Source organism: Macrosteles quadrilineatus, unplaced genomic scaffold (assembly GCF_028750875.1).
Source record: "Macrosteles quadrilineatus isolate MER2022 unplaced genomic scaffold, UCM_ALF_1.0 Scaffold_11__1_contigs__length_5352618, whole genome shotgun sequence".
Taxonomy (NCBI): Eukaryota; Metazoa; Arthropoda; class Insecta; order Hemiptera; family Cicadellidae; genus Macrosteles; species Macrosteles quadrilineatus.
Window position 1 is genome coordinate 5003272 of NW_026542604.1, and position 144179 is coordinate 5147450.

Below are 144179 nucleotides of genomic sequence, written 5' to 3' on the forward strand. Positions count from 1 at the left end.
AAAATTTGTACTGTGTGAATAAAAGACTCTTTGAATCTTGAATCTTGAATGTATCCAGCAAAACAAGGGGTGATCCGGTACAGTACAAGGGTGAACTGTACTGATACAAATTGGTGGCAGGTACCAGGATCCGAACGAACGACATCACTGCCTTGGGCCTGAATACCACAGCCTACCAACTGAGCCACCGACTCACCATAGATAATAAATTTAGATTTAGACAATTTAGCTTAAAACGGCAGCCAGTAGGACGGATTTAGGAACGGGCCTGACCATCAAGAGACCATTTAAATTAGTGACTTTGTAACAGCCAAAGTTCCAGCAGAAAGTTAACAGCAACAGAAGCTTTAATCGCGAAATAACTATAAAAATTCAATAGCAAACACTTGTCATCCGCTCAAGTGAGGAGCAATGACTTCAAAATGTTGTGATAAAATAAAAATGAATGTTATAATACAATTTAGGAGCAATGACATTTTTTAATAAGTTTTTTGTGCAAGTGGCAAGTGTGGGTTCCATGATTTGTCTCCGACGTGTTGCCACTGTAGTAGTGCAGTGTATACTACACTTTTATATAAAATTAAAATTACAAAAATTACATTTCTTCTTAGGCCATGATTTAAAAAAAAAAATAAAGAGAAGGGATTTAGCTGGATTATCTCAGTTCAAATTATCGAGATCTTTGTATTAAAATATGTGTAAAAATCTACTTCACAAAATTGAATCAAAACATAAAACTTACTCTGAGACAAATTCCTTGCATGTTTATCTTCTAACAAAATTTTTAACCTTGCATCAACGGAAGATAAAGTTCTGTTTAGAGCCTTCATCATGATTTTTTTCATGGGTAAGCCAAGAGTTTTTTCTCTTTTGGATTCATTGGGTGAATCTAATGAGGTGCTCTTCTCCATACAAGCGTGATATATGTCAAGTAAGAGTCTATCTTCTTTGTCAGACCATCTATAAACAAAATTAACACAAATGAAATCCAACATGATACAAACACAGTCACTATCAGCAAAATATGCTAATTCCAAGTATCATAGCAAGCTGAATGTTACAAGAAAATATGTGTAAAGGTAGGAGTCAAGTTCTTTAATTAGGAATCACCTAAAAAGAAATAGCAGCCTTTTTACGTCCTATTTTATTCGCCACTGATCTTATGGTAGCCTAAACAATTAATAAAATATTAACCTGCTAACACAAAATAAGTTAAACGCTTTACTGTTTGACTTAAAGGATGTTTGATAAAGGAAACTAATGGAGATTCTCTATTTCATATGTTTATCTGTGAATGTGTTTTGGTAGAGCAGATGCTGAAATGTCTCATAAGGGATCTTCTCCTTCAATGTCTGTCTAAAATATTTTATAGAGCTTAAAAACATAATTTAAACGTAATTTAGTACAATGAAACGTTATTATGCGCCTAATGGTTAGGAAGAAAATTCCAAAAATACTTAAGTTTAAAATTCCCATGTTAATCTTATGTGGGATAAGTAAACTGTTATAGTTTGCTTGTTTGTGAACATATTTGATAAAATTTGGAAAAATTTATTAATTTAATACTAAATGATCAACAGTTCATAAAAAAAAAAAAAAAACGCTTCATAACCTTCCTTATAGTATCTTCCCTAAACCTATTCCTCGTTTAACTAAATGGCGGGGGTATTTAGAAGCAGTCTGCCTTACCTTCCGGTCTTTTTGACTGAGTAGATTCTGGTGAATTTAGAAAACACGCTCAGCAAATGTCTGTCAGGTAGATATTTAGCTATGAATAACTTAAACTTGCGTCTCTCTCGATTCGGGAAGACTCCAAAGTTTTGAGCAGTTGGGAAAAATAGTTCTGGGTTGCTGAAGTCATACGTCTGTAAACAAATGTTTAGGTTTAGTAAAATAGAATGGTCGATGTGGAAATACATTGCACCTGGAAAACTTACATCCTCCATACCCACGTCCATCTTAACCTTGCTACGAAAGACCTATTAACACATTTTTAGGAAAAGGTAGAGACAATTTTTAGATTGTCAATGTTTTTCTAAAAAAATTAACAAAGTAGTAAGTAAAAAACAACATTTCTGATCATAGATTCGATTCACAAAGAATTCCTGTTAACTTCCACAAGGATTAAGCATCGATAGCTGATGTTTTCCTATTGTTGTTTGATGTTTTTAAATTAGTAGTAGGTTACCAATGTTTTTGGCCAACTACTGAAATGTCAATGTGTTTTGTAACTGAGTTATGCCAGTCTTACTGAAAATTTAAATGTTGGTCTAAACAAGAAATTGGATCTTTTTTAAATTATTTATACCATTGAAGGCTGATGAAATATCGAACCCAAAAATATCACAAACTGGACTACACTTGTAAAAGAACAGAGTGAGACTAGCCTAAGAGAACTATCTATATTGTTGATGTAGGCTACTTGTAAATGCTTTAAGTGATTTTAAGTTGTATTTCAAACTTTTAAATGACTTTCGAGTAAATGTTATTGTAGATAAAAGTCTAAGAAATATTCTGAATATATAGATTTCAAGAACCTAATTTTCTGCATCTTCAACTTATCAATTTTTAGAACTGGACCAAAGTTAACCTCAATCTGTGAATAATAATACATTTTATGTAATATTTATGAATTTATTGAGTTGAAAATTTAAAACACAGGACAATAACCAAGCATTTTGAAAATATAACTATAACTATTGGGAAGTAAAAGATTGATATAATACTATCTGGTGAGTAATACAAATTTGCATACATGTGTTGATTTGAAAGAAGAAACTTACCTTATTTTTACAGTGATTAATAAACACTAATAAATGATAATATACGTTTAACGACATAAAGGTTAAGCTGGAAAAATAGTGAGATAAGTTGCACATTATCCTGCCAGGGTCTTATCACAACTGAATGACCCAAACTGATTCAGCCTAGGGCAAGGTCAAAGGCTATAGTGCCTTTATTCCAGTCACTGATAACTATTAGTTACTTAGTTTTTCCTGCTCCAAAGCTATCATAGTAAGAGCTTATTAATTAGGTACTAATTTCTGCTAATTCATTTGCACAGACAAATATTTACTTGCTGTTGGAAACAAAACTACAGGAGTATTTATCTTACATAAATATATCTATTCTATTCATGAAATCTAATTCTCACTATATAAATGAATTTCCATATTAATGATCTCATTTTTGGGAAGGTGAAAGGATACCCTTATTGGCCTGCCCAAATCTTAAATGTTGATAAGGAATCCTACAAACATGTTATCAAGTATGAAGTTAAGTTCTTTGCTACCAATGAGATTGCTAAACTTAACAAAAATGATTTATGCTTATACAATGAAAACAAACTAAAATATCCCATAGAATCGGTAGCGTTGAAACATAAAGAGCTGTATGGACTAGCTTTGTCTGAAATAGCAAATAGCTGGGCTAGTCATAAAGAGTTAAATAAAACAGTAAGCCCTATTATGGCAAAACATACAAAATACAATACCAAGAAAAATAACACTAAAAATGCTACTTTAAAATGTTCAACCCCCAATACTGCTGTAAATGAATCACTCCATAGTGATAGTGGTGAATCATCTATAACAAATGTGGTTAGTACACCACATTCTGTTTTAAATTCCAACAGCCCTTCAACAAGCGAAACAAACCCTGCCAAACCCCAATATGAAGACTTTCATACCCGGATTCTCAAAAAGGAGTTAGATGAGTTAAAAAACGAAAATAAAAACCTTCAGCTAACAATAGAACTTATCAAAAATGACAATCAATCATTACTAGAAGAGCTAAGTGAACTAAAACAAGCTAAACAAAACTGTATCCATTGCTTTCCACCACTAAAGCATTCATCAACAATAAATCACCCTGCTTGGCATACTGTAACAACACCCAGCTATTCCCCTGTTAGAACTAACACTGACAATGTTGTGTGTCAAAACAGATATGAAGTTCTCTCACAGGACAGTTTACATATATCACCAAAAACTTCTAAGTCTAATTCTCCTACACTAGACATGAATAGCAAAATCAATAGTAACCAGAAATCCAACACAAGAGGTACAGCTGTAAATCGTGAAAAAACCACTTCTGTATCGAGAAAAAAACTTGTAATATTGGCAGACAGCCATGGTAAAAATTTAAGTTCTCTAATTGAAGAAAGGAGCTCTTTAAATGTTTGCTCATTCGTTAGATCTGGAGCAAAATTTGACCAGGTAATACATGAAGTCAAGGATTTGAGCAAAAGTTTGAGTAAAAAAGATCACCTCCTAGTTATTGCGGGTACAAACAATGTTGAAGCTACAAGTAATAAGCGACTCATAGATGATATCCGTAAGCTGATCAGTCACACCGATCACACAAACCTCATTTTAGCTACAATTCCTATGCGTCACGACAAACCTAACCTGGACCTTAAAATTAGTAAAGCCAATGCCGATATCGAGAAACTTGTCGTTGATCAAGAGAAGTTCAAACTACTACCATTACATGTACTGCCCCGTCATTACTATACCAATCACGGTCTGCACTTCAATAAAAGAGGAAAAATAAACATTGCGAAAACTATAGCTCTACTTATTCAAAATGACAATGATAAGAAATCCATGAGGCCTGTTTTTACAATGAATTCATGTAAACAGTCTATTAACCCTTAGAGTGCCAGGCGAGAAATAAAAGTAACGCTCAAAAAATGCCGATGATTTTTCCCGAAGGTCGCGCTAAAAATGCCGAGCGCGATCTGGCGATTTTTAGGTTAAAATTTCGTAAAAATCGAATTTTCGATATTTCGACCAACGAAAATCGATGTATCGCATCTAGCAACTTTCGACTCAATGTTAATATATGGGTTAAAAGAATCCGAGTATTTATTCGGTTGTTATGACAGCTGTTCGATCATTACGAAACGTCCGGTCAGCCGGACGTTGGCACTTTTGGCTCGTTCTAAAAACGTCCGGTCGGCCGGACGTTGGCACTTTTGGCTCGTTTTAAAAACGTCCGGTTCCCCGGACGTTGGCACTCAAAGGGTTAATGTGATGGATGCAGATATGAGTCAGGCCATTGACCAACTGAGAGATGATAGTACCCTAGCTTTTGGCCACTCAATATCAGCGGATTTCAACGATCCCAAGCATATGTCTGCTGGAGTCGCAGTGGTGTTTAGACACAAATTTGGTAGACCACAAATGACTGACTTGGTTGACAACAATTTAACTTGTCAAACACCATTGAATGGAGCCGCAGTCTACAGTCTTGTCACTAAGCCAGCCTACTAGGGGAAGCCAACACCGGATGATTATGACAAGGCATTTGAACAACTTGCAAAGGATTTCAAAACGAAGAACCTGAAGACCTTGATATGCTCACCTATGGGGTGTATTAGGGATCAAATCCAGCCAGAGCATTTTGCCAAAAATATAATGCAATTTCAAGACTCGACAAAAGCGACCATCTGCATTGTATTAAAAGAAGAAAAATCAAACAGGGTGTTAAGAAGAGGACTCTCACACATGGATCTTTTGAAGCGTCTTGATGAATTGTTCACGGAGCATAATTATAATGCAAGCGCAAGGCTTCATCAAGCATCACAAGAACTCAATCTTGAAGAATCGACATCCACTGACATTGGCACAAGTTTACATCCTTCCGGCATCTGCTCTCCTACTCCATCAGTAACATATCCACAACAAAAAAACATTACAATAGGTCCAACAATAGATTTAACTTAGCCATAGAAATTAAGGAGTCATGTATATGTAACAGCTATCATAGGCCTAATTCTAACACAGATACTTCCATGCATAACCTAATCGACCCCTGGCCTGTTTGTAAAAATGATATGTGTAACAAAGATTTTGTGTGGTTAATGCATTTAAATATTGAAGGAGGGATAATTAATAAAAGAAATGAACTTGAATTAATTTTAGAAAATTCAAACATATCAATTATCTGTTTAAATGAACATTGGCTTAAAAATGATAATATTGGCATTTTAAATAGTTTTCCAAACTACACTCTAGCTCATTTTTATTGCAGGGAAGAAGGGACCCATGGGGGTTCTTGTATACTGATTAGCTCAAATTTGAAATATAGTGTAAGGCATGATTTGTGTGTTTTTAATGAAGAATCAATCTTTGAAGTTTCATGTATTGAAATTGAAAGTTTAAATATTATTGTAGCTTCTGTTTACAGAACACCTCACGTTCCAAACTTTAAATTTTTTCTTTATAAATTAGAGAGCCTATTAAAACTTTTAACAAAGGCCACAAAAACGAAGGACATATATATTACAGGAGATTTTAATGTTGACATTTTACAAGACTGTAGCCAAACTAGACAAAAATCAGACTTTATTTCTTTGTTAAAACAGTATGGATTTGGATGTAATTTCTACCAACCTACCAGAATTACCAATTCATCTAAGTCATGTATTGATAACATCTTAACATCTGAAATGAAATCTCAATCTCCAGTTACAATGAACTTAGAGTTGGGCCTCTCGGACCATAGGGCCTTATTTATAAATATTTCAAGTGAAATTACTAAGCCATACAAAGAAAGTAGAGATACAAAATGTAGGCCTAAGAAAAGAATTTTTTCCAAGAAAAATATTGATATATTTTTAAATAGTATACAAGCTACAAAGTGGGAAGTATCTGTTAATAACTGTTTTGAAATCAACTGTTTAAATTTTTTTCAAAAATTCCAAAGTAAATTTGAGGAAGCTTTTCCTCTTAAGTTTTATACTAACCAAAACATAAACAAAAAAAAACCTTGGGTCACTAAAGGTATTAAAATATCTAGTGTAAGAAAAAGAGAGCTAAGCAGATTGGCTAAAGAGTCAAATAATATTGACTTCATTAACTATGTTAAAGAGTACAGAAAGATTTTTAGACAAGTGTGTAATAAATCTAAGAAATCATGTAATGCTAGATTTATAAAAGACTCAGAACATAAAAGTAAGGCTGCTTGGGCTATTATTAAAGCTGAATTGGGTTTGGGAAAGAATCAGTCTACTTTTCCCAATATAAAGGTGGCTGATAAATCTCTTACAAATGCAAAGGAAATTGCAGAATTTTTTAATAACAAATTTATAAACATAACTAACCAAATTGGATTGTCCTCTTCTGAAAGTGAGGCGGTACAACTAACAATAAAGGCAATGGATGAAAGACAGACCCCTAAATTTGACTTTCAATTTATTGACGTGAAGGATGTTATTAAAATTATTAAATCTTTCAAAAATAAGAAATCATCAGGGTGGGACGAAATACCACTAAATTTGGTCAAAAATGCTTCTAAATTCATTGCAGAACCACTCTCTATCATTATAAACCAATCATTCCTCAATAGTAGTTTTCCTGAACACTTAAAATATGCGGAACTAAAACCTCTTTTCAAAATTGGAGAGAGACAAAATCCAGACAATTATCGCCCAGTCTCACTTTTACCGACATTCTCCAAAGTTTTTGAAAAATGTGCTTCTTACCAAATATCTTCTTTTATGGAAACCCACAATATTTTGTCTAACAAACAATTTGGGTTTAGAAAGGGTCGAAGCACCATGAGAGCGCTCTCAGACCTTGTTGAGGAGGTGTCATGGGCCTTGGATGAGTCGCATAGCACGATGGGGGTGTTTTGTGACTTGTCCAAGGCGTTTGACTGTGTCAATCATGATATCCTCATTAAAAAACTAGAGTCGTATCCCTTTTCTGGAAATTCAGTGTCATGGTTGAAATCTTACTTAAATAATCGCTATCAGAGAACAGTCATTTGTAAAGATAATTTAAAAGTAAAGTCAGAATGGCAAAAAATTAGAATAGGTGTGCCTCAAGGTTCGATTTTGGGGCCTCTTCTATTTCTTATATATATCAATGATCTTCCAAAAAATGTTTCAAATAATCTAATTCTGTATGCAGATGATACTACTGCAGTAGTTAAAACAGAAAACAATGGGAGATTAAAACATAAAATTGATGAAAGCCTAACCGAATTGGGGAAGTGGTTTGAGATCAATGGATTGAAAATGAATGAAGAGAAAACCAAATTTGTAAGATTTTGTACACCTTAATCAATGGCACTCACTGATCAATCTCAACCAACTGAGGATAATGTAAAATTTTTAGGGCTATATATTGATAAACACTTGACCTGGAGTAAGTGCATTCAGTCGGTAATCGGAAAATTAAATTCAGCCTGTTTTCAAATGCTATGTTTAAGAAATTCTATAGACCTGAAAACTTCTGTCATGCTCTATTATGCTTACTTTTATTCAATAGTACAGTATGGAATTGAATTTTGGGGGTTCGCCTCTGAAATTGAAAAAGTTTTTAAAATTCAAAAAAAGTTTATAAGAATTATGACTTTTTTACCATGGAAATCTTCATGCAAAACAGTTTTTAAAGAATTGAATATTATGACTATTCCAAATTTGATTATTTACAAAACATTGTTAGCGGTGCATTCAAATTTTGATGACTACATTAGCGAAAACTTTGACCACATCTATAACACTAGATTTAAAAATAATTTCCAATATCCAAGACACAGACTTAAGCTTGTAGAAAAAACACCTAAATACATGGGAAAAAAACTTTTTAATAAACTACCCCCGAATCTAAAAACTTTAATTAATAATAAATCTTTTAAAAGCAGCCTTGCTGATTTTCTGATAAGTAAAACATTTTACAGTGTTAATAATTATCTCAATGGAACTAACCAATCAATATGACTTTTATTTTGTATGACTAGAAACTTATTTTTTCCGTTATTGTTTAACCAATTTTGCCAACTTGTTTAATATTGTTGTACATTAGGTTAAGTTAGTAATAATCTTGACAATGTCATCTGTTTTTTAGCTGTGCTATGATTCAAAACGTTGATGTGACAATAAAGAATTATTTATTTATTTATTTATTTATTTAATGCTGCCAAAAACCAATTAATTTGTAATAAATTTCAGCTCCATCGCTCTTGTTCCAGCATAACCAATTAAGATCGATATTTCATCTTGCAAATGTGAATGAGCCGAGGCAGAAAAAAAATCAAAATAATACCCCCGTCGCAGCAAACCTGCCAACTAAGCGAATTTCCATTTGTCTAAATTGATTTTCAATAAAAAATATATTTTTAAATAACATTATGTTTATAGAGTACCTAGGTTTGCTGCTACAAGGCTGCCTTTTACAATATGAATATTCTCCACAAGAATAACATGGGAATTTTTAATTTACAATTTTTTTAAATTTTCTCTGTTACCAATAACGGTACAAAAATACTTTTCCATACTAAATTATTTGTTTTTTTAAGCTCTTTAGAAAGGTCTAAAGAGAAATTGGGAAATTTTGTGGGTACTTTCCTGTTAAAGGGAACATTCATTATTATCGATGATTTCTGTTCGATATATCGATATTTTTGTTTTACTTCACGATTGGTATTCCTTCTGTTTTAATATCTTCAAACGCATTTAAATTACAAATTAAGAACTATATAACCTTGTTTAGGCAAAAATAATAGCCGGATTAGGATATGAAACTATTCTAAACTAACCTAACATAACTAACCGTTTCAAAATTCCATTTGATAACAGAAAAGGCATATAGGGAATAGGCTATCAAACAAAATTTTGAAATGTTACAGCAAGTTTGGTTGGTTAGGTTAGTTTAGAACAGTTTAATTTCAATATAATATTTTTTTTTTTTTATTGTTTGTTGATACTGAACAATATTTATTTACTGTATCCTATATCGTACTTATCAGCTGATATGTTTCAATATACTATCAATATATCGGATGGAAAACAAAAATATCGATATATCGAACAGAAATCATCGATAATAATGAATGTTCCCTTTAACAGGAAAGTACCATTTTGTGTTTTTTGAGAGTCAAAAGTGAGAAAACCCAATTTTTACCCCATAAAAGTTACAGAGGCCGTACTGATGTACAAATCAGAGTAAAGCCCCGTTCCCATGGTCCGATCATGCTAGTTCGCGAACTCATTCATGTTAAAGGTACGTTGTCACTGGTGTGGCTGGAACTGCAGTCGTTGGACGATCGTCGTCTGAAGAACTCAGATGACATTCTCTCATCAGCTTGCAAATGATGGTTTATTAATATTTTGAAGTAGGCTACCCCTCTTCTGTTCGTTTTGTAATTATACTATGTGTGAATGTGTGCTAAGTCTTGGAACACTTATCATTTCAAAAATTTTTCCATCTTCTAGATCTTCAACTAACAAATAAATGAATAGTATTTTGTTAAAGCCTATAAACTAATAATTCACTATCCTCCCTACTTCAACTCGGCAACAGTCAAGAATTAACTGAACGATTGTATAATAATAAAATGTCAGTTCTTCAGACTTTCAAAATGTCAGTTTAAGTTATTGTATAGTTTGACCAATGAGGATTTTTAGAAGACATCATAAAACTACATTCCCTATCCAATCATAGGATATGAAAAGTTTGCTCCTACGTTAAGGTAGAATAGTTTATTTATAATCGTTCGATTTTTTTACTAAGCTAATAAACTAACAGAATACTTCGGTATTATTTTTTCCTTTTTCAGAATAAAACATGTTCAGTATAAAAAAAAATACCCCAGTTGCAGCACACCTGTGTACTCGTAGACTTTCCAATGCATTTATGTGTGTCTTAATACTACCACGTAAAGCCATTAACTAACCAAGTATCATTAAATGCATTAACAATTTAAGCTATTACAACATTTTAATTATTCTCCATAAGAACAACATTGGAGCTGAGTACACTCGACGCTCTTACTCAAGAAAAAGCTGAGAAAGCCTCAAAAATCGTCCAACAACTGCGACTCTGACTGCTCCAGGAGCAGACCCGTACGATAGACGTCCACGACTACGATACGACTGCGGCTACAGTCGCGTCAGTGACAACGGTGCCATTGAAAACAATGCTAAGCAGGCTCTCTACGATTATTGTTCAACGGCTGTCTTCCAACGACTGCAGTTCCAGCCGCACCAGTGACAACGTACCTTTATCCCGCTTTACACCTTTAAATCAAATTTCATCAAAATCGGACAAAAATCACTCAATTTATCGCGTTCACGGACACATATATATATATATACAATAGAAGCTTGATAACAAAACTCTCATGGGGATTCTAAAATAAAACTTGTTATAAAGGTTGACTTCTTATCGAGGTTTGTAATAACATTTGATTAGGGGTAAACAATTTTTAAGGGGATTTGAAAATGACACTTGTTATCAAGGGTGACTTGTTATCGAGGGTCTTCTTATCAAGGTTCCACTGTGTATATATATATATAAATATTTGAGCGAATGGTGTTTTTGGCCTCTGGGGACCTCAAAATGAAAAAGTAAATCGGTCCCGGGCCTAGGTCTTACCATGCCACCTACGGTAATAGCTACTTCCCTATAGGGATATTCGCTAATAAAAAACCCATCAATTATTGATTTTTTTGCCATGAAGGCATCGATGTTTTTATGATGGTGTTATCGGCACAACGATGGTTGATACCTGTGTTACCACATATAGTGAAAATCGATGATTGACAGGTTCGATTCATGGCACACACGTGGGTTTGGACCGATTTCTCTAAAAGCATATTTTAATACACACATTGTCACTCCTCTAAAAATGCCACTGGTATCAAAACAAAGAAAAAAATGCTCATCCTTAACTTCCACCCTAGAGCTAACAAAGTATAGAAACTCAAATAGTTATTATATATGAGCTTCTTCAACCCCTACATATATAGAATGCTTATAAAGTAATGACTAAAAGCCATTTAAGATCACAATCTTAAAACATAACACTTACTTCAGAAAATTCTTCCCAAGCTTGTTTGATCTTATCCTCATCCATTTCAGAGAATTTCTTGTCAGTCAGGTGTTTTTCGTGTCCAGGGCCAAGTTCATCTCTTAATTTAGCCATACTGACTTTACACGATCCCGTGTCAATTCTATGTAATGGCGAAAGCTCCCAGTCGATTGTTATATTCAAATCCTTTAGTCTCTGGAAAAAGTTAGAATCACGTCAAAATTAATACAATATACCCTGGTTTTCATTATTATCTGAGTTAAACAAGTCAAACTGTCAAGCATACAAAGTAACTGTAGTAGAATTATTGGATCAGCAGAACAGTTAAAAATATTTGACAATTCAAACTAACATGAGCCGTACAAAATAAAGAAACTTCAATACTGGGATATTTAAATGAGGAATCCAAACGCTAAAGAGATAAAGCTCTGAGGGTAAGTTTTGATGTTACCTACCAAAGGTATAGGCTACATCTTGTACATGAGAGCTTCAATATGATTCAAAATATTTGAGCAATTACATATGCTGCCAATAATTTTTTGGATAAAAGTATTAAAGCAAGTATGTGAACCGTAATATACGATGAAACAATGATTGTTTATGGTTTCTTAAAGGCCTCTCAAGAGTAAAAGAAATATACTAAATTAAAAATGTGATTTAGAGGTTTTGAAATATAAGCAGAAACTCAACAACACGTTTTAAATTGTTCTCACAGTAAAAAAGGCATTCATCACCAAGACGCAGTAGACTCCAGTGATTCAAAAATAACTGGCCCATCTTTAATAAAATAATATTAAAGTATCATCGATGGCAAAATTGTCGCGATCCCCTTCACATTTACAGCAACATCGATAGCTGACAACCTGACGTTTACAAAATCGTTCAACATTTTTGGCGTTATTACTATCATTATCACACAGCACATCATGCTGCTTCTTGTTCATTGTTTGCAGCAGCATTCAAGCTTTTCTGAAATTTGCAACAACATCGTTAGCTTCAATATCGTCTGAGGTAACATAGTTCGCTTTGTACTAACATAAAAAAATAGATGATTTCTACATTTTAGTTCGGAATAGGCAGATTTTTTTTCATTACTCTACACACGAAAGTACACTTTCTAAACGTAAAATGAGATAAGAAAATAGGTAATTCCCGCTACTGCACGGAAAAGTTACATAACGTTAACTTTCCGTGCGTATGTACTGCACGGAAAGTAACCGCTATGGGATTTTGCGGTGCAGTCAGATCAGCTGATTGTATTGTTGTTGAAAACACATTCCTCGCTTATATATTGACATTGTCAGTTAGGTTATGTTTGTTGAGATAGATTCTTTGAACTATGTGTACTAATATGGATAATATTCCTGAAACTTTGATGAACAGAGCGGTAAGTGTAACAAACGAATTATTGCCTGATGTGTCGCGTTTAAGATACGAAAATGAATACGATAAGCTTTGTACTTGGTGTCAAAAAGAAAACATTAAACCTAGCCAGGTTAATGATGACATACTTCTAGTCTATATGTCAGAACTGTCGAAAACTATGAAACCTAGCACCTTGTGGAGCAAGTATTCAATGGTTAAAAATGTCTTAAAAGTAAAAGAAAATCTTGGAAATTTAAAATTTCCAAAAACAGTTGCATTTTTAAAGAAAAAGTCTGTTGGTTTCAAACCTAAAAAAGCGAATGTTTTTACATCTGATCAAATTTCTCAGTTCATGATCAACGCTCCCGACAAAGAATGGTTGTTAAGTAAAGTAATTTTGACGTTTGGCATTTTTGGAGCCCTTAGGCGAGATGATCTATTACGCCTTAGCATAAATGACGTAAAAGATTATGGCAGTTTCATTAAGGTTACATTGAGAGATGGTAAAACACATGCTAGCAGAAGCTTCATCATTACAGACGATGAATGTACGTATCAACCCTGCCAGCTAGTACGTAAATATTTGTCTTTACGCCCATCAAAATGACGAGCCCTAGACTTTTTGTTGGCTTCAGGCAAGGCAAGTGCGTAGCACAACATGTCGGGAGTCATACGATTTCGGATGTTCCCAAAAAGGTCGCCCAGTACCTTAAGCTAGAACAGCCTGAATCCTACACAGGTCATGCTATTCGACGCACATCCGCGTCAATGCTGGTGGAAGGGGGAGCGGATTTACTCACACTCAAGAGGCACGGAGGCTGGAAAAGTGCAACCGTTGCTGAAGGTTACATTGAGGAGTCCATAAATAGAAAAATTGATGTGTCTAAAAAACTTTTTTCAAAACCAAGTACTTCAATCTCAAATCAAAACAATTCCTCTTTGAATTTACTTCCAATCAGAGACATTACTAATTCAATTTCAAATTACAACAATTCCTCTTTGGATTCACTGCCACTCAATAACATTTCTAACAATGATGAAGAGGTGAATCTGGTTTCAAAACAATATTTTACAATCGACGATGTAATTTCATCAGAAGAAGATACTGTGCAAAATCGCAATTTCATTCAAGAAAATAATAAAGTTGATGGAACACACTCGGAAGTCAATGTTGCAGAAATGAGAAAAAACCTAAAGCTACCACAAAAAATGTTAAACATAAGTGAAAATCAAAACTGCGACTTTAACATACATTTTCATTTTCATTAATAAAGATTTATCAGCGTGTTGATCCTATGTAATCATCAAAGGTCTCTTTCTTTATTTGTTTATTCATCAGCTTGTTCTGTAGTTAATTTAATAAAGATACTTTTTTTTACCCAAAATAGTCTGTTTTTCCTCAAACTATTGGCCATGCAATTATTAATAAGTGCACGGAAAAAACTCATAACGTTAAGTTTCCGTGCTTATGTCGAGGTACATACACACGGAAAGTTAGCGTTATGAGTTTTTTCCGTGCACTTATTAATAATTCAGAGTTGAGTTTTTTTTCATTAGTTCGGTTTTTTCTCTTAATACTAAGTTAAATAAACGAAAATTTTCATGTTTTTATAAGTTTTCGGTATCGTAATGAAAAATAATGTTCAATACTCGCCTCGAAAGTGTCATTGCGGGGCACGATGGCGTTTCCAGCGCTCGGCTTCGCCTCGCGCGAAAATGCCATCTCTCCCCGCAATGAGTCACTTTCCAGTCTAGTAATGAAAACTACTATTAAATAGCTGGGTTTGGATGAAAGGAGCTCTACTGTAGGCCTATATAACATAAAAATTAAATTATTATGGCTTTTATTTTTAAAAACTTTATAAAAGTAAAATTTCCTTATAGTTCTTATTTCTTAACTATGCCTAAAATCGAACAAAAAAAAAGGTAAGTTGTAGGCAAATAAAGATTTTTTTTAAATTTACGATAACTTGAACAGTTGGAATCACTTGGTCTTGGTCTTACTAAAAGTTTACTGTGTTATGATTAATTATTATAATTAATTACCTCTAGTTCATTACTTGAAGAGATCATCGAAGCCTGGATTTGATCTAAAATTGAAGAGTTTGTACAATCACTAAAGCTATCTTCAACATAAGAACTGTCTCGATTTCCCAGCTCTTCTGAAACCAACTTTTTCTGTTGGTTTGTTTTCCCCCCTTTTCTTTTTAATACTTTTACAAAAAAACTTTTTTTCTTTTTTGTAGAAACCTCTTTGGAGCTAGTAAATGAGGTCTCAGAATTATTTTTTGCTCTTAAATGTGGTGGAATTTTGTTCTTCTTGGGGTTTTTTTTAGGTGTGAGAAAAAAGTCTGAGCTCAAATCTGAATCAAAGCGACTATCATCAATTATTTCAATGCTTTTCTGAAGAGTGCTGAAACTCTCCTGTTTTCTAGATGTAGAACCATTGTTATCTGTGTTGGTCGAGGTAGATGGAACAACTGTCGGTGATGAAATCTTTGTAGGTGTTTCAACATCTTTGGTCGAGTTTGGTGACTCAGATGAATATCTGTCCCTTTTAGAATCTTTAGTGTTGTCTTCTGAATATGTATCTAGTTCAACTGTTTTATCATTTGAACATTTTTTGATTGGGCTACAATGATTACGATCGCTAGGTTCTGGAGAGCCTAATGAAGATGAAAGTTCTGTATCACTATTATCAGCAACTCCTTTCTTAGGAATTCTTTGGGTATTTTGAGATGGAATAATGCTAGCTTTCTCTTTTGAATCAGAACAATTTGACCGAGAAGTTAATACAGAGGAATTATTCAAATCATTTGTATCTGGTGCCATAGGTTTCCTTATATCAAAGGTATTATTTTCAGAATCAGTCACTTTCTTCAACTTGTTAACACTCAAACTTAACCTTTTAGTGGGGGTAACAGTTTTCTTTGGACTAGGTTTGTAATTTTCAAAAACATCACCAATTTCTTCACAAATAGAACTGCGGCTTCTGTCTGATGAATATCTGTCCCTTTTAGAATCTTTAGTGTTGTCTTCTGTATATGTATCTAGTTCAACTGTTTGATCATTTGAAGATTTTTTGATAGGGCTACAAACACAAGTATGATCGCTAGACTCTGGAGTGCCTAATGAAGATGAAAGTTCTATATCACTATTATCAGCAACTCTTTTATTAGGAATTTTTTGGATTATTTGAGATGAAATGATGCCAGCTTGTTCTTGGGAATCAGAACAATTTGACCCAGAAGTTAAAACAGAGGAATGATCCAAATTATTTGCATCTGTTGCCATAGGTTCCCTTGTATCAAATGTATTCTTTTCAGATTCAGTCACTGTCTTCGACTTGTTGTCACTCAAACTTAACTTTTTTGTGGGGGTAACAGTTTTCTCTGGACTAGGTTTGTAATTTTTGAAAACTTCATCAATTTCATCACAAAAAGAACTATGGCTTCTGTCTGATGAATATCTGTCCCTTTTAGAATCTTTAGTGTTGTCTTCTGAATCTGAATCTAGTTCAACATTTGTACTTTTTTTGGTAGGTCTACAAACAAATAAAGTATGACAGTTAAGCTTTGGAGTGCCTGTAGTTGAACACTCTATATCACTATTATCATCAACACTTTTCTCTGGTATATTCTTGTTTCTATCTTTTTCAATGTTTGATTTTTCACATTGGTTTTTACCTTCTGAATCATTTGCATCACAACTGATCTTTACTTCGATGTTCTTATACGACAACTCTTTCTCTTTATTAGATTTCTTTCTTTTTCTTGGGCTGGATATTTTTGCTTCATCGTTTTTGTCCGTTGATATAGTTTTTCTGTGGAAATTTTTAAAAACGTGATTTAAAACTAAACCTTTACAATTTTCTGATTCGCTTTCGCTGTGTCTTTTCCTTTTCATTGGGGAAAAGCTAATTTCAATTGTTTCTTTGTCCTCTTTTGTGGATGTGTTTTCTTCTATATCACTGGCTTTCCGTTTCTTTACATTACATTGTTTTTGATTTTTTTTCTTTGGACTAGAAGTGCCTTTTTCAGGTGTCTTGTCGATGCTCCAAAGTGATTTCCCCGCCATGAGCGTGCTGCCACTACTCACTGGTGTTTCTTGGCATTGGGCTTGACTCAATTTGCGATCAAAACTGTCTTTATCTAGCGAGGTGCTCAAATCTTTGATTTCACCACAAAGTTGCTTTTTGGTCTGAAAATAAACAAAGATAATTTTATTCATTGTATTAGGATAACTTTGTAAATCATAGAGCAAAAGTACTTGGAACCTGAATGGTTTTAGCCTTTATAAGTTGTGATTCATGCAACAAACATGTATCTATTTAAAACAAAACTTTAAATTTTTTAAGATTTTCAAAAGTTCTAAATAGAATGAAGTACTGACAAAATATTTTTTATTGTTAGGCTTTTAATAGCAAACAGTAGTTTAATACAACATTCAGCATCAAATGTTTAGAGTTAGGTTAAATCTATATATATAAAGCTCAAATACCACTGACTCATTCATTCATTTATTCATTCATTCATCTAAATATATAAAGCTCAAATACCACTGACTCATTCATTCATTCATTCATTCATTCACTCACTCATCAAGAAATCTCAGAAACCATAAGACCTAGGAACCTGAAACTTGGTAGGCATCTTCCTTTTGGGTAGTAGACGCTCACTAAGACAGGATTTTACCCTCCGACCTCTGGGATCTGCCCCAGTGGCTCTGGAGTTTCCCATGTTAACCTTATGAGAAATGGAATTAATGAATCTTAACAGCTGTTTCAATTAAACAAGTTGGTTCTGTTCTATGATGTTCAATAGCATTAAAGTTACAAGGATTACCAACAGGGTGCAGCACTATTATTTTTTTTAATTTATGACAACAGCTAATTTCCAACCAAAAGGTGAGTGAGCGTAGCGAACGAACTTCAACCTGGAGGCGAGTTAGCGTAGCGAACGAGCTAACCTGAAGGCAAGTGAGCGCAGCGAACGAGCTCCAACCTAAAGGTGAGTGAGAGTAGCGAACGAACTTCAACCAGGACGTGATTGAGCCATGCGAATGAGATTATCTTGAAAATTAAGAAGTTAAACGGGGCAAAGCTCGCGGGTTACAGCTAGTGTTTAATAAATTGAAACAAGAATTACCTAATTAAGTTTGCTTGAAAAAAACTAATTTTAGTGAATAATAGCAGTATTGGCTTCTCTAAACTCACATATATCTGCTGAGTTCTTTGAATCTAAGTGATCTAAGTATTAAGTATACTGACTGTGACAGAGCTTGAAGTCAAGACATCAAGACTTTTTAATGTGCTCAAATTTAATTATTAGGCCTACATTATTGTTTTTAATATGTATCAATGCTCATTGCCTTTAACTATCCAGTTTTCTGAAGACAGTGAAATAAATCTACATACAAGTTTCATGAGCAAGCTTGTGGAGATTGAAATGTTAAGACAGTTTAAGCGACCAGTCCTAAACAAACAATGTTTTGTCTATCAGGCTGATACCTTCCACTGAGCTACTGTGTTACACATTGACTTTTGGATGCTGAAAATTATCACAACCGTTTTGGGGCAAAAGCCATTGAATACGGGGAACGGACTAGAACATTGAGCACACAAAATTAAATTGAAAAAGAAAACTGGACTGTTAGCTAAATTTTATGGCCAACAACACAGAGAAGAGATCAGAATCTAGCAGAACATCAAGAATACATTACGTCTTCCAATTGACATTCATCTTTATCAAGCCTAAGTGTGTAGACACAAAGATTATAAGACTGACAATAAGTTGGAAATGTTGTTTCTTGGTGTTGTTGTATTAATAAATAGAAAAGTAAAACCTCTTGACTATTGATGCAAGTAGATGTCCCAAAGCTGTAACCAGTTTCAGAATAGAAAACAACATGGGTGAATTGAGCCAACGACAGAGTGTGCTGATGTTGAATAACAGTTTATTCTAAAAACCCAAAAGCTTTTTAACAAAGCCAAATTGGAAAAACAACTTATTTTTAACTACCAATAGCCTATTTCTAAACGTCATGGTATTTTACCGATAGCCTATATCATCCTTTAAATTGCTGGTAAATACATCACACAGGCTACCATAGTACTAAAAATCAATCTTCACAACATCACAGTCAGTGTTACCTGTGAATGTAGGCCTATTCTCCTTTTCGAATATTTCACCTAACAACATTTTCTTAAAAAGAATGTTTGTGAAACAATTTGTGTTTTATAGTGGGTCCTGCCTTCATACACTAGGGACAGTAGGCTCTAGTCTAGAACTGTTCATTAGGCTTGGAGGATCAACAAGACATTATCACAACGCACGATCTATCGCTATTGGTGATTGGTAGATTTGAACCCCTGACCCCAGGACCAAGTCCTGCGCTTTACCAAAACATCAGCTTGCTTCTTCAGATAGTTAGACTATTAATACAGTCAAACCTAGTTAGTACAAACCTCGGTAAAAGGAATTTCTCAATAAGAAATTTTTTTTTAATCCCCTGGGAAAGTTCATAAAGGTCAATGCTAAAAACACCTAAAAGTAATAATTAGGCCTAGCTAGGTTAACCCTTCAAGTGTCTCTAGTTTTGGTCTTAATGTTCGCCCATATATTGCGCAATCGCAGGGTTTTATTAAAATGTATCTTAGGAACTTAAAAACAATGTAAAGTTTACTGTTTTATATATCATTTTGTTTGGAAAATTATGGGCTTCAATGTAACATATAAAACATTACAAAAAAAATGTTCAACAATTTTCGTGGGGTTAACATTTCACAAAAATTATAAAATAAATGAAAAAAATTAATGTTGCGCTCAATAAATTGTTATGATTTATAGGTCTACAAATATTTTAAAATAGCCACTTTGTTCAGAATTTTATGATGATTCCAAAAATATAATAATATAAGGAAGTAGATTTGCAAATAAATAAGTTATGGGCAAAAAACTGATTTCGGTACATAGCGTTTAGCTAAGAATGCATAGCCTAACCATAGCTAGGAATCTGGCTGATAATTTACATCAATATCACTACCTACTTCTTCAGGATCATCAACCAGCCCTTCAAAATCACTTAAATCTTCTTATAATGCACCACGTATATCACTACTTTTAATTTTTAACACTTAAACAATGATAAACGTAATAAAACACATCAGTCATCGGTGCGAGGTTAACCAAGCTGTTTACAAATACGCACGTCAGCTGTCTGCTACAATTACGATCGGCTCGAGAAAAAAAGCCCTTAGAGACAGACCTCGGGAGAAAGCTTAGAATCTGCAAAAAAAAAAAACGATACCTAACTCGATCCAGTTCAATCCGATTTAGTCAGTCATAGAGCCTTCGCCGTAAACAGTGTTTGTGAGTCGCAAAAGCTACACAAAACACTACACAAAGTGTGTTATGAGTCGCTTTTACGACACATAACACTCGGAGGGTTAAAAACCTACAAAAGACGAATTTGTTTGTGACATGGGCTAGGACTGATTAACCTACGTTATAACGAATATTCTTGCCACAATACCTCTACAAGACGAATGCGACCTCTATAAGAAGAATTTCTCATGATCTTAACCTCCATAGTACTTAGTTTTCAAAACAAACTGAAGCTTGTCTCAATGTGAAACCCCCATCCATCCCTCTTCGCTCCTCAGTCAGAGGAGAAGGAGAAACTTCTATAAGATGAATACCGGCAGTATATAACCTCGATAAAACGAGCCTTTTAATTAAGAATACCCCCTTTAATTAAGATAATATGAATTTTCCCCTGCCCCTTGAAATTTGTCATATAGAAGTTCTGCTGTATAACCTAGATATCTGCAACTTGCAACATACCTGATCTTTTTCTTGTGAAGCTGAAGTAACAGGTATTCCTTTTATTGACTCAGGTAACACTTGTTTAGTAGAATCGTTTTCTAAATTTATTGAATGTTTGGATACACTAGATCTGGAAATCAATTCTTGACTAGGCCTATTCAAAGTGTTAATGGTTAAATTATTGTTTGTACTGTTAGCAACTGTTACTGTTTCTTCACTATCACTGGTACCGAATTCTTCTAGCGTAGATAAATTCATAGCAACAATATCTTTCAGCTTTTGGATTTCCTGTGGAGATTTCAGCCGTTCACTTTTATTTACTTTTGTGTATTTTGAACTTTCAAGTCTTTTTTTGTGTTTTTTCTTTTTTCTTTTTTTTGTGGTTGTTTTATTAGTTTTGGAAATAGTGTCTGGACTACCGGTACTTGCAGCGTTAGAACTGTTCTTTACCATTGGAGAAAACTGATTTTCAACATTGACACTTTTATAATTAAATATATCTTGGCTCGGGTTGAATTCAGGAGAAGGATTCTTGAACTTGAACTTAGTTTTTGTTTTATGTGGTGATAAACCAAAATTACTTCTTCCTGGATGGCTTGTCTCTTTGGGGGAGTTGGCTCCTTTTTTGGGGGAGGATGGTCCATTTTTTTCTTGAGAGGAGCAAAGTTTCTCCGTTTTATTATGTTTATTAATGTCTTTCATATCGCTCTTGGTACTAAACCAAATATCATCAGAAATGTTGCTGATTTCCACAATGCCTGTGATATCACTCACACTAGGGTAAGGATAAACAGAGTTCTTTATCTGCCAACGACCCGTTTCAAAGTAAAAGTTTCGAAAACTGTATCTTTCTTTATCTGTATATGCACTTCCATCATTATTTTTTAACAAGTTATCATTCATGAAGTCGGGTGGATTTAGTTTTATGATGATTATTGACGGATAAAAAATATTTCCATAGTGGCGGATGACGTCCAGCAGGTGAAGCACTCGTTTTTAAGTTTCACTTTTACAATGTTTTTGTAAAGTGCCTAGAAAAAACAGGATAGCTTGGTAAAAATATTTGAAATGAAAACACAGTAGAACTTCATTAACTCGACACCCTGTAACTCGACAGTCAACAGCTGACAGGCACAAAATAAGCATATACTGTTAACTAACAAGACAGTATATAAAAGATGGAAAGTTGTTAACCACTAACCATATTTTATGTAGGTGTTAATACTTTTATCTTTTACTAGCTGTAACCCGTGGGCTTCGTCCCTTTTTGACTTCATATGTATTAATAAAAAACTATTGATTGACGTACCGAGTTGGGTGGCAATTCGAGTGACTCGAGCTGTCAGGGCAGAGCCCTAGTAGAGTATTAAAATTAAAGATGACTATCTCTATTAAAGATGATTCTGTTGGGCTAAGTTTACTACTATTCTTAATGAATGTGTAAATAAAGATTAATTGTCTATTGTCTCCACTAATCCTGTGGTTATATTGGCTCTATTTGTGGAAAAAATCAGTACTGGTCAAGTTGTTTCCATGTTATTGACATAGGTACTCCATAAATTCATATCTATAGGTAGTATTAGTTCCCTCCATCCAAGCACAGACTATAGAGGCCGACTTGATCTGTAATGCACTAAAATTATTAACATAGGTACCGGTAGGTAGAGAATTGATTCATACACAAAATAAAAATAAATTAAATTTTATATTAACTACTGAATTTTTCTTTGAAATTAGCTTGGCAATTTAATGCATAAGAAATAGGCCTAGGTGTGACACTGTGGCACTCAAATGGTTAATCATGACATAGTCGTAGCTTAACTGAGATTGAAACTTCTACACAGGTTCAAACTGAGCACTAAGCAAAAATGGTTAAGCAATAACTTAAAGGGTGATTCTCAAACAAGTCACTTAAAAAGCAGCTAACAAGTTAGACGCATTGGCTTCTAACATTGGCCACTAATAGGGTTAAAGTTGTTTGTTATGGTAATTTAAGTTGAGTTACCTAGGCTATTTGTTCAGTTTAGGATCTCAGAATAAATTTTTAAATATCTTTTCTCATTATTTATTTGGACCATTTTGAGAAAAATCATGAACTGGACTAAAAGCTTTCGACCAAACTAAGTTATCCTGGCATAGGCCTACGTAGGCTAACTGCCTCAGCACAATGCGAATGAGTAAGGCTTGAAAACGCCCTAGGGCTTAAAATAGGCTAGGCTAACATATTCAATGCATGAGCCGATATTTAGCCTATATCTCGTGAAAACTATAGGCCTATCCTAAGTTACGACTATAGGGTAGGCCTAACGGTTCCGAACGAATACAGTACTTCATTCATGTCTGTGGATCTGTGCCAGAAATCAACCTCCACTGTAAGTTAACTAGGCTATCGATAAGATCAAGCAGTCAAGTAAAATAGATACTACTGGTAAACTTAGGTAGAGTCGAAGCTTGTCATAGGTATTTCTACTGCCTAACCTGAAAATTTGAAGATTTGGGTACAGTTTCATAACTGGGCTATGCTAATATTGATTGAAACTACCGGTATCGATTCGATTAGTAAACTTTCATGCGATTTTTTCACCATCAGCAAGTTTGGTTGGTTAGGCTAGGTTATGATAGTTAAATTTTGGGGTACAGTTTCTTAACTGGGCTATGCTAATATCGATTGAATCTATCGAATTGGAATAATTGATTAATAGTCGATATTTTTAAATATATCTATTACAAAATTTAACTATCATAACCTAACCTAACTAACCAAACTTGCTGATGGTGAAAAAATCGCATGAAAGTTTACTAATCGAATCGATAGTTTCAATCAATATTAGCATAGCCCAGTTAAGAAACTGTACCCAAATTTTGTAATAGATATATTTAAAAATATTGATTATTAATCAATATTTCCAATTCGATAGATTCAATCGATATTAGCATAGCCCAGTTAAGAAACTGTACCCTTTATGTAGCATTATTGACTATGACAAGTCACATTATTGTCCATGTTCAAAGGAAAATATCTAGTGCTTAGTGCTTGCTTAAACTAAACAATCATCAATCTCAAGAATAAAAACACCAATTAGTCCTATAATTACCTGTACAGCAGTATAATAAAATACTATTATCACCAAAAAGGCGTATCATTCCATACAAGGCTATTTACTATATTCGATTAATTCTTAACATTCTTCAACGATCCTTTTATAACAAATACCCAAAAACGCTTAAATTTAATAATTTATTTATATAACATAACCTCAAAACTGACACGCCGTTTCGTTGTTTTTAAATTTCACCACAGCACTCACAGCAGCACAACATTGTCCAATGTCCAATCCCAATCCAATCTAATCCAACCAACGAGACAACGATCAACCACAAACGAAACGATCATCTCGCCGCAGTAATAAATCCTATTTTTTTTTAAATTGCAACTGTTACATTTGCGTTAAGTGTCACTCTGTGGAACAGATTGGACGGAACCGTTCCTTATAAATAGTCCCTCGTCCCTCCCTTCGCCATTAATTTGTGACTGCCAGACTGCCTGCCCCCCGGCCACCCCTTCCTTTTACGAATTTACAATTTTTGCTTGTTCTTGTTATTCGATATGTAGAAAAAAACTTAAAATGTTTAGTTTGTAATAAAACTATTTTCCACTAAATCGAACAGAACTTATCGTGTCATTAAATATATAGAAGTTGACGAGCGGCATATAAGTATACACTTATGTCGTCAGTGGTTAATATTAAAACGAAATGTTATTACTCAAGTCACGGTACTGCAAATAATCTAAATGCTATGATCTGAAACGGGTGTAATTAAACACATCACACAGTTGATACTATTTCAGCGATTGTATAATAATTATGAAGAGGGAGATAATTATAAACAGGAATGACGACAGGGCAAAAACGACATCATAATAAACGAACAATAGTTAACAAGACAATTAAAGGGCAAAAGGCAGGGCAGACTAAAGCAAAAGCAATGCTTCTTGTTGTAACTGTTACATTTATTGAGTTCCTTTTTACTAGAATGAGAAAGCAGTAGTCTGTTACAGACCCTATAGGAACATGTTCCTAAAGTTCCAAAAAAGTAGGATTTATTACTCCGGCAAGACGGTCGTTCACCGAACCTTATTGAATCAATTCCACCACGTTCCAAATTGTTCCCGGGTTCAGCATTTCACTTTCTAGATAGGTTGGAATATTTTTGGGAAGGGTAGCTGTAGTCAGAACATGCAACTGCGTAGTCAAAATTTATATTCCATTATGCAAATATAAAATAGGAGACCTCACACTCAAATCATTCTTTCATAAACTATATTGGTATTGATTGATAGTCAAACATTCTATTGAATAACGAATTCATTTTAATTAACTGATAAGATAGGGCAGGTAGGCCGCGGCCTGGTAGAACGGCAACATCGCAAGTGATGTTGTTTAGGAGTAAGACGTCCCATAAGTTAACATGGCAAACAGGTGACATCCGCTTATTTAATCGCGTTCGCGTATAATATTATGCAAATAGATGGTAAGCTGATTTGTTTGCATATTTTGTAAGTCTAGCCTAAGATGAGTTGTACCGGTACTTTTTTCACACTTGGCTAATGCAATTATTTTGTTAGTTTTTTTTGCTAAATAATCTAATTTGAATTTAAATTTCTTGAAATTCATTATAAAATTAAATAATAAATTTTAATAAATTTACGAATGGATTGAAAATAAAACATATAGGTAGTCTAAACAAAATTAATATAAATTCAAAATTTATTTCTGTACATTTAAAATGGAGTCAATATTTGCATGGCCAAGTAACCATGCTTTCACTATTCTTATAAAATACACCAATATCTATATTGGTCCAATATCGCATGCCTACGAATTCCAACCAATCAAAACAGCTGTAACAGCATTATACTGACAGTGTTGCCAATACTGGGATGGTGGTGACGTCCTGTAATCCAGCTACTAGTACTAGGAGGTCAAAAATTGTGGATATTTATATGCATGCACTGTGGATGAGATACTCCCTGGTGTGGATTAACGTCCACACTAATGAGTACTATGACTATCTGCGTTAGCTGTATGGGCTATTAATTAACAGCTCTGTCTGCGGAAAGGTATACTACAAAATGAAATAAAAACTTTAATTAATCAACATTTTTAGATATTTTTTACAAGTGAAAGCTGCATGGTTTAAAAATATAATGTAATAGGCCTACTACATTTTAATGTACAAAAGGCCAATACAATAATTTATAATAACAAATACAATATAGGTGTTTAATAATATAGGCTATGGTTTAGAAATAAAAATAAAATATATAAACCAAACAATTAAGTTTTTCATTCTGCAACAAAATTGAAAAACTGTGCAAGCTTTATTTTCATAAAAATATTTTCTAAATTGACTAAATTTGTCAAGTTGTTGCAAATTCAAAACATGTTGGTACTAGGTCAATAAGGAAACATGAAATCTCAACTATACAGGGTATATTTTATTTGTATTTAATTTTTGACATAACTATTTGTCATTTAATATTGCTTAAAGTAAACATAAACACTTAAATTATACAAATCAACAAAAATTTACATTGGTAAATTACAAATATATTTACAGCACCACAAATTATTCAAGGAGAAATGTTAATTAAGGCTAAATAAAACTACAGAGAAATGTAGAATGGAGCGAAACAAAACAAAGAATTCTGCTGTACAAATATCAGAATAAAATAAAATATCTTTACAATCCTTTTATAGCAAAAGTTTTAAAAGAACTTTACAGGTAGTGTGCTAGGAAACAACTAACACCATCAAAACCGTTAAAAAAATAATATTTTGAAAAATTATATTTTACCGTTCAAAGCAGTTTGTATAATCTTTTGTAAACTCTCTTTTAAATTTGAACAAATTAATAAAACACAGAATTGGTTTATTCTTAGCAATAAAGAGAATAAGAAGAACAGTTGAGGGATTGTTGATAGTGAGTGTTTCCAGATTTTTTCTGTCAGCACATTAGCGAAGATTTCAGCCACTGAAACATGAAAAACAAAACATAAAATTTAACTTATATTAATTTGTGCTTTTTATTAGTCATGTTGTTTGGCTTGATATCAAGTAACCAACCACATTGAGTCTAAAATGAAGAGTTGTGAGACCTGAGCCAATTCTCCAAATTGGAACAACAAACCATCATTGGGTTGGGTGACGGTTTACTGGTTTTTTTTTTTTTTAAACCAAGATTGTGGTGAAAAATGTAAGTTTTTGTTTTATTGGTTAATATTGAATAATTTCGCCGTGGTCGCGGGTGACGACGACAAGTTTTAATGTTGAGAGCGATTTTCAGGATTTTTCTCCAATCAGGAAAGGCCATATTCAAGATTTTGTCGCGATTGCGAGATAGAAATGACTAATGCCAGACTTACCACTAGGCCACAGCCTAAGGCCGCAATCGAAAGGTGGCTGCAAAGTTTTTTTTTTATAAAAACGCCTTAATAAAAAACAACATAAGTTATTGTTTTCTAAATTAATAATTCGTCACGTTCGTGAGTAACGATAACGTTGTACCCGTGATGGCGGGGGATGTTCACAATTTTGTCAATTGGGTGTGACGATAACAATGTACCCGTGATGGCAGGACACACTGAAAATTAAATTGTAAAATTTGTATAGTGATTGCAGGTGACTATGATGGTGTCCCCATGATAGTGGTAGATGTTAAACGTTATTCCCGATTGTAGACGTTGACGATTTTGCCGCGATCACGGGTGACATTGATCATGTACCCGTGATAGCGGGAGTTGTTCATGAATCACGATTCAGCTGCGATCGCGGGTGACGATAACGATGTCCCCGTAATAGCAAGAGGTGCTCACCATTTTGTAGCGAACACAGGCAATTATTTTGCATTTATTTTCCTCCGAGACTTCTGGCTGGATCCGCCACTGATCATTAGACATGACAATCAGACTCGGTAGTTATCAGCACGTATCAATTAAACATATAGGAGCGACAAAAATTCAATTCTCTGACATAATCAAGACATTTTGTACTAAAAGTCAAGAAAAAAACTAATATAATTAATTTTTTTAACTTAGGCCTATTGAGGAACTTCATTTATTTAGAGCTGTATGTTCATGGAAATTAATAACCAAAATATTAAAGAATTTGTTTTATTTGTTCTTATAAAAATTGCACTCACAGGTTTAAGGATTTAAATATGCATGATAAAGTGCATCCCATCTTGTTTCTACTTATTTTCCAGGAGTTGCACCAACCAAAATGGTACAACATTAATTTGTTATATTATTAAATTGGACTATTCCAATGTGTCTTGTGTTTAAAACTACACAACTTTTCTGGAGGCCGCTTGTCCTATTTTTGTGTTGTCATATTAGGTAAAAAATGTCAATCACTGATCATGTTCAAGATAATGCCCTACTCATGGGAGGCTATAAAAATCATTACGATTGTTACTGTGATCGTGAGAGATGATGACGGATTGTAGAAATGTATCATCCTATGCTTGAGCAACAATAAGAAAATTAATTGGGAGAACTTTTAGTAGTGCGGGCCCAGCTCTGAACATGTGCACAGGGTGCACTACTAAATCCCCACTCTGTGGTAATGAAAATGTAATAAATGTTCATTGTTTTTAGCATTGGATTTCCCTTTTATATAATATCTTACCTCAGCCAGGGATAACTTTACACTTCCATTCTGCAAAGGATCTTTTGCTTCAAAAACATCTGCAAAAACACATGCAATGTTAGTTTTTAAATATCACAATTACAATTTAGATACAGGTAAATTAAAGCTTTTACTATTAGTTAGTTACCTATAGTTGTTTGTATATGTTTAATAAACCAAGTCAATTTCTTTAGCAAAAACATTCTACAGCCAACATTTGACAATGATTTGCAATATTTTGCTGAACGATACAAAACAAAAGTAGTACCGGATATCAAATGAATGGATTTATCATGAAAGTCTAATTAGATGAATATGTATAGGATCGACTTTTTGATGTTGGACCGGTTTGTGAATATCCAATCTGTTGAACTCTATCAGGGAGATTTTGAGATTGCTTACAAACAACAAACAATTAAAAACAAACAGATTCATTTCAAACTAATTTTTTCTTGAAGACTGACTTACCCTTGTATCTTGAGCTCTATACTTTCTAAAACAAAATTAATTCAAGTTCAAAGTTCACTTACTAAATGCTATGCTGAGATGAAGAATGGCTGAAACAAAGTCTCCAAATCGGAGTGTGCCGTCTTTCCTCATGTATCTGAGAACCAGGATTGATAATACATCCGTGCTGAGCTGAAATCCTGAAACAAAATAGAGGTGATCAATAAAACAACAAATTTTAACTATTTAGTATATTGTTTTATTTATTGTTCAATATGCCTAATTGAAATGACAACTTGTTATAAACTAACCTCTTTAACCCATTGGCGCCGACTTACGAGCGTTACTCGTACGGCCGCTGCAGGCCCGGAGGCCGACTTACGAGAGCCGCTCGTGTCACCGCTAGGCAGCGCCATTTTTTATTTAGTTATTATTATTTTTCGCCCTTTTTGTTTCTTCTTACTATTATAATGTTTATAAATATCTTGCTTCTTGATTTGCGTATTTACTCATTTATTTTAGCGAATAACAAACAATTTTGTGTTGCCATGGAAACCACATATCACCAAAAATCAGCTGCGGTAAGGTAAACAAACAATTTAAAAAAAAAAAAAATTTTTTATTACTTATAAAAGTACACAACTTTTGATTTTCTACGTAGGGAATCGATCGACCTTTATAATAGTAGTGTTATTTGGTGTCTGGATTAATCTTGGAATTTGTATATCAAGTTTACTTTCAAAATATTGTTTTTAAAATTTTTATTTTTATAATCTTTATAAATATATATATTTTTAGTTTACAACTTTGACTATCCAACTAACACTTTTCTGTAGACAATTTTACTGTGAACAAAATGGTGAAAGAATTATTAATTTATTACCTAAGGTTTTCTTTCTATAGCAGTTAGAGTAAAAGTGTACAAATTCGGTAAAATTAATTGCCGCCAGAGGGTGCTGCAGGTAGCGGATTAATTCCTTCCCCAATGGGTTAATGCCCCAAAATGATACGAGGCTATCTAGAAAGTAGATTACGTTTTTGTCTGTATCCGCTAGGGGTGGGGATAGTGTGACCATCTTGGTGTTAGTTCGTTATGCAGCTCAGTAGGCATCTAGCCATGCTAGTAAGAGGTTTCTGCTGTACTCAGTTGAGTTACTGTGACAGTTTAAAATGTCTGTGTTAATTTAAAATGCCGTAAACTGTGAAGTGCATGCAAAAAAAAATAAAAAAATTAACGGACTCTTTGGTTACAGTTTGGTAACCAAGCTTTTCGGTTATGATCTCGTGCAACAAACTTCGCAAAATTTGTGGAAAACCCATAGAGTTCTTTTATTGTGAACTTTCAAATTTTACGGACATCAGCATTGACTTTTTCGACAAGTTCGGCAGTCACAATGCTGGGTTTTCCACTTCACTCTTCGCCGTAAACGTTACTTCTGCCATTTTTAAATTTGATGACTCACTGACGAACTCCCCCTTCAGTAATAATGTTTTCCCCGAAAAACTTCACAAAGTTGCCGATAGATTTCTATCGGTTTACAGGTTTTTGCAGTCAAAAACCTTTTAACTGCACGCACTTCACAGTTTGTGGCATTTTCAATTAACACAGACATTTTAAACTGTCACAGTAACTCAATGGAGTACAGCAGAAACCTCTTACCAGCATGGCTAGATGCCGACTGAGCTACATAACGAACTAACACCAAGATGGTCGCGTTAACCCCGCCCCTAGTGGATACAGACAAAAACGTAATCTACTTTCTGGATAGCCCTCGTAGTATATAAAACTGAAGAATTAAAATAACTAAGTGATGTGACGAGTCTAGTTAAGTCTAGTTAACTCTAGTTGAGTACCTATTGTTGACTCAAAGTTAATCTAGAGTTAACAAGCCTTTTCCAAACTTGAGCTAAGTGAATTCAGAAAGCTCATAAGCACTATCCATTGGAGTTAACCTGAACAGATGAAAAACATATTTGGTACAAACAAAATATATCTTGCTTACCAACTTCAAGGAGAGCTTCTTTTAACCTTTCTGCCTTGAGAATGCCTGTTTTCTCCTTGGTGTGGTTCTTGAAAGCAGTCTGCCAATACTTTAAACTACACATTAAATCCTTGAAGTCACTCAGTTTCAGCCTCCCACTTCCTGTGTTCTGGTTAACATATTAAGGGAAATATTCTATATTTTTTTATTGATCTTAAACAATTTTCGCATTTGTGAGTTGTGACACAAGTAATCTAAATGTTACTATACCCGTCATATAAAAAATTGGAAATAAAAGAAATTTAAATCAAGGCCGGCTTATACAATTAAGTTATATACAGGTACACATAAACATAAAAAAATTCCTTTTAGTTACTTCTGATAAACAAGGGAGAAATCCATATTGATTAAGTTTATCAATTTGCTTCTGCAAAGGAAACAAAAGATTGGATTCTTAATTAAACTTTAATAGTTATAGCGTGAAATAAGGCATTAATTTAGCATTGATACATGGATAAATCAACAAATAAAAACAAATAATGCTTACTATCACACTTGCTATACATCTTATAATTGACCTTCTTGAACTAATGTAAACAATGTCTACACTTCCAGGATGTTTTGTAATGCTGGAAGCAGAAATAAATCTACTGGTGTTTGAAAAGTAAAATGATCAGAAGGATACATCCAAAGTCAGTACCACTTGTCGACAGACCTCCATGCAAGCACAGCTCTTGATGTAATCTGAAAAGGTTACATGTATACATTAGTTTAGCGCAATAATGGTTAGTATAAATTATTTTAAAAGATTAGAATACTAGTTTTTACTTTTATTACTAATTTAGAACCCCATTTAAGGTAGGCTTTTATCCAATGCAATCTTTGGTATTTGGTGCTGTAATTGGACAAGCGCTACATTTAAAACTATTTAAAATAATTTTCTTTGCATTTTTGTGTGGGTACCGCAGTACCTTTAATGTAAAAGATATTTTTCAGTTTAACATTATGTAATTCAAAACTGTTTTTATAAAACCTGTGTTATAAAACATTTAAATTATCAAGACTTCAATTCGTTTATATTTGAAAGAAAAACATCATTAATAAAATAGTTGTTACCGTTTACTTGCTTTTCTTACCATTAGGTAAACAGGCATCCAAAAGTTCCTGTAGCTCAAAAGCATTTACGGTTCTGTGTTCGTCTGCGAGTTGTAAGAATACTGCTTCGTACTGGGTAAAACTCTTGCCCTCAAGAGTAGCGGGTGCCTGATATAAAAAAAAGATTTTTTACAAAAATAATAAGTAAAAGAAGAAACCCTCGTTACGCTCTCTGACAAAGAACTTTTCTTCCAAGTATATAAACACATTTTTTCCTCAATCCAAAACCAGTAAAGGCGCTAAAGTGCGATGGATCTCCCCCCACAATATCAGGGGAAACCCCTACCTAACATACTATAGGATTAATATTACTGTATGTTGGTTTTCACATGTAAAACAAATTTTAATGCAATAACATTTTTAAAACTGAAATGTAATTAAAAACATGTTATAGGAATTACATTTTTCTGGGTAGGAGAGGGGCATCACCACCTCCCCAAAATGCAATCCAGAGGCCTCCACTGTAATTGATGACCTGGATTAGTATAATTCTGTCATAAGCTTCTTTAGTAATAATAAATAGTTATCTGTTTAAAAGTGGGTTGTCAAAGGTATAAGGTGCCGTCTTAGAGGTATACCACTTTGGTTTTTAAATCATACCTTTTCAATAGTAAACAATTGGTCAGTATGGATAGTAAAGTTTCTACTGAGTTGTTAGTTCAACTCAGCTCCCTTTGCATCCCATCCACTGTTTCTAATCACCATCAATTACCTCCTAAGAAATATTTCTCTTGTGTCAAATTGGTAAATCCAAAACACTTTTCTCACATTTGACAACAAACATGTAACAATTTACCTTGATGATTGCGGATTTGACTAGAGAAGGTTGTGTATCCAACAGTCTGAAACAAAACAAATACCTTGAAACTTGAAACGTTAATATAGAAAAAATGACAGTTAAGTATATCAAGCCTAGTACACCACTATCTTTTCATAATCATGCTTAAAAAACACATTTCAGCCGTATTGTATAACAATAAAGTATGTAATGTGATAAAGACTCAGAAGATTCTTAGAAGTAAGAATTCCACAGTCACACTTAATTAAAAAATTGTGTTCTTTGGGGTAAAAACATCCTGTCATTACATTATAGTAGCTAAAGGCTACGTTTTTGCATGAGGAAGACCATTCAATGAGGCTGAAACAGTCATAGAGATGTACTAGAGAGTTATATCTGTAACGTGACACAGTTTTGTTCCAACTGAACTGTCTAAGAAATTGTGTCATGTTTAACAAATATAAAGATAAACCTTTTTTGACGACACAGTTTATTTAAACTTACTTGAGTTTAAGAGGTTTACTAGAGTAGACTCTGAGGGTGAAGCTGGACTCTTGACCAGGTTCAAACGTTGTTGGCAACACTAGATATCCTCCTTGTTCCAGCTGACACCTGTGGCTCACCTATGAACACAAACATTCTCTTGTATTTATCATCCTTATATAGACTCTACAGGTAGTCTAGGGTGCGCTTGTGTCCAATTGGGCTTGGACAAGTTGGCGACCTCTCATTATTTCTGAACATTTTATATCTCCCTAACTTCAACCAGATTCAGAAACCATTCAGATTGTTTTCTTATTGCACTGCCATGAAAGCCTGAATAATTTATGTACTGTTTTTTCTATTTTACTACCTTTTAGCGAATTTCCAATATAAGAATAAGCTATTACCGTAGTACTCATGGTAAGACCTGGACCCGGGACCGATTTTTTTTTGTTTTTAGGTTCCTAGAGGCCAAAAACACCATCCGTTCAAATTCATATATATATATGTGTCCGTTAGCGCGATAACTCGAGCAAAAATGATCCGATTTTGATGAAATTTGGTACAAACTTGTAAACCTACGTTTATTCAAACGAGTTCGCGAACCAGCATGATCGGACCATGGGGACGGGAGTTTATGGGGGCTTTTATGGGGTAAAAATGGGGTTTCCCATTTTTGACCTAAAAAACATAAAATTGGGCTTTTGTGAAATTGATTAATTAATTACTTTTTACTTTTTACAGATTAGTGCTTAAAAAGAAACTTAACGCTTATTAAAGTACCAAAGGCATTTAAAAAGAAGTAATCTTACAACTTTTAGTGGCACAGTAACACAGAAAATCTTTCTCGTCTAGAAAAACCTATTATTTGTTGTAGGTATTCAGATAGATGTGATTGGGATTTAATGCAGTTATGAAGAACTAAAGTCCAACCACTACAATAGCCCTAATGCCAATGCTGGGGTAAAAAATACTTAAATGTAACGTGTGGTTGGAAATACCTAAAAATATCTGTAGTTAAATAAATTACATGTCCCTTGTCATTCTGCTGCTGGCGATTCACTGATTTATCTGACAGTCAAAAATATTAACTTTTTAATTTGATATTTTGTAAGCTCTAGATAAATAAATTAATAAATGCTAGTGCTCTAGGGCAAAATGTTGTGAATGTTTGACGGTTGTGTTGAGGTTAAAATAGTTAGAGCTGTTGTAGGTAGTAAGACTGGAAAAATCATATAGTTTTTTGCCTCTTATGTTTAATTCATGTCAGTGACGTTTACAGTGTATAACAATTCACCTCTTACCTGTCTGCTGTTTGTATACTGTGAATTGACCAAAGATTTGTTCTTCTTAAAAAATGCTTTCCCTATTGTTTCAAGGCTGTTTTTCGGCAACGAATAACACGTGAAACCTATAACCTGCAAAACATTACACACATCAAAATTAAATATTGCAAATTCACAGTGTACTATTCTTAATAACTACTACAAGTATACTTGGCCCATACTTAAAAACAACCACATGAAATATTTTTATCCATGAAAAATCTATGATTGAGTCCTATACTTTTAATGCTACAGCGTAAAAGAATAAAATTTACTGTTCCAATTTTAAACAGTAAATACTGCAATAGCATGTCTGTAATTTGAGTGACTTTCTTCAATTTAAAGTACAACATAACAACTTAAATAAATACCCCCGCTGCAGCAATCTTCATTTGACTGATTCTGACATGTCAGAATTATTCCTTATTTAAATAACGTTAGGTTTGTTTAACAAAGTACCTAGGTTTGCTGATACTGTACTGTGTTTATTTAGACAAGTGTTAATGTAGCTTGGTATGAATGAATAAATCCTGCCAAATGTGATCAAAATATGTCTATAAACAAGCTACCTAACTAAAATAGTTTACTAAATCTCCATAAATATCACCGGAATTTAAAATAGGCAATTCCTCTGTAATCATTAGGCATACAACAATAGTTAAAATTATTAATTGAGTTTTTTAGGTAAAAAAAAAAAAAAAAATAGTTTCAAATGCAATTTTATGTTTTGAGGATAAAAAAATGGGCAAAACCAATTTCCCCCATAAAATCCATTCTGGTTCCAGACTGGTTCATGAATTAGTGTGAATACAGATTTACAGTTTTGTATCGAGTTTTATCCAAATTTAGATTTTTCCTCGACTCATTGAGCCATTGGACACTTATGAATTAAACTTTTGAACAACATTTCATAGGTACTGTTAAAATAAAGCAGTATAAATAAAATCTTAGCAAAGTGCTGTTTGGGGTTATACTTGAACAAAAAAGTTAAAGTAAAAAGAAAATCAAAACTGAACAATTCAAAAACCAATCCACAACAGATTTGTATTTGGATAAAATTATTATAAATAACACCTTTGTACTGCGTTCTCAACTCCTAAGACGCCTGGGGCAAAATTGATAAAGTTTGTTCTCCAATGCACTTGAGAAATGTCAAAACCAACCAGCATAATTTATTACTGAAGTGATATCTTTAATCTTTGAAATTAAATGCCTCAACTATTGATTGGAAGAAAATCAATTAATTCTTCAGCCTCAAACTTTAACTCATCCCCCCCAAGTTTTAATTTAAAATAGGTGTCTTATTATTGGAATTATTCATATTTTACAATCTTGACATTGTTCACAAGTTATAATCTACACTTTAAAAAATACCAACTAATATTTTATTTCAACGGAATTAATTATTTTCATTTAAGTGCAATGATAGATTGCACTAGTTAAGAATTAAACTGTTTCAATGTTCTATAAACAAACGCAAGTAAAATAACAAAACCTTCCCTTACAGAGTTACAACGATCACAAATTAACAAAAAGGTAGAAAACATTGTCTGGCACTGCAACCTTCCAGGTAAACTTCCAACTTCTACTCAACAGAGTCTAATCTACTCATCATTATCATTACCAAAATGATGTAAGTTAGTAATTATAAATATACTCGAGTTAGATCCTACAAAAATACTTATTATTTTAAGACGGCCATAGAAATTCAACTTTCTCAATGTATCGCATTATAGATTTAGATTGAGAGTTTGATCATGTCTGGTGTGTATTTCAAGAGTAGGTCACTTGTCTTTGATGGCTCGAGTGAATGTTAATGTAAAGGGTGATTTTTTTAAACCTGAAATTAGTCATTTTATTATTTATTCTATTTCTAAATGCACTGAAAAGCTGTTTTATACAAAAAATCATGTTTTTGGATGCTTAGGAAAAAAAGCCCCCTTGGGTGGGTGCTCCCTTACTACCTAAAAAAGTAGGGTACAAAAAATACTTTAAAAAAATCTCAATATTATAGTATTCAAACCCCCCACCTTTTAGCGAATTTCCCATATAGGGAATAAGCTATTACCGTAGTACTCATGGTAAGACCTGGACCCGGGACCGATTTTTTTTTGTTTTTAAGTATATATTCATGTCCCTAGAGGCCAAAATCACCATCCGTTCAAATTCATATATATATATATATATATATGTGTCTGTTAGCGCGATAACTCGAGCAAAAATGATCCGATTTTGATGAAATTTGCTACAAACGTGTAAACCTATGTTTATTCGAACGAGTTCGCGAACCAGCATGATTGGACCATGGGAACGGGGGTTTATGGGGGCTTTTATGGGGTAAAAATGGGGTTTTCCCATTTTTGACCCAAAAAACATTAAATTTTGCAATTTCTTTCTAAACTATTTTGTAGAGCTTAAAAAAAACAAATAATTTAGTATATTGTATAAGCGTTATAATGCGCCTAATGGTTACGGAGAAAATTCCAAAAAATTTTAAATTTAAAATTTCCATGTTATTCTTATGGAGAATAAGTAAACTGTTGTAGTTTGCTTGTTTATTAACATATTTTGCCCAAATTTGGAAAATGTTTTTATTTCTTACCAACTATTAACATTTTACATAAAAAACACTTTTAACCTCCCTGTTGCAGCAAACCTAAGTATGTTTTAAACTGATTCTATTTAAATAGGGAATAAATGTGATATTTTTAAGGAGACATTTTAGTGTAAATCCATTCAGGGAAATGGAAATTTGCTTAGTCTGCAGGATTGCTGCGGCGGGGGTATTTTATTTTTTCATAATTAATTAACGTAAAATTCACAGATTTTAACTAACATTTTATTTCTATTTCCACCTTTTGTAGGTGCTTAAGGGGGGCTCTGCTTAGAAACATAGAAATAGGTAAGGATTAAGAGGAGATATTTCTCCTTCACAGTTTAGTCAGTTACTTTACTTGATTTCGTGATAAGCCTCCAGTAAAGTGTACCGAAGGATAAAGATAGTAAGCAAATGAGTATTGGCCGTACAACATATTTCAGTAATTTGTTTTAAAATATAAAAATGAATTGTTTCATACCTTTGGCTCCATAATACTGTGTTGGTTGAGTGAGATGATGACTTCCTCCATCTCACTAAGGATCAGATGCAGCTGTGGGTTGATGTGGAAAGTGTCTGCAATCATTGTCGAATTTAGGAATGAAGACACAATCGTATGTACATAAAGATAAATTATTAGAGCTACCATTAAAAAAAAATTACTCCTTGATAGGTGAAATAAAAATAAGGACACTTATCACATTACTATATACCAAAAAATGAAAACTGATCAATCCTTATTCATTATATTCCTATGAAAGTTGTATCCATTATAAGAGAATACATTTACCATCAAAAGAGTGGGTAAATTAATTAAATTATTGCTTTTGAATGTAGTGTAAAAACTGTTTTAAACATTCGTAACTGACTTGATTGAAGTACAGAAATCAGGTATGTAAATATATTCTGATTGCCTGTATCTATTCTGTACATAAATTTATTGTTGCTGTATTCCTTTCTTGGTTTGGTTCGGTATTTTTTACCAACTTTACACCCACATGTATGTTTCAATTGACTTGATGGTGCAGAAATTATTTAGGGCAAACAAGGGCCTAGTCCCAAAAAGTCTGAAAAGACTCTGTAATTGATACTGCCCACAATATAATAAGAAACAGTTGCAACTGTAAATCATTTTTGATATAAGTATATCTGGATTATAGATAGGTAACTTACCAGGGTTGTTCCTGCAGCCCCCGGCAGACACCCCCCTTTGCCAGGCTCCCTGGTACAGCTTCATCTGCCAAGTCTGTTTGTGGTGGAGAGAAGGTTCATCTCTAGAAGTGTCACTGTCCAGATGTACAGCCTCCAGGTGTGTAAACGTCTTCACAAAGTCTGAGTATGATATCCTGCAAATCATACGAGTTGTAGATAAACCTCTTCAAGTTTTCACTTGATGAATAAGTTTGAAGATATATATTTTAATGTTAAATGCATATGAGTGTTGATTGTAGTGGAATTTACATTTTACATGAGATTATAAAATATGTCTCATGCAGGGCCGGATTTCCCAATAGGCCCGGGCCTATGGGCGCAAGCTCTCAGAGGGCGCAAGGCCGAGAGGAAGACATATTTTTTAAATATTAAAAAATAAAAATAAATAGTCATAGTTGTGAAAAAAACTCTGGCTAATAAAGCATTCTGATTCTGAAGTTTATATTAGGAAGAAATTAATGTTAGAAGATTTAAACTATTTTTCAGAATTACGCATCAATTTTGTTACAACATATTGGTAACGAACATTGGTACGGGAGTAGGCTGTAGGGATGTTGTCGAGCGCCCGAGCTGTACGCATCGTATTGCCACTATGTTGGCTCGGTGCTACAGATCGGAGTGATTAGGGGCGCATGCGTGCTAGACACTGTTACCACCAAACACACAAAACAAATAAATCACAAAACAAAAGTTATTGACTAATCTTTTGATTAGTTTACAACAATCTGCAGGATCAAGTTAAAATATATAATACGTTGTGTTGAATATATAAAAAAATTATAAATTTATCTTTAAAATTAACGAAAAAATATTAATCTCAGTTTGCAACAGGTTTCCGATAAATTCAATACCTTCCAAAGCACCATTAATGCTGTAATTTTCTCCTCAGACCTAAGAATCGATATGGTTGGCCGGAATATTGCTCTGTTTTGCTTTGGAAATATAACCTAGATGCAGTACCACCATAGATTAAATATAACAAGGGAGTATGTTTTATCTATGATATAACTCAAGTCGACTAGCTATCACATTGTTAATTAAATTTTTTCATGTCTAGTTCACGTTGGTGACACTGGACGTTAGTTTTGACATACTTTTGTTTCTATTATTTTAGGGTTAGTTCTATAATGTGTGTTTTTTAATTTCTTGTAATATAACCAGGAGACGACCTATTGTTTATAATTACATCGTTTTATTTAGGATAAACTAAGTTATAACAAGAATTGTTTTCAGCTAGTCCATAATGATGACAAATCTACTAAAGGAGTAAGTTTAATCTATGGTATCACGTACTTAATGGAGTTAATGTTTTTGGGCCTGAAATTGGAATCAATGGCCATGTTTTTTGCAGGAATGCTCGGTGGGTTGAGTTGTATTCTTTGAGTCCCACAAACGTGAGCATTTAATAAAAGCATAAAATTGCTAAAAGTGTATAAGACTGCACTTTATTAAGGAAAACGAGTCAATTCTTCAAAAAACTTGCAATGATAAAATTTCGACCAGAAGTGGTATTCAAGCAATTAACTTAGACAAATGGGCATGATAACTGTGGCCAGACTAGGGGCGGAAAATTATTTGGGCCTAGGGGCGCTAAAATGCTAAATCCGGCCATGGTCTCATGACCACAAAGTGATACCACACTATCAATGGAAAGATTTATGTGAATCAGGCGCACAAAATCATAGTCCAACCATCCATTTATTGGTTGGATGATTTCAGCCAAAACGCTCCCACCCCACTACACAAGAAAACCATCGGATAAACCGTTTGTCCCATCACTAATTTAAACCTCAATTTAAAGTGTCAAATGACCCAGAACGTTTCAGACCAATGAAACTGAAACTGAGTTGATTATACAGTGAACAATTATGATCACAAACTGAATAAGATGGACATATTTTATAGAGAGAACTTTTATCTCAAAGAATTATTGTTATGGGAAGATTCAACTTACCAAAACTCTCCATCGGCCATGTGTCTCACAGCCAGTCGCTCCTTTTCCTGAGGTGGAATCTCGTCCCACTCAGTGGAGTCTCTGGCCCAAGCTCCTACATACTCTCCCCCCACCACCCCTAGAGGGTTACGCAGTCTCACTAACTGTACTGGCTCACCATTGAACGTTTCAACCTGCGCACAGATACTTGCATTAGCTGGATTGTAGGGTATGAGAAATAACGGGGTGGAATTAAAGAATACCTGGCATAAGGAAAAAGTCTTGGGAACTGGGGAAAGGTAAGCTTCTGAGAAGTAAGAAATCAAGGATGATTTTCTAGAATACATAGCCGGGATAGGACCGAGAGACTTAAAATAGATAAGCTTTCTGAGAAGTACAAGTACAGTAAGGTATCGGTAGTAAGATATTCTCTTTGTAGAAGGATAGGGTAGGAAGAAGAGACCTGGGAATAGATATATGAAAAGTAAGGAATCAGCAGGTGGTAGGAATGGTAGGACTGGATGGAGGAACAGACCTAGATATCAAAAGCAGAATTAGGAACGCCAAGGGAGCGTTTGCTCAACTACGCCCTGTGTGGACATCAAGGCAGATTCTGCGAAAGACAAAATTAAGACTGTTCAACTCCAATGTCATGTCTGTCTTGCTATATGGCTGTGAGACCTGGAAGATGAACAAAACAGCAGTGCAAAGCCTACAAGCATATGTCAATAGGTGCCTGCGGTACATTTTGAAAATCTGGTGGCCTAATGTGATAAGAAACGAAGATCTTTGGATGATAACCAAGCAAGAACCAATCAAAAAGATTATCACCAAAAGAAGGTGGAGATGGATTGGCCGTACGTTGAGAAGGCCGCAGAGCTGTATAGCAAGACAGGCACTAGACTGGAATCCGCAGGGAAACAGAAAGCGGGGCAGGCCAAAAACAACATGGAAGAGAACCATAGAAAGAGACCTAGCAAGAAGACAGATGACGTGGAGACAGGCCAAGGCACTTGCTGAGGATCGAGACGGGTGGCGAGATTTTGTCGAGGCCCTATGTTCCACCTAGGAACTCACGGAAATAAGTCAAGTCAAGTCAAGGAATTAGCAGTAAGATTTCCTTGTATGTGGATGTGGGAATATATCAGCTTCCTGAGAAGTAATCAGTAATAAAGTTTTCTCATAGTATATTTTGTAAGGATATAGGAGTAAGAAAGAATGACTTTGAAAATACATGGATGTAGAGAAAAAAATGAACTTGGAAATTATTCATGTAGCTGAGATTATAATCCTCTCCTAGTAATCAAAAGGCTGGCCCTGGCTATTAAAACAGCTACGTGTCTTAGTCTGTAGGAAAGCTATTTAAGGCATCTTACTCCATTATACAGTCTACACACATCCATCACTCATATTAGAGTTTAAATACGTAAGGTGGTGTCCTTATCTCAAATTATAATGGTAATAATAATATAAGGAAAAATAAAAAACTTCAACGAAATTAAGGGGGAAATAGGAAGAAGAAAAGATGATCCTGGTGATGGGATCATGGTGCTAGGTGATAGAAGTGTGTTGGTGGCAGAAAACAGTGTCCGTCCTGAAAGGATGAAGGAGACAATCCTCGCAAGAAGGAACTAAGAAGATTGTTCAGGTTAGCGGCCTTGTGAATAAGTCTTCGACTTAGTAAAAGAAGAACTGAGTTTCGGCCAACCACATTTATCTCTATTACATATAACTTAGAACAAAAATGGGAACACTATTAGTAAGATTAAACCATTAAATTACATAAAAAATATATATATATAAACAAATCTAGGTTAGAAATTAAGGAATAACCAATTGGCTGATTAGGAGTATCCTGTAGACAATACTCCTAAATAACAAAAATAGGATACTTACCCTTTCTATAGCATACAGCCTGTAGTTGGTTCCTATTTGAATTCCATTTGCAAGTTTCTCCACTTGATTTCTCACCTGAAACATTATATGAGTCATATATGTTTAACTATCGATCAAATGAATGAACGTGTGGCCGGAATGATGATATAAAAACACATTTTACCATACAAACTTCATTTAATTATTCAGGGCCTGAAAAAGAGTCTAATAAGTATAATAAACTCTTACCTTCTTGTGCGCTAGTACATTTAATTTATCAAGAGGTGTTGGACATTTTCAATTCAATATCTAATCATAATAATATTTGACAATTCCTCATTGGCTATTGATGATACTACCTAACAAAATTATGATGTTATATAGTACTAAGGCTTGTTTGGTCTGTGACCTTACAAAAAACACTTTAGTAAATATTTTTTTAAATACACAAAATAAAAATTGAGTCATCATGGAAAAATAAGTATATTAAATTTATAGTGCAACACAATTTTTGTTTAGTCATATTAGCGTGCAGTAAAATAGTCACAATTTTACACCATGATGATGTGTCACTCTATTTTATGGATCATACACACAATCCGCTTTCCATTAGTCCTAATGGAAAACTGTTTAATACAACAGACAACTTCAATTATTGTCACTGTTACAGCAACAACTTTTGAACCCATTTGCAAAATGGGGGAAAAATACATTACGTGTTATTACGGTAGTGTGCATGTGGGTAGTATGCGGAGACAGTTTTCATTGATAATTCTGGAAATCAAAAATGATTGTGTCGTACATAAATCCTTTTGAAAATTAATGTTTGGTGCAGAAACAATCTCACTTGGAATCAAACCTTCAGATATAAAAGTTTTTTAGTTTTTAAAATAATAAATTTCATAAATTTTTTTTGTTAGCTCTAACAATCTGCGACTAGGTATGAAACAAATTTTAGTCACCTAAAAGAGCGACAATATTTTTTAGTATCCATTTGGGTACAGTGGTACAGTGCATGCAGGAAGTTTGGACAGTCCGAAGAGGCTATCTCCTTTATGAATGCACAGCTTCGAATAAGTTAAGGGAACCCTAGGAACTAGAATAAGGGCAGACGCTGGTCTCAGGAGGAGCTCATAGGCAGGATGTTGTGGTTCATCAGGCTCATCAAGTTTGGATTGAAACGAAGAGTGAAAAGTTTGTCTTAGGAACCTGAAGATAAGGCGAATCACTTAATTAAAAGCATAAGCAGTCATTGAATTACCTGTTGCAAGGAGGACTGAACTGTGCAAGTGATGAGGGATGTCATCTCTAACAGTTTGGACAACATTCTGCCACAAGTGGTGGGGTCTTGTCTAATACTGACACTCTCCGTTATGCCTCCCGTCAGGTCTGCCAACCCGTCCAGCAATGTTCCGTACTTGAGGGCCTCGTAGGAGCCATGCAATCTGCAACAGTGATGCCAACATTGGTCTACAAACAAAAATATGTCATTGGATGTTGTTAGGATTGTTGTGGGGGAATGGTCCAAACCCTATTATTGCTAGTGTTTAACAACCTTTTAGCATTATTAATTGACAGCCAATGAAGAATGCATCTGAGTTCAGAACCACACACGCTATTTGATTAGCAGAATTCCAATTTGAAGGGGAGCCCTATACAGGGTGGTAAAAAAGTCCCTGGACAGTTAAATATTAAAAGAAATAATGCAGATAGAGCTACAATACTTGGTACAAAGTTACAGGGCATAAAACTATATTTTAACACATATTCAGTGATCCAATAACTCTTCAGGGGGACGGCCCACAAGGAGTCGGAAGAAAATCTTAAATGGAAGCATAGGTCAATATGCACATCAAATTAAAGGTCTTCTTTAGTAGAATACAATGCCACAAACCACACTTCAAAAGGTTGATCCTGCGCAAAATGGCAGATGTTCAAAGATTTCTTGAATCCGCCATTTTGAATCTTTGAACTGCTGCCATTTTTTACTCAGGCATTCTTTTGAGCTTGAATTTACGGCATCGTAATCTACTAGTGAAGACCTTTAATTTGATGTGCATATCGACCTATGCTTACGTTAACAATTTTCTTCCGATTCCTAGGGCTGTGCCCCCTGAGGATAAAGCGTATAATAGCAATGTAAATTAAATGAATCTTTGAACAACTGTCATTTTGTGCAGGGTCAACCTTTTGAAGTGCGATTTGTGGCATTGTATTCTACTAAAAAAGACCTTTAATTTGATGTGCATATTGACCTATGCTTCCATTTAAGATTTTCTTCCGACTCCTTGTGGGCCGTCCCCCTGAAGAGCTATTGGATCACTGAATATGTGTTAAAATATAGTTTTATGCCCTGTAACTTTGTACCAAGTATTGTAGCTCTATCCTGTATACAAGTAGTTACTGAGTCATAACTAGACATAAAATGAGAGTTGCTCTCAGTAAAAAAAACATTACTGTATGTAAAAGAAACACATATTTGATAAAGTTAAATAAAATTTTAGTTATACATAATACAGTAATTGTGACTAAAACTGATTATTGGGGGCTTTGCCCCAAAGGCATGTATAGCCTATTATTAACTGGGATGATATGTTTTGTCTAACTAAATCAGGGGTTCTTTTTGAGTATACCATACATGAAGGGTGGCAAGACATTTTAGCAGGAAAGAATATGAGGAGAGTGGACCTGACCAGTGGATTTAACAGAGTTTGATATTCCCACTGAACAAAACCATAAACAACCCTAGATGGAGTCCTAAGTTTATTGATCTCCTTGAATTTATTGTAGGGAAGTAAAACTGACTTATCAGTTATTTTCAAGCAGAAGATCCCACAAAATACAATGGAGGGGACAAACTATTTGCCATTATTGATGTATTGGAACAACCTACAACAATCCTAAAAAAGTAGAAACAAAGTTTTGTTAACAAGATGAATAAAGTCCTCTTCTCCTCTGGTCCATGAAGAGGAACTGTGATGTAGCTGTCTGTCCTCAAACAAAACAAGCGAATAGTTTGAAAGGTTCATACTTGATTTGTTTGTGAAGTTGAACTTTTATGTAAGATCTGACCTACATAAAGGTTGCTACGTCTTTTGTTATGAAAATGTTGCAAAGCATAGGACACTTTACATTGTAATCCTATTTCAAAATTCGACTCAGAAGAATTCTATGATAACGCTAGTTTACGTTTGGTTTATTTAGTCATTTGTTTGTAGTGTGTTGTTGTAGGTTTTTCATACATTTGTTTATAAGTTTATTTTATTAAAACAATATTTTAACAGAGCCATTTACACTTTGGTTCTTGATAATCGTACTTTACAATAGACTAACAATAGACTACAAATATCAAGAACAAGGATAATTCGTTCAAATCTTGTATATTTAGGGATCATTTTGTCAGAGTCGATGGGCGAGATTCTACCTAACAATTTATTTACTCAAATAACAATTTATGTTTATAGGATGATAAATAAAGATTTTGAAATATTTTGCAGCCTCTCACTCCATTACTTGTGTTTATAAAACAAAACTTTAGAATTTATTTAATTTAAAATTTATTTTAGAAAGTTACGTATATAGTCCAAAGCTGTAATTTCCTTCGTAATGACTTAACTGTACGTAAAAGAGTTGAACCGAAACGTAAAGTATTGGTGCCTGAGATATATATCCTGGGTGCCAAAACTATATTCACAAATCAACACAATAGTTTCGGTTCGCCTTTAGCAATGAACACTCGCACATAGCAATCTCCGCACAGAGAAGCAATAACACAAACAGAGAGCAGCAATCTCCTCTTGAAACAAGCATGTTTATAAACACATGGATGGCTTCAGTTATAACAATTGCTTGGCCTACTAAACCAACGCGCGGAACTTCACAGCTGCATGGTGCGTTGGCGCAGTCACCTTGCCTGCCCAGACAGACAGGATACACGCGCGAAACTTCCGGTGTGACTATTGTAACGGGTTAAGGTGACATCTCGTCATAGATGTTGGTTCAGCGGGAGGATAATGGATATCGTTGTTCGTTACTGTAACTGTTGAATCAGTGTGATTGAAGTGTCACGGAAAAATAATCAGGATAACAACAGCGAGATTAGACTGGGACGGGTGGTGTCGTCCTGTAATCCAACTACTAGGAGGTCACGAATTGTGGATATTTATAGGCATGCACTGTTGTAGGGACGTTACTCCCTGGTGTGGATTAACGTCTGCACGAGTGAGTACTACGACTATCCGCAGTACTATCCTGATAATTAGACCAATTCGTTAATACCAAGGCAAAAATGTGGTTCGGATTCCACTATAAACTGTAGGTCCTTTAGTTGGCATTAGCTGTATGGGCTATTAATTAACAGCTGTGTCTAAGGAATATGTCGGCCTTAGTCACTAAAAAGACTACAAGATCGGGCCACTTATCCTACACTCATCTCCATTCATTGGCTTAAAATACCTACTTTGTATGGTCGCCATTTCATTGAAAAGTATTAAAGTAGAGATTTGCTAACATGACCATTGACCATTCATCCTAAATATCCAGGAACAGATAGTTTAGGATCCAACCGACACCCTTTGGACTGACATAGCAAGTCATACTAATGGTTTATACCACCTTCTGCTGTATTTACAATGTGGAAGACAACGCAAATATGTATCTCAAATTAAAAAGTGTTTGACCAGATATCTCACGAATAAATCTGAAAAGGGTTCTGTCTGCTGATACTTTTGCTGAATCATTACCTGTTAAAACAGCGTTTCGGCAAAGTAGTGTAGTTCTGTATAGTATTACTGGCAGATGGCCAAAACAGTGTCATTCGTTGTAAGTAGAGCATGATGCTCGCGACATTAGATCCATCTTGATGAAATAACGGACATTTGGGGAAATTGCTGGACAGTTGGACATGACTACTCGCGCTTTCTACAGCGTCAGAATCAGAGTGCTATAGGTAAACCCTGCATTCCTTCTACAAGAGGACTAAAGATTAACCCGTCTTTCTACAAAACATAAAATAACACCAAAATCCTAAAATAACTCTACACACATAGATGAGTACACAGTCACATATTACAATACGTAAAATATACCATACCGAGAGTTATCTTAATTTGATGTAAAATAGGCTTATTATACGTTTTAATTTTTTTATGTGAGTGTATCAAAACACTCAATGTAGGAAAAGTCCATTTTACATAAATTAGGTTTCAATAAAATTATCCTTCGCAATTATGAACCTTAAAAACACATGTCCTCCTTCACTCTAGTGAACAGTAATTTTGTATAGTCTTGTAGGACAATAATCCTGAAAAAGTGCAATTTGCGTTTCTTCCTTACTTATTCAATACAAAACCATCCCATGTGCTATTTATAGACTTAAGTCAAGCTGTAGAGTAAAGCTCGGTGGCCTATCCTCCGGGCTATAGCTATAACCATCTCCTTCCTCCACCTCCACCCACTTGCCATTCATATGACCTTTGACCCTGGGGCAAGTTCAATGTCGGGTCACTTTCCCCATATAGAGGTCACGTGGTTTCTATCAGCCTCTGGCAGTTTGCCTCCGCATTCTTAGTCGTGTCTTCTTTGTGCTCGCCCGTCACCTGTTGTGGCCCCACCCACCTCCGTGCCTATCCTGGCCTAGATCTGCGAATATTCGGAATTCCTACCATTTGAAAACTGACTTAGGCCGGGGCCACACGACGCGGATCATCCGCGTGGTCCGACAACACATTGAATCAAATGAGAGTGGCCACACGGGGCGATCCTAAGCCGCCTGGGCGGATTGTCCGCGCCATGTCGCGGATTGTCCGCGCGATCATAAGCCGCGTTGGAGGGGATGACACACGTAGTCTTATGAGAGTGGCCACACGATGCGGATTGTCCGCGCGGTTGGAGCTCATTTTCAAGCATTTTTAGTTGTTTTTTTTTTTTTTTTTTTTTAGTTTGTGCTTGTGCGGTTCGGTTTATAGGTGTAAAATGTTTGATACAGACAAATCAATAGAACTTGTTAAAGACAATGTGGGATTTCTCATGTTGTACATTTCTCATGAGTATATCTTCCTTAGTTATATGCGGTCAAAGCAATTGAAGTAGCTCGTCAAACTATGCTATCTACATGCGATAGTAACAAAAAAAAGTCCGAACCATGGTTTCGCATGTGCTCGTAAAAGGTTTGGAGCACAAATGGTTTATCGGTTATGAAATGATGGACCCAATGATTTCGGTTTGCCTTAGGCTCTAGCTCACCACACGCTTCTAATGCACAAACTAACATACGTGTTTCTTCCATGACTACAACGAGAACGAGTGAATTAAACCATGTTAGAATCTCAGTATGTAGGCTGGGAAACCTCAACCGGAAGCGGTTCATCCGCTCCGTGTGGCCGGGACATCATCGCGCGGCTTATGATCGTACGATCATAAGCCGCGCGGACAATCCGCCACGTGTGGCCCCGGCCTTAGAGATTATCGGTTTCTCGGAAACAGTTACACCACTTACAAAGTTTTTATTTCTACAGAGTATTCGTTTCAGACTTGTAGACTCCTCTTAATTAACTGACCCTTAAAAATTATAAGCCGAGAAGGAAAATTTTGATTCAAGAATAAACTGCCAAAGTTGATAAAAATCTTCAATTTGGATACTTGATTATGTATTAATATCTTTTCAAATTGAAAAAGTAACTTTTCCGATCCCAATAGCGTTCTTGGAAAGTAAAAAAGTGTAATGTGTTCAATAACTTTTTTTAGTATTATATTTAAGTTAATTTCTTTTAGAATTTTCTTTTAGTAAATTTAATATGTAGTGATATTCCCTTGCCACACATACAATAACGGAAAACGGATTAAAAAACACCCAGCCCAAACGATATTATTTATAATTTAGTATACAGCTCTTTTAACTTTTAACTCCAAACGATATAGTACAACCCCAGTGTTGTAGAAAAAAGTCATTGAAAATTTTGCAATTTCCCCCATAAAATGTTACAGTTAACTCCCACCGCTTACCCATGATAAGGTTGATGACAAGCTAATGGGAGAACGTATCAGTAGGTGGCTGATTCTGTGTGTTAGTAATTTAGCTAGAGGGCATATTGTAAAATCTCGATAAACCATAATCAACCGACAAGTTATACAGTTGTATTTTTGAGTACGATATTAGAAATAGAAATATTATTAAACGCTACAAGGAATAGTTATCACTTTAATTTAACACACCATGATAATTTCAAAAGGAAGTATCTACTTTGTTCACACATTTATTTTTCATCAATAATACTCATATAAGAGTACACTAAATTGATAAACTCTACACTTCGCTGTGAGGATAAAATAGTAAACCACATTTTTGCGACTTTGCAGGAGTTGCTCATTTGTCTGCTTAGGTATTGAAATGCCTAAAACATTTTTAATAGTTTGATTTCCAAAGAGAATTTACAAAATCGATTATCCATTAATATTGCGGCAGACACGATCACAACCGATTATTTGACTAGTTATTATTCTGCAATCCTCGCGCCCAGCAATTTAACGCACGTTAGCACAAATGGGAAAATGTGGCCTTTGCATAGTAAAACAGACGAGGCGTTGTTGGTCTCAATTAAACCGTACACATACACATTCACACGGATTTACAAAAATACTTCATATTAAAATGTCAACACGAGTCGACAATGATTGAAAAATCAGCTGATTTTAGCAACAATGCTAGACGGTTCATCTCACTGCGTTCATTAACCTTACATTCACATTAAACATTACGATCAAAAAATACGTAGCTATCTTATTGATTTACAGATTGAATCTTTTTGTAGGTTTTTTATATTTCCAACACGAGTTACAATTATTGTTTTTGGTACACTGGTTACATTTTGAGGATCTTGTAATGGAATAAAAAATTTACATTTGTGTCTTTGGGTTCCCGTAGTTTTAAAATGTAATGTTTGATTGTATTAAAACATTTTAGTATCAATCAGTCAGTTAATTAATATTATAATTGAACAAACGTTTATTTAAAAGATTATACTTATTTCAATCAACAAAGTAAAACGTATTAAAAAGCTTTCAAATATTTAACGTTGAGAAGGAAGAGGACAACTGTCGAGTAGTCGAGACTTATATTTAATATCTGAATCAACAGAGCGCGATGTCTGAAGCATCAACGATACTACTTTTATTACCTTCTGAAAAATATGTCTGGCTAGGTGGAAATAAAAAATATATTTTCCAAATAATTTTATTATATTAAAATTTGTTTTTTGTTGAAATGCTAGGTTTAAAAAGAAATAAACCAATTACATAACAAACATACACGGATAAAATATAAATTTTGTCGACACCAGCGATCAGTGTCACCAGACATGAAATATACACGAAAAATCAGCTTCACAATTTACAATGGGACAAGTCTACTTGTGTGGGTTAGTCTAGGGTTAAACATATACCATAGTTGTTGAAAGTTTACAAGATAAATACTCATTTTACAGAAACATTTCGTAGATGATTCTAATCCAAAATTGTTTTCGTATAAACTCACTATTGTACCTATATCTTGTACTTTGGCTGATTTTAGCTTCCAATTTCTGTTACAAAATTAAAAGTAATTAAATCACATTTGATCCTCGATGCTGTCTATTTATAGCTGATCAAATACAAGGAGTTGTTTGTCAATATGAAAATTAATTAAAGCATGTTTGAAACTTCAGTTCTAAAGAACTTGATGTAATTTCCCATGGGAACCAATTGCGCCAGCTCAGTCCTTTGGGGAACTCAAACGTTTCCGCCAGTGGATGCTAGTGTTTATTTTCACGTAAATATAGAGACCTCATAATAATTGTATGTTATATGGAACAAATTATGTCACAGAAATCTGAAACGGCAAGCAGATTAATTAATAAGCATATAAATTACCAAAATAACCTCTGCTGATATGTGTTTAACACATAAGTTACACATACTCACTTGTATTGGCGAGAGGGGATTTATAAAAGCTAAAACCCATATTGCGTATTTCAACATGTTTGAAATCAAGGTTGTTTAACAAATATTTACAAATTACCCTCTCTGTGACTATGGAAGCATCTGGATTTCAAAACTTTCAACAACATTACGTCACTATTCATTATTGGTATGTTGATTTATTTATATAAACACAATTACATAGGATTATGAGAAAGCAATTTTAATTACCTTTTGCTTCACTTTATACAATATCTATGTTGACTATGTGACATATGTTTCACCTTAGGCATTAGCTATAATAGTTTAACTGAAGTTTAACCGTCCTTAAAATACAGACTTTCAATAAATGGTTCCAACTATAGAACATCCTAATCTTAGTCAGTAACAAATTTCTCTTGCATACAACACTTGCGCGCATGAGGTGTGTCGTCCTAAAAAGGTGATCAAGATAGTGGGAGTGGGTACAGTTCTAAATGATGGTTTGATTGTTCATGATTTCCGTCTACGTGTAGTCAAGACTAATCAATGAAAAAGATAATGTACAACCTTTCGGATACAACTAGATATTTATGTAAACGCATCTTATTGATATAATCAAACCTACAATCCCTTCTGGAGTACTCACTTGGCATAAGCCTTCTCCAGCAGTCCGGGCCAGAACTGGTCGGAGTGTTGACTCTGGAGGAAGGCTAGTTTTCCCGCCACGGTGGGTAAACGGTCGTCCACCATCACTTCCACCCACTCCCCACACCACCAGAGTCTGAACCTGAACACCCCACAGTACTGGTCCGTGGCGAAGCTCTGATCAGCTGGGACCACCCTGTAGAACAATCCCTTGCTGAGGTAGAGCACCCCTAGACACGAGACTAGCCAGCGGTCGCCTGGAACAAGAGGGATGTAGACACGATGATGGAAGAACAAAGAGAGTATACAATAAATATGGGTGGAGGAAGGAATGAATATTTTATGAACAAAGATGTTATAGGAACAAAGGTGATTGGAAGAAAGGTTACAGATGGAATCATAGATGATGGGGGAAACATTGTAGGGACACAGGTTATAGTAACTGTGGATCAAGGAACAAAGATTTGAGGTACAAGTGTTATAAAACAACGAATATTTAAATAAGTTATTCGCCATGATTGCCTCCCTGAAATGTTGATTATATTAATCTAGGTTAATATAATAATGATCAGATGAAGGAACGGGGAATGTTTCTAGTAATAATGGAATGAGGAAGAAAGATTACTGGTAAAAATTCTCTAGGAAGAAATCAAACGAACAAAGACTTTCGAAATACGTGTATAAATACAAAGATGTAAGAAAAGTTTATGAATTTGTGGAAAGTAAACAAATACTCAGGTAAAAAGTTTAAAGTTACTATGAACGGAGGGAAAAAGCTTATGAAGGCCACATTTAAATTATATGAAAAAATACTTTATGAATAAACATTGCCTGGGAAAAACATTGTTTGTAGTAACAAAAATTATAAAAACAAACATGTTGTAGCAACAAAGAATATAGGGTATAAAAAGTCGCATTCTATGCTTATTTAAGTAAAGGTCACAGGAACAACGTTCAATCGAACGAAAATATGGAAGGTTTATTTTGACCTTTAAAGTGATATATCGTCAATTTCACTGCACAGTTTGTATGGAAATGTACGATTTATTAATCTCGTTCAACGAAAGTTATTCTAATTTAAGTATTATGGGATGAAAAATATACTTATCATTGTTAGTATCAATATTGTATATTTTTAGTTATCGTTAATTGTTGATCAGTTTATATTTAATAATGAAACCTCTAAGAACGGACATAGGAAAAATAGTATACGGATTGACTCCAACAAATAACTTCATTGAAATTCTTTACACATTACAACTTCTATTCCCCTAGTGTGTGATATTACTTGCAGAATCTGGACAGGAAATTCATGTTGGACGAAGTAATAACTTATATTACGGAATATAAATCAAACGTATGTCTAAGAGAAAAATAAAAATCTTCGTTTGGTGGTAATAGGAATTAATCGATGTTTACTTTTGTACAGCAGATCATACCAACATAATTGTAGTTATACTAAACAGTTATACAACATGTATAAGGAATAATAGTACTGTGGAGTATTGGTACATAGCATTGTTAAAGCTTCAGTAACATCAGTAACGAACAAAACATAAAACATCTCACAAATATAAACTTTTACTTGACTCCTCACTCAACCTCCATGGTACCGAGTAAGTAATCATTGGAGAAATATTTTACAACCATCAAGTTTAATCACTTCCTCTAAGACAGCGGGAAACAGGTCACCACCCCAGGGCACATGTCGTATGCAAATCCACACATGTGGAGCAAGTTACCTGGAAACTACCAGACTTGCAATTATAGAACGAAACATTCTGCTGCGAAACAAGTGTGAGGAAAGTGGGATGACATCAGAAATGTTGAGCTTTCCCCATGTCTCATACACTCTCACATAGCTGAGCCGGTCAGGCGGGTACTTTCGTCTGCATTCTGTTGACTTTGGAGGGAACTTGCTCATCGTCGAGTAGAAAAGGCGGGTTAAAAAAATGGTGAATTGTAAACCCAGTAGTAAAATGTATAAATAAATACTTAGTGTTAGTAAATATAATGTGTTAGTTAGTTCCTGGGTAACGCAAAAACGACGAGTTGAAACAGCACTCAATGAGAGGTCGTGGACCTAGCAATCATAGGAATTTATATCCTTCTATTCTAAAATACCCCATGCCCCGTGGAAAATTTTTTCAGCTTTTTGAATTAGGATATTGATTAAATAACATAAAAAAATTGAAAGTCAATGAACTTTAGATTGATTTTATTCACTTGTACTTTGTATCTTGATAACGTTGATTGTTTTATACTACCACATTGCTGATTAAATGAAATCAAATACGATATTCTCAAACCAAGTGGTACAGATGAGTATTCAATTGTATTTTAATAATACAACAGCTTGCCTCGTCAGGTTTACAAAACTTGTTGGCGAAGGCCAATTAATACACAAATAATAACAAACAAACTTTACATACTTTTTTGTGCAGAAGTGTATACAAAACTACTGGTTCCATGGCGGTTTGTGGCAAACATCTATCCATCTATTGTTTCTATGAATAAATCAAATTCAACATGTGAGCATGTGGGTTCATCAACGGGTTTCTATAGACGATTTAAAGAACTATATGATTCTATTAGCGATGTACAAGAAAATGAATTTGTAATTTTTTCATGCTATTTGGCTATGTTGTTTTTGAAAATCAACCGATTCTAAATGATTTAAAAACGCTCAAAAATAAAAGCAATTATTTTCTAACATACTTAAAAATACAATAAAACAAAGTTTCATTCAATAATTCGCATACGAAATACGCAGTATTTAGGAGAAACACAATCAGAACAATGTTAAATGAACAAGAAGACTTTAAAATAAAACAAGTAAAAAATGAACTGAATACTCAATTTAACTGTTGAGGAACAAATAAGAGTTTTTGTGTTACATCCGGTAACCAATAGAAAGTAGGAACGTAATTTTCGTCCTTGTCATTCTTCATTCTAGCGTGATGATGGAAATCATTGTCAATCAAGTGTCCGATAAAAAAATCTATTGTACCGTGAATTTAAATTTACTTCCGTGAATTTAATTCAAGAAGTATTTTAGTAGTGGCCGTGTACCTAATTCTAAAATGTGGATAAGAGGTTCAATTATTTAATATAATTTTCATTTTAATGTCATTTCTTGGACCTTATTGTCTATGACTTGGTTAACTGTCTTGTGTAGCTAGCAATTCTTGTAATGTAGTGAACAATATAATTTATTTTAAGTTTGTTAAGTTGGCTGTCAGAAGTTATCTTACAGTTCCTGTGAAGGCGGTTTCAATTCAGACTAAGCTTTATAAATCCTTAACTGAGAATGCCATGTTGTATATTTTACATTTTGCTCTTTATCATACAATTCTCAGAGTTCATTGTCCTACTTCTAAATGTTGGTTTGTATATTAATAGAATTATTTTGGTAACCTTACAATATCCTTATTAGTCAGGTCGAACTACATGTTTTGTGGCAACTGCCACATCATCAGGTTCATTCTCTTCTACAATACGTCATACATTTAAAATTGAAAAAAAAAAAACACACGTTGACATGACACATTCAATAAAATACATTAGATCAACCGTCAACATGCGTGCACACATTTCAAAGGTAGGTAGGTTATTGTAAGGTAACAAAATAATGTTATTCTTTGTTTAACTATTCAAGCTGGCCTACGTCATAACGTTATTGTATATGCAACTAGCAATCAATTAATGATTCAATTAGTAAAGAGAGTAAATATATAACATTTATAATTAGTTTAGTGTGGTTTAGTAGTATAACGGTATACAGATAATTTTATGTTTAATTTAAAAAAGATGTTCAAGATTGTTACAAACTTCTGGCAGAAAATAAATGCAACCTTACATCAATCTTACGATATTTGAATTGCCAAAAATCTACCTTTTCCTAAATCTGTAAATCCTATTTGAATAACAAATTATGTATTTATTAAAACATGTAAATAAACTCCAGAAAATGAATAATTCAAATTACGCATGACAAGATTTTGCACAGAAATGAGTTCTCAGAAGATTAATTTGTTTTTCTAACTCAAGCAAATGATTCTGGTAACTTAAAATTGTAGATCTTGTTTTTTATAAGTGGAAAAATCTGCAATTGATGGAGTTTGTATTAAGTTCAATTCAAGTCCGTAAAACAAAAGTAACTATTTTAAGTTAGAAACAATTGATTATTTGGAGAAAATTGCCGGTTACCAACGATTACTACTCAAGCAGTTATCTCGATTTGTATTACGATTTATCTAGTCTAGTAGTATCCACTTACAGACAAATGCACACGAGATGGCAAAGTTACAATGTTTGGAGGAATTTCTTGTAACACGAAATGTAATTGGTAAAATTGTTCTGTTTTTACACATCTAAGAGATCAGATAAATAGCTATGGTGTAGAGTTTCCGTTTTCCCCTAGGCTGATTACACAGTAAAGGTTTAAGTAGAATTTCGATATTTGGGAATATGTATACAATGATAAAAGTTAATGTGAAAGTCATATATGGAATCTGAGTATACGGGGTTTAAATAGGTATGTATTACAGTAGGCCTAAGATTCAAAAAGTTGAAATTCAATATTCAACTGTTTGCAGCATTGTCGGGGCCAAAGTCAATTAAAGTTCTCTCGTAGCAGACAAAGGTGGTGAAATACGCTACACTTCCGATCCATTGCGGATCGAACTACAGTCGTTGAAGACGATCCCTTCAACTTCCACACTTGATTGGAACTGTAGTTTTAGTTTTAGTCGTGATTAGATGATTTTAAGTAGCTTTTTCCTGATAGATTTATTCAGTGTAAATACTTTTGTATTAATTCAAAACGTAGAGCTGCAGAAGTCATGGTGATACTTTTGTACGTTACATAAGGCTGGAGGGTCACGGGATTGTATTTGAACAAAAATCAAATATTTGGCGATATGCAGGATTCGACCCCAAGGCCTTTGGGCCTAGGCCATAAAAACACGCTCATGACAAATTGTACTTGAAGAGATAAATTGTGTAAACATGACCGGTAGTGTAGCTTAGATCGAGATTCAAGTTAAGGCATCGAGAAATTAAGAAAAAAACAAGAGCTTACAAACCATTTTTGCCAATGCAGTGACGGTATTTTAATGGTTTATTTTATTCACCACATCATAAAATAAACACTACGTAAAAAACGAGTTCAATAATCAATAACCAAAACATTGCATCCTATTGCATTTTGAGGTTATGGTTGCAATGCAGCTCTAACAATGCGGATAATTAAGTCTCCAATAATCTGTGGTTGAAACCTATGGAATGCTGTGTGAATACAGTAAAGTGATCTACAGAAATACACTATCGACAGACCCGGAAGTAAATTATGTTAGTCTTCGATCTTCAAAATGCTATTTTTATTTTCCTTCACCAAAGCTAACATTATACGATCGTCCTAATACACTCGTAACATTATAATTTAGTGACGAAAGAAAAACTATGAAAATAACTTGAACACATACTCCGTATGGTTTTGTAACTGACTAAATTCAGCTGGTTCTTAGCCAGCACCATTTATCAAAAGCCCCAATGATCAAGTACAGCTGGGTAGTTATGTCTAACATACATATGTCTAACATACATATATGTCTAACATACAGTTATTTTCTACCGTCTTAGTTTGGGAGTGGGTAAATCACAATAAATCAATACTAGATGTAAAGCACAAAACATATACAGGACAGAGACATGCCTGAAAACTCTTTAGAAAAAGTATGTTTTCCTACAGTTACCTAACAATGTACATGTTCTCTCACTGATTTGAGAAAGCAAAGTGGCCAATTCGCTCATCAGTGAGACAATGTTAACATTGTCTCACTCTAATTACTTTGTCTCACTCCAGATTTGCAACGTGAAGGCACGAAATAGTGAGCACGTAACATGCAGGCAACGTCGTATGCACGCGAAATACGTTGGCAGCACTGGCTGTAAATCAGCTGGTCAGCTGTTGTACTGTTGTATTTGTCACTTCACATTAAATGTTATATTAAAAGTTCACTTCTGTGTAAAAATAGGTTATGTTTCTTCACCAATTTATTTGTTTTATGGTAACTGTAGGAAAAGTATAATGTGCAACTCGAGTTCAAAGTACAATTGCCTCACTCGAGAAACCATTCCTCACTCGCCTACGGCTCGTGAGTAAGGATTTCTCTCGAGTGAGTCAATTGCTCACTTTTCTCACTAGTTGCACAAATAACTATTAATTTATGTTTTATGTATATAGACTATGTATACATAATAACTATATACATCAGATCTATGTCTCAGCATGTCTCCGCCCATGATGCTTTTCGGTTGGAGCAGAGTTGCGCCAACCTCTAAGTTGTGTGTGTGTTTTGCGCCCAGACGCTTCAGATAGCATTCAGTATACCGTGCGCTTGTCATCTTTCGTACTTTATAATATGAATGGCCATATTCTCTCTACACGTCTTTGGCAAACTACAAACGACGTTTTAAAGACTCAAAACTGTAAACCTCTTCCAAAAGGATGAAAGTTAAAGTGAGTGTGTTTAACGTTGTATTCCTCAGCACGTCTCCGATGTCGCTTTTCACCGCAGAACCGGCTCGAGGCACGTCGTGAGTTACGCAGCCCGCGCTTCACCGGAGATTCGCGCCGTTTTTGTCAAGCGATTCAGAAAGTGAAATTCGCTTTTGGACAGCGATAATAGCCATTTCTCCGGACACTCTCGCCAAGATGACCCTGGCTTCTGCTCTGGGCACGGGTTAACAGAATTTCACTTTGAACTAGCTAGAAGCGGAGGTGATGAGCAAACCGAACTAAAGATAGTGGATATGAGGCATTTGGTGGAAGATATTCTTGCAGAGCAGACTAACAGCTGTGCCATCGAAGGAAAAGAATTACTCAATCAATCACTTTACCCTAAGATTGTTAGTCTTGGTAGCCGATGATTGGTCGTAGGGCTCACCTTCGTCTCTGAAACATACTGGTTCGATTCCAGTGATCGATTCCTGGACCAAGATGTCGTTTGTAATTGGGCATTTAATTAACGGTGCTTTCTAACAAAGGTTCGACGTTAGGCAGCAACGAGAGCAGGTTGGGACAGTTCCCTTACAGAAAACGTAAAGAATGCCAATGGTGTGCATACACAAAAATAAACATAAATATGACAGCGGTTTACCTTGTGTGAGTATTCTGAATACGCACAGGGTGGACGAAGAATGAAGTGAGAAGAAATACTGTATACAGCGTTGTGGCAGTTGCTTAAGTCAAGGCTATTGATCTAAATCCCAATGATCACAGCAGGAATAGACAAACCTCCATATACTCATTGGATACCTTATATCAAGACGTTGCCCAATAAAGGTTTTGACGTGAGCCCAAAAGGCCATTTCATAGTGAAAGTACGTATAAAGTGGGACTAGTGAAAACATATGTTCATATTTGAATGAAATACTGTAGTTCCAAAAAAACCAAGATATTAAAAATTCAATATCAAAGACCGGAGTCCTTTATAAATTTATTACTATATAAAATTTATTATAAAAAAATGAAAATTTCAACAACCACAGTTTAAACAGATTTTTAAGTCTTTGGCTGTAAAACAAATAAATGGTATCAGCATTCTGACACATACTTTCTCCCATAAGTTTGTCAACAACCTTTATCATGTGTAAGCGGTGAGAGTAAATATACGGAAATGGGATTTGTAAAATTTTGTTCAGAATTTAAAGGACTATAACATACTAAATTTTATCAAAATCGTTCGGGCCATTTTTGGGAAAATCCAATTTTTCTGTTATTTTATGGGGGTTTTATGGGAAAATGACATAATTTACAATAACTTTTGAACCGTAATTTTTACAGAGATGGGATTTGTACCATTTTGTTCCGAATATAAAGGACTATAACATACTAAATTTTTATCAAAATCGTTCGGGCCATTTTTGGGAAAATCCTATTTTTCCGTTATTTTATGGGGTTTTATGGGGAAATCCCCATTAAAAATAAAAATAAAAAAAATAATAAAAACTATCAAAATTGTAAGGATCATAACATACTATGATAAATCAAAACCGGATTTTTTTCTAAAATCCAATTTTTCTTTATTTTATGGGGTTTTTATGGGAAAATAACATATTTGACCATAACTTTCGAACCGTAATTTTTACAGAAATGGGATTTGTACCATTTTATTCAGAATTTAAATGGCTACAACATACTAAATCTTTATCAAAATCGTTCGGGCCATTTTTGAGAAAATCCAATTTTTCCGGGTTTTTATGGGTTTTTATGGGAAAATCCCCATTAAAAATCTAAATTTAAAAAAAATGAAAAAAACACCTGGAGATACCATGGATTAGAACCTACATACCGAATTTCATCGAAATCAGACCACAGGTGTAGTCTCTAGCTCTGTACACATCCAGACACACAGACACACACACACACACACACACAGACATCACTTTGAAAACCACTTTTTTTGGGTCCAGGGGGACCCAAAACGAATATATCCACTCAAAACTCAAACTCGAAAATTTTGACGAAAACAATACTTTCTCCATATACTATGGTATAGGGGGAGGGAATCGGACGTCACTAGTTTGTGAAGGTTACGTATAATAATAGCAGTTAAACATATTAAAATAGATTTTCCTCTCAGTCAGTAGATTTATTTCAAGGAGTTTCAAGAGATGCGAACACTACTGAATCATTTCACAGTTAATTTCTGATGAGCAACAAATTGCACGACTTAAAAAGTAATCAGCATTGCGTCACTGAATGTTTGATGAAAGTGTTCGCAACGGTAAACTTAAGGTCGCCAAGTTTAGTTTATTCAGGACATCATCATAACTGAAGGTTACCACAAAGAGGCTACTACGTCTTATGATTGAAGGTCACTTAAGTTTCAAAGCTCTTGATCAACTCAGGAGGTCAATTTCATCTCAATCAGAATATTGATACAAGTTATATACAATAAATTATCTATATTACCGGCTTGTACATGTTGAATGCGCAGTTCACCGACAAATTATTGTAATTAATCTACAACACGATTATCTAGTAGACATGCCCTGATACTACATTATTTAGTGTATTGATGATGTTTATAGATCAATTTATTTTTTTGATGGGGAATGTTTGAAAAAATGATAGACCCTACTGTTAGGAGATCAATATTGTAGATTAGGAAATAAATTCACAGGCGTAGTTTTTACAAATATACATAGATTAAAGGTAGTTAGCCTAGTTAACAACAAACGAATTGAACTTAGAAACTTATTAAATTAAGTATTGAAATTAAAAAAAAAAAAAAAAAAAAAAAAAAAACACTTTAATGGCACTTAATTAATCAGCTTGAATTAAAGAGTCTGTATTCTTTACTTTATTTAAATCACAGTTTACACTATCCATCTTTATACGTGTACACTTATTTTGTAGTAGGGGTTTTGTTACACACACATTCGAAAAAAGTGTCCTCTGATATCATCTTATCATCAATAATAATTAATCATCAATTGACCTTTTAACGATTGCAAATAGTTTATCTGCCTTTTACCAGAAATTAGTTTGTGCAATAAAACAAATTACAAGAACTTGTCTGTATAACAGCTTATACTGGAGAAAAATCACAACTAGCAAAAGATATAAATTTAGTACACCTAGTTATAGATCCAAGAATGCCTGATTCAAAAGTTATGATTAATCTTATATCTCTTCTTACCTTCCTCAAGAATTAAGATTTCCGTCAGGAACTAAAAGTATCCTTTTAGGACACTCGCACATCACTACTCAAACCATCCCATATACAATCGTAAGATCTCATTACAAAACGTCACTACAGCAACTTAGAACCAAATGGGTGTTAAATATTTTCAGAGCACTACGACGCTGCAGCGATGACAGTTTCCAGAGAAACTTTCGTGATATCACAGTGTTTGTCTGACAAAAACAAACACAGCTTTTTAAATTCCTGCGATGCAAAGTTATTTAGATGAGAGTTTGTGTGCCATGTGTCAACTAGAATTGCAGTTTTGTATGTTTTTTTATATATCAACTTGACATGTCCTGTCCTACATAGTTAAGAAGCGTAAAATCTGTTTGTCAAGTTGGAATGTGAATAGAATAAGGTATTATGTTACAAATAAGTTTTGTTATTTGGTTTATCTTAGTCACATGTATGATAACAAACAATACCCAAACATAGGATTTAAGAGGAACCTAAATAATTTCAAGAATGCATATAAATCTATAATGTGGCTTCCATTTTCTGTCCATTGAATGATTATGAAAATACCCTTAAGTGGCGTACAACTTTAAGCTATTTACTTTGAAGTATTGTATACAGGTTGACAAGGAAGTACCAGGATGGATAAATATGTAAAATTACAATAAATATAAGGCTACCAAACTTGGAATAAAGTCACTGGTCGTAAAACCCATTATAAATATTATTCAGTGATACGCTACCTCATCAGGGGGACGGCCCGATAGGAGTTGGACATTAATCTTAAATGTAATGTTAGGTTGATAAGCTGGGTTCTGAAACACTATGACGACCCTGTACATAGTGAAAGACGATCAGTGTTCAGTAAGGTTTGTCCTGGTTAATTATTCTATTTAAAATTCAAAATTTTCTAAACGGCCTACATGGCACATATGGACTCATTTTGCAATATCATAAACAATAATAAACTCAAAATGACATTGAATCTACAGAAATCCTTTGTTGGTACGTGCAAAGACATCGCTGACGTATACACTCAAGTTTCGTGAGGACGAGACATGTCCTGCATCCTGTGAGATGTTTCCTGAGGACATCCACCTCTCCAAGGACACGACCTCATGCTATCTGCAAACCACTGATAACGCACTCACCACTGTGTGAACACACTAATGAGTCTACATGGAGAATCCACCAGGGACACACCTTGAAAGTATTCACTTGTGCAAAAAAAAGCTTTTAAAATTAAAATTTAAGATAAATTCTCAGATTTAAACGAACTATTTACATAGAATGAACTTTGAAAGTTTTAAAGTGCTAATTTGGTCTACCTTCTTTTTTTCATCCAAAAGTGATCAATATAAAAAAAGCTTTAATTTACAGGAAAGTATACAAGTTGCAGTTCATGTCTTAACCATTGTTTCGTGTGCATGTATGATTGATTGTTCAATGTTCAAAAATTGTACATTATGGAACTTATAATTTCATTTCATAAAGCTCATGTCTTTTAAAATGTTTGACTTTGTATTGTGTTTGTGGTTTGTCCTGTGTATGTGTGGACTCTCCATGACCTCATATTATACAACTATTAAAAAAATAACATGAATTAATTAAAAGCCAGACCAGTTAGCTAGAGGTCGGTAAAAAACACAATTTAAATTTCAAATTACTCGTAACAATGGAACAATTATCATTTAAAAAGATAAATGCCTATGGTTCTAGAAATAAAACTACATCTCTAATGTAAATGGAAGTATTCCTCTATGTTGTTTGTTTTTGGATTACAGTAATTGAAAACGGAAGATCACAAACAAGATGATTATGTTATTGAAGGAAATTTACATAAGCCCGTAAACAGGTATTACAAAATGTAGGCGTAGGATCTACATTTAAATCAAGAATCAGAGGCTGAACAAGTTTATGAAGGACTTTGAAGGGTTTTCAATTTAGACTGAAATAAATGGAATGCAGTATAACAAACTCTTTCAGAGCCCGGATGGTGAGTCTTGACATATGTTGGCGAATGGAAGCCTTAAATCTGTGAAAATGCCTGATCCACTTCCAACTCCGATAAGGTGAATAATGTGCGTTTGAGAGAGCGTCTGTCACCTCAGCAGTGTATTCTTTCAGCATATTATAACTGTCCCAAGTTATCTGTCCCCAACACAGACAAAATATTATTTTATTCTATTCTGATTTTACTTAAAACATTCGTGTTATATTCGCATAAGACTATTTTAGTACATGTTTTTGTGTGGATGTTAACATTTCCTCTCAATATTAATATCATATCTTAGTATTAACACGTTATTTATATTGTACAACTAGAGGGTACAAAATAAACTAGGGTTGCTTTCAGAGAGGTGAAAGCCAGTTGAGCGGAACAAACGTGATTTGATATTTGTATAAGTAACTAAATGCAAAAAGGTCAATAGATTTATTTACTAATGCTGGTTTTAAAGATTAAAATTATAATAATTCAAATTTACCTCTTCGAGAAGTGTAAGGTAGTTTTGACCAGGAAAATATTACAGTAGTTGGAATCTGATATTAACATCCAAAAAGGGCATTAAAGTATAAAAAAGAGAAAGGAAATTTTATCAACATTTGAAATGACTGAATTGTTACCAAATAACTGTTTCACAAAATGCAGATTCCATTTTCAGCCGAGCCATTAAAATGAGGATTTGCCGAACAATTATTAATATTACAGAATAGTATATAATGATATACAACTTTTCACATTCCATAAATTATATGTTAGTTTTGCTATGGTCAAAGATACAAAACCAAATGTTCTCTTTTCTTTTGGTCAGTATGTAATAATTTGCTAGAATCATTGACTTTATATAAAGTCAAAGCTAGAATACTGTAGATGGTTTGTTAAGTTAAGACCATATGCAAGCATTTTTGAAATCGTTTCCCCGTTTAACCTTAACCAACTATTCCATTCCAAAAGATAAAAATTATATGGTGCAACACAAATAAACAACCCGATCACCTACCTATAACCTACACTTTACCTTCCTAATCTAACCTTACTTCAAAACACTTAATGTAGTCACGAATACTCATAAACCCCGACCTAGCTCCCCACCTGCCTAAATTAGATCAGTGTTCAATCTGCGTTTTATCAATAAGTGTAATAACTTACTGTACCGTCGATGTAATTCAACTTAATATAACCTATGAGGTATTATCGGATTAAATACCGATTTCGATGCGGTTCGATATATCGCTTATTAAATCCTGATTTCTAACATTGGCTGTTTCTAATCAGCTGGCAACACAAATAGGTTCCCAAGAAAGTAGTCACCGGTCCGTATCCCTCCGCTCCTTGTTTATGCTCCGCGCATTGAGAAAGTAGTTCCGTATAATTTCTCGATTTTCAGTGAATTCCGCGCCTTAAAAAATGTTTTAACGGCATTTTCTTGTTTATTAAAATTATAGGAATGGTTTAAAAACGTTTAAAAGAAAAGTATAGAAAGTTCAGAAATACCTTATGATTCTCTTGTTTACATTTTTCTTGTAAACAAAAAAACTGTCATAACTATTTTAGTCCCATAAGCCTAATGTTAAAAATTTGAAATTTTAAGTTCGTTTTAAATTGCATTAGCATTATCTAATTGAAATTTGTTTGTTTACAAACCATCTCATTATTAGTCTAAGTAGTCTTGTTAAGTTTGGCTGAAATGTGTTCAGCCGTTATTGAGTGATGGTGTTATATTGTTTGCATTGAAGTCGATCCCAAAGAGCTTCGCTCGCTCCGCTCGCTCCGCTCAATAAAAGGTTTTGTAACTATTTGTATCTTAGTCTCCAATATATCATTTAACATTAGCATTAGGCTGTTCATTTCTTTTAGATACACCTCTACACTTAGTGTAGACTATATACCAATAGTAGGCTAGGAAAAAATAATACTGCAATAAAAAACTAGCACGTGAGTTTCAGTAACACAAAATAACATATTTTACTGTACGAGTGGGTTTTTAACAAACAGCCTTATTATATTTTGTGTCCAAACCATTAAATCTCATCGTTAACATTTAGTATATAACCACCCTCTATGATGAACGAGTGCTAAAAGTATGGCGCTTCTGCCATGAAATCTATGGTTCGAATCCAACCAAACACAAAAGGCTTTTGGTACATAAAGGAGGCAGTAAAAACCAGAATTTTCTAACGGACGATAACATTTTGACGGTATTAATTCGATGATTCTATTTTGCCAACCTGTAAGGGTTAACGAGTTGACAGTCAAAAATAAAACGAAGTAACCGGCCTAAATCCACGAGAAGAATTACGGAACTTGTGACTTTGACTGCCATGTAATTAAGATAGCGGCTGAGAAAAAAGATTTTTCTCCGAAATGTCACGTTTGCGGAGGGATTCTGATTGGATTAAAGATAAAATTGACTCAGTGAAAATCTTTCAGAGTTGAACAGAAAATAATAAAATTTTAAGAACGAACTTCTAAGACTTTATACAAGTTTTATCCATGCTAAAATAGTTTCTTGGTCCACATTGTACGTGTTATTACATTTACGGAAAGTAAATAAAAAATGGAATTGTTTCTAATTACACGTAAAACTTGTACTTATAATCTTAACTCATAATACGGTAAATATATATACAAGATAATATTATATATTCACCCATCGGGTCTGATGATAATTGGAGTGTCCAATCGAATTCGATCACCACTTACCATCTTTTAATGCATTTATTACCGTCTTGTAAATTAACGGTTTAAGTGTACTAGACGTACCGTAGCTTTACTATTATTTTTATACTTTCCTTACCAGTTGAAACAAAATTTATGATAAACAAAATCCAAAAAGGGTTAGATTAATTGTGAAGGTGAATTATTGGGGTATACATAATAAAATGAGCATTACAAATTTAAAAGAAAATAGCAAAAAAGATTAATGTACTCAATAAGTTAGCAGAGTTGATATAAAATAGAGAGGTCAATGTTTTTATAATTATATAATTATAATATAATAACAATGCATTCTAAAAGTGTAACGTCCAAAACGTATTCAAACTTTTTGTGGAATAAAAAAAGTTAGGAACTTTCTATACAACAAAACAAACCAATTACATAATAAAAATGGCAAACAATATATTTGTTGCGTCTAAAATATAAAATCGTATTTTTAATTGAGATAAAAAATTAGTTTCCGGTAATGCTCAAAATGCAACTATGCGGGCGCCTCTCTGATGTTTAGGGTCTACCACACTGTTTTGTCGTGGTTTATGATACTAAAGTTTCCAAAAAAATATCTAGACTGCTAGAGATTATTTTAAAGTGAACGTGGGATAATTAAAACTAACCAATGAGCCAGTGATAAAACTACTTCCAATCAAAACGTAAGTGTTACTGAAATGTAATTTTAGGTTTATTACCTACCATTTTGAAAATCAATTTCAAAAGTTTTTCTCTTATGTAAAAGCGAAATACACGTTTTAATCATAAAACAAATAAAACTGAGTGAGGGATGAACTTATGTTTGTCAAATCTTAGAGCTGAGAAGTAACAAAAGTTTGAGGCTTAAGTTAACTTTCAAGAGTTTTGATAAAATAAAAACTTTAATTATGAACAAAATACTAAGCTCCCTGATAAGATTGGAAGAAAATAATCTTCCATTTAACTCTTCTTATTCGTCTACAATAAGCTTCTCTCAAGGTTTTACGAAGGTTTTTGCGAGGTTTCCTCAATAGTTATCATGAATTTTTACTTTTCCTCAAACAGTTCACACATTTAATATTTATCATTGTTTGTTGTATGTAGTGATGTTATATAAATAAGCCGATTGGTATCAAAACAAATAATAAACAGTATGTGGCGAACTGTGGGCAAATCGCACATCTTAATAGGATTCAAAACTTGTTTCCATAAAAAAATCCAATGCAATACCCCCTTCAAAACCACCTTTCACCACCTTTCAAAAATTATATTTTCTTAAGACAGTAATTAGATAAATAATAATGCTACCATAAAAAAAAGAAGAGAGTTCTGGTAAAGGGATGTTTTGGAGAAAACGTTTACTGTATTAAGTATATAGATGGATTAAAGAATAGTATAAAGTATTGTCAATTTGGAAAAGTATTGTATACAGTTACGAACTTAATATTTTAGTGAAATTATAACTAAAGGCCTACAAAACAAACGAAAAAGGAAATAATTTGGTGAAACTGTATTTGACTATCTCTATATTTTATAACTTATTTGCCCCTAAAAGCCGACAATGATAACATAAGACATAAGACATGTTTATTTCCAGTAGACATATTCCAATGTATTGGAAGAGTCAAACATTTTCATACAGAGCAGTTGTAAAATTCAGAAGGATGTTACAGAGTGTACTTTGAAGTCTACGAAGAAAATAATTGCATTTTAAGTTAATAAATAGGTCTAAAACTAATATCACAGAGTTTATCACCATCAAGAAGTAAAGATAACTATTTGAAATTCAGGAAACATTAAAAAATTAGACAGGTTGTACTACAAGGCATTAGGTGAAGGCACAATAGTTAGGCAACCAAAAGCATAACTTTGACAAAGGAAGGTCTACAAAATCTTTGAGTTCGTAAAAAGGATTAACAGCTAGCCATTGGAACACTTGCTGTTTAAAAGAATTATATGGGAGTGAAAACATAAATGTAGGAATCTTATCAATACATTTCATGCCCACTATTTCATAGCTTTTCTTGGATTTCTCCAGTCTAACATAGGGAATGTCAAGTTTATGTCCGAATAAGGGTATTGTGCTGGTAGACACATTTACGGCAGTTAAAACATTTAAATTCTTGAAACTAATTAACAATAAATTAAAAATATACAAGTTTTACATTTCTGCTGCCATTATTATGTACAACTTAGATAGGTGCCTGCCACAAACCGCCATGGAATTAGTAGCGCTAGAAATATTTATATTTGTTAAAAAGAAAAAAGAAAAAAATGTAAATTTTGTTTGTTAAATTTTTGTGAATCAATTGGACCTCGCCGACAAGTTTTGCAAACTTGGCGAGGCCAAGATTTTGTATGATCACAAATAAATATTTGAATTTGAATTTGAATTTGAACAAGAGTGAGAATTGAAAAATCAATAAATGAATTTATTGATAGTTGAATTAACAGTGGTATTAAACAAAACAAAATGTAAGTACTTTGCTAAGTACTAATCTTGCATACAAATTTAAAAAAGATGCATTAAAAAGCGTTATTTGAAACAATTCTACACAATAACATACTGTATCTCCACCTCGGATTCTGAGACTTCATAAATCCACTACCACATCCTTTAAATATTCTCTGACGTCACGGTAACTTCTGTTTCCAGTTTATCTCTCTGATGTATTGTAATATTCGTATTGCAATATCATATTGCGTATTACATAGGTAGTAGAATACACGATGCATGTTTTGATGTGGTTATTATATTGTTGAAAGGCGAATATAATTGCTGCAATACAACGGTTAAAATAGCGGTAGTGTGGTAGCTCCAAACACGCTTTGAGTTTTGAATCTATTATGTTGGATTTGTTCATCAATTTAATAAACTTTTTGCATTTAATATAGTTTATGTGAACTGTTTTTACAATACATTTTGAAAATAGTGGTTTTAATTTAAATAATTCTTGTTTATATGATTGTTTTTTTTTTTATATTATACAATCCCGGGGGGAATACAAAAAAGTACACTTTTGAGTTAAAACATATTTTAAAATTACTTTAAATCTAAAACTGACAACTCGAGAAATAAAAAGAGTATTTGAGCTTCAAGGCCAACACGATTGTTTAAGTAGGTAATGTATGACTACACATTTACTTATTCGGACAAACCTTTGACATTCAATTTTAGTGAGAGGATTTATTCAACAGATGATATTCTACAAAAACTGAGGGTCTGAATATTAGTTATCCATCGTCTTAAACAATACAAACCTTCAAAAGATAAAACCACCAGACTTTTCCTAATGCACTAGTGGACTTTTAGTGACTCCAATGTGTACTTAAATTGTTGCTGTTGGTTTAATTGGAAAGCCCCCCCCCGCGAAAAAAATAACCTTTCAAAGTACATAATTGTTATTTTTAAGTAGATGAACGAGGAAAATAATAAATAATGGAGATATATATTTTCAAAAGTTAGGAGTTATGTAGACTTTTGTTTTAAGTAAAAAAATCAATTAAGATAATTTAAAAAGTAAAGTCCATTGTATTATTTCAGCTACCAGTGATTGGGATCGGAATGAACACATTTATTTCAAAATTCACATTTTTATTCAAATCTAAAATTAAGTTATTGAAAAATTTAAATCTTGGCAGGATATTATTTTAGCAATTTTTTACAAATAAGTCTTGCATCTGAGATAATAGTTGAAGCAAGTACGAGCAGACAAAGACATATTCTAAAGCTTGGCTGGCATCCAGCCATGATAAGGTGAATGAATGTATTCAGAATTCGAGAGACATTCTGAAAATAGAGTTTCTAAAGAGTTGAACGGAAACCTTTTCGGTGGGATTCATCCAACATTCAGAAGATAAACGTATTGTTCTAGCTTAACGCGATTGAAGTATTGTAATTTTCACGTTTACAAATTTTGAACAAGCCTTTTCGATAAAACATCAGAAATAATACAAAAAATGATTTATTATGTTGTTTTAGAACTTAAAAATTTCCAAGGAGTTAAAAAAGTTGAAATAGTAAACAAGTTAAATGTTAATCATATATATAGTTGGTGTCAATGAATTGAATCAAATTAAATTAATTCACTAATTTACCATTACAATTAACTAAATTGTTAGGTTGAATTGTTATGTAAAAAATTTTCAAATTGCTATGTAGGTATAATTGATTGTTGAATAAGATATTTAGCGTAGTGACGAAAGTTTTTCTGAAAAGCTGGTGTACCAGAGAAACGCTTAATAAAGACATTTTTTATTTATTTATTACAGTACCTAAAAGAATATCACAGGTTATCTTGCTAACAAAGCCAAATTGTAGCGTCTCACTTTTGTTGCTAGAAGAGGGTTTGATTTTATATCTAAAAACATTTACCGGTTATTTTCTTAAAAAGGGTTTGTCATTTTTCATCACAAAATATTACCGGTGTACATAAACAGCTCTATTTGGAAAGATACGTTTTACTTTATTTCATTAATTGCTTTTGACAATTGTTATATTTTCTAGCGTAGTTGTTCTAATGTTTAAAATAAACTATTATAGAAGTTTCATAGAAGTAGTATTTTCATAGAAGTTTTTATCAAATGACAGTGTAGGCCTGTATAAAAGTTAACTTTTAACAAATAAATAAAGGAAACGGAAGAAAACTACAACACATTATACATTTTACATGAAAGAATTAAATATTTAACACAACCTCTGGGGAATATAATTTTGTGTCCTCAACTCCAACGGTGCGCAGTCGCAGTGTACTCATCAACCGAATAGAACACAAGACTTTTCAAGTCACGTTTCAGTTTTCTTTTTGAATAAAGAAGAAATTCATCTTAAAATTATCTATTCATCTGTTCTACTCCAAAACAAGATTTAAATAATAATTACCAACTGCACTCTTTAAAATATTGTTAGAATTATTAAAAAAGAGATTCATTAGGGACCAACTGTTTAATCATGCTACTTAGTGATTTTCAAGGAAATCCAACAACGAAGCACTGTAGTTTGAAGAGCTTTGTCTAAAACATCCGATGATATCCTGAGAGGATTATTGGAGATCCTCTCGACCAAAATAATACCCTGATAACGATCCTACAAAACCGGGTTCTTGTTTAATAATGTGATTGGACAAAGGAAAAATATACAAGTGTTACCAAAAATATTATAAAATGACGGACCATTACGTTTCAGAAGATATATAAGCTTTTAAAACCTTAAATACGAATCACACAATTCCTGAATATAATTGAAACTTATTAAATTAAATAGACTTTTTTAGTATAATATATACAAAATTTATTTATAACATTCACTATTAAATTAACGTGCAAGTAGTATTTTTGAGAACAGTAAGCAATAGTGTTAGAAAAATAAACCTTGTGCAGCAGTGACATTATTTGCCCATAAATTGTTCTTTAATAGTTGAACAGCTGGCTCACATACGTTGTGTTACACTCCCAAAATTAATTTATTTAGGAAATAATTTTAACAAATTTCCACTATTTTTACACATATATTATAAACATTCATCAATTACGTCTTTACTTATTTAATTATTTATTCACGGCCAAATCGCGGTATTTACAATCAATTACATGCATATCAATTTGTGGATGATATTAATACGATCGCTTAGGGGTTCTGCGAATGTTAACAAAATATTGAAATGCGTGTAACCTAATCTACCTTATGTGTTAACACAAAATTTATGTTATTACTAAAGATGTTTGGAGTTTATTTCATACATAAGGTAATCAATTCGTACTAGAAAAAAACAATAACATAAGTTTACTTCATGATAAATCGTAAAGTGGACTGGTTTTAAGGTGTCTAGTTAAATTATCGTAACGGCGCTCTAGCTCTAGGATCGATAATGATTTTCATACACCTCCTAGTGGGCAAACGACAATTATAAAAAAATGTGCAGTTAATTACAACAAAATAACATATTATAATTATTTTTTATTGACCTTTACTAAATATATTGTTAAAATCTAATAATTGTTCTCTGATGGTTAACTGTTATTTAGATTGTCTTGTTTCTTGTTTTTTACCTACTATTTCTATTTATTTGTTTGTTAGTTTAATTTTTGTTATTTATTAAGACGAACGTTGTTCTAAAAGGCAGTATTTACAGTACTGATACAATTATGATCAATTGAGGATATTTTTATAATTTTTTTTATCGTTACACGGTTATATCAATTTATTTAATATCTTTTACTTTTTTTCGTAATACTGCAATTTTTAATCGGAAATCCTTAAACATTTATGACTGAGGAGTCCATCTGTAACCTATCACCAGTTCCTTATAGTAAATTACGTGACTAAAAGAAAATTAATCAAAATACATTATTTCATTGTTATTTTTATAGCTAATAACACTTATAATTAATTATAGTAATCTTGTTCGTTACTGCATATAATGACTTTCATTTAGATACAGAAACAGTTAATCAACACAGTTATGTAGCCTACGTAATTGAAGTACTGTACATAACTGTATATTAACGTAGTACCTATGAACATATTTCAAGTCAATTCTAGTGTGTTTGATTAAATTACCGTGAAAGCACTATAGGAAACTTTAAAGTGTTGTTTCGATGTTCTGCAAAAGGTAAATTACTTATTGATTTTCCTTCGGCGAAAGAAATAAAAGTTTTGCCGATAATGGAGTTGGACCAGAAGTTATATGTCGTTCTCTGATTGGAAGGTTCTGTTGGTATTTCGTTCAATGTTGGTTAATTGATTTTAATTTTATATCTTCATCTCTCGGTGAGTTAAGGGCATGTAAACCGATTTTTCAATACCCTTTCAGCACAAATGGTGACCATTCAAAAACATCAAAACCATAGTATTTTAAATTGGGATACAGAATTCTCGAGGACTCAAAAGTTTCAAAGATTTTACCGCTGGAAACATTAAATATTAATTTATTGTGTAGCATAAGGTACTCGCATAAGTTAAACTTTGAGATAAAAGGGTAATAATACAGTGTCAGGAAGTTTTACTTCGCGGTTCGTTTAGCATCAACTTTGGGGGATACGTATGTTATATATATAATATCCAAGGACTCCTTACGGGCGGAAACATTATCTTTCCCAATTTCATGAGCAAGATTGATTTAGTATAAATAGGCTTATAAATGAAGCGCGTAATATTTCGTTGTTGCAATCACATAAATAAAGATATATATTTGCTGATGCGGTGTCATTAATCTGAACTGAATAATTTAATATATTTACGCTTTGTTTTAATGAAAGACCGTAATTTGCAGATTACTAACTACGTAAGCAAGAGCTAACTTAATGAGTAATCCATGTGAGGCAATTAGCTGTAGGACACTAAATTGTGTTTTTATTTTATACTTTGGCTTATGTAAAAATAATTTCCGTTAGCACCAAAGTTAGTTTGTAGTTTTTCTTTCAGTATATTATTTCTTAGTCTTCCCTAGTGGCTCAACCATGTGATTTTCTATCCTCGATTACAGCTTAGTTATTACTTGAACCGGTATTCGTTTTGGGGGGTGTCAACAATAGGCCTAATATTCACCCTTTCCACGATTTAATAAATTCCATTCTTAAATATAACTTGTTTAAATTGAATTTTTTAGAATTATAACAACTAATCTGAAATATAACTCATCCCAAATACAGCAGCTAACTGTAAATCTACCGTTTCCTAATAATGGAATGTTTTTGTAAGTAGGCATATGCTTACCCATTTTTCCCGCGCTTATGTCGAACTGTCCTGGAGCGTCGTGAACGAAGACTGGCCTCGAACATAATTCCTGAAACAGGTCAGAACAATCATCTGGTGAAGTGCTCTTTGAAAAGTTAAACAACAATTACAGTATTACAAAAAATACCATTTGTGATTGTAACTTTAGATGATAAAGGAAACCCATCTCTGCTCATTTGGACGCGAGTGGTTTAATGGTTACATCACAGGTTTCTGCTTTTGATGCTTGAGATATTGCCAACCACCAACGACTATTAGCAAATTTCCCATACAGGGAATGCGCTACTACCGCAAATCCCATGGTAAAACCTATACCCACATACCCGGGAGCGATTTAATTTTTCGTATTTATATCCGTAGAGGCCAAAAACACCATCCTTTCAGATTCATATACACATATTTATGTCCCTCAGCACGATAACTCCAGTTAATATAATCTTATTTTGATGGTATTTCGTAAAAACGTGTTAATCAACGTTTATTTGAACGAGTTCGCAAATCAACATGATCGGACAAAATTGGGGACGGTTTTTCATGAGGATGTTTTGTAATTTCTTTCCAATGTATTTTTTAGAGCTTGAAAAACAAATAATTGAGTATATTGAAGCGTATTTGTACGCCTAATGGTTGCAGTGTAGAATCAAACAATGTTTTAATCAAACATGGTATTTAAACAACGCTAGATCAACAATGTTCATAAAAGCAAACTGAATCGTGTTATTCGCTAATGTGAAGATTTACCATCGTGTTTTTGTAAAGTGTGCCAAGAATAAACATCGCCCGTAAACAACAATGATACATTGGCCTTTCTGTTAGTGGAAAAATATCTTCCCCCAGGTACTGCATATAGAAACATATGAATGCCGCTATTGTGTTGCCTAATATGTTCACCTGGCTCAAATATTACTTCTTACGGAACAATATTAGCTTTTGCTGTTATTTTGATGTGTATGTATAGATAAAACTATAATATATTGCTACGTTTACCGGTTTTAAATTTTTCCTAGAAAAATTACGTTTCTTTTTCCCCAGCAAAACCACATTAAATATTATATAATACATTTTATGTCATAAATGTCATACTACACACACGGAAAAAAAACATAAGTAAAATAAACTTGGAGAAATATTAAAAAACGTAGATTATAAGATCTTATACAAAATTACAACTTTTGTAATATTTAAAGTACTAATTCAAATTGTACACATCAAACTATTACAAATGATTCAATAACACTTTTAAAAATACGTAGTATCCTGAAATACCTATAACAGGTTATAACAGTCCAAAATGTTAATTCCATCAGGTCATTGTCAAAGGACAGCTAGATCGGCAACACCTTAATATATGAATATTTGTTTGTTAATAAAAAAAATATACTTCCCACTTTTGGAACGTTAAATATTAATACATTTTAGTGTTCCCTTCTGGCGTCCCAATTTGCTTGTAGTTCACTATGAGTTTCGTCAGCACTGTTGATCAGACAATCCGTCATTGCTTCGTTTTGAATATTAAATTAAAACAGTGATAACACACAACAATCGTTTGTTATAGTAGTTTACGCGACGATTGCGTAAAGATAACGTTAACGACACAAGTAGAAAATTTAAGATATGAGCCTTGGTGAGTGACTTAAAAACTTCTACGAGTGTTGTTTACGCGAGTTGCGTACACTACTTTACACGACAGTGTTTTAATTACAAAAAATCACTACTCATAACATTTAAGAGAGGTTATGTTTCAGTTTATAACCTCTCATTGCCACTGACAGTGATGCAACGAAACATTGTACCAAACACTAATTGCACCACTCAACAATTAAATTGGCCTGAATAGCTGATCAGTTGAAGTTCGAATCCTTACAATTTTACTTCTTCTCTCTACTCTTCCTCCTACTCTTCCTTGAACCTCATTGGTCCGTAACCCGTGTTGTTATGAGTAAAACTATGCTGTTATCAAAATAAACAATAATTCTGTTATGAGAAACTTTTCAATTCTAGGAACTGAACTAAACTACTTAAAAAAAAAAAACTGTCGTAAGTAAAATGCCCTTCCGTGTGTAAATTATTGTGTATCATAAGGGTGTATTTTAATATTCAAGACGAAGCAATGGTGGATTACCTGATGTCACTGTGTGGACGAAACGCATATTAATCTAAAACAATCCTGGTAACATTAAAGTTTATGTGGTGTAACTAGTATTATTTTTGTAGAAGACTACATTTCATACTAATTTTTATCCCACGTGCGAACATCAACCTTTTGCTACAACCAATTGGAAGCCAATCAATTAATTGCCATCCGCTTCCAGAATAGATCCTGCTCGATAATTAAACCTGCACATCTAGATTTGAAGAAGAATATTAAAACTGCTTAACTACCAAAAATATTGATCATAAATAAATCAAATCAATATGGTAGAAGTAAACTCATTCCATAAAGTCATATTAATACAGGAAAATGTCGTAAGGCTAAGAAACAGCCTGATTTAAAAATGGAAAACGGAGTTGTGATGTCAAAAAATTGAAGAATGCTGGTCAAATCGAATAATCAAATTATTCGAAATTCGATAGTTTTCTGAGTATCCGAGTGTTTATTTGTCGTTGTTTATTAATCGTGCTAAAAATGGTATAAGCTGCTAGACAAGGGTTTGCGCGGTTTCCTTAGAGAAAACGTAAAATGTTTATGTCGTAGATAAACACAAAATAAAAGTAAAATATGTTTTCCACCTACAAGAGATTCTCCCACGTTAGTGCTACTGAAGGTTTTACTCATGAATACTTCTATAAATAAAGTTTGTGGAAACAAACAATTTTGTTTGAATAACAATGTGGAAATACAATAAAATAATAGCTATAGACAACAAATATACAAATTGATGAGATTATTTCATATTCGTATTTGGATGATTACACTGCTGGACGCCTGGGAATGAATAACCGTGCTCGTGCATTCATTATATAGGGTCTCCTGGAGAATAAAACACTGTTAAATCAACTATTTCAAGCCATCCACATTTATGTATTCAGTCCAGAGTTGGATATAGTGTTGATATCAAGTTGCATCATATTCTCAAAGTGGATTTGGATTGTCTATGTTTGTGATGCTTATTAAAATTGGTCAATGCATCTTTCATACGTAGCCTACTTTGAAACGTTACAAGTATACATCACATTTATAGAGCGTACGATATCAAAGATAGCATACATTCGCACTCTATGTTTCAGTAAACTCGGAATAAGTAAGTTAACACGGATGTTAAGTTCATCAGGTTTGAAAAATGTGTAAGTTCGACCCATAGTAGAATGTTAGACGTAGATAGTCAAATGGCCAATGCCTGGGTGAATTTTTTTCATTTGTAAATGATGTTTTCTAAACAAGTCAATTTGTTAAATCCGACACAAATTAGAGGTATTTTTTTTAATTGAAAAAGTTTTTTAAGTAGAGGATCTCCCATGAACAAAGTAAACTCAAATCTTGCTGGGGCATAACTGAACTGGTTAAAATATTGCCACACGTTTCCATTCCATCCCAATTACAGCGGAAATTCAGCCTAGTTGAAGTAAAGCTGCCCTGAAGATGGACTGCCGGAACTTATCCAAAACGTCCCCTATTATTCATTAATTCAAAACATTAATTCATTATTTCATTATTTTCAGCCAGTTTGAAGACGCAATGGTCTTCCGACGGCAAAAATTCAGAAGAATTGGTGAGGTATTTTATAAAATATTTTTACTAACTATTAAAAGTTTGGATAGTTGCAGAGAGGAAGTATGGTCGCTTACGCCTAGCTCGCTCCAGTAGCGCGGGAAAATTCCCACAAAGCCGGGAAAGAACGACCCAGACCTCGGAGGGTCAATGGCTCACTACAGCTGCTTCTTAATTAGTTGGCGACTTGAAACCGAAGGATGGTAATTATTTCACCTACTCAACTTCAAAAAGCATAACAATGCTTTATTCTTTTCAACATTTACCACGGAAAATAATAGCTCAGCAGATGAAGTGTTTTCCCGGAATGTTTTAAATTCTCTGTGGAGCAGAGGGTTTTAGTGCCCACCTCAAAATCTGATCTTGAGTGGGATCTATTTTAGTATCAAGGGCAATTTATGCTCCATCAAACATCTACCTTCCCATTTCAATTTATTTTATAACCAGATTTCGACTTTTGATAGCAATAAAACCAGTATATGGGGTCCGCATGAAATAGTGTAAGAACTTAAAAACAAAGAAAAAGACAAAAGAATACACGCGTCTGTTAAAACATCTAATAAAAGCACAAAACAACCTCGGTCCGAGAAATACAATACAAAACAGAATGGCTTAGTTTGTAAAAAAAAACATTCTTGGTCAACTAATTACGAAATAAAATATGAAACCGATCATAAGTTGTTAAATAAATCTGACATAGTTTTCTGGCAAGTTGTCATAAAACTGATATATTATGTGTCATTAGGCTTGAAATTGATTTTATCAGTCCATTAGTCTGTTAAATAGTTGAATTAATCTGAATTCCTGTAATTATTATGTATAGCTTTTTTGCATGTCTATAAGAACGTCAATTATATTTATAGTAAACTATAGTACCAACACAATATGTCACAGACTCCATTATCTGTTGATAAAGCCGCGTTATAAATTTATGATTGGATACAAACGTGAAACAAATCGGTTTTGCAGCTACAAAGTATAATGGAAACTCTATTGTGGTTTAATTGAACAAATAGATCCATTCGCTATCAGGCTTTGTGCCAATGTACACAGCGAAAATAGCCTATAAAGCAACCTTTAAACTACTTTCTGTATAAGTCTGTTTATTTTCATGGATTATAAGGTTCAGTCTATTCAGTTATGCTAAGATAGACCACGTTTGTTTTTATTTGACCTAAACATGTCCCTTGTACAAATGTTTTACAATGGGTTACCTATATTTTAATAGTTGAAGCCAATTGGAATTTAAAAATTATATTTATCTTTATGTTACGATTAAATGCTGGTGTCAGCACTGTAGTAATGTGTTTAAAAAAATTTCTCACTAAGGGAATTAACTATTACCGTAGCCAAGGACCGATTTCCTCTCCATTTTCACCCCCTGTGTTATGCGGTTCCCAAATATTTCAAAAAAATATTGTTTAAGATTTTTGCGCCCAAAACGTGAAAATTTCCAATTTTAATAACATCTACCGTGTATACCTTAGAAACATAATTTTGTACATTAAAGTCATGTTGTACGATCGAAGGTTACGGACAAAATTCCAAAACTGTACATTTAAAACTACTATGTTATCCTATTATGAAGGAGAAAATGTTAACTGCTGTGGTCTACTTGTTTATGCATATTATATTCTCACCCAGTTTGGCAAACTAATTTATTTTATCCTTAACTATTAAGATCACAAAACACTGTTTCCCACCCTTTTAACAGCAAATCTAATGTCGTCTTAATAGAGAATAAATGTGACAAGTTTGATCAAATGCAAGTTTGATAGAAAAAATTATGTTCAAGATTTAAAGAGATATATTTTGGTAAATGTTAACATAATATATGATAGCTACCAATTCGTTTAGGTGTTAGGCTATACGTTTCAGCTTATATTACTTTCAGTACAAAATAAAATTGTTTTGTTGTTTCAATCGTGACTATATTTAAATATTTGCTGGATAAACCACATTTGTCAAACAAATTATAAGGTTATAAATGATTGAGTCGTTGGCAGTTTTTGCTTCAAATTCATAGATAGGATGTATTGAAAGGGCCAATTATGTTGTATTTGTCGGGGTAATTAAGTTATAAACAGTGTATTGGATGTGAAAATTGTATGATTGGATTTCGCTGAATCGAGTTAATAATCAAAACAATATCTTCCTTTTTCACAGCAACATTTCGTGTAATAATTATTCAAAATTAATAGCACATCAATAATTTGATCTAATTACAGTTTTAACTACTCCAAATCAATTACACGGTTCGAAAACGTAATTTAATTCTTTATTCAATTTCACTGACTCTTTTCTTTTTGACAGCTTTGTAGGACTTGTTTGTGATACAATCAGTCATATAAGCCCATAAGATTTAATATGTAATGCCCACAACTAACTTGTCTAAGATCGGTATCAGTCATCTTTGCTCACAACCAACTTGTCTATGATCGCAATAAGTCTTCTATGCTCACAATCAATTTGCCCACAACCCACTTGTTTGAGATACAATCAGTCATATAAGCCCATAAGATTTAATATGTAGTGCCCACAACCAACTTGTCTATGATCGGTATTAGTCATCTATGCCCACAACCAACTTGTCTATGATCGGTATTAGTCATCTATACCCACAACCAACTTGTCTATGATCGGTATTAGTCATCTATGCCCAAAACCAAACTTGTCTATGATCGGTATTAGTCATCTATGCCCACAACAAACTTGTCTATGATCGGTATTAGTCATCTATGCCCACAACCAACTTGTCTATGATCGGTATTAGTCATCTATGCCCACAACAAACTTGTCTATGATCGGTATTAGTCATCTATGCCCACAACAAACTTGTCTATGATCGGTATTAGTCATCTATGCCCACAACAAACTTGTCTATGATCGGTATTAGTCATCTATGCCCACAACAAACTTGTCTATGATCGGTATTAGTCATCTATGCCCACAACCAACTTGTCTATGATCGGTATTAGTCATCTATGATCACAACCAACTTGTCTGTAGTCACAAATAGTTGTCTATACTCACAACCAGTTGTCTATGCTCACAACCAGTTGTCTATGCTCACAACCAGTTGTCTATGTATACGCAATGCGGGCGCGGCTGTCAATAAACAGATTTCCGGTTGCGAAAGATTTAAACGTGGAGAAACACTCAATCATAACATTGCAACACTCGACTGCTTGGTAGTGGGTCATTTCCGAATGACTAGCGTTTAAATACCAGATTACAAACTATTAACGTCTCACCAGCAATGATTGAATCTTGGTATAATTCAGGCGTCTGCCAGTCACAATGATGTAATAATATTTATATGTAGTCTTTTTAATTAATAATTAGTGTTATTGAAATTAATTTAACATTTAAGTAAACGGGATAAGGATTCGTGATGGGAGATATATACAAAATATTATATTTCCCAACTCTTCTTATACGATAACTACACTGCCACCGCCAATGGTAAACGATGGCAGGATTCGATTGGAAACTGTTGATAATAATTGGAACGTCAAAACCACTCGTGTTAAAATGCTTTCCAGATTATGACATGAATTTCCTGTTAGAGGGTGGTTTAATTTAGTTGGCGGCGCAGAGTGAAGGAAATCGCGTAAGTGGGTTATAACAATGACGCATTACCAACACTACACGCTTGCCAAATGTGGACCGTGTAGTAGGAGAGGCAAAACACTAACCTTGCTTTACCTCATATAGTTAAAATTTGAAAGAAACTTAAAGATTTATTTAAACGTATCATTCAAAATAAATATTGTGCGAGTCATAAGCTGCCTTATGTGTCTAATACTGTAATACTAATATGATACAGTTTCGTTTACGTCCCACTGAAATATAGCCTTTAAAATTTTAAAACTTTAAAATTAAGTAATAGAAAAAAAATATAAGTGTGATACAAAATTCAAAGCTGCAAAATATTCATACTAAATAGATATGCTACGTTTCATAGATCCTATTCAACGTCAGAGGTTCGATTAAAATACCTGAATTTATTCTAACTGCTGTCTTTACCTTTACCAGGGGAATGGTATGTCTACTTTTATTAGACTTTCTTCCATCCATAGTAAAAGCCACCACACAATTACAACATTTACAAAGAAGATTGTTATTGCTATGACAGTATGTAGTAAAAGGGTATCGTTGAAGACAATAGACACAGGGATAGCGAAGTTAAAGCGAACCGTCTTGAATTGAGATGTAAAGTGGTTATCTAAAGCTGTAGCTAACTGTAAGGCGAGTGATGTAAGCAAGATGTGGTACGTTGTTTATTGATTTTCTGTTGAATAACCAACGCCCTAGTGACGATTGAAGTTTACTTCCACACGCCCCTATGACGTCACCAATAGACACGTATGTCACCTACCGTAGTTATAACTAACTAGGTAGGTACCATGTTAAATTGTAGTCAACACGTGAACACATTTTACTTCCACACGCACCGATGACGTCATTAACAAATGACGTGAAATGTGTGACGTCATTGTGATATGTGTTAGTCACTTATCACAACGATTATTCTAGCCAGGTAGTCTACTGCGCTATCAGTCATGTCTTGGGCCCAGGACTTCAAGCTGATTACATATTGAGGTTACGTTCACGGGTTTGACGAGAAAGTTGGGTCGACATTTCGACGCACCTTGGCGCAGCCAACTAATGTCTCTGACTTTCCAAATATTTGTTTCGATTTCATGTCTTGTTACGTTTCAATGTCAGAACCCTTTATGATTCGTAATCCTCCTGTCCTAGCGAGCTGTGAAATATGAATTAGAAAGCTGATGTAAAACCGGTTTCGGAAATAGGTTAGTAACGATTTATGTGAATTTGGTAAAGTTAAAAAATAGTTAATTAATGGTGCTTGAGGGATTATTGTTTAGGCACTTTCTCATCCTGAGGATGGGGTCAGACTCCAGATCCCGAAACGTCGCGAATACTTGTTTTTACTAACAGTGATTTTTTGGAAAATGTTCCCAATAATCTGTAAAAAATTATAAACCTACCACCACAAAAACCACAATCGTACCATCAACAAAACCCACAAACCAACCATCAACAAAACCATAAACCTACCATCACCATAAGCCATAAAACCGCCATCACAAAAACCACAATCCTACCATCAACAAAACCCACAAACCAACCAACACTAAAAACCATAAACCTGCCATCACCAAAACCACAAACCTACCCTCACTAAAAACCACAAACCTACCATGACCATAAACCATAAAACCACCATCACGAAAACCACAAACCTACTTCATTCTATATCTCTAAAAATGAACTTCAACCAGAGTAGTAACCAAAGTTAATCAAATAAAGAAAAAAATAAAAGTATAGTTCTATTTTTAGCGAAAGATTAACATACACGTGTTTGAAAAGATATTAAATTTACGCTAGGCTTACTTAATATTTCTGTGGAGCTGTGGTTCAAAGCTCATCATAAACTATATGCCTAATTTAGTAAAACAGGTTAAAATAAGGCAAGGAGGGCGGGTTTCGCGTTGTAGACAAATCTTCACTAAAATTCAACGACAATTCTATTTGATTTTATGATAGGCAGGTTTTACCACTTAGGACACGTTTTCCTTCCGAATAAGTGAACTGAATAGTGAACTAATCTAAGGATAAAAAGTGGGCAATCTATTCAATCTGGCAACAATTCATAATAAATCCCTCGTTTGCTTGATAAATTGGGTTCGTTTAGTTGTTCAATGCAAACTGAGAAGAACATTTTTCAAAGGGATTACCTTCGTCGTTGATGAGTAGATTTGTATTTAAATTAATCGTCTTTCAAACAATCAAAATGATTGTTGCTCTATCGTGTTTTATCTAGGCTGTCATGTCGATATTAATGTAAATATTCATTGAGATTTATGCCATATTTTAAATATGTTTAAACGTTGAACTTATTGTAAATATTAAATTTAATTATTTATGATGTTAAACTTTGTAACTGGTCGCACTATTTTAAAAAGTAACCAGTTAAAATTTCTCAATAATTATTATGATTGTATAATGTGTTGTTACATAAGAAATAAAGTCATTTATTTATTAATAAGACAAACAGTTTAAAATATTTTAATCAGTTTAGTGTGGTCTAACAATTTATATTCACATACAAAATATTCAATGGTAAAAAAAATAACAAGCACGATCCAATGAAATCCCATGTCCACCAACACAGACCCTTTCAATTCCATATTCTTACTACGCAGATTTAAAATAATCCCTTAATCCTATTTCACTCAAAATTTCATTCAGCAAAAATATCCAATGGACTATACAAACTCTTTGAAATAGAAATACTACTGGGTTTTGTTGGGAAATGCCTATGTGTAGTCATTGATGTGTTATGAATTTAAATAGTACACTTTTAACGAACCAGCTGTTTTAGTGGTATAAAACTAGAACAGCTGACACAAATGGCAATTACTGAATCTAAATAGTGAATAAGCTGGTCCGTGAGAGTACCAAGGCACCCTATCTATCCTTTATAATTGGGGTTTGCGCTGATTGACGAAGTGTCAACGGGATTTTTTCGCCATACAGCAAAAAGAAGGCTGTAAAATTAATAATAAATAAAAATAAATAATAAATAATTACAACATGATAAACTGCATTATTTATTTACATCCCTGGGATAAAGAATAATCCACTAGAGTCGAAGTAATCCTCACATTTCCCCCGGTAAACAGATTTTAATTGAAAACAACTGTTCATATCTAAAAGATATATTAATTTTTTTAATTTGTTTGTCTTTGTCATCATACTGAATATTTTAGTAAAGTAAACACCCATTAGCAGTGTTTTAGTATAAATTAAATATTTCGGTAATTAAAGTTGAATTTTTTATGGTGGAGTAATAATTTGTATCTAAATTGCTTTAAACGTCAAACCAGGAGAATAGCTAACCACATCGGTTACAGCTCTTTGTTTACATAATAAAACTGAGTTAAGAAAAAATATATACACACTAAAGTCGTGTGAATGAGTTTATCAAGAATAGTTCGGTAATACGTAAAAGAATTATTTCAATATTGGCCAAAAGTATTTTTAAGTTTATTAATTGTGTTGACGAAGTTCATAAAAATAACTCTTACATCTGTTTAAGTAGTGAGCTCTTAAAAATGGTACCAAAAACGTCCAAATTGGTTATTAATTCTAGGATGAGTTCTGTTCACAAAACAACCCCTTTCAAAATAATTATGTAGGCCTTTAAATAAAACTGCTTGAACAAACAATTGATCGGTTGTTTAAAATGTAATTAAAAAATAAAACAGAAACATTATTAGAGTGCATAGAACCTTCTTCGTCCATTCTCGACTTTAGAGCTTACTCCTAGTCATATCTAACCCCAAAACTTGATGGTATCCATCCTGCGAGCTTAAAATAAATATACGAAATGTTCGTATCCTAATTAGTTTGCGTACAAAATGGTACAATAGCAAAAAATGAAGTTCATCAAACGTTCAAAAGCTTTTTCGGCTCAAAATCGTCCACCAACCTCGGCTTCGCCTTTACTATCAAACTTGAGCACGGTTTGAACATCGACATATAAAACTAACTTAGTTTTATACATCGATGGGTTTGAAGAGACTTTAGGCAGTTGCACCAATCACCTGGTAGGTTTGGTCGAAGATGCAAATAGTTGCACTACACGTCACATCCTGTATTCCTACAGTCATCCCACGCCAGTGTCGCCTACATCTCGGCACCACATCGAACCGAGGCTGAAGGGAAAAGATGACAACTTTACAGAACTCTTCTGTGTTTGCTTCAAATCATTGCAATATTAGTTCTATGTCGTTATAAAAGTCACAACTAAATTAAAACGTCTTGAAATGTGTATTCAACTAAATAGTGTTATTTGTTATTATTTAGGTCAGTGACATTTGGGATGATCAATAACGGGTTCGGGGTACATACGCTTGCACCGAAGTCCGAGACGCTAGTCACCAGGCTAGCAACACTCCCCAAAGCAGAAGCAATTGCATTGACCAGTAGTGTGAAATTGTAGTCTGTATGATGGAACCTGTCTCCTGAACCTGAGACTTGTCCGGGATTAAATAATTGGCCAGTTCCAAGGTAGATGAAGTTAGGTTATATCATAAAGGTAATTATTTTATTAGGTTAGGTTTACTTATTGTAAACAAAACTTAAACTGTTTGGTCTAAAAAATATTTTTTTATCTGGGGGAGAAACTAATACTACAATTACGTATTTAGCATTTTGCTGCATTTTGCCAGTTTTACAAGTTTTGAACCGGCATAATTTCTATTGTAGACTTGTCAAAATCTTATGTACTTTAATACTTGTTATTTTCTATTCACCTCTAATTTTGGAATTTTACTCTTAAAATCATAAGTATTAACCAGTATGCCAATGATGCCAACCGAAATTTAGTTTGTGAGCTAATTCTTATATTTGCACTAATAAAGGTTTGTGTTTTATTCTGTGGAATTCAAAACCAAAAATAAGAAGAGCTTCTGAATAAAAATATGAGGGAAAAACAGTTTTTTTTCAGATATAGTAATGCTATTGTAGTTTCTGGAAGAATCCCACTATCTGCAAAGTACCTGTCTCGCAGTCCAAGTAGGATTGTAACAAGTTTATGTAGATCAGACAGAAGTAGAGAGAGCTGTCTACAGCTGTTTTTCTCTTCAAGTCCTAATCTTAAGTAATCCTATTGTTGAACACAGGTTGCATTCATAAGCGGGTTGTGTCGTGACAGATCTTATGTTTCAGAAGTCTACAAAACTGTATTTAAGTAACATTTATAGATAAATAAATCATCAGTTAAAGCAGTAAACGTTGTGCTCTGGATGTTATTCGTATCATTAAACATTCATCTTTCACTCACCTTCGCCTGAATTATGCCATTTGGAGTGTCGGAGCTGTATAAAATATGCAACAATCTAATGTTGGTTTTTTTAGGTCATTATTCTTAGCAACTTTTAAATACAGTATAAGAGTAGTAAACATCTCCGCTTGAAAAATAACAAAATCGTGCCTCAAAGACGATGATCATGCATGATTAAAACATTGTGTTAGAGTATCGTTCTAGATAATATACATGGCATGATGGGATATTAAAATCGAATCTATGTTAAGGAAAATTATTGTGTCGTGATTATATTTGGTTTTCCTAATTAAAACATGAGTTTTGATGCTGCTCTACTTTCAGAATGAGAAACACACGTTTGTCATTTATAGTTCTAGTCCATATATAACACTTATTTTGCTAATATTCTAATTCCAGAGTGTAAAAAACATACGTTTAAGTGGTAGAGTTGTTACACAAATATGTTGATCAAAGGTATTTTCTATGAATAGCAAACATATTATGTTCTGATAACGAATGATCTACCGTAAGTCACATAGATAATTTGTTATGATATGTTTTACTCCTTAATAGAAAATATATTTTGTAATCAAGTTCTTTAGCTTAAATAATGACTCATGACAATAAAACATGTATTTCGATTATTCAACTCCTCGGTTAAGAGAGACACATTCTAATTCTACTCCTAGAGTAATAACTTTTATACTCTGACGTGTAACATATTTTTTATTGTGTCTGTCAAGTGTTATGCTGTGGCCAGTGGCATTTTACTGAAGTTTTTGTAAGGGAAATGTCAAACCTAGGCCACAGACAATATTTGTTACTTAGTCAACCTCAACCTGTTGGTAGAAAGCTTCATTAACAGCTCAATGACAAATTTAATGTATCATCTGCGACTGGCAACGATCTCACTTGGAATTGAACTAGCGAACCCCAGATTCGAAGGTGAGTAACCCACAACACTATAACTCGGCTACCTAGGCAATTATGAAACTGTTTTACTCATGGGGTAACAGACACCTACTTGTCTTATCCTAGGATATCGTAAATATGTTCAAATACAGTTTCATTCCTAATAAGCATACTCGTATGCCGTGGTAACAACCATGGCATGTGTGTGGCATGGTATGTGGTTATTCTGGGGTAACAACCATACGTCCTGATACTTTCCACTCCCAAGGTAACAAACATATGTTCTGATAGTGCACTTTTCGCAAGACAACAGCTGTACAGCTGTTAAAAGCGCAACAAACGTAACTCTCTCTGCTACAGATCCAGTCATGTTGTCTGAGCGAGTTTTCACTCAGTTTGACCTTGATATTTAGTTAGTCTTCTGTCCCGGAAAGGAAAGCGGCAGACCTTGCTGACTGTTGTTCTACTTCGAGTGGCGTTAATACTGGACAGAGGGATTTTTAATAGACAAACGCTGTCTCATGCAGTCTCTTAAGAGGTTTAAATCTCTTACACTGCTAATGATAACACCTTTAAATTCTCATGAGTATTCAGGAACATTATCAACCGGAACCCTTGAGTTTGAAAGATTCCAAAATTGGATCAGTCAAATAATCAAATAGTCAAATAATTACAGCATTGGCAAAGGCTTGTAAAGTATTGTATTGTTGGGAGTGATCAAATGGCCTTGCAATCACAGTAAGGTCACAACTCTACAATGATACAATGGTCTATTTAGTACAACACAACACAAGGTTAAACCTAGCACCTCCCTCCTGTACACACATGCATAACTCGGGTACCGGAGTTTTGCCAACGGGTGTCAGGTAGATGGGGGGATGCCTTCGGCCACCTCTTGGTGCGGAGATTTGCCAACGGTGGTGGTGGGAGAAAGGGTGTGAGGGAGGGAGGGAGAGCGATTATCAGGGTTGTCTACGCTTGGCAGTTATGCGCTTGTCGCAGTGGGTTAGGTTAGGTTAGGTTAGGTTAGGTTAGGTTAGGTTAGGTTAGGTTAGGTTAGGTTAGGTTAGGTTAGGTTAGGTTAGGTTAGGTTAGGTTAGGTTAAAATTCAATACATTTCCTTTCACAGTCAGAGGTGCATAACTGCATTACTTTGAACACAGTCAGCATCCTGCCTGGTTTGTCTATCCCTAGCGGAAGCCACCCTCACGGTGACGTGTAATCTCTCTCTCTCTCTCTGCCCTCCCCCTCTCGCGCAACCCACAACCGTTGGCAAAACTCCGCAGTAGGAGGAATTCACGGATGGGGACCCTTTCTACCTGATACCCGTTGGCAAAACTCCTACACTCGCATAACTCAGTAATGTGAGTCATAGTGCCTAACATATGGTTTTAAACTTAACGTGTATTTTGTTATTCGGAGTCGGTCGTTTGGAGTGGGTTCGTGTGTTGATTATTGTGTAAGTTGCAAATTTCAAATCGTACAGCTTCATCAAGTCTGAATCCATACATGTGTTTGACCTATAACGCAAAATGTTGGAAACCTAGATTATTTTACAATAACAGTTCTAGAGGCAATCTTTATAAACTAAATCCACACAATTATCGCACTTAACAATTTTATACGGTTCTCGATTCCTAGTAACAGATGGAACTAATTCATTTAAAGCTGTGGAGCGTCAAGAAGTAAAAGTCAAGTCGTAATATTGTTAGGTGATGGATCTTCGTTCCCTTCTGAACCCATTCTATCTGGCTTTAGAACCTTGCGAAAGTTTTGATGGATTGGACGTGAAACAAGAAAAGAGAATTTATAATCTTTTAATAGCGACATTCTATTTGCTTCAATATAAAGTGTATTTTAAAGAGCGCAGGGTTGTTCATAAAATATTCTAAAGGAAAGGGGAACAAAGTTATTTGATGCAAAATAACAATAACAAGCTATCTATTTGCGATTACAATTGACTGGGTTTAAAATACAAGCTTGAGGAGTCAGCTATTATATTATTATATGAATAAAAATTAATCCTTTTTTATGGTATTCCATAACTCGAGAACGAGTGCACCGAATAAAATGATTCTTTTTTGTTGTGTTCCTTAGTGCAACACGTTAGGAAAATTACGTTTTTACGTAAGGAAATTTATAATCCATCCAATTGTTATTTAGTAATTTGATTTATTTTAAATTAAATAAACAATTGCCTTTGCACGAGCATTTGAGGAAAATGTTTTCATTAAACTGTGGGATACAAGAACATGTTTTAATTTTCAACAAAACTGTGAGTGAGCGTAGCGAAAGAACTCCAACCAAAAGGTAAGTGAGTAGTGATCGTAGCGAACGAACTTCAACAAAGACGTGATTGAATCTTGAAAATGAACGATCATTTGACATAAAACTTGGCTACATTAGGACAGGACGACGTCTGTCGGGCCAGCTAGTAATATATATTAATAAGACAACTATAGACAATAATTAAAAAAGTGCATAGCCTGTGAAAGCAACTTGAAGCTCCGTCGAGCTCCGTCCACTGCCACAGATGCCGTTTTGAAAGCAGGTTTATTTGTAAAAAAATCATTAAGTGTTTTACAATATTTTTTTTATATGAGTTGAGGTTTAGTATTGGGGAAACAACTCGCCCTCTCTTACAGGGAATGCCGTGACCTTAAAGGGTGACATTTAAAGAGTGCTCTGTACTGTAGAACCCCAAACAACACTCACCCTAAGATTAGGCACGTGTCCGTGACGTAAAAGGCAAATGTTTTGTAACAGATTGTGAGTTCCACCAACCTTAAGGTTATTTAAAGCTTATAAGCTATGTAACAATTAAATTTGCTATCGATTTCGACCAATTACTCCTGTCATCGCCAAATCTGAGACGGTGCTGAAATATATATATATTTTTGTATAACGTCTAATAAATAGCTAAATAATACGATTAAATTTCGATTACTACTGAAATACGACTTTTATCATCCGTATACATTATTTTTAATAGTGCTTTACACGTTTGGAAAATATTTGTTTCTGTCCTAGGCCGTATTTTTTTTTTTAATTACTTCAGGATAGACCTAAGGGCGTGGCTTTATCGGTTAGATCCAACCAATTGGTGGTTGGTGGGTTTTGAACCCAGAACCCCGGGGATGAAGTCCCACGCTCTACCACTACACAAGCTCGTTCCCCCCTATGTTTATGTTTATGCAAATATTAGAAAACATATGAGTGATCAACGAATAGACTACTTAGTCAACGGCTTAGTCACACCACTTGGAAAATGACCATGATATCAAGAATTCTAATTCCAAGAGTTCCAAGACTTTTGATTTACTTAGTCAGTTCAGGATTCGTGTGAATCTCCGACACGCATCTCAGATGACACCTTAAGTTCTCACAGACCTCGTAAATGACAAATGCAAGGTGGTTTTCTCATGCGTTTTAGCGGAGGATTTTCTGCAGTAAAAACGATTTTCATTTAATGTTTTGTTAGTTAAACCTACTTATGGATTCTCAATCATCGTACCATGACATTATCTGAATGCTAAAACTCATAGCCGTCATGATGGATCAAAAACTAGAACTGAAGATCCACCACTAGAGTAGCGAAACCCATTTGCAGGCTTGAACAGCCGATAAACTATTGACCATAAAATGCATTTAAGGACGCAATAGCCTGCAAGGGTCGAAGGGTGCAGCAGTTAGTTTATGTTGAAGCTGCAGCTGGAGAAAGGTCTGTGAAAGTTAGGTTGCGTCAGTCTTCTGTCCTCGGCACTTTCACGCCCCCGAGGAGCAACCGAGGTCGCGTCTGTACACAAACACACCAAGTACACAAAGATAGCAATCACGTTTACCATAGAGAAGTAAGGTGACATACTTTACTCAAACATACGAATACTTACAAACGCGTTTCCAAAACGGGCGTTACAAAATAGCGTACAAAATCCCAACTTTCACCTTTTCGCTTTTCAATTAAGTTTGAAATTCTGCATTATCATGTTTACGTTGGTAGATGTCAAAATATTATGTTAGAAAGTATTGCAATTAGTCAACAGCTATGAAATGTATACAAGAGGTTAGGTTACCTTGATTCTGTCCAAGTAATCCTTTCAGTCGTCATTACTTCGACAGAATCTTAACCTCTTGTATACAACTCATGAAGTAATCTGGAAGACAAAATAAAGCTATGAAATGGCGATTTGGCATAGAATTGGTTCTTAGAATCGAAAAATCTTTTGGATATGTAGGACTATGACCTCTCGGCTACCTCTATAAAACACAATGTTTTGGAAAATAAATATGCATGCAGTGAAGTTAAACAGTTTAACTCGCGGTGGAAATTTATTTTAAGTGAACAATCACACAAACGATAAAACCGTCCCTAACACACCTGCTTCCCTACATAATAGCAGTAATCCCAACATGAAAATAGGAATTGCCTTGTTTTAATATTGATTTTGGATACTGAACCACGCATTATTGTGTGTCCATTATAGCATAACCTAGATTGAAGTTATATTATGTTCTATAACATAGGTAGGTAGGTTTTGATAATATTTAATGTATAAGACAGGCATAAAATGTGTTATCGTAAACTACCCTTATCGCTGTTATTCTCTTGCGTTCAAAACTATGGTAAGGTAAAAACGTAGGTCACAAGATTTACAGTTATAGTCTGTATGGTGGAACCTGTCTCCCGACCCTGGGCTACCTGGAGACTGGATAAAAGTTTATGCTCGTGACAGTCTCAGATAAATGATGGGTCAAGAGCCAGGTTACATCATACAAACTATAATAAATTATCTTTCTGCAGGCACACACTGTCGGTCGCTCTTTTGAACGATTATATAAAGAAAAATCGAAACCTGCAAATTACTTTAACAAAGGGGTGGAGTGTTTGTTTTATGGTACAGTAGACACCCTCTTATCCGGACTCCTTGAGACCGAGGCCAGTCCGGATAACGGGTTTTCCGGCTAAGCCGACATCCCCAAAAACTCATTAAAATGAATCATTTACGGTGATATTCGATTTAAATTTAGGAGAGCATTGTATTTAGACATGTGATCACTGGTCTCAAATCTTTCCCACGAGAACAGTCGTTACAGTACCACCCACTTCCTGCCGATCTAGTCCGGTTAAACCAATGTGCCGATAATAATTGTCCGGTTAAAGAGATGTCATTTCCGTCGACTGTCCGGTTAAACCGATGTCCGGTTAAAAGGTGTCCGGATGAGAGGGAGTCTACATAGCAAAAGTGCAAATATTTTCACCAGTGTAGTAGTTGTGTTAAAAATATTTTTTTACAAACCGTTGATACGTCACGAATTTGATAGAACTCAAGTAACAAATAAAATTCCCTTTACTGTAGAGGGTTCAAATTAGTGTACTATCACAATAGGCATTCAATATACTGCAGTGTATTCGGAGCTTTTATTGGACATTCCTCCTTGGTAGAATGTAGAATCATAGAATATAGAATGTTGTTGCTGGCCCAACACAAACATGTCAGACTACCTATCTTTTAAAAATTTACTACAAATACGTATACTAGCCCAATCTTTTTTAGATAGCTTTCTTTCCTTGCGAGTTGGAATAAAACAATAAGTCGGTAATGCCGTTTTGATTACAAATTTCTTTCATATAATCGTAAGTATTGTCATTAATGTTGGTTAATTCAATACATTTGCAATGAGTTCATAACCATGAGACTCCTAGGATTACTATGAGTCTGTTCCTGTTTTATTATTTATGTTTTGTAAGTTTTGAATTGTTGCTTTGTGAGAAATGTGCGTTGAGTTCCACGGAAACAAAATGGAAAAAAGACAATATTTATTTCCGTTAAAATTTTTCGAAATCTACTAAACAATAGTTTCAAGTAGTTCATTACCAAAACTAAAGATATTTTAATAATAACAATTTACAGCTAAAAAAACAAGAATTATGTTTCTTTGTGAAGCTATTAATTATAACCAATTCCGAGCTAGAACCTAGAAAAAAACCTCTTGAATAGAACTAACATTTCTTGTTAAGCATTGTTCTAAATTGTCTCATCACTATATGCTTAACGTTGACACGTTATTAAATTCAACCAATTAATAACCCGTTGATTAATGACGACAGTGCACAGATGAGATACGCGTGATCGAACGGTCCTTTGTTATAAATTAGGAAAGTATAATTGAGTTTTAAAATTTATTAGTTCAAATCATAATAAATTTAGAAATTTGTTAACACTATTTTCAGGCGTGTTCCCACACTTTGGAAATTACTGTACAATAACTGTATTACTACAGTTTAATAAATATTGCGAATAATGTTTAGGCAATTGCAATATTATAAACATATAATGCTGATGACTTTGATTTTGTTTCACCTCTGTCTTTGAGAATCAACGTAGGTCCTATATTTAGATGACTGATTTCTCTGGTAGCTCAACAAAAATGCTATTTAAGAAATTGAAACGGACATTTTCCGTCAAGATTCATTGGTGGACAAAATAGTTTTTAACACAATAAATTTTATCAGTTGAGTCAGGAATGTTATTTGATGAACAATACAGTTATGCCGGACGGGCCGACAGTCGATTCTGTTGTTAATTTATTGAGTTAGAAACACTTAATCCGATCGCATACGCATTGTTGTCGTTGCTTAGCAACCTAAACAAAAGAATTCAGATTTTTGTACCAATCAATTTTGTTAATTGCTCGACAGTTAATTAATTAATTATTTTTCCATTTATAATTTAGCTTCTACCTTAAAGGGTGGAAATAATGATAGTCACAACTTGTCCGAGGACCTTTTCCAAGCTGTCTTTTGTCATTTTCCGAGTGAAAACTTGAGATAAAATTTTAAAGGCTACAATCAGTAACTTTTAAATCTTGATGCCTATATTTTTTAAAATTGGAAATACACCAAATTTCTCCTAATATAGAAAACTAACTACATATGGAAAGGGCAATTTCAGCTAAGCCTAAGAAGGACATAACTAGCCCTTTTTATGTCTACCGAATGATTAATTTGTTTGGAAAGTCTTTCCAGACTTACCTTTGGTCTTTTCCAGACAAACTGGAATGGCGGAGTCTGATGGTAGAACACTGAGGTTTGGGTGGCGGGAAACTCGGGGTCTTCCCATAGTTCTCCGCGCTTCAAACACCCGCGTTTTATACGCTCGAAGTCGCTCATCTGCAAATAAAAATAAAATAAAATATGAGTTGTTAATCAGGTGGATAACAGCAGCTCTGATAAATATATAATACCTGGGGACCAAGCTTTGCTCGGGGGAAAATTATAGTATACTCTAATAGAGGTCTCTGCTCAAAGTCATTTATCCAAATCTTCTTTTACAATCCATCTGGTGCAGTTATACTGGAATTGACTGTGTTTATGTAAGCAGCAGTAAGATATATGCATATCTTATAGAATGGGCCTAGAAAAATGGTCCATCAGGGCGTTTTTGAAGGAATAATTCTCAAACAAATCGGTACGTTAAGTACCATTCACATCCAAGATAAACATTAAATTTGACAGTTTGATAAATAGAATATTAATTCTTACTGCCTATTAACGCCCATTAAACACATAAAAGCGTTTCCTCTTTATTAAACAAAGAGTTTATTGAGTTTTATGTTCTAGGACATTAGGATCTAGCCCGGAATTGTTTTTTACATTACTTCAGTCTAGACCTATGAGTTTCGGTATCATCACTTAGATCTATTGGTGATTGGCGGGATTTGAACCAGGGGACTCAAGTACCGAGCGCCTCTACCTCTAGACCAGCTCGTTTCCTATAAGTTTGTTGGGTAACTCCAAATAAAGTACAATATCACGTGTTATGTACGATTCATGCAACTTCTCATAGAGAAAACTTTCTTTTATATTCTCACCACTTATTAAATGTCACAAGATTTGTTTGTTACGTAAAACTCAACTTTTAAATCTAAACAAAGGCGTATGTGAACCAAATAACGCAATTCTCGACATTGCGTGAAAACACACTCGTATATTTCTCCTTCCTAGTTCTTGTTTCACATTAATGCTCTCATTCCCTTTCAAATTACCCATCCTGGGAAGTAAGATGTAGTTCAGTACTTCGTAAATATAAAACTACATCACCTGCACAGCTCCTGAACGAAATTAACTCCTTTACTTCGCGTACTGAGCAGAAACTAAACAAAGTTACCCTTTTTCTTACTGAGACATAGATATATTTTATTCATGAATAAAGTAGTCTATTAAACTTTGAAAACAAACAATTGATAAGTTTGTCTATTTCTATAAAATAATGATACAGAATATAAGAAGAAACTAAACCGCATTACCTGTATACATCTTAGTAAATATTTAAAAACAATTTTTTCAGAAGCTGGCCTAATTTTTTGTGTGTTTTCTACAAATGTGTCCCGACTTACCCATAACTGTTACCAGTAAACATTTCTTGCATGTATTCATTTGATCTGACATCAGGCAAGTTTACTTTACCACCGTGACAACACATGTATGTATTCTTTGTGCATTCTTTTACTTCAAAAGTTGCATAACAGAACTGGCAAATATTATTCATCACTCCAATTAAGTGTGTATTAAGTTTCCTTACTGTTAGACCAGGCCTCTCTTCTTATACTCTTTTCATCGCATAAGATCCCTTATTAATTGTCCCTTCCTCCCGTTTTAAATACTTCTTCTTTGAACTCGAGGCGTTTTCTACACTTCCAAGTCTTCCAACAAAATTGAATAACTGTTTGCATTGGTCTATAACCTCCTGAATGTTACAAACATCAATATTTACTCCCGAAAAAGATGCTGAATTTCGTTTTATAAACAGCTGTTTTTTGTGTTTACATTTGTTCTCTGTATCCAATAGGTAATGGTAATACCAAAGGTAATACTTTTGACATGGTAAGATTATGTTTTATCTATGGTAATACTTATTGGATAAAACTACCTTTGAGAACGCCTCGTACCCTCTCAATGAATCTTTAAATTCTAACCTTATTGCAAAACTACAAATTCAGACGAATTTGTTGACACATCAAACGTTGAAATTAGTCCACAAATAATGGAGGATTAGTGTTCACAAAACAAGGCTTCACGTATTATAGATAATTCAAGTATTATAGGTGTGGATTAGTATCAGGTAAAACGATCCATTTAAAATAATGTGGCTTAACTTTAGTAGGCATATACGTTTAAAACTGACGTACTCATTACGATTTCTTTAAAAATTTTCGAGCACTAGAGCAGAAAACGCACATTTCCAACACAGGTTGATATAGAATCGGAACAGAACGATTTTGTTTATTCAATGGCTTTCCCAATGGGGCTGGGGGATTGGACGGTTGAGTCGAAATTGATTACCTTTCCCCATCGAGATATTTAACCTGATGTAAAAAATAGCAATTAAATTTGTCCCAAAGGTGGGTTTTTTATCTAACGAAGCGGTTGAAAATAAAACAATTACGTTGGTGAACAGGTTATCTTTTCTACATTTATTTACACTAGTTCTTGAACGTATGCGGTTGCTTGACATTTTCAAAACTGATTCTTACTCCATTAATCATTTCTATGAAAACCCAACTCCAGGTAGTGCATGGAGGTCATGGGTTCAAATCCCACCAAACAAAAAATGCAATAAACTTTACGGTATTATTTGAGGCACGATTTTTCGGAGAGGATATACATTTTTAATACTTTAATACTTTTCAAATTAAGGTGTTTGTTCACCTATCTAGAGTGTAAAACAGGATAGGTAATTTTAGCGTTGGATGTCCTTGCAGCCTAATAGACAACCTTCCATATAATAGATATTGATAACATTCTTTCATATGTTACTAAAAACCAAAACACAAAATATCAAGTTTGAAACATAAATTTAATCTTTAAATCCAGCTAAACTAGGAACGGTGAACATTTTACAGTACGCAAACCATTGTAAGATGTTTTATTAGGATTTTGTGTATAACAGGATTCCAAGCAAAATAAGACAAAAGACATTCATCAGTACAAAAATTTTGTCCACCCTCAATAGATTGACATTGCTGTGCGTTTACAGTTATAATGATAAAACCTATTCGTGCTTCATAGGCGATGCGTTGAAAATCACGTTTCCTTGAATAATATTGTAATAATCGACGATCGTGCTGTCCAGACAGCGGTCAACTAATGGTTGTCACATTAGAGCAGGAAGGATAATCCTTAACGTTTTACAAATCATGGTCCTGGATCAATTCTAAATCTTGAATGTTCATTTATTTTTCAAAGAATTAGCACACATCACTCAATGAAAGACAGAAGGACAATTTCAAAGAATACATTTTCTAAAGCGTTAAAATAACTACAGTAATTTTAACAATTAGGTTAATAAATGGGATTGAAAACAAAATTTAAAACATGTTTAACTACGTAACTATGATTGATTTAGTAACAATATTGTGCACAGTGGAAAATATATATTGCGAATCACGTAAAAAACTGCAAAAGAAATTGTAGTGGGATATAAACAGGTTTGAAATATACAATGCTGGCGCAGCGTTTCAAAGTTATAAAATTCGAAAAAAAAAGTTTTAAATTGTCAAGTAAAACGCAAATATTCTCAAACATAGTTGTTTTCAAAATTTTTAAAAAGGCGATATTTTACAAAAAAGTTTTCCCTATGGCGTTATGTACAAACCACAAATATTCTATACAAAACAGGATTCAGAACTCGGGAACACAAACAGGGATATTCTGTACTGATCGCATTAGAATACAATACGAGCAAAACAGACAGTTACCCGTGCATGCCCATATCTCCAATTTGGCTTCCACAGCTGACGACAATCTACAATCTGGTGAACGACATTTTGTTAATCATAGCGCAAACAATTCTGAAACGTGAATAATACTGAATCAGTTGCTAGTTACTAACAAAAATAATGTTTATGAAGGGATAATTTTTTTAGCGGAGTGAATCTGTTGGAGTGTGTTTTTCTGCCATGTTTTTGTTGATTTTGGAAATACAGCCAGATTTTGTGACATACGTACCAGTCCGTTAAAGTATTATAACATATAAAGGAGTCCCGCGCTTGAAACACCAGTAACAACCATGCATGCGGGTAGTTTGAATTATTGATTGATAGAAATTAGCTTCATAGCCAAAGCTTTTTTGGCTATTGTTAATGAGCTACAACCAAACGATTTAACTGGCTGGAGAGGACATGGTCGTAGAACAGCCTCAGTCCAGTGGGGTTTCGGCTCCCTGGGGCCATAGCCTCAGTCCAGGGGGTTTCGGCTCCCTGGGGCCATAGCCTCAGTCCAGGGGGTTTCGGCTCCCTGGGGCCATAGCCTCAGTCCAGGGGGTTTCGGCTCCCTAGGGCCATTTTCATAATAAAGTACAAACTAATATTATTAGTAAATCAGCTGATCGCCCAATGCAAATCTAATGGAAATTACAAGCTACAAGTTGTAACTTGTAACTTGTAACTTGTAGTTTATTATGAAATGGGCCCCTGGACTGAAACATCACGAAACACACACCAAACGACACAAACAAAACCCACTACCTATTGGAGAACATCACTAATAGACGTGATAGTGTTTGCTTGATCTCACTGCAATGCTACAACAACTACTTAATTAGTTATTGACTTGATAAACAACGGCAGCTGTTTCAAATCACTATGTTGTATGTAAATATTGACGGATCAGTAATGGAGTGAACTTCGCGATCTGTCAATAAAGCCGTGTTTTCTTTGAGCGAAAAAACAACGTTTGTTTGTCTCCGGAGAGTTTATCCTATTGGATTTGTAAAACCAAATTGCAATTCCGCCACTCTGAATATACAAGTTGATACAATCGGTCAATATTTAAAATTCCCGCACCTTTGACGTTTTGCTTTGAAATTTATTTTATTTGTGACCTGGTCTGAATTATTTTCTAATAAACGTTTTAACGATTTTGTGCCAATCTTTTTGATTGACGTTATAGTGACACAGCGGATCCCTAATTTATAAGTTTTCATCCGAATTTTTCAAGGTTTTCATTGAAAGATTTTAGGGTTCATTTTATTTTTTACTTCAACACCAAATCCTTCTTTCTTTTTATAGGGAAACAATACAAACATAGGTCTTGTCTGTGTCAGGAAATTGCTGACACATCATTGAACTTTCAATTATTCGGTCTGAATGGAGACCCAATTAGACCGGATGGATAAGTCCGGAATGAAATAATTAAATACACCGTTACAATGGTAAAATGTCGTTTTACAGGAAAACACTTGAATAGTAAATTCTGAATGCATCCATATAATATCTTCTATATACTCAATACAATATGGGGCCTCTCTGTAACAGCGCTTTTTCGCCCGTCCTTCTTTAGAGATTTTTACTATTTAGCTTAGCTTGTGAGCTTATGATCAAGCGGAGTAATGAATGGTAGCTAAACTTCAGGGGCTTCGCACCCTAGCGTTTTATTTATTTGGTTCAATTGCAAAGAAGTAGTGATGCTCACCAACTTGCTTTAAAACTGTTAAAATGTGAATTAATTGTAATTTAATAACAGCTGATCCTTCAATTAAATGTTTAACAACCTGTTATACGGTAAGCACGAGTTGAGGAAATTGATTAAACAGATTAAGGCACTTGTGATAATTGTAACCTGATTGAGGTAGGCAAATCGCGCTTTAACGTAAAGATCTCCAATAACCAAATTAAGATTTTTGTAAATTAATTTATTCATCTCATAAGTGTTTTAAACAATCATAATCTTTGAAAAAAGGTTGTGTTTAACCTCAAAAACAAGTTTTGAGCTATACTAAAATGGACCATTTTGGCAAAAGCCCCCTCGTACAAAAAAATGGAAAACTACTGACACACAGTCATATGTGCATAAATCTGAATTGTTTGCAAGACGGCGTTCCTAACATAGCTGCTGCTGCATTAACTGTTGGTTGGCCAACTGCTGTCAAATAGCCGTTTAGAAAATAGCCCGTATTGGGTCCGAATTGATGAGGAATTCTAGGTCCAGCAGAACCGAGGTTTCTGATACTTAATAATCGGATGTTCAGCATTCGGATTACCAATAATTGACCCAGATGTTTAAATTGATGAGTCTACCAACGAACCAGTCACTCATCCCACTAAATGCACTCGAAAGCGGGTGATTTAAACCAGTTTTTAATGACGCTGACAAGTTCGCTGAATTCATAAACGATCCCCTATGAAATACTAGAGACTAATTTATTGCCTGTCTTCCACTACAAATCACTCGTTTATAAAGCGCACAAAGCCAAGAGTGGACCTCATAACCATTAGTCATTTCACAATAGACCAATCAACAAATGGCATCTGCTATTGGCCAATAATTAATGAAGGAGGAATCGATTGATATGTAGACAATTGTGTAAGACAATTCACTTGTATAATAGAGCAAAAAATTCACTATAGTAATTTAACGTCGCAATGTTTGCAAGTAATTTGTAAATATTGTAGGCAATAATGTTTAGTCTTAATATAAAGATACTAATTAAATTTTACCTAGTTTAAAATAAAACAATAATAGTTCAAGAATGTTAAAAGTACACTTAAATTAACACCAAAATAAAAATGTTTAGCTTGAACCGAAACATTTATCGGTGAATAATATATTGTATTTTAGGTTTTGTATAACATCAGTCTTTTACGAAGTATTATTTAAACTCAATGTAATAACTGAAATTAAATAAACTTTTGAAACTTTGAAATGATTATCTTTAATTAAATAATCCTTGCAAAATAAAATAGACTACCTACTACGCCAAAATGCTTCTCAAATAGTGCTAAATATTAATTAAAAATCTTTCAGGTTAAGTAATGTTTAACATAATTTTGAATAATTATATTTAATTTCAGTTTTGACACAGCGAAATGAATAAGCTCATCAACCCACAAACAATAAACACATAAAACTAATGTGCAATAGTATATTTCGTACCTTGAGCTGAAAATGAGGTTTTGCCGGCTCGAGATAGTCGAGAACCTAAAACGATCGAGAGCTGCAAAACCATTTCAGTACACACATTTTTTACACTATACGCTTTTCACCAAAATAATAATGCACACTAAAAGTCAACACAACTACAACTTTAAGGTTATGTGAAGAAATAATTTGAGGAATCAAAATAATAATAAATAGTCGCTAGGCATCGGTGACAATAAAACAATTCAATTGCAATGCTATATGTATGCATAATGATTGTGTATTTAATACGCATTAATGTTGAAAGAAATTAAGCGGGCGGCTTATTTTCAGCCCTAGGGATTTAAAAAACTGTTCGGTCCTCAAATGACGATGGCAGCTGGCATATTCAGCAATACGCCCCCCAATAAACGTTTGTAAATCGGCTAAACACATCGTAGTGTGGTGAAAAAGATAATACACGGGGGTTTTCAATAATTAGGAAAAATTGAGCATATTGGATTATACATCGAGATCTATATAGGTAAAGTTAACTTAAAAACATAAATAATCTTGCATTATTATTCCATCTGTCATACAAAGATTAGGGTATAAAGCACAGCATCCAATCAACTCCGGTTGAATAAGACATGAACCCATCACATGATAAATCAACGGATAACAGAGAACAAGTGATAAATTTGGAAGTATCGGTATTAGGTTATGCACCAAAAAGTAACATTTTATTGTTTGTTTTACCTTCTAGCTTGATATTTTGACTATTTATCCACCGTTTTATGTAAAGTTGTCCGTCGAGATAAATCGATATATGTATTATACTGCAATACAGTGTTTTATAATTTAAAATACACCAAATATTGTCTGAACAAATGCATCAATAATTTTATAACCCAAAAATAAAATTCAGACCGATTCGTTCATTGTACGCGATGTGTGTTAACGATTTTGATTTATCTTCAAAACATTTTCACGTCAACAAAAAATGTTATATTGAAATGTTCTTTTTAAAATTTCCCTCCAAAATTAAGAGGAGTTGAGGAAAGCCAGGGTGTTTCCTACAGTCGGAGGGACGGTGCGGTTTTTGTCACGTCATTATATAATTTAACGCTTCGTCTGCTCTGGTGAAATCAGCTGTTTAGGAAACGCCAATGTATTGTTGCGAACAGAGGTTTACATCATGGAGTTAAATGACGTCATAGTGCTCGAGAATAGGTAAACAGGTTTAAACCAAGTAAAATGTTTGCTCGAATTCGACTTTAAGGGATGAAATAGGGATGCAATTATGTCAGGGCGTCATAGCGAGGTAATTATTTAATTTCAATATCTTTATTCAATAATTGTACATTGTACATTGTACATTAAATAGTGTCAGAAGTTTAGAATATGTTGTTAGTGATTGTATAATCATTGTTAATGATGAGTTAAGAGGTAATTCAATTAACGTACCCCTTTATTTTGAAGTAATTTAGAATATTAAGGACAACTATATCACGATAAACTCATAAAACTTAACAAAGATGGTTATAATATTAAAGAATCCTAAACAGCAAAACCTTACTAGTCCGTATTGGGGAACCTAGTTTTCAGAATTTAAATCAAATAATATGCTAAAGGTTCGTGGTATTTCTGAGTAGTACGGGTACTCCTGAATAAAATGCTGCATATACTTGTATAGAATAATAGATGGACAAGTGTTTTAAGCACTGTAAAATTTGCAATCAATACCTCATTTACAGTGGCTTACTCCCAATTTGTGACATATAATGTTTTTTTTTCAAAGTGCGATAAAATGAATGTCTGGATTAAGCATCATATTGATGGGCCCCGGTTTTATGTACATTTACTGTCACGTGCTAAATGTTCTGATTTATTCTCAAAGTGATCATTAATCTACCTAACTGATATTTTATAAAGTTGTTATCAGTCTAAATAATGCTGTTGGATATTTTGTGGAAGTTTTGAACATGGTATTAACGTTCTGTATTAAGCTACTTACACTTGTACTATATCATGTAACATATAGTTCTTTAATGACAAACACCTGCGAAAGAGTCAAGCTTATGTGGATGTAATCTTGTTTTCTTCTGAGCCACGTTATTCTGGCTCTACTGAGTGTTCGGATTAACCTAATTGAGACGAGGCAGTTTTCCTGAAAAAAACTTAAGAGTTGAATAGACTCAATTTAGAAATCGAATAGTAAGAAAATTATCAAAATATATCAAATGTTATTTTAATTCTAGTGGTTAATTGTTGTACTTGATTCGTAAGATATAGTAGTAAAGAGAATATGAAGAGCTAAACAAATAGTAATAATTTCAAAATGTTAATCAGAGCATTTACTAAAAAACATCGCATTTGGTAATGCAATCCATTCATAGTAGGCCTATAGATTGTTTTTAGAAAGTTTTAGTTGAAGTTTTTCTAAAGTGTGTAAATGTAAATATTTTAAGACGCAAAAGGAGTTTCAATAAGGTAAACGCGAGACTGTTGGGAATCCATCCGCGTCTCTAGGGTGTATCTCGGTTACAGGATTTGCGTTTGTGATTGGGTTTAAAGAATCTTGTAATGTAAATTGATAACATTATACATTCCAAGGATATAACTGAAATGTTTACAAAATACGTAAGTTCATTTGCAATCTGTAACTACAATGGCTCAACGTTTTGTAATACCGAACAGCTGATTGGTATGTATAGAGAGAGTGTAGGACTTTCGGCCTGGGGTGATTATGAGAAACTTACCCTCCGCAACAAACAATAGGGAACGTGGGTAGCTCTGAGTCTGCTGTCCCCAAAAGATTCCCTATAGGTAAATTGAAAAGAATTTGTGGGTAAGAGGGAAGTAGGGAAGGGGTGATATGGGGTGTTTGACACAGCAAGCTGGCCAAAAACTATGAATAGGATTAGGTACGGTACTTCCAAGAAGGACCTGAGCCCCAGAGCACTCCAGAGCAAGAGCAGGTATTAGATGGATTTAAATCTAAGTTTGGGCTAGTTTAGTTACAAACACCGTGCTTAAAGTTGTATATTTAAACAGTTTTTAACAAATTTTAACGACGATTTGACGACATATGTGTCACCTCAGTTCAAGATACAAAAACAGTGGATATGTATAAATTGACCATCATAATATTAGTTATAGATATTATAGTTTTGTATATACATTATAGCTTTTATAGATAGGCTACTGCAGAAGGTGGGGCCACCATCCTCCTATTGTCACTATAGCTTTCATAAATCACAAACGTTGACGAATTAGTCTCACTTAATATGATTTCAAGGCTTGTTTACATAAGAATCCATCCACTCAATAGTACAAAAATATTATCCATACAACAGTATATTATATTATTACAGTGATACAATCAAATTTTATGTAAACGGTTAAGGCCATTTACCAAATAAAAATATAGGCATATGGCATATCAAAATGAAGCTTAGAGTGTGTAGATTTTGCCGAAAAGTATTGATATGGACGAACTCCCTAAGGGCTCTGCCCCACAGGCTGATTTTCAAAAGGCTACGCCTTGCATGTTTTGGAAGTTATTATTTGAAATTTAGTGAACAACAGCTGGCCAATGCAATCGACAATATAGTTTGTTTGTTTACATTTTTGTTTACTTATTTTATTATTTACTTTTACGTTCTTAAAAGAGTCGCGGTGAATGGACAGTGAAGCTATTTATAGCTGTTTGTTACAAGTGAGTAACTAAAGGTGTTCGAACCATGATGACTATGAGATTAACAAACCATGTATGTTGTTCGTTCCAAGAGGTTGTCACCGATCTTTAACAGATCGCAATTTCATTGAAAAGTATTAAAGATGTCGTGAAAGCGAGCTGCGTGTTCAGGTACAACCTCGGCCAACCTCAGGACGTAAGGTATGAAGGTTCCACTGCTTTTAACATCCTTTCACATGAAAATTTCTCGAACTTGGGCCCTTTAAATGAAATATAAAGTCAAAGTTGATTAAATTAATTTAATGGTGGTTTCTGTTCACCCGTGAATTCACGGGTAGAACCTCTTGTTTCAGTTTAAAGTGTGAATTGTAGTTTAACAGCTGAATGTACATTCGTAGTACATTCATTCAGACAATTTAAACAAGATACGTAGTATAAAAATAATGATAGGCCTACTTTAATTAAATTACAGTCTGGTGTAATGTAAACAAAAAACTGCAGTGTTTAAAATAATGTTTACCTAAAAAAAACTTCTGTTAGTGTCCTATTTACAAGTAAATACAAAGTGAAAGTAAATAACAATTTGTTATGTAAAAACCAGATAAACACTAAGTATAAAATACGAAATTAAAAACTAAACCAATGTAACAAGAGACAAGTATGTTATAAAAATGCGTTTAAAATATAATCCTATATATTAATTAACAGTCTGGTGTATTGGTACAACAAAATATTAAAATTAAACTTGTAACTGCAGTGTTTAAATGATCAATTACTACAAAAAGGCTTCTAGTGATGTAGATATTTACAATCAATAAAAGAAATTTACAGCTTGTTATATACAAAATCAGAAAATTCAGTTGGATGGAATTAAATGCCTCTATGCATTTCATTCAACAATTAATTAATGTAATTTGCAATTTAATAATTGGAACACACAATTCAACATTGTGCATTTCCAACAAAAATTATGTTGGATGGAATTAAATGTACTGTTGTTATTAGGTGAAATAACACAGAACAAGTAAGTATCAAAATTAAACTTTTACGGCCAAAATTTAGCGTACGCAGCCAACGAAATAAAGAATTCAAGTTAAAATTACTACAAGTATTTTGCATTTAAAGGTTTCGTAATACAGTAAAGTTAAATAGACACCTTCTAGTGATGAAATGCACTATTTTGTATTGTTTTACTACCTTACACAAACATCTGTTACTTTTATATTTAGTGTTCGCGGCCAACGAAATAAAGAATTCAAGTTAAAATTACTACAAGTATTTTGCATTTAAAGGTTTCGTAATACAGTCAAGTTAAATAGACACCTTCTAGTGATGAAATGCACTATTTTGTATTGTTTTACTACCTTACACAAACATCTGTTACTTTTATATTTAGTGTTCGCGGCCAACGAAATAAAGAATTCAAGTTCAAATTACTACAAGTATTTTACATATAAATGTTTCGTAATACAGTACTGTTAAATAGGTACCCTCTAGTGATGAAATGCACTATTTTTTATTGTTTAACTACTGTACACGAACATCTGTTACATATTTAGCGTTCGCGGCCTAAGAAATAATGAATTCAAGTTCAAATAACTGCTAGTATTTTACATTTAAATTTGTCATAATACAGTACTAAAAACCACTATCATATACAGTATTAAAAGAAGCATAAAAGATTTATTATATGTAGTAAGAATTTGCGTATTTTTAAATCTAAAATTTTGAAACAAAAATAGGTTTATTTGGGGCGGATATCCACCACCCGTAGACACCATCACTTCCTGAGTCGTTAATGCCAAAGATTACAGCAGTATTCTAATACAATAGTAATGTATTTCCTAGAAGGTTGGCTCCAATGCTATTTGCCCTGTTTCCTGTGTCGACGACCCTGTCCACCACCCCACAGGTATTTCCGGGAGATTCCTGGGATTTAGTGGGTAAAGCGCAAGCTCAGGTCAGGTACCTACTCCCGAGAAACCTACCCTTTACACCACATAATAGGGGCAGCCCAGGCCGAGTCAGGGGCAGCGCAGGCCGAAAGTCCGTTTCCCGTATAGAGAATACTTTAGTTAACGGAAAAGGTTTCCGATTTCTTTTGTAAAAAATGAAGCTCCTTTGCGCAGTACGAAGACACAATATTATACTTCATACTAATATTATAAATGTGAAAGTTTGTTTGTATGTTTGAAGTTCACTCACGCATTAACTACTGGTCGGATTAAGCTGAAATTCAGTATGATGATAGCTTACGTTCCCGATTAACATAGACATACACTTATCTCAAAGATCCTTTCGAGCTCCGCCCCAGTGGCTCTAGAGTTTCTTGCCAGTCATATTTAAAAGGAATTAAAAATTTTTGCCAGCAGTTTCAACTACACAGGTTTGGTTCTATGATGATAGCATTAAAAGGTTTTAGGGTTTACCAACAGGATGCAGCACTATTATTTTTGCATTTATAACAACATCTAAATTGAACCAAGCAGCAACAAAAAGCTGTGACACACAATGGGAACTGCCCAAGTACCTATGATTGTTTACAGTTATGTTTTTCATCTAAAAATAATTTGTGATATTGTGCGAATATTTGGTAATTTACTCTGTTCTATGTTGTTTAGTGGCAGACCAATATTATGGTTATGGTAGATGTGTTACTATGGTATACTATAAGCAATAACCGTACTGTAAGCATACCGTAAGTTAAAAGAACCAAATCTTCCCAAACCGTGTCCTCTTCCATTGCAAACGCAAAGCACGAGTATAACTGCAATAAGCGTGTTACACGCCAACCCCGTACGAAGGACGGGTACTCTGCTAGTGAGTGTAAGTGAAAAGTAAAGGTATCAAAACGCTTAAATAAATTCCTACCTATTTCATTGTTTAGTAGGCCTATGAAATGTAAATGGTCATGCCTCATCACGGAGGCTAAACACATGGGTTCGTGCTATCTTTTCATCGCTTATTGATAAGAGTAGGCTACAGATTGTATCTAAGAGACTGATTCATCACCAGCAATAACACAATAACATATTAGGACGAGATTTGTAGATCCAAACATAGGTTTAATAAGGCCACAATTTTAAACCCGTCTCTTTCATATAATATTTCATAGATGAAAAAACTATGAGTTAAGTTAAAAATATACGTGATTTGCCATATAAAAACCTTGAACATAGAGGCAACCATATTATCTTTAGTTTAATATGTTGATTTTTAGTTTAAGAAGGTTATTTACACACTATTTCATCATTCGTAAGAACACAATAAATATATTGACGAACTTTTCACGCCAATTCAAGTTTCACCATATGGAAATTTAAATAAAAAAAAATTCTAAATACTGGGGTTATTAAACACTAGCTAAACATAATTCAGGTGCCCAATACCTACCCATATAGATTTTCATAGCTAAATTCAGACTATTAAGGAATAGTATTTTATTAGACAAAATGATTAACACCTCGAGGCAAAACATTTCGTTCCAAACCAAAGTTTCAATAAGGTTTACAAAATCTCCTTCAAAAGGTAAACTGAACCCGATGAATAATAAGTCAGGGTGGAAGATATATATTTACAATCAACACAAACCTCTAGATAACACATTTTGATCAAACTGAAGTTTCAATAGGTTTTAAACGCCTCCTTTCATAATGTACCGAAAATGTGAATACAATAATGCCAAAAAAAACTTAATGTGCATTAACGTTACACATATAATATTTTCATAGGCAAATTATCAGAGTTCAACAGTTTCATTATCACCTCACTGTCAAAACCTCTTGATGACGCCCTTAAAAATGAAACTGAAGTTTCAATATGGTCTAAACGGTCTTCATCCAAATACCATTGTACAGGGTACGAACACAAAGTCAAAACTACTCAAACACTATAGGGCCTACATGAATATTTTACAGGCGAGTATTCATTTAAGTTTCAACAACCTGGATGTATTCCTTATCAAGATGTTAGCTTACCTTTCAAAAGTTATCCGAATGAGACTACATGTACACAGCACTACACAATGCGATGTAACACTCGAACCGCACAAACGTCAAGATGTCACGAAGCACAGTACAGTTAGAACCCACGTGTAGACAACAACAACAGGTAACAACAACAACGCCAACAACGGGTGAGTGGCCTCGCTGGAGAGGTATGCGACACTAGCGCCTACTGGAGAACGTCGCCCGAACTGGAGTCGCAACTGGAGGGAGAAGAGAAAGGAGCAGTGGTCAGTGACTGTTACTGTTGGGTTCAGGTTTGGTTGGCGTTGGAAATACCAAAGTCCAAAATGCAAAAGCCGGGAAGAGTAGCTAACAAACACAGTGGTTACGACCCGGAGGCCCCTTAGTGAACAAGTTTAGGGGCCCCATAATAAGTCATGAAACTAGATCATAGCATAGATTAAAGGAGCCCCTCAGCAAACAAGATCAGGGACCCCTATATAACTAATGATACTAGATCAAAGGCATTGTATAATGGGGGACTAACAACTATGGGGCTTCTAAGGACACCTTTGTTTGGGACACCATTATATGTGTAAAAGGAAAGTCATGTGTCTTTATGATCAATGCTAACGACTCGGGGGGCTCTGAGAACATCTTTTGAGACCAATATGTGAGGTATGTCTGTGTAAAAGGAATACTTGGTTGGTGTTTTTTTAGCCTATCAACTCGAGGGCCCCTTAAAGAATAACTCTTGGAGGTCCCTATACTACCTTCTACAATAAGACAACAGTTGACGTAAAATTGACGGTCTTTATAAAAGGAGATAGGTCTTGTGCCAGCGGACGGTTCTCTTAATATTATCTTTGTGTTGGATTTTCTTTTGTTGTTGCCTCTCATGATCAAGATGCAATTTTTTTAGTAAGATGTTTGTTTGTGTAGCACTATGCATTTCTCCATCTCGTGTGGCATGTTCAGGGGTCTTCTTAATTCATCTTCTTATATGCAACACTATAGTCCAAATGACTTTAAGCAATATCCAATATCTTTATATGTGGCTCCTGTATAAACTATGTATGTATGGATGGGAAACGGATTATAGGCATTTTATGTGCCTAGTACATTTAAATTAAAACTAAATATGATAGTGTAGCTTACGACACATAAATGTGTAACTAGAAGCTCTGCTTTTACACGTCTTTGGATCATGAAGATATATAAAACACATAATATGTTATGTGTTTAATATATCTTCTTAACCATAATGTTATAACATTGTGGTTAAGATTAATAGAATTAGCTATTATTACAATTACAGACCTAATATAATACACATTTGTTTAAAATGCAAACTGAAAATACAGTACTGTTAGATTCACTTACCATATTAAATAGTTTGTTGATAAAAATATTTGAAGAGTTCAATTGAATTACGTTATAACCAACCATTTAATTAATTTAACTGAAATTGTTCCAGACTAAATTAGTGATTTTAGAGACCAATTTATATTTAGATTTGATTTAGATTTTAGAGACCAACTGTGCAATTAATAAAATGTTTATTTTGGTTAAAATTTATTAAACTTGTAAATTAGGTTACCACGTGGATTTAATACTTTTATTTAAAACATCCAGTTAAGTTAAATACCTTCTATTTAGTTTTTCCACGTTCTTTCTCTTCTAACAGCACTTTTTCTCCATGTAGCCTAATTTTTAACAGTATTGTAAGAATGTTGTAAAACACGACCTCCAATCTAACACAACAACTACTCGATAAACTCGTATTACTGTAAAGATACTCAATAGGGTAAAAGTATGGAAATTATCTGTACACAGCTGTGGTAGCGAAACAGTGTTGGATTTTGCCTGGGAACTGGTAACACTGGTCAAAATCTCTGGTAGGCCTAATTGTAAAATATTTCTTATATATTTATCGTTTTGAAAATAATTGACGATAAAAGTTTAAGTACAAATGCAGGAAGGCGATGTTAATTATGTCCGAATTTAACAGTAACACGAATAAAGCTTAGCAAGAAGTTGGGAAGCTTAATGTAAATATTCATTATGTTCATGACTTGTGAATAGTCATATTTAAAAAGATTTTATGATTGTAAATTATGAATTCCCAACTAAACATATAAATAGTTAAATATATGATATAATAACTAATAATGCTTGAAATGGGACTAAGCTACTAGTGTAATATATGATGATATTAATCAAAACAATACAAAGTATAAAATTATAAATTTGAGTTGTAAAATAAAAGTTTTAAACATAGCTATTGTCTATTGTAAAATTAAACAATGTACAATAAGTGGTTATAGAATTATTTTTGTTCTGTTTTCATAGATGTACACATATCTTGGTAATTAAATCTATAAAAATGTTAAAATTTATTGTAGCATACGTTTTCTTAAATTGCAACTAAAGTATTAACGGCAATTAAATCATCCAGCGTTTTATAATGTAAACAAATATGTTCTTCATAAGGACTAGGTTCAGAGCCCAAGGGGCGTTTTCAAAAATGTAAGGCCAGTTTGCAAATCTACACACCTAGACGAACATTATGGTATATAATATGTGGGGTTAAATCTTAAAACAAAAAAAGCCTTATTGTTCACAAAGTTTCATCTAGCAGATAATTAATAGTAATTAATAAAATATCTTAATTGCGTAGATAAAGACCTCCAAAGACAGTTCGGTAATTGGTACTGCAGTTGACACAATTTTCTGCAGCGCCTTCAGTTCTGTAACTGCACATTCACAATTTGAGAGTTTAAATCGCCGCAAGAAGTTGAAGGCGCGGTCATAACTGAAAATCACCAATGTTCAATTGTTATTTCATTAATTTAGTTAAACAGAAGCCATAATTTTTACACTTCCACAAACTGCTAAAGTCAACATCTGATATTGCAAACGATTAAAAAACGAAACAACAAATACAAAACTATATTGACTCTGTTTGCATCCCATATTTACTACTAAATATGTAAATATTAATGTGACCTAAAATGGGTCTGACGTGTTATGAAATAAAAATAAAACGAAAGTGGGGTGAAATAGTGTTAAAGATGAAATCATAAAACTTACTGAGCTTGGAAGCACTTAAGTTAGGCAAGCGTGCTTCTGCATAAAGTCAACAAAAGTATGAACTTCTGGCTCATGCAACTATCCGTATGTGCGAAACTTGAAGTTGAACATTTTTTGCTTAAGAAGGTTCTAAGGTATACAAAAGTTTTACTCATACATTTTATCTTTAAGTAAAGTAAGAACCACTTTCCATCTTTTTTGTATATTTACCGTCTTGTGAGTAACAGTATAAGCGTAAATATATGTTTTAAGTGTTATAAGACGTTTCTTTTATTTACTTTCCATAAATTTAATAACACGTACAATGCTGATCAAGAAGTTATTTATTTTACCTTTTACATAGCTTTAAGCTTACTTAACAAAAATTAAAAACACATTCTTGGAACAGACTGATGGCTTTTGAACAAGTTTTTACTTGTTTCAATACAAATGTTATTAATTGTGTTTAGTTTCCTTTGTTTCTTTGTAACCAAGAGATATTCAAAGGTATAATTTTATTGCTTAAATACAAGGCAAATAGTAGAACTATGATCATATCCCAGCACCTCGTAAACGTATGTATTACGGAATAAGGCAAAGGTTTGTTTTCAACTCTTTGTAAATATTTTTGCAAATAGAAATTTCTAGAACTCTTCATTAAGTAGTATACTGGTTTTAGCCTATCATTGTAACCAAAAACACTGTTAATTTAGGCTAATTGTGTTTTGTTTAAGTTGAAATCCTTGCAAATTGAAAATGTGACATTCAAGCTCGCTTCACATTCGCCTTAATATTCTGATCCATTCCAAGCTTACATTCAGAGTGTATTGAGGTTAAACCTAGAGACAGTGACTAAGATGTTTAATGCTATTATTTCCACTTTATCCTGCACCATTTCCTTTCTAGTTTCTGTCATCTAAACCGCATAATTTCCTCTCTAGTTTCAGTTATTTCCTAGTAGTCCGCACTATTTACTCTCTAGTGTTCTTCATTTGATCTCTATAGTACTTTATTTGATCTCTAGTGAACACTATTTTCTCTCTTCTCTGTACTATTTTCTCTCTAGTAAGCTGCATTTTTTCTATTGTACACTATTTTTATCTTTTGTCTACTCTGTTTCATCTCTAGTGTACAATATTTTCTATCTTGTCTACACTATTTTACACAAGTAAGCTTAATTTTCTTAGTGTACACTATTTCCCTCTTTTGTCTACACTTTTTCCTCTCTAGTGTACTTCATTTTCTCTCTTGTCTGTACTATTTTCATTCTAGTAAGCTTAGTTTTCTTTCTAGTATACATTATTTTCCATACTACATTTTCTGTCTAGTGTGCTTCATTTTCGTTCTAGCATACATTATTTTTCCTCTTGTCCAAACTACATTTTTCTCTCTAGTGTTGTTCATTTTCTTTCTAGTATACATTATTTTTCCTCTCGTCCAAACTACATTTTTCTCTCTAGTGTTGTTCATTTTCTTTCTAGTATACATTATTTTTCCTCTTGTCCAAACTACTTTTTTCTCTCTAGTGTGCTTCATTTTCTCTCTTGTCTATACTACATTTTCTCTCAAGTATGCTTCATTTTATTTCTTGTCTACACTATTTCTCTCTTGTCCATTTCCTCACTGGTGTATCTTTCCCCTATAATCTACACGATTTCGTTCCTAATTTACTTAATTTCTTTACACTATAAAATTAATACCTGAAATGACTCAGTACTATATATTGACATGCCACAAGATCAATTTGCCGTACAATTACTTAATTAAAAGATGGACGATATTCCAAAATAACCCTTTACTTCACAAAAATGTTATATTTATTCTCAATATTTATGAAAGATTTTCAAATTCACTGGACAACATTTATCTCCACTAAAGTGTAACATAAATTATATCTGAGGGGCCAAGAGCGGTTATTCAAGCACCAACTACAACCACATTAAACACTAACCATGGCCAATGCCGGGCCAACTTCTGTCTCTATAAATAACGAGGAGTTTGTGTGAGACAGTCGTGATCTACTGTGTTGTTGATCTCGTCAAATTTTACTTCTTCCTCAATTTAATAGGGAGAAAAACCATTTAGCAAATATCAATAATCTGTGAAAATGTTGGTGGATGCAAGATTTAAAGTTTAATAAAGTGCTTGGTTTATTTTACTTTATTAAACCATTTTCGTACACGAACCTATGAATAGACGATACTTTAAATACATTTGGAATTAATAAAAATGCTATCTTTATACTCAGTATTTTTGAAGATTTGCAAATTCACCGAACAACTTTTATCTAAAAAATTTCAGGGGAGGGTAAAACTACGAATGTGTTGGCTTATAATCCACCACAACTTTGTATCTCAGGATATCAAGATAATTTTAAAATCTATCTGTAGGACTTTTCATCACACTGTCACTTTTCATCAAGCTTGGACAAGGTTTATTATTCTTGTTTATTATTGATTCTCTGAAATAAAAACAATAAAGCTATTTAACGGAATGTAAGAAAGTCATTGAAAGTAGTACAATGCAAACTACAAACAGAATTACAGAATTAGCGGTGGGTTTTGGCGTTATATACAGTATATTTTCCCATAGAGTTGCTTTATAATGATTCAATGCTCATACACTATATTCATTAGTTTGTCATCACATGCAAGATATATTACAGTTATTGCACTTGCACAATTTATATTAATTTCTAGTATGAAATACTAGTGCTGCATCCTGGCAATTGTCAATCCAGCTGCATGATGAAACAATAGTTTTATATTTGAAATAAATCATTTCCTTATATTAGACTATATTAATTAATATATTTTATTGAATAGATCGATTTTTTGGCAAATATTAATGGATAAGCATAGGTTTTACACGTAAAACAAACACATTTAACCTGTTTAAAAGCTTTTTCAGTATTCCGTATCTGAAATATATGTATGTATATAAAAAATGATAGGCCTACCTGGTTTTCTTACAAGTTACAAGAATATCAATGGATGGTTAAGATACAGGTGTATATTGTTAATTTGTATACAGCATTACTAACAGTGTAGTTATTTTAATCCCTTACCTGCTGAAATATATACATTTATGCAATAGTGATATATCATTTGAGCAAAACACGTTGGAAACAACTTATAAACACCTATTTCAACAGCATAATGTTACGACTAAGTACTGTATAAGAAGCCCAATGTTAGATCTAGTTCTTTGAGCATGAAACGTTAATTGCTTTTAAAAGCTTTCAACACAAGTTGGAGTTACTTCAAAACCTTTCCCTGTTAATCTCTTTTACGGTAGAAAATGTAGGAGTAAATAAGCGAACGACGCATCCCAGACAATTTGAAATACTATTTGTATTAAAAAAGTTTCAATTTAATTGACTAAAATTTGTCAGAATTGGATGAAAATTAAAATCCAAAGTTACAAATGATTTAGAGTTTTAATTTACAACTATTGTAAACAATATTACAATGGTGTTTTTCTGTATAACTGGAAAACGTTTGAGTGGAAAAGTTGTTCACTTAGATATGATTTGTCACCACCGAGATCTATGGTCCCATTATGTTTAGGTTTATCACACTGCAAAAATAACCAATGTCGACCATACCTTTAAACACTAAACAATAAGTTTCAATAAGAAAATTATAGTGTTATTTAAGGGATTTATGCTGTCATATTCCATCAAGCTTGGTAAAAAATGGAATTATCCCGACATGTTGGCATTTGGCATCTGATCCCACGCTCGCTGCTCAGATAAGAAAATTAATTAAACATTAACAATAGTACACAACCAACCAAGGCTGAAAACATACTAAAAAACCCACATAGTAAAAAAAAAATAACACAATAATTTGCACAAACAGAGGAAGAGCATACAATGCTCAAGATGGTTGCTTAAGTCAGAAAAATCATTATAAGTAATAGTTATGTGGTAGAATAACGTTTTAAATTACATTGATAACTGTTCATTAGTTTGCTTTAATTCATTTTGATACAAACATATCTGTACTAGTGACTATAAGGCTGTAAATGTAATTTAAAGGGCTGTAACAAAAAGTACAGCACAAAAGAAATCCTCATTATAATATAAATCAACACCTTATAACATTCGACTGCAAAGTACTGTACAAATGAACACAAGGTAATATGCCAAGTTGTCATTAAAAAAATACAAATCCTGTAAATAAACTTCCGCTAAATGTATGTTCCTAAAAGACGCTGTATTTCCCATTTAATTGAAATTCGTCAAAAGCTATCACTTAATTAGGCCTAAGCAAAATTAATTGGGTTTTATTTTTATTTTAAACACATATGCGTAGATGCAGAATCTTTGGTGGTAAATCTGCAGGGAAGTTAAAGCTCGGTTAACCCGGCAAGTAATGTCCCGTTATCGGTGTGCTTGTTATTAATAAACAATCTTAATAAACTGCAAACAAACAAAACTCAACCTTTACTTGGCTAATTAAGTGTTCTACTTGGGCAGAAGATGTTTTTGGGTATTTTTAAATAGTGTCTAAACGAATAAGTGGCTTCTTGTAATAAAAAAAAAAGTTAAAGAGGCATAAAACAAATCAAGATGGAGAGGAAGAGGTTGTACATAGAGGGTATTGTACGAAATAAATGGAAAATAAATAACTTTTACTGTATCGTTGGTATTAGACATCTACATAGAATAGATAACCTTAAATACATTTTTGTTACGTATAACATAAGCCTAAGATTACTGTTAAGATAACGAAATTCGATAGGTGGTACAATCCTTCCACTGTTTTATTTGAAAGTCTTTGGATCATTTATGATATAAACAGTATCCTATTGAGATAAACAAGGTTTCCCAATTCTGAAGGTTTACACGTAATTCAACTGATGTTTTATACTATGTGTAAGCATTGCACTATGTTGTAAGATATTAAATACGATCACAAAAGGTTTTAGATAATGAAGCGGTAAACATACTCAAAGATACCAATTAATTAAACACCAAGAGGTAAACCACACTAAGGACGCACTTGTATTAAATCCTGGCCATTAATGTCTCCAGCTTCTGATAAATACGCAATACCCAAGTTTATCCAGCCACAGGCTGTTTATCTTGATAACTGCAATCCCTTTGGTGCGAGTGCGGACCTAAAAATTGACCTCGACCAAAATAAACCTCAATAACCTTTTATAATTAAGCTGAAAATAATATTTTGTAGTTATTAGTAATTAATTTTCGGTTGAAAATTGCAAATAAATACATTTTCCATAAATAAAAGCGTTTATTGGTTGTGCTACTAATGGTTAGTACCGCACACCTTGGCGTAACGGTAACGGGTTCGAATTAGTGCAAAAGTTAAAAGAGTGTGAGACAGATTTTTTTAAATAATTAAATCCCTCAATACAAATGTAGACATTGATAGAAAACTCCGGTGAAAATTTTTGAAAAGCAATAAAAATAAAACCGATACCAGAATCCAACTAGAAGTAGAATCAATATGAATGCTGAAACACCAGTAGTTTATAAACACAAAATGTATAGAAAATCCCAGTCCAACAAATAAATTATATATTGCATGATTTTATTCATATACTGTTAACACGGCGTATACTGTAATCCTAATTTACTTTCATATTTTTTTTTGCATGATTCTTAATCATCACACATTTAATTTGCACTGAATTTTAAGTTAATAGTTTATAAGTGCATACATTTATATTATCATTAAGTTAGATTGTACTTTTAGTTAGCATTACATACAAACTAATTGAAAAACAATTGCAAATGTTATCCTAACTTAACTCTCGAAAGTTGGATTGAAGAGTATGACTTAATAAAGCGCATCCGCACCCGAAAACTTTTGTCTTGGAACTTGCCTCCGTTTAATTTAAGCCTTTGTTTCAAAACAGACTTATAATTTTACTGTGTGTGTTTCTAATAGTCAGTAAGAAGCAAAGTTTTAGCCTGCACAAAAACAATAGCTATAATTAAGAAAGTTGTTTTATTGTCATCATGAAAAACGTATTGAACGAATTCTGCAGTGTATACACGAGAAGAAATAACTTAAGCATCCTAACTAAGACATATCACTCTAATGAAGGACGATCTTAACAATATCTTGTTGTAGTTTCTGACAGTATAACATATTAGAACAAACAGACTTGAGAAACTAGTTTTGAAACTGTCACTTGTTATTATCGGTTTTATCAAACATTAAGTTCTTTTTTTTGAATTTCCTCTACATAGACTTCTAAATTTACCACAATGTAGATTTATCAAAAATAAAATTTATATATATTTAATATTAAGATACACATACTATTTATTGGTTACAATACCATAGTTAATTTATAAATACATCATTACATTCTTTATCGCAATGTTTAATCTGATGATTTTGTCATATTTCAAAAATAACATAAACGTAAATTTTGCTGAGGGATTTATATAAACTAATAAACTGAGTAAAAATAATAAATTACTAAATACCACTAATCTCGCTACTAAATATACGTATTTTGCATACGTTACTGATATTTATATAAATATAGTTCGCTACATAATTTAAAAGATAACAATTAAATATATATTGCTAATGTTAGAAAGATTAACGTATTGTTTAAATTATGCAGTTTTTGTAATGGTTGTTTGTAGTTGTACAGATTGAATAGACGTAAGGTTTTGCATACATCCAGCCTTGAACGTTGAAATCAGTTATAAAAATGGTTGAATGTAAAAGAAAAACAACCAATAAGTAGAACTGAGGGTTTTCAAAGCTAAGATGCATTTTATGCAGGTAAATACGTATCCAGGGAAAAGTTTGAGCTCGTTCTGTGGAGAAAAGATCATTGTACAGACAAATGTTTATTTATTCAAGGGTCTCGGCGCACCTCAATGTTTGTAGTAAGACAGTGAATGTGTTAGTAGCTCTCGAGACAAGATGTTCTTTCTAACAGCTCTTCGCCATCTTCAAAAGGTATTAAATTATATAACAACTGGAGCTCGCCCCATGAACGAAAAACTCGACCACAAGTATATATTGTGCAAACTTGTCTATTTTCATCTCACGCTGCAAACAAAACATGTGATTGTAATTTCTTATTTATATATAATTTATAATACAGAATTTCCAATTGTTTTGATTTTCTATTTATATTATTTTGTTATTTCATCACCAAAATAGCAACCCATAAGGCCAATATTTTTTTCAGATCTTAAATAAATTTGTTGTGTTTAATTTTGAACCTATTTTAGTCAAGGGATTCTGCACATCTACAGACAAATATATTTCTAACAGTATGTGTAGATGTTCCCTGCGATGCACACGAGCTGAGTAAAAAGGTTTTCAAGAAACACGCTTGGCTATGCCCCATGTTAAATCTCCGTAAGAAAATTTTAATTTTAATTTTTGAGCCAATTAACATAAATATTTTCAAAATACAAATAGAACCTGCACATATAGGACTTCCATTTTCGATCCAATTGACATAAATATTTTCAAAATACAAATACAACCTGCACATCTTTTGGTACAATCCGCGTATTGTTCGGTCCATTAGTATGGTCAGGCTAGCTGTCATAAGTTTTGCAAAGATTTTTTAATATAAGATTGCAAGGATTCATTTACATATGAAATATAGTATGTTTGTTGTTTTGGATTAGGTAAAATATGTGGATAAGAAACTTAATTTGAGACTTTGAAACAAAGTACAACCTTATTTCTTTATTTATAAACTAGTTCATAGAAGCCGTTCAATGCAAGGTCAAACCATATAATCTATAATATCTATAACATCAGTAGGCATTATATCGTATAAAGGTTCTATCTATAGTTCATGGTGATTTCAGGGCGCAGCCGGTCAAGAACAAATAAAACCTCTGGTGATACCACGGGTTCTAATCCCAAAAATCAACAATGTGTATGTAAGGTAAACTTAATGGCTTGAAGCTTTTTTAAACCATTAGGTTCTAATATTAGGTAAACAGACATAAGGTGCTCAGCCGGGGAGAATCGGCTATGGAGAAAATATCCATTTTCAATTAGAGCGTGTAGTTGCGTTTGTGTATTAAAATATATTCTATTATCTCGTGAAACAAAGATATACGAAATAAAACAATGCAGTAAAGAGGGAGTTGGTGTAAAAATTTCCCTAAGGCCTGAAATTGCGGTTGGTATTTTGCCGCACAAAACAGCTTTGAATATTCTGCTGGAACTTTTTGTCTTTCATAAATTTGTCTAACATTAGAATGGAATCTTAGTTTATCTTTGAGTAGTGTAAAAAGTCGTACCGAATTTTATTTCTTAATTTATAAGTGTTAAGTTTTAATATATTTACCTCTTAACCCAAAGATCCTACCAAAAAACGTTTTATAACTAAAAGAATGAATAATATTTTCAAACATTCAATAGCACCACCATTACAAATATTAGCTAGTTTTGTCAAGTATTAACATGTCTTTAATATCAAAAAAATAATAATAAACGTTTTTTTTTTATAAAACACAGCTTTTAAAACTATTAACAAATCCCCTCAATCGAGGTTTCTATGACGAACCATTCTATTCTATTTCGAGTCTAAAGTGGACACAAATAAAATTGCTTTTAAGAGCTATTGGCAACCAACATTGCAGACCTGCCTAATGACGCAGTTTAACTCAAATCAGCTATTGAATAATTATCTCAATCAAAATTAATTCTCAGTATCAATCTCAACACTGAATATATATTTTAATAAACATCCTTGAAGACTGTATACAAGCTTTTATCCACGGCTAATTGATTCCGGGAATTAAGGCATTATTGATTTCAATACTAATTAAAAAAATCAAGCTCCAGGAAGAAAACTGTAATATTTTTAATACTGTATACCTATATTCTCTGCTATTAAAAGTATTGGAACTTAAACGCCTTCTTGCACTTTATTCCAGGATTTATCGAACCATGTGACAACCCACTTCTGGCTGGTTGGATCTTTCCTTGGTGATGTTTGAGAGTGAATTGGAGTCAGTTGGCTGTAACTTCTAGTAATGTCAGTATGTAAGATTTATTGACCATTGGATCCTGAAGGACACGTATCAATAGTCAAAGGATGAAGACAATTTTTAAATAATTAACTATGTTGAAAAATTTACGATCTAAATGTTGAAACAAAAATGTATTATGTTTTTGAGCACATTGAATATAATTTTAATTTAACTAGTAATATGTTAAATCAAAGTAATATCTGGTAATATGTTTTATAAAGACCATTTCATAATCCTAAAATATTTACCTGTCTTTGAATAATTTTGCATCAATTATTTTTTTATAATACATTTATATTTAAAAGTCTATTAATGTCCACCGCTGTCTTTGGAAATCTAGGTTTTTAGCCTTGAATAAGAAGAGTAGTAATATAGATAGATGTCCTGCGTTACTTGTACAGCACTTTTTATAATGAGAAAAGGAGGAATGAGGAATGTTTTCATAATGTGATAATTTAAACAGTGAGAAAAAAGAGGTGTGACTATGACCAATAAAAACTACCTCTAGGCTATATTTGATTTACATAATTCCAAAAAACTTACATATCTGCCCCATATGACATGTACGATATTTAAAAAAATTGTATAACTTCTTTTAGTTAACCATGGATAAAAATAGGAAACTAAATAGATAGCATTGATTGTAGTACGATTAGTTTGTTCGAACTTGAGCCAAGAAATACTGCTATTGACTGCCCGCATGAAAGGAAGCTTATTATAATGTATAGGGGTGGATAAGAGGCGATAAACTAAAACAAAAGGGTTAATCCAATCGTTTCCTTGTTAGGAAAACAATCAACTTCATAATAACTCGGAACACTATATAGATATAATACCCCTGTCACAGCAAACCTGCAGACTAAGTGAATTTCGATTTGCATAATGGATTTTCACAAAAGTATCTCCTTAAAAATGTCATAATTATTCCCTACTTAAATAACATTAGTACAACGAGTACTTAGGTATAGTGCCACAGGGAAGGTATAAATACCCCCTCCACAGCAAACCTACACTAGTGGATTTTCACTAAAACATTTTCTTATGTCATATTTATTCCCTATTAAATAACTTGGCTCCATTTTGTATAAACCGTGTATGTATTTATTGATGAAATCGATTTCGGATTTCATGGACTAACTTAATATTTTGGATTTGAATATGGATCTTGGACAACTAGTAATCCCCAAACTACTGTTTTAAGACTGAAGACGGACAACGCTACGTAAAATATTATATATGTATATAAAACAAAAACAAAACACACTTGGTTTGCGAACTCATTGATGTTTAATCCATGTGTGAAACTCAAACTCGGATATAAAAGCGTGCAACTTTTAAGAGTTCTCGGAATCGTCTGAAAATGTTAACACTTAAAATTTCATGAAAGTTTAGTGTAGAATTGACTCAAAGGTTTTTTGGCCTTTTTATAACTACAACTGAACCTAGAAAAAAATCAAATGTTAATACAGTATAAGAATAAATTTATGTCATACCTTAATTTTTTCAAATTAAGTAATTGGTTTTTTATATTTAATCTGGGCAAACCTGATACATTGTTTAAGCATTTCATCTTACAATTTGTATAACGAGTAAGCAAAAATTAAAGAATAGTATTTTAAGGCGTAAATAAAAATGGCTTTTAATAAATGCCATAAGATAAATCAAAGTCACAACCACATACAACTCATACGAGCTAAACCTTAAATGGTTTGGAGGGTTCTTTTGTTTCATTAAATTAATTTATTAGTCTCCATATGCCCGTCATTTATCACCTTAAAATGGCATAATTTATTTTAAACTAGCTTACCCGTCGTGCGTTGCCGAAACTTTGAATTTAATCTAACTACTATTTTACTCGACTAAAAATATAAACTAGATTTTTTAATACTTAGGCCTATTTCATTTACAGATGTATTTTACCAGATCTATCTACATTAACCTATATTTTATTCATTGTGACCCTTGGTGGGAATATATCATAGATAAAATAAAAGGATTACCTTTTAGCGAATTTCCCTATAGGGAAGTAGCTATTACCGTAGGTGGCACGGTAAGACCTAGACCCGGGACCGATTTACTTTTTCATTTTGATGTCCCCAGAGGCCAAAAACACCATTCGTTCAAATTTTTATATATGTATATATATATATATATATAGACTTATATATATATATATACGTCCGTGAACGCGATAACTTGAGTAATTTTTGTCCGATTTTGATGAAATTTAGTTTAAAGGTGTAAAGCGGGATAAACTTGAATGAGTTCGCGAACCAGCACGATCGGACCATGGGAACGGGGCTTTACAAGGGGTTTTATGGGGTAAAAATTGGTTTTTCTCACTTTTGACCCTCAAAACACAAAATTTCCCGATTTCTCTTTAGACCTTTTTAAAGAGCTTAAAAAAACAAATAATTTAGTATGTAAAAGTATTTTTGTTCGATTGTTAGTAGGCCTAACGGAGAAAATTAAAAAAATTGTAAATTTAAAATTCCCATGTTATTCTTATGGAGAATATTGTCAAATGTTGTAGTTTGCTTGTTTATGGATATATTTTGATCAAACTTGGCAAATTTATTTATTTTGTACTAAGCTATCAATATTTTACTCAAAAACACACTTTATTAGTTTCCTTGTAGCAGCAAACCTAGGTACTCGTTAAACCTAATGTTATTAAAATATATTTAACTGAAAATCAATTCAGACAAATAGAAATTCGCTTAGTCGGCAGGTTTGCTGCGGCGGGGGTATTTTATTATTCTATTTCTACAAAAAGAGGTTGGCGGCCTCTTTTAACCTTGCATTTGCCCGTCCACATAGATTAAGCGCCCGCCCGTGCGTGGATCGTTTAGAGCATAGCAAGGAGTGAGCCGGTACAGTACAAAGGCCAACTGTACTGATAAATTTTAGTGGCAGTGACCAGGATCCGACCCACGACACCGCTGCCTTGAACCCGAAGTCCGCGACGCTACCGACTGAGCCACCGACTCGCTTCCTTATTTAACCACAGTTGTTGGTATGACAACTAGTTCCATTCCTTAGAAATTCGTCAGGTCATTGAGTATGTAATCACATCATCAATGTATTATTACATTGTGGTATGACAATAGATTCTTTAAAATACTGTCAAAATCATACTAGTCAAAACTAGTCATTTTGATCAAATAATTAAAATGGAAAGTAGGAATGACATAATTACATTAAGGAAGTATAGGATGACTCAAGTAAGGAAAGGTTCAGGCAAAAAATAGCTCTCTCAGTCAAATAAACGTAGGAATTAAGAGATAGCTAGAATATATATATATTAAGAAAACCCCACAAAAGATCCAATAATTAACGTGAAAGATAACTGGAGTGGATGAAGTATAATTTGCCTGACTTTAAACTAAACGAAGGGAAGGATAGGTAGTTCAGAAGAAGGATAACTAACCCAATTTCCTAGCAGGATGTAATCACAGACCCTGTGTCTGTCTGAGCGTCTGTACAGCCAGTGATCAAGAACTCTCTCAGTGGTATTTGACTGAACAATAATCTTGTTGGAATAAAACCAACTGCTGTCCATGTTAATATTATACTTATCAATATGGTATTATAAAAATTTATGAGCCATATAAAAAAAAAAAAAATAATTTGTGACAGTTGCTTGTTAGTATGAAAAATCAGAGAAAATATAAGTAAAAAAAACTCTACTTTAAAGCAGTTTTGAAAAAGGACCAAGGTCGTAAATATAAAGTATAATTAATGTAACAAATAAAAAAGAAATGTGGGTTTTAAAAACTAAACTCATTTTTTTAAATTAAACTCTACTAAACAGCTTGAAAAAGGATCGATATGGTAAAAATGAAGTAAAACTAGTGTAACAAATAATATCAACCGATCTAAGTCAGGTTTGGAAAAATCGTTGCTTTTAAAAGGGGCTCCCGAGATTTAAGTAAAGTAATTTTTCAGGTGGATACATTATCTTAGAGCTTCATCTTTGCAACATTATTTCTCCTCAATCTTGGAACCGTTCCAGGTCCACTAACATCATAATATGTTGACAGGAAAATCGAAAAACTTTGATTATCAACAGTTTAGTTGGTCTAGTTTCAAATATTTAGGACAACACTTCACACTCAGGAGTATTAGTAGTTTCAACGTTTTACACAACACTAGTTTTTATACCCCTTCATTTGTTACTGATTTGTTGTTGATTTGTTACTGAGTTCTTTTCATTTTGTAGTCCAACACATCCTGAATGTATAATACGAGTAGAAATGTTAAATCTCGCAAGGATTGTAAAATATCATAAAAGTTTTAATTTACTAATCGCAACACTCACAGGGTGGAAGATAAAGAATTTGAATAAAAACATAATTGGTTTGAAACTTGATAACAAAATACATACTTCTTTAGTTGACACACAACATATTGAACTGTTTGTTGGGACACGGAGTTCTATAATAACTACAAAATATCTTAGTTATTTATTCCTTGCGTGTCGAACAGTTATTACGAAAGAACTATTTTGTTTTATATATGCGTTTTGTTTATCCAGCAGGTGTTCACAACCCTTACATAAAATCACATACCTATTTGATAAATGAAACTGCCAAATAAATTGTAAAAACGTATATAACTGCAAATTTAAAAGCTCCACTTCAAATGAAAAAATGAAATATTGATCAAGTTCTAAAGCTATATTGAAATTCAAGTTGAATTTTCTACATTTTGCTATAGCCAAACTTCTGTTAGTGCATTTAACAATTTCAGTATAATGCGTGTTGAAAGGTTTACAGAGAGACGTACTAAGATAATAAGATTCTTAAAATAATAAGATTGAAAATAATAAGATTCTTCAAGCTTTAAAATATTATAAACATATAAATAAATATGACCTTTCGGGTTACTGTAAGATCCACTTGACCCTGAGACTTTTTGAGATTAAACGTCTCAAATTATCAGCATCACTTGAGTGCCCCTCTCCAATATTGAGATATGTAAAATCAGTGCATTACAAGAAGACAAATAAGATTAATGCTAGCAACATCTTCTATCTATGGCGCCTATAGTAGCAATTGTGACAGTTTTATTATTTTTTTCCGCTTCAGGTAAGAGGATTCTAGTTTTGTGTGGTCTCGAGTCACTTTTACAATACCTATTATTTAAAGAGAATTCTATTGCTTATAGTTTACTTTTGTTTGCATGAAGAACCAACCATTGCGTGCTGTTTTCAGGTATTTCATTTGAATCTTTATTATTTTAAAGACTTTCTTAAACATCTAGAAATAATTAAGATAATAAGCCTTTGAATCTTCCTAAACTTAGTCCTTTGGTTAACAAAAATTTATGATTAGTAACATTAATTGAGTTAAGACTTCTAAATTTAATTCTCATTACTGTGCTAAGTTTTGTATTTATTCTGAGTAAAGTCAAGTTTAAGTTGTAATTCGTTAACTTTACCAGTCGCATTATCCGTGTAAGGGAAATTAAAGTGGGGGTTTGCTCAATGCTATTACTCATTATTTCATATTATTGTTTCTTTAGCCAAACATTCATTAAGGAATTCAATTTTGTTTTGAGCTATAAAAAAAACTTAAAAAAATATATTTAAATTTAGATCGAAATACGTTTAAAGTAATTTTATTAGGGGAAAATATGTATAGAATATGTTTTGGAATTGTTATAAATAATGGAAAATAACGATGCAATAACCACATACAATTAAGATTACAATTAAAACTTTTGAATAGTTGAGGTAGTTTTATATTTCCAAATTTACTTTATTCATATCTTTTAGTTTCTTCAAAGAAAATGTAATTAAAGTTACGACTTGGCCAATGCAAAATGTTTGTAAATCTGGCTGAATAAATTACTTTGACTTTGTTAATATTAAACATTTGTATTCAAAAGGGTCCAATTGTCAACTATTAAAATACTGATAAGGAATATCTACAGCCGGATGTCCTTAACTATTTGATAAACATACGTAAACAGTTCGTAGCTTTTACCTCAGATCAACCTTTTTACTACAATGTGTATCCTGTTTTAAAATTCCATCACAGCCTTCTTAGCTATTCTGTTACAGCAGCTCAAGTCACACACACGTAACTACTTTTTTTGTAATCTCGTGTTACTTAACATATAAATGAGAGGTTAATTTACCCTAATATCGTATTGTAACTCTTATATCTTCTAAAGTTAGATGACGATCGTTTCGGCGACTATGTCACCTTCAGATCTTAGTCAAGAACATAAAACTTCACTCATGAGGTAGTCGAAACATTAAATACACAAACACAAACAAAACATGAGAAGAAAAACATAAAACATCAGATACTGTGGCTACAGGTATATATTGCTTGGTTGACATATCTGGACATGTAAATATGTGAAATTTAAGACATGTGAGAATAAGAGCCACAAGACAATACGAAGGCAAATAAACCTCTTATTTACAACCACGTATTTTTTCATTTATGCAGAAAAAAATTATTTACATAATGACCTCAAGAGTTGCTTCTGAATGTTTTGTGGGTGGAAAATGAGAAAGTGATACCGCAGTGAGAGTCTCATAATCAATCTCAAAGATGAGTAAATGTAAACATTTGTTGCAGATGCAGCATCTCATGAATCGTCAGCAGTATTTATTATAGGTGGCAACTCCACTGATATAAAGCAACACCCGTATCAGGTAAGATTTCGGTATTTTGGTGATTGATGTTACGAAAATCGAGAAAAGTAAATTGTTTGTTACAAGTTTTACCGAGATGAACATTGTCACTTATGCCAGCAAACGTGTTTATAACTATTCGAAAATGTATAGACCGTTCCAATGTAAAAGTTTAGCCTGATTAAAATGTTATACTATGAGAATAGAAATATTTAGTTAAATATTTTCTAAAAATGTATTAAATATTTTCTAAAAATATCTTAAATATTTTAAAAATATATATAAACAATATATATTTTTATTGTTTATATTGTTAATTTTTTTTAGTTAAATATCTTTAGTTAAACATTTTCGTGAAATCATTATTTGTTAATTAGTGTTTACTTTACCATAAAATCCTTAGTTACATGGGTCCTCAGTATAATAATATCCATTTTTATTACGGACTTTTCCAGGTAGCTATATGGTCTAACAAGGAGTTTCGTGGTTCTGGAGCTCTAGTGACTAAACACTGGGCGATCTCTACAGCTTCTATACTAGTTGGGTGAGTTTTCGTACAACATTTTAACATAAATGCAGATATTTTATACCATAAAAGTATTTTATACCAGATTCATCACTACACAGTTTCAACTTTTTAGCTCTAAAATAATTTTCAGGAAAGAGTAAACATTTCAGGAGGAGTAAGAGGAAATACTTAACACCATATTTTATAGTACGACCTGTATACTTGTATATTGTTAAGTTTAAATACGACACATTAATTCCTCATTAGCAACACCAATCATATAATTAAAAGAAATTATTAATTTATTTGGCGAAGTTAAAATTACTCGTATAATTTGCAGATTGTTGTTTTGGAATAACTGGGCTATTTGAATGATATACGATGAATATGTGATCCTACGTAAGAAATAGACTTAAATGACTTTTTAAGTTGAGTCGAAACAACTTTTCTACAAAGCTGAAGTATGAGGTGCATTTTGGTCATAGCTGTGTAAAGCACTTTTGAAGTGCATACAAGATAAATCAAACATCTGATGCAGATTAAGCATTCCTCTTGAACTGTAAATATTGATAAGCGAATTATACTTCTAGGTATTTTAAACAAATTGACAGTATTTTTCTGTAATAATTATGACTCACCAACAATTGTCTAACTACTGTCAAAAACTATTGCGTATATATGTAGTTAAAGGTTTGATAGCCAATTTGTTTTCTGTAATTTTGTCGTTAGCACTACGGATTGTTAAGCCAAGGCAGCGATATCTTTATCGATCACCATTCCTGAACCGGATCAGTTCGTCATGATACGTTTCACACACAAGTCTTACAGGCAAACTGAATGTTAAAGGGCTCATATCATTCAAAATGTGAAGTATTTTTTATAATAAACTAAACTAGTTACTTCAACCAACGCAGGTTCGATGCTGACACCCTCGTCGTGCGAGCTCTTAGCAGCCTGGCAGGTTCTGGAGGAGAAGTGTTCAACGTCAGCAAGAAGCTGATCCACCCAAGGTTCCGCTTCAGCAACATGACCTTCGACGTGGCGCTGCTGAGGCTGAGGAGGCCTTTTATGACGTCATCGTCAGCTGATAGTGTGACGTCACTGTCGACAATCCCATTGGCTCGCACTTCACTGCCGTTTGATAGCACAGCTGTACTTTCTGGCTGGGGTTCAACCACGGTGAGTGAGCAATAGGTTGATAAATCACCGATAACTGTTCTTGGGTAAATGTTTCTGGTGGTTGTTGAGCAAAGAGGTGACTAACAGGACTGTGTTACTATGTTAGAGTAAAGGTCAAAGACCAACTGGGTAGCCTTGTGACTGCAGAGCTCGTCTTAAAATGATTGTAATTTATTCTAGAAGGGATTGATTCAAGACCCGGTCCCTATTTCTCCTAAACGGCAATTGGTGTCTAATAAATGCTGGAGACTGTGATAATGTTGTCCAAGAATAGGCGCCAGTATAAATGCACCGTAACGAATCCCAGTTTTGCATTTTTCCCTATAAAAGCGTAAATGGTAAAAAAGCTTCAGAACTTCATTTTAAGAATTATTATTTCTAATGGGTTTGAAGATATTAAACGGGAAGGTGACGCTTATGTTCTATGTATTGTAGTAGAGACCTTGGTCTTAAATCCAGAACTGTGGGTGTGGATAAATGAGTGAACCCGTGTTCCCGAATAGGTAAAAAGGCTTCAATGATTGACTTTTAGGGCTACTCTTTGGGATTGTGTAAATACACAATTGCAATGACCAATGCGCATCCTATTTGGTTTTGTGATGTGGAGACCTTCCCGGGTTACTTTATACCAACATTATTTCATTGACAACTCACGAAAAATACGTCATACTGAAGGTTTTAACGGACAACAGAAAAATCCTTGTAATATTAGTGTGTTGATGAACTGACGCAAGTACACTGTACTGAAGATTTCATCGAGTGATTCAGTAAGAAACACTTTTTTATATTTCCCTCTTATTCTGGAGTAGAAAGGTTTGGATTTTATGAAAAGGTATGGAAAGATAGGCTTTAAGATTAAAAGGTAAATATATTCAATTAGTCTACTAATTGTATTTATATTTGGAAAATCGCACATGGAATTTCGAGTGTTTCTCAGAATCCAAAAATCCTTTGAAATTAGAACCAATGCAAATTTAGTGCAATAAAGAAGCTTGTTCTTTATTTAAATGTAACCAAATAGAACTGGAGATTGCCGTTAGCAATTGAAAACTTATTAAGAACTTAGAATTGTTTTCGTAATGGGGAATAGAATGCATTTTAATGTCAAGTACAAGTAGAATATTTTAGGAAACTATCTGAAGAGTGATTAAAAGATGATAATTAAGTACTCCCACGCTTAAGCTAGCTAAATAATAATACCAATTAGATACATTTCATTGCTGTGTATTATGGTTCTTTACATACTAAAAACTTAATTCAATTGTATGTAGAGTAGACTCTTGTATGCTGATCGATACCAGAAAAAAAGAATAAAAATGTATTTATTTAGATGTAGAACAAATATGATCTTATCTTTGGTTATAATTTCAAATTTCATACATTTACTAATATGGTTAAAATACTAACAACGGAAAATCATAATTACTAAACGTTACACTTATACATATAGCCTATCACTTTAGAGCAGATACTCAGTAAACAAGAACCTCGAGCAATACGTAAAGTGTAACTTATCCACGGTTCTCTGAGTTTCGTTTCACGCTTCCAGTACTTAACTATTTGTGCAACGTTTAACATCAAAGTCATAAAATGTCCATGAACTTACAGAAGACGGCCAAGATGTCAGATCAGCTGTTGCAGACGTCGGTGAGTCCAGTGTGTTTGACAGAATGTCAACAATCATACGAGAGGCGATTGTTGCGAACTGTCTTCTGCGCCGCAGCTGATCATGTGTACGGGCCTTGCTGGGTAAGAATTGTAATAATGAATTTCAACATTTATTTGCTAGTTAATTAAATATTTGTTGAATATACATATTTTTTATCGAGTGGTCGTGGGGTTAATATTATATTAATATTCGTGGGGTAAATATTATAAATTATTATATTTTATAATGTTGTCGATAATGATACGTTTGCAAAATCATACAGTGTGGTAAGTGTTGTACTCTCGTTAAACAGCTGTGTGGAAATAGTTATCCAATTGAAGTCGTCACTATACGTGATTTAATTAATTTTGATATCACGGACGATTACTTAATGTTATACATTAGAAATGACAAAATAGCTGTTAACAAAAACCATCTTCTTTATTTCATTCATCAAAACCACACATTAAACTATTATCTGTTATTGACATTATTCTTAGATTAAAGTTGAATATCATCATAGACTTTATATCTACACTATCTAGACAATGTGTTGATATAAAGTCAATGATATCATGCAGTTGGATACCAAGATATGCCCGGCCGTTGCAAGGGAAAATTTAACAACATCTGGGCTGTAAATAGTTTTTTATTTTTTTTTTTAGAAAAACATTATTAATCATATCACAACAAGTTTTGTATATTGTGGGCTAGTTTTAAATTGATACTTAACAATTATTCCATGAAGTTTTGCATATTTTACAGCAAACCAACTAGGCTGTATTTTCCACGAATATGCTTTACACATCAATTGGCCTGGTAAAGTAGTGAGCAGGATTTTATGGCCACCCCTCTTGATAAATTTATTCATGCTTTTCTGATAAATTAATTAAATATTTTTTTGTGATCAAAGTACTTATATTTTACAATAAAGTAGATTTAATTATTCCTTGAATAGTAAAAAAATAAAAACTATATAAAATCGCAAAGCTATGCAATAATAACATTATTTGTGTCAGATTGTTTTAACGACATAACTTTGTTGATTATGTATAATAATATGAATATTATCGGGTTATATTTTCTTTTGAATGTCTTAAGACTATGGCTTGTGTTTAAGCGAACGAAACTTTTAATGGTCGTTTAAAATAGCATTAACGCTTTCAAAAGTTGCCGTGTAAAGTTAGTTAATGGCTTTTAGTAGTTTTAATTACACAGTGTGCCCCCTGGAAAGGGTATGTCTAAGGTTTAAGGTAAATAATCGTTGGTACAAAAAGTAAGAGTCGAACCGATTTCTAAATCATATTCAAGTGTATGGCCTACTATGGTACTCTAGTAAAAAAAAACCTTAACAAATATAAAACGGAACTGTAGCAAACAAAACCAATGTAATAGGTGAAAGTTAGAAACTCTTAACATAATATTTAGGTATTAGGTATTTTCAAAAAACTATTTTTTTTTCAGCTCCTTCCTCTTTAGATAAATTAAATATTTGTGCGGCTAACATTTTGATTATGGAGATAAAGGGGAACACTTTTAAGTTTAATAAACTAAATTTAACAAGGATCCTTAGAAAGCCAAAGTTAAAGGGCCAACACTAAGTAAACCAACTTACTGAGCCAAGTCGTCTTCCGATTGGTTGGTAACATCACAAATATTTGTTCCCTGGCGGTTGTTACTAGTTTATCCTGTAGCAGTTTGTTTTACTACTGAAGGAATTGATCTAGCAATCGATCTTGCCCTTTTCAAATTACTATTTTCTTTAGTCAATCGATTTGCTTTTAACAATACGTTTGTTCAGATACTGTACTTAAAGTAAACTTGTTAAACGCATAACCTTATTTCCAGCTTATAGAATCTAAAAACTTCCACTTCGCGATTACTTTCTCTAGACCTCTTCGTGCACTACAACATCACAAAAAATACTCAACATTTTTATCTTTGACTGACTAAATCACATGCAGATCCGAAGCTGTGGGGGGTAAACCTCCGTTAAATGTTAGAACCAAATAGTAAATTAAACCCTTGTCAATTTATCGTTCCATACCGTTACGACAATATTATTCTCGTACTATGCAAACAAGAGATTTACCAGACAAAATACTTAGAATATTTCTTAAGAATAATTTCCCTCTGTATACAGGGTGACAGTGGGGATCTGCTCGTCTACAATGGTAAGTTGTACGGACTGTTATCGTGGAACCAAGGATGCTACGACCAAGCAGTACCCTCAGTGTTCACTGATATACACAAAGTCCGACCCTGGGTGTTCAGGGCTATCAGGAGGCACTCTCATCAGGAATTGTAAATATTACAACATACATCGATACTAATGGAAATATAAATTGTTTTAAATACAGTAGAAGAAATGCCAATAAAGATTTTTGGTGTCATGTTTGTATAATTGTATAATTATTACCACGCAAGCATAATGTATCTGGGGTATCAGTTAGTATTTATCGTCGAGGTAGTTAGGTTTTAGTTATATTTTATTTTAAAACCATGTGAGGCAAATTCTGGAAGTAGTTGTCATTTGTCAATGGAAAAATGTGTTCTTACAAAATGTTAAACTTAAATACAGTAGTGGAATGAATAGGCCTGTTTCTCTACATAAAACCTACTGCTAATGGCAAGATTATTCCAAAGGAAACACACCTTTAGACCTGGCGATACTACTGCAGACGAAGAAAACTGTTGATCTGTACAGTATATTGAACCTGTACACAAATTACAATTCAAATTAATGTAAAAAAATGAACCGATAAGAAACTTTATAAATCATAATATATACTTGAACTGATATTCAGTTTTATAATACATACAATTTATTATTGAGATAAATTACCATTAAAAATTGCATATTAAATTTAAAACTTTTTAAAGTAGCAGTTTAACTGGTTTTCAAAATTTATATCTTTGTAAGTTACCTGATAAATACTCTATGATACTACTATGATATTCGAAAATTAGCTAAAACAATCAGTGAACAAATGTGCTTTTGAAAATAATAAATGGCTTTTGTTGAAGAACCAAACAAATTGGAAATTATAATGCGAAATAGTCTTTTTTCCACTGCTTAGTATTCTATCCTGAAATATTTAGATTAAGTCTTGGCGATGATAAATGACTCTTTATCACCTTCATTTGAGTTTTGTCTCTCAGAATTGAATTTACAGTGATAATCGTACACATTTTTTAAAACAATGGGTTTGACAACCCGGTTTGGTAAGGTTTTAAAACAAAATATTATAAACAGCTTGTATTAATGACGGTATAGTTAACTTTGAACTACGTATGGTATTTTTAATGAATACAAAACTTTATGAAATAACAAAACCATATACTGTATAAATACTGCACCATATTGTAGTGTATAATTAATCATGCTTTAATCTACTATAATAATTTTTATGATAAATTGAATTTGAAGGCAACAAAAATTTATTTTGAAGCACTTCAAAGATCTCTAAGAATATAACATGAAAAATTATGTATATAAAATGTACTAGTTGAATTCAGTGGAATAATACACATCGGGACGAATACGGTACACATTCTAAATCAACCAAACCTTTTTGAACCGATTTTAGTCTTAGTTAGTCATAAACATATTTAGTACACTGTACTCTCATAATAACAGTTGTGATATTGAATATTAGTTCACTTGGTTAGCGATGGACATAAAGAGAGTAAGGTTACTGAATAGTTAAACTAAAATGTACAATGAACTATCTGAGATTCATGGAACAGTAGTTCGGCAGCTACACTAAAGTCTTCACCAAATCAAAAAAAAAAAAAATCTTAACGATGTGTCAAAGACCTATCCAATCACGTTTTAAAATATTAAACATAATCAATTCGTCAACGTCAACGTCATCAATTCCACTTCAGAGAACAGATTACAGACTGTTTACCATTACAGAGGCGATATTGAATGTTCAGAATGTAATACAATCACAGCTTCATCTGGAGACGAGGGTTGGGATTACAGCTCTGTATTCAACTGATTCACACAATACTGACAGTGGACTGTGTTTGGGGATGGGCTATAACACGTATCACATTTACCTGACGTAATTTTGTCCCCAAAATACTGTATTATATTTGTAACGTTGTTGAAAATGTTGTATAGAGGTCTTGGCAGTTCTAAATGGCAGCTAAACTGCCGTCAGCTTTTCTATGGTGAGTATTGAAGTTACAAAATAAAAGATACATAGATATCGATCTGAATGTACAGAATATGGAATCTAAATCCTAGTATGATTTACGCACATTGATGAATGAATTCAAATTTATCGTACGCTAACAAAGATCCGATTAGTAAAATATCCCCTTCGCAGCAAATCTGCTGATTAGCAAAATGTCAATTCGTTTAAATAATTTGCTAAAGGTAAAAAAAATGTTGAAATTATTCTTCCAACAGTAGTACTGTATAGCTAAAACAATACTACCCTAATTATATGAATGTTATACAGTAAATGGTGCTGATTATTGCTAACAAAAGACACAGTGAGCGCAAGAGAGGTGTTTGACAACACTCAAGTCTAATGTTGTGAACTTGGAAGTCAAATACTACAAATGAAGTTTCTGTCTTTGGCGTGTGTTGAGAAACTCGATGCATGAAACAGAAACAGATAGTAGAAACTTATATGTTACTTATTTGAGGCACAACACAACTAATATTAGTCTCATTGTATCTTATATGTAACGGGTTTTTGATAATAGTAAGGGCGGTAATACGTTTAAAAGCTACACGTAGGCCTACTGGTTTTTAGGATTGAATTAAGTACTTTTTAAAATTTGTATGCAATATTAAGATAGTTTAATTAATGTATAACTATGTACACAAACACAATATTGAGCTGGGAAATAAATTTCTCTAAAGGTTGACTGTAGCTGGTTGAAACGGTAACCACTAAACCCCCAACAGACGGTTAAAGTTTATCAAACCACTAAGCTAAGTGGTAAAGTTTCTTTTTCAAATTGAGCATTACTAATAGTGTTATTTAAAATATTAAACACCAACTTTTTCATATTTCTTTATACATATTTCACATTTTTTTCAGCCTACTTTAACAGCATTTTAAATTAAATTATTACCGTTACACTGAATAACAAGATTAGATTTGTATACATTCGATGGACAAATTTGGCATTACCATCTTCTTCATAGTTTGGAATCTTGTGAGAACATAACGGAGACAAAAATAAAAGTAACAAACAATGAAAGTAACAAGTAGATTTCGTGTTCTCTTGGATCAAGTACTTCATACCGTCTGTCTTCTTTACTGTCACGTCTGTAAACATACGTTGTGTATTTTGTATTCTGTGTCTGTTCAAGTGTCTTACACCTAACGCATTTATACTCTCAAATGGGATGTGGAAATGTACAAATTTATTAGTTAAAATATTTATTTTTACTAAATTTTTAATAGTTTTAGTGAAGAATGGTGATTGATGCCTGAAAATCGTAAAACAAAAATGAAGAGAACTATGGAAGAAGAACGAATAATAGGGAAAGGAGAATAACGAATGACATTTGACGAGTGATGAGTGAAGTGACGTAAGTGTGAAGATTGTAGACTATTTTTGACCCAATTGGGGTAACAAGTGGGGAAAGAAGAATGGGGAATGTAGGTTAATCTATGGACAAGATATTATTCCCTTTGCAGCCTAAATCATACATCTCAAACTCGATATCGTGTTTACTATAGAATGGTGTATGTGAATGTTCAAACAGTACCACTAAGTTGTTACATTAATTTAACTATGACGGTCACCATTGTAAAATATAGTGATCTAATGCGAACTTGAGTTTAACCACATAACGTGGATGTTCAACGTGATTGTTGTTATAGCTAAGCTCATCTTTATCCCACCAGGTTTCAAATTCCACCAATTACCAAGAGGAATAGCTATCTAGAATATTTACATGATAGCTCTCTCCATGGAATGTAAAGTAATATGGTAATTAATTAATCTACACGAATAAGCCCTTTTCAAGACATTTTTTCATTATTAGATAGTTCCCAAGGTAAAAAATTTCAAATGGTGGAAAATCCAATATTTATAAATTAATGTAAATGCTTTGGGCTTGATTTTCTTGGGTAGGATTATACATGGGATTTTTACAACAATTGACCATCTTTTACCATATTAGCTTAATGTTAAAAATTTCGTATAGTATTAAGTTCTTTTTGTCTTACTGCAGCAAAATCGTTTTTAGCCCCTAGGGAGTAAAAATCAGCTGTAGTCAACTCAGTTGTAAATTTCGATTGTAAACAATCGCATGCATCGAAAGTATATTTCGATTGTTTAATCAATTGTATCTTATTGTTGCCTTATTGTTAATAGTTCGATATATCGATACACTAACACAATCATAATTGACTAAACGGTTGAATCCCCTAACTAATCAACTACTTGTTTCCATTAGCAAATTAAATTGAAAACAAGTTAGAAGTCAATTTTGAGAAGTTCATATGAAAAATATTTTAATGTTGAATCATACTTTGTTCAAATAATGGTGCAATATGACGAAAAATATAGTTCATCACATAGGCAAAATGTATCTTCACAACCCTCACTCATTTTCCGACCACGGCTTCGATCGTAAAACTTGGGCTAGAAAAGGGTCACGTTAAGATAAAATATACTACAGTGATGAAATATACTATTTTGGTATTACATTGTTAATTAGTTGATTAGGTTAAAAACAGCTGGAGGACGGCCGTTAATGTGATGAGGGAGTTATGTAATATGATACTGAAATGACTGATCAATTCCTAAATATAATCGCAAAGTATCACTTTATGTTTCGCGAAAATACTTTTTATTGGGACTAGTTTTCAAAATGTATTTACTGTTTTTAACAAGAAATAATCGTAAATTTTAATTACAAGAGTTCTGTTTGGCATATTTCCAACCATCGTAGTGTTGTCCCGGCAAAACCAGAAGCTGAAAAGACAGGAATATTAACAGTCAAATGTTTTAGTCTTTACTCGGTATGCTGGTAGATATTTGATATGAACCATCAAAGTACAAACCTATTTAAAATATCATAAATTGTTCGGTTGATTGTTCCAAAACCAATATATTAGAACATTTAAAATGTTTATTATTGGATATTAGACCTAAGCTTTGGTAACTAACAGTATGATATGTAATGGGTCAAAATTATAGAGGGGTTAAGTTTTTATATTTATTATTTAATTATCGGTAGGCCTATACCTTACCTGGTTGGTGACAATGGTAAACCTATCATGGTAAGGTAAATAGGCTGTTTTAGGCCTATCCTAGGGTTGAGTAGGGATAACCTCACTTTTGGCAAAATCATTAAAGACACTATTTTTGAGATTCACAAGTCACAGTATTGCATCGTTGTGTACAAAACGAGTGATAAACCGTTTCCGTGTAACCCCCATGCCTAATATACACCTTTGGGAAGTACGGTCAAAGTTGTTGTAGGCTAGGGTGGTGAACCGCGATCACAAATACAATATCACTACATAACATGCATACACTTTGTCGCACACTAAGCTACACGTCACGGGTGGAAATTATACTTTTTGTTTAAACTAGCAATGATATTTAAGTTCCGCGTATAATTTCACAGTCGGCGCAGGTGAATAACAACATTAACAACATAACCTGTACTACTAGTCGGCTGTCTTGGCGTTGTGTTGTGACAGCGCCAAGTTTGAACTCGTGACGTCACCGATAAGCTGGTAATTGAATCAGCTGATTCCCCATCCCTAGAGGATTAGGGAGGGGGAAGTAGTGAAGATCCCTTGTGGGCAAGGGATGCGACGACATTCTAATTCTGCGATTTCCAGTGTTAGGACGTGTCTTGCTTTGAAAGAGTGATTGCTTTAGTGATTTTGCTAAACGTGTGCTTTAGTGTGTCAGTGAAGATCCCTGGAGTATACAGGTAATTCGCCGGCTTTGTCTTAATAGTGTTTACTATTATTTTTTATTATTTAGCGATAAACCCTCACTTTATTAGTTTGTTTAGAATCCTTTATTGGGTGTTAGAACCTGTTGAAACCCGTGATAGCGTATGCTAGGGCTCCCGTGGGTGGCAATAAAGAGTTTTAGGGATACAAATTTCGTTTAATATTGTGTTTACAATATATATTGAGGGAGACGGGGTTATAGCGGGTATTTTGCCGGGATATTCAGTAGGTGTTTAACTGCTGCGGCAAAGCGGGCAAAGTTGAACCCGTCTCTGCAGGTCGTGCAAACACGAGGTCGGGTGGAGCACGCTAAGTATATTCAGAAGAAATATTCTAAGTGTTGAGGTTGACGAAACTGCAACATTAAATTGTTTCAAAATTTCGTTGGATGGTTTTTCATTATTTTTAAATTTAATTTAATTAGCTGTTCCCAGGTGTGAACGACGATGATGGTACAGTAGCGTTGTTGGTTACCGGTACTGAGTTCACACCTGATTCACACTACATTCTTGCGTAAATACAAATCTGTACCTGTGCTAGGTTGTTGATTTAATTAAATAAATTATTTTTATCTGAACCCTGGAAACTTCCCAGCACGCCGACTTGAGCGATCCGCTGGCGAGAGTTGGTGACGTCTTTCCCGCTTTAACTACGGAATAGCGCATATATTCCGAGCGGGAAAAACGGCACGTTACATTGGCGCCCGAACAGGGACATTTTTTGATTGATTTGGACTTAGTTTTACTGGAGTTGTATTTTAAATTTTAGTTAGCATATACCTAGTGTATTCTAACTCTAGGTTGAGCTGGTTTATATCAGTTGGAGGGAACTAGCGCTTGTTTTTAGGCTAACTAACGACCAAGTAATAGTATATTTCGTACCTAGGGCCGAAAATGAGGTTTTGCTGGCTCGAGATAGTTTTTAAGTTCGAGACGAAGTCGAGAACTTAAATCGATCGAGAGCTGTAAAACCATTTCGGTCCGTGGTACGAACGCTATTTTTCACCACACTTTACCCTATTACCACTATTCACCACTATAATAATGCACACTGATAGTCAACACAACTACAACTTTAAGGTTATGTGAAGAAATAATTTGAGGAATCAGCGAAAATAAAAATAAATAGTTGCTAGGCAACGGTGACAATAACACAATTCTATTGCAATACTATGGATTTTGATTGTGTATTTAAAATGCATTAATGTTTTAAGTAAGCGGACAGCTGATTTTGCGGCCCGGGCCTGTAAAAACCTGCTCGGTCCCCAAATTACGATGACAGCTGGCATGGCCAGCAAAACGCAACTTTCAGCCACCAATTAACGTATGTAATTCAGCCAAAAACATCATAGTGTGGTGAAAAACTAGTTAACGACCAATTGTTATTTAAAATTGTGGTTGTGAATTTATTTAGCCCACGTAGCATAGCCAATTTTGGCCGATACTTTTGTGCTAGTCTTAGCAACCAGTTATTGTCAGTTGTATATATTTTATTTATTGAACCTGCATTTATTGTTGTGGGGTGTATAGTATAATTTTAGTTTTCTTTATTTTGGTGTTGATGAGATAATTTAGTACTTGCTTAACTTTTAAATAGCTTGTTGGTACTTAGGCATTTTATTTAACTGTTATAACTGGTGATAAGGGGTTAAGTGTGATAACACCTATACATAGACGTGGGCGAATTTAATTTTTTTAAATTTAATAATTTTTTTTTATTTTTTTATTTTTGACTTTATCTGATTAGGCCCGTGTTACGGTCATGCCGAATACCACTGAGGTTGAGTCGTCGGTTGCTCAAACCGTTACCACGGTACTGGTAGTAGTGACAACTTGCGCTGGGACCTTTACGGTGACTACCAGTAGTACTGCGAACCTTCTCAATGTCACGCGGGATGTAATACCCCCTGCGACTCTAGGGGTGATCCCAAGGACAAACCCGACAATTTTGGGTGAAGGCTTGAGGTCTCCGTTCGATGATCCTCGCGTGGGGTGGATCCACGAATTGCGTAAAGAGGACCTCACACGTGAGATGGAGAGGTTTGGACTAGACACTCGAGGGAAGGTGGATGATCTGAGGAGAAGGTTTTGCCAGTTCTGGAAGGACCCTAAGAGTCAGTGGCCTTTCTTGTCTCAGGCTGGTATGATTAACCAAGCCCAACAGCCTACATGGGTGACGGCTACGGGCCATGAACCTGGTTACATGCCTGAGAGTGCTTCTGGGGGTGATCAACGTCCTCCCTCCTTCCCAGGCGAGAATGTGGGGTCGGACGCCAAACATGTTGTTGCGGATAGTGTTTGTGAAATGCTGGGGCTTCCGCCTGACACTGACGTGGACATAGTTAGGCAGACCTTAGCCGTGGTGTTGAGAACCGCGTCAGAACCAAAGACGTCAAGCGTAGACGGTTTACGTAAGGAGACTGGCCCATTTAATTTGACCGGTAGCCTTGTCACCTTTAGTGACGGATTCCAGTGGCCTATAACGACTGAAATTCAGCCTGAACCCGTATTCTCTGCAACCGGGGTGTCTTCGGCTAGAGTAGGTCTTCAGCCCTGTCTTGGGGGCGTGGCTCAGCCCTCGTGGGGTGACTCAATTTTGAGAACCCGGTCAGATGCTCGTCCTTACCTACAACCGGGCAACTATACGCCGTATACAGATGGGCTACCTAGGCCGGTGGGAGAAAACAACTTCCGTGGTAGACCGAGTACTGCGCCTTGGTTTTCTGGACAGCCAAGTGGTGATACGGTTAGGCGAAATAGAGAGTTAACTTTGCCTACTACTTCTACCTGTTATCAACCGATGCTTGACAAGCGTAGTCGCGAGTTTACTTCGATTTGTGATTCTGTGCGGAAGTGGAATTTGCGATTTGATGGGAGAAGAGATCCCGTCTCGTTTGTTGAGCGGCTTGGTGAACTGATAGAAACCTACTCCTTGAGCGATGAGGAGGTGTTAAGAGCAATGCCAGAGCTGCTTCAAGGGGAAGCTCTGTTATGGTATCGGAACCAGAGGAGTTTTTGGGTTGGTTTCGCTGATTTTCTGGCTGATTTTGAAACCCAGTTTTATCCTCCCGGATACCGACGCTACCTTGACGAGGAAATTCGCAAGCGTACGCAGGGTGATAACGAGTCATTCCGCTGTTATCTCACTGCGATATCAACCCTGATTCGGCGCAGTGGTGAATTCTCTGCTCAGCAGAAGTTAAACCTAGTTTACACGAATATGAAGCCCGATTATAAACTTATGGTACGGCGTAGTGACTTTGCTACAATACCAGAGTTGACTCGGAGGGCCGAGGAATATGAGGCTTACTTGAGGGATCGAAGTACTTTTCGGCCTCCCCCTCCTCCGTCTCTAGCTCTTGTTCCGGAAACGGCTTATGTGTCAAAGCGTAGGATGGAGCGGGTGTTTGACCACGCTGCGGTTAAACCCATGCTAACCGAGGGTGTCGATGCTTGCGCTAAGGGGGAGACGATGGCTACTTCCGGTCCTGTGGTAAATAATGTAGATTGTGCCAGTCTTGAAACTCGGCGGGGTGTTCAACCCAGAACAATGCCGGAGTTGAATAGGTGTGCGCCCAGGGGTGAGAACCTGAGGCCCATGCTTAACCCGGAAAGGAGTGGGTTAGTGTGCTGGAATTGCGACCAGCGTGGCCACCGTTTTAGGCATTGCCCAAAACCTAAGAGGGTGCGTTGCTATTTTTGCAAGATGGAGGGCGTTACCACGTACCGGTGCGGATGTCGTGCGGGAAACGGTGGCCGGACTCAGAGCCCCAGAGGTCAGCCGAGTCCGGGGCAGCAACACGATGCACGACCTCCCACGAATGGCATCGGTGGCTCGAATATGTGAAGGGTTTCACGGGAGCCGTGGAAGGTGTCGACCGGGGTGACGTTAGACCCTTTGTGGAGGTTGAATTGTTTGGCGAAACCTTCCGAGCACTGGTCGACACTGGGGCTAGTGTCAATCTTATAGGGTCACGAATTCAGAAACTCCTTGTCGACAGGGGTGTGAACCCCACCACCGTCAGTGTAGTAATGAGAATGGCTGATGGTTCGAGCCGTGAAGCGGGATCCTTGTACCAGCTTTCAGGCCGGGTGGGCGAACAAGCCCATACCTGGGAGGCGTATTATGTCCCGAATTTGACGTGCGATCTGATTCTGGGCATGAGGTGTTTAGAGGAGCTTGACCTGATCTGCGTTAATCGAAGGGTGATTTTGCCTACTGAGATCATGGAGACGGGTGGTAATAACCTCAGCGCGATTGACGCTCTTGCACCAGAGGAGGAACAGAAACTGGCAGAGTTCCTGAGAGTCGAGTTGCCAAAATTTGAGGCAGTTCCGGGACTGACTTCGCTGGTTGAGCACAAAATTCGGCTCAAAGAGGGTGCAGTGCCCATTAAACAGCGGTATTACCCGCGTAACCCCGCCATGCAAGCCATAATTGACCAAGAGGTTGATGATATGCTGCAGCAAGGGGTGATAGAGCCTTCCACGAGTCCTTGGAGCTCACCGGTGGTGTTGATTAAGAAAACATCCGGCACCTACCGATTTTGTATTGACATGCGATCGGTAAATGACTCGTCAGTTAAGGATGCGTATCCTTTACCCCGGATCAATGGAATCCTGGAAAAGTTACGCCAAGCCAAGTACATAAGCACATTGGATCTTAAGAGTGGGTATTGGCAGGTACCTCTGGCAGTTGAAAGCCGGGCGATAACCGCGTTTACGGTTCCCGGCCGAGGGCTGTACCAGTTTACCGTTATGCCCTTTGGATTACACTCAGCCGGTGCGACGTTTCAGAGGTTGCTCGATATGGTTATAGGTGTTGAACTTGAACCTAAGGTCTTTGCATACCTTGACGACTTGGTAGTGGTGTCAACGACCTTTGCGGAGCACCTCGAACTTCTGAAACTAGTATTCGACCGACTTTGTGCT

At 33.9% G+C, this 144179-nt stretch overlaps 3 protein-coding genes across 3 annotated transcripts; 1 reads left to right on the plus strand and 2 right to left on the minus strand.

Annotated features, from left to right (window-relative positions):
• Positions 1-230: 230 nt before the first annotated feature.
• On the minus strand, positions 231-24160 carry LOC129004778 (dentin sialophosphoprotein-like). The gene is made up of 7 exons (XM_054433404.1): positions 24110-24160; positions 21033-22045; positions 15235-17388; positions 11824-12018; positions 1690-1865; positions 743-960; positions 231-268 (listed from the first exon to the last, which is right to left on the minus strand). Exons 2-7 carry the CDS (start codon positions 21915-21917, stop codon positions 231-233), a joined length of 3666 nt encoding a protein of 1221 aa, XP_054289379.1. The 5' UTR covers positions 21918-22045; positions 24110-24160.
• Positions 24161-26526: 2366 nt separating this feature from the next.
• LOC129004823 (calpain-C-like) lies at positions 26527-109386 on the minus strand. Its single transcript, XM_054433468.1, has 18 exons — positions 109261-109386; positions 94720-94857; positions 74185-74254; positions 52072-52327; positions 43753-43936; positions 42513-42587; positions 40638-40810; positions 38645-38817; positions 37953-38047; positions 34855-34968; positions 33572-33690; positions 33086-33131; positions 32271-32397; positions 31820-31878; positions 31156-31303; positions 29236-29352; positions 28706-28764; positions 26527-27050 (listed from the first exon to the last, which is right to left on the minus strand). The coding sequence occupies exons 2-18, from the start codon at positions 94855-94857 to the stop codon at positions 27024-27026; spliced, it is 1980 nt and encodes a 659-aa protein (XP_054289443.1). The 5' UTR covers positions 109261-109386; the 3' UTR covers positions 26527-27023.
• A 16921-nt stretch (positions 109387-126307) lies between these two features.
• Positions 126308-133674, plus strand: LOC129004820 (trypsin alpha-3-like). Its single transcript, XM_054433463.1, has 6 exons — positions 126308-126396; positions 127903-127979; positions 128414-128502; positions 129381-129645; positions 131254-131394; positions 133437-133674. Exons 1-6 carry the CDS (start codon positions 126345-126347, stop codon positions 133599-133601), a joined length of 789 nt encoding a protein of 262 aa, XP_054289438.1. The 5' UTR covers positions 126308-126344; the 3' UTR covers positions 133602-133674.
• The last annotated feature ends 10505 nt before the right edge of the window (positions 133675-144179 follow it).

Bases quoted from the DNA above. Each gene is read 5' to 3' on its own strand.
- LOC129004778 (XM_054433404.1), bottom strand. From the start codon at position 21,917: ATGAATGATAACTTGTTAAAAAATAATGATGGAAGTGCATATACAGAT. The intron at 17,389-21,032 runs GTATGTTGCAAG...GTTTATTTTCAG, and splicing joins CTTCACAAGAAAAAGATCAG to ACCAAAAAGCAACTTTGTGG. The intron at 961-1,689 runs GTAAGGCAGACT...TTTTGTTTATAG, and splicing joins TCAGTCAAAAAGACCGGAAG to ATGGTCTGACAAAGAAGATA.
- LOC129004823 (XM_054433468.1), bottom strand. From the start codon at position 94,857: ATGAGCGACTTCGAGCGTATAAAACGCGGGTGTTTGAAGCGCGGAGAA. The intron at 52,328-74,184 runs GTAAGCATATGC...CTCTTGTTCCAG, and splicing joins CATAAGCGCGGGAAAAATGG to GCGACCGCTGGCTAGTCTCG. The intron at 33,691-34,854 runs GTAAGAGGTGAA...TTGTGTTCATAG, and splicing joins AGTATACAAACAGCAGACAG to GTGAGCCACAGGTGTCAGCT.
- LOC129004820 (XM_054433463.1), top strand. From the start codon at position 126,345: ATGGCGCCTATAGTAGCAATTGTGACAGTTTTATTATTTTTTTCCGCT. The intron at 127,980-128,413 runs GTAAGATTTCGG...GGACTTTTCCAG, and splicing joins TAAAGCAACACCCGTATCAG to GTAGCTATATGGTCTAACAA. The intron at 131,395-133,436 runs GTAAGAATTGTA...CTCTGTATACAG, and splicing joins ATGTGTACGGGCCTTGCTGG to GGTGACAGTGGGGATCTGCT.